At 37.4% G+C, this 140,958-nt stretch overlaps 14 protein-coding genes, 1 long non-coding RNA gene and 1 pseudogene across 19 annotated transcripts; 7 read left to right on the top strand and 9 right to left on the bottom strand.

The window, feature by feature from the left end:
* Positions 1–15,445: 15,445 nt before the first annotated feature.
* Positions 15,446–20,337, bottom strand: LOC106352959 (dynamin-like protein ARC5). 2 transcript variants are annotated; one of them, XM_013792611.2, is made up of 17 exons: positions 19,847–20,337; positions 19,615–19,779; positions 19,206–19,328; positions 18,910–19,131; positions 18,706–18,839; positions 18,542–18,634; positions 18,369–18,432; positions 17,998–18,046; positions 17,660–17,742; positions 17,401–17,558; positions 17,192–17,252; positions 16,876–16,938; positions 16,685–16,785; positions 16,537–16,594; positions 16,119–16,451; positions 15,872–16,036; positions 15,446–15,785 (listed from the first exon to the last, which is right to left on the bottom strand). In XM_013792611.2, the coding sequence occupies exons 1-17, from the start codon at positions 20,213–20,215 to the stop codon at positions 15,693–15,695; spliced, it is 2,334 nt and encodes a 777-aa protein (XP_013648065.1). In that variant the 5' UTR covers positions 20,216–20,337; the 3' UTR covers positions 15,446–15,692. The 2 variants fall into 2 exon arrangements, with proteins under 2 accessions (XP_013648065.1, XP_048600465.1); XM_048744508.1 differs by lacking the exon at positions 16,876–16,938 and having other exon boundaries at positions 19,847–20,327.
* A 776-nt stretch (positions 20,338–21,113) lies between these two features.
* LOC106352960 lies at positions 21,114–28,034 on the bottom strand. The gene is made up of 24 exons (XM_013792613.3): positions 27,833–28,034; positions 27,062–27,637; positions 26,851–26,975; positions 26,668–26,762; positions 26,346–26,570; positions 25,966–26,056; positions 25,734–25,785; positions 24,753–24,904; positions 24,580–24,650; positions 24,200–24,394; positions 24,085–24,123; positions 23,888–23,995; positions 23,707–23,796; positions 23,538–23,613; positions 23,121–23,217; positions 22,971–23,040; positions 22,718–22,894; positions 22,515–22,637; positions 22,320–22,403; positions 22,039–22,223; positions 21,809–21,947; positions 21,652–21,711; positions 21,492–21,566; positions 21,114–21,376 (listed from the first exon to the last, which is right to left on the bottom strand). Exons 2-24 carry the CDS (start codon positions 27,601–27,603, stop codon positions 21,269–21,271), a joined length of 2,979 nt encoding a protein of 992 aa, XP_013648067.1. The 5' UTR covers positions 27,604–27,637; positions 27,833–28,034; the 3' UTR covers positions 21,114–21,268.
* Positions 28,035–28,165: 131 nt separating this feature from the next.
* LOC106352961 (eukaryotic initiation factor 4A-III homolog) lies at positions 28,166–30,824 on the top strand. The gene is made up of 7 exons (XM_048744507.1): positions 28,166–28,557; positions 28,628–28,949; positions 29,152–29,259; positions 29,364–29,483; positions 29,921–30,088; positions 30,183–30,269; positions 30,388–30,824. Exons 1-7 carry the CDS (start codon positions 28,250–28,252, stop codon positions 30,499–30,501), a joined length of 1,227 nt encoding a protein of 408 aa, XP_048600464.1. The 5' UTR covers positions 28,166–28,249; the 3' UTR covers positions 30,502–30,824.
* Positions 30,825–31,233: 409 nt separating this feature from the next.
* On the top strand, positions 31,234–32,718 carry BNAC01G33080D (large ribosomal RNA subunit accumulation protein YCED homolog 2, chloroplastic). The gene is made up of 7 exons (XM_013792617.3): positions 31,234–31,469; positions 31,549–31,740; positions 31,861–31,950; positions 32,044–32,133; positions 32,216–32,296; positions 32,376–32,421; positions 32,511–32,718. The coding sequence occupies exons 1-7, from the start codon at positions 31,335–31,337 to the stop codon at positions 32,582–32,584; spliced, it is 708 nt and encodes a 235-aa protein (XP_013648071.1). The 5' UTR covers positions 31,234–31,334; the 3' UTR covers positions 32,585–32,718.
* A 574-nt stretch (positions 32,719–33,292) lies between these two features.
* On the bottom strand, positions 33,293–36,306 carry LOC106352962 (delta(24)-sterol reductase). Of its 2 annotated transcripts, XM_048744506.1 has the most exons (4): positions 36,102–36,306; positions 35,268–35,584; positions 34,321–35,234; positions 33,293–33,896 (listed from the first exon to the last, which is right to left on the bottom strand). In XM_048744506.1, exons 1-4 carry the CDS (start codon positions 36,230–36,232, stop codon positions 33,453–33,455), a joined length of 1,806 nt encoding a protein of 601 aa, XP_048600463.1. In that variant the 5' UTR covers positions 36,233–36,306; the 3' UTR covers positions 33,293–33,452. The 2 variants fall into 2 exon arrangements, with proteins under 2 accessions (XP_048600463.1, XP_013648070.3); XM_013792616.3 differs by having other exon boundaries at positions 34,321–35,584.
* Positions 36,307–41,025: 4,719 nt separating this feature from the next.
* Positions 41,026–44,812, bottom strand: LOC106352963 (annotated as a pseudogene).
* Positions 44,813–64,431: 19,619 nt separating this feature from the next.
* Positions 64,432–67,451, bottom strand: LOC106355561 (BTB/POZ domain-containing protein At3g19850). Its single transcript, XM_013792625.3, has 3 exons — positions 67,212–67,451; positions 65,952–67,136; positions 64,432–65,017 (listed from the first exon to the last, which is right to left on the bottom strand). The coding sequence occupies exons 1-3, from the start codon at positions 67,272–67,274 to the stop codon at positions 64,571–64,573; spliced, it is 1,695 nt and encodes a 564-aa protein (XP_013648079.2). The 5' UTR covers positions 67,275–67,451; the 3' UTR covers positions 64,432–64,570.
* An 11,263-nt stretch (positions 67,452–78,714) lies between these two features.
* On the top strand, positions 78,715–80,785 carry LOC125580257. Its single transcript, XM_048744505.1, has 7 exons — positions 78,715–78,800; positions 78,865–78,994; positions 79,069–79,188; positions 79,275–79,451; positions 79,558–79,779; positions 79,856–80,118; positions 80,395–80,785. Exons 1-7 carry the CDS (start codon positions 78,715–78,717, stop codon positions 80,783–80,785), a joined length of 1,389 nt encoding a protein of 462 aa, XP_048600462.1.
* A 7,569-nt stretch (positions 80,786–88,354) lies between these two features.
* On the bottom strand, positions 88,355–89,851 carry LOC106355559. The gene is made up of 2 exons (XM_013795479.2): positions 89,374–89,851; positions 88,355–89,316 (listed from the first exon to the last, which is right to left on the bottom strand). The coding sequence occupies exons 1-2, from the start codon at positions 89,849–89,851 to the stop codon at positions 88,355–88,357; spliced, it is 1,440 nt and encodes a 479-aa protein (XP_013650933.2).
* Positions 89,852–91,353: 1,502 nt separating this feature from the next.
* LOC106352968 (cytosolic Fe-S cluster assembly factor NBP35) lies at positions 91,354–93,221 on the top strand. Its single transcript, XM_013792624.3, has 3 exons — positions 91,354–91,510; positions 91,591–91,692; positions 92,146–93,221. Exons 1-3 carry the CDS (start codon positions 91,474–91,476, stop codon positions 93,072–93,074), a joined length of 1,068 nt encoding a protein of 355 aa, XP_013648078.1. The 5' UTR covers positions 91,354–91,473; the 3' UTR covers positions 93,075–93,221.
* A 7,972-nt stretch (positions 93,222–101,193) lies between these two features.
* LOC106352967 (transcription factor bHLH121) lies at positions 101,194–103,205 on the top strand. 2 transcript variants are annotated; one of them, XM_013792622.3, is made up of 5 exons: positions 101,194–101,381; positions 101,852–101,960; positions 102,044–102,171; positions 102,350–102,799; positions 102,883–103,205. In XM_013792622.3, the coding sequence occupies exons 2-5, from the start codon at positions 101,864–101,866 to the stop codon at positions 103,051–103,053; spliced, it is 846 nt and encodes a 281-aa protein (XP_013648076.1). In that variant the 5' UTR covers positions 101,194–101,381; positions 101,852–101,863; the 3' UTR covers positions 103,054–103,205. The 2 variants fall into 2 exon arrangements, with proteins under 2 accessions (XP_013648076.1, XP_048600461.1); XM_048744504.1 differs by having other exon boundaries at positions 101,236–101,381; positions 101,859–101,960.
* A 686-nt stretch (positions 103,206–103,891) lies between these two features.
* Positions 103,892–107,985, top strand: LOC106352965 (AP-5 complex subunit beta-1-like). Its single transcript, XM_013792618.3, has 3 exons — positions 103,892–105,405; positions 105,812–106,251; positions 106,323–107,985. The coding sequence occupies exons 1-3, from the start codon at positions 104,023–104,025 to the stop codon at positions 107,806–107,808; spliced, it is 3,309 nt and encodes a 1,102-aa protein (XP_013648072.2). The 5' UTR covers positions 103,892–104,022; the 3' UTR covers positions 107,809–107,985.
* LOC106352966 (putative F-box protein At3g20030) lies at positions 107,780–109,940 on the bottom strand. Of its 2 annotated transcripts, XM_013792621.3 has the most exons (2): positions 109,321–109,940; positions 107,780–109,203 (listed from the first exon to the last, which is right to left on the bottom strand). In XM_013792621.3, exons 1-2 carry the CDS (start codon positions 109,752–109,754, stop codon positions 108,480–108,482), a joined length of 1,158 nt encoding a protein of 385 aa, XP_013648075.2. In that variant the 5' UTR covers positions 109,755–109,940; the 3' UTR covers positions 107,780–108,479. The 2 variants fall into 2 exon arrangements, with proteins under 2 accessions (XP_013648075.2, XP_022556711.2); XM_022700990.2 differs by having other exon boundaries at positions 107,780–109,935.
* Positions 109,941–115,664: 5,724 nt separating this feature from the next.
* On the bottom strand, positions 115,665–116,768 carry LOC111205389. Its single transcript, XR_002657941.2, has 3 exons — positions 116,422–116,768; positions 116,172–116,322; positions 115,665–116,045 (listed from the first exon to the last, which is right to left on the bottom strand). It is a non-coding gene; the product is annotated as an uncharacterized LOC111205389 (long non-coding RNA).
* A 2,244-nt stretch (positions 116,769–119,012) lies between these two features.
* LOC106355562 lies at positions 119,013–120,604 on the bottom strand. The gene is made up of 3 exons (XM_022701815.2): positions 119,695–120,604; positions 119,358–119,641; positions 119,013–119,096 (listed from the first exon to the last, which is right to left on the bottom strand). The coding sequence occupies exons 1-3, from the start codon at positions 120,602–120,604 to the stop codon at positions 119,013–119,015; spliced, it is 1,278 nt and encodes a 425-aa protein (XP_022557536.2).
* Positions 120,605–134,914: 14,310 nt separating this feature from the next.
* Positions 134,915–136,376, top strand: LOC106355563. The gene is made up of 2 exons (XM_048743962.1): positions 134,915–135,418; positions 135,561–136,376. Exons 1-2 carry the CDS (start codon positions 134,915–134,917, stop codon positions 136,374–136,376), a joined length of 1,320 nt encoding a protein of 439 aa, XP_048599919.1.
* The last annotated feature ends 4,582 nt before the right edge of the window (positions 136,377–140,958 follow it).

The raw sequence follows: 140,958 nt of genomic DNA, 5'->3' as shown, positions 1-140,958 counted from the left end.
GAAATTTGTTATTTCATGGTTTATGCTCATCTATACAAAGAATCCTCAATGGTATGCATTACAATTGTATAAGAAATGAAATACGGCAAAAAAAATTGATGTTTTGAAACCCCAAACACTAGTTCCTCGGTATTTCCTCGGAATATTCCGAGGAAATTCCGAGGAACAATATAAATTAATAGAAATACATGCACAGAATATTCTTTTTCCTCGAATTAATGAAAATATTCCGAGGAAATTCCGACGGATATTTAAGTGGCCGTCGGAATTTCCTCGGAATATTTTCATTTAACTGGGCAAACAAGCCGCCAAATATTTCGCGAAAATTGAAATTGAAAATACTGAGGGAATTCCGACGGAAAATATCCGTCAGACCCAAGGTTTTATAAACTCGAACCGCATCTTCTTCCCCATTTCTCTCTTCTTCCTCTCCGGCGATCTCTCTCTCCTTCCGGCGTTCTCCACCTTCTCTCGCGACGATCTCTCCGGCGAATCCTTTCCATTCCTTTACAAATCATGTAAGGACCTTATCCCACTCTCTTAGGTCCTATTTGTTAGGTTTTTAAGTAGATTTGATGATTTTAAAAGTTTTTTGATAGATTTTTGTTAGGGTGATTGGGTAGGATTGTGATTTGTTGTGTAATAGGTTTAGAATTGTGATTTGGTTGTGTTGAATTGATTTAGAACTTTTTTTATAAATTGTTTATTATTTTTGTATTTAGAAAACGTTTATATAAATTCGATTTTACAAAACGTTTTTGTATATAAATTCGATTTTTGGATTTATAAAAGATGATTTCATATTTATAAAAATATTTATATTTATTAAAACTAATTTTGTATTTATAAAACATTTTTTTTATTTATAAACACTATTTTATTATTTTTTGTATTTATAAAAACTATTTTGTATTTATAAAAAGATGATTTCATATTTATTAAAACTAATTTTGTATTTATAAAACATTTTTTTATTTATAAAAACTATTTTATTATTTTTTGTATTTTAAATATGTTTTCTATTTCAATTTTAATTTTATATTTTTGAATTTCAATTTAAAAAAATAAATTTATAATATTTTTTTTGAATTTTGGAAATATTCCGAGGAAGTGTATCCCTCGGAATATTCCGACGACATATTCCTCGGAATATTCCGAGGAATTTCCGACGAAAAAAGTCCTCGGAATATTCCGAGGAAATGAATTTCCTCGGAATTCCGTCGGAAATTTCCGAGGGATTTCCGAGGAAAGATGAATTTCCGAGGAGTTATTTCCGAGGACTTTTTTCGTCGGTATGTCGTCGGAATAGCGTTATTCCGACGACATACCGACGATTTTTTCCCTCAGTATGCCGCTGTTTTCTTGTAGTGAATTTCTAATCCACGTATGTTGGCTAGTGAGCTTATTCCGGTTACTAAACTTGAACGAAATGGAAATCATTGATGAGATCAAGCCAGAGAATTTCATAGGCAGAGTTGGTCATGGCAATGTATACATAGTGTTGAGATTACTGAAATTTGGTAGCTAATAGATTGTATAAAGTAAAGAAGGGTTGCTTTTTGTAAATCGAGTTCCTGTCCAAGAACATCAAAATCTTCTAAGTTAGTTTTAATCTTATACATAGGGTCTAAATAGTGACATAGAGAATAAATAGGAATAGTCGATTCCTACTCATTCCTTAAAAATTACAACATTGATGGGGAATTTTCGCTCCGTTTGATTTCTTGTCTGTTGGCATCGAAAACGGTTACGACAAAGTTAATGTCCAAATCTCCGCAAAAATCAGCATGAGCATTTTCTACGAAAGTGATTCTTCGTAAAAAATATCTTTACAAAGAGCCTTGCGGTAAAATCTTGTTCTAGTCTCGATCGAACCAAATACCGATTGTCCCAAGGCAACAGACACGTATCCAAACCGGCCACGGACAAGCTCGAGTATGGCAATCGGACCACGCACAAGCCAAGCTCGGTCGCTACGTAGCGATCGAGCACGCACACGGCTCGGTCGCTATGTAGCGATCGAGCTCGAGCCAAAGCTCGGTCGCTACGTAGCGACCGAGCTCAAGCCAAGCTCGGCCGCTACGTAGCGACCGAGCACGTACGCAGCTCGGTCGTTACGTAGCGACCGAACTCTCCCAGAACGTCGATACGACACGAATCCATGCATTCTCGTCTACTCTTTAATGCTATCTCCTGTGAGCCATGGCTAAACCATTCTATGTTTCTCATCACTCGAAGTCATCAGTCCAACTTTACGATAAAAACCGCAGGAAGTTTGTTTTTTCGAAGAAACCGTGATAAACGTTTCGAGTCAAAGACGGCCTAAAGAGACCTAAAACGTAGCTCGAAGCCCACTTACGATTTCTTAACTGAAGACCCATAAGCCTTATGACGGTTTATGCTTGGTTCATAAGGCAAGATAAATGTCAAGTTTCCGCGGATAAATTTAAAGTTTCCGAAGATAATCACGAAGAACGGGAAAATTGGAGTATCTCCATTTTTGAGCTATGACGGCTTAAGGACAGAAGGGGAAAGGCGCAAACCGACCTATGAGCAAGTATATAAGGAGTCCTAGGCGAGAGGCAAATGGGGATTGGAGACACAGCAAAAAACTTGGCACTTAGAGCAATTTAGGCAATTTTCCGTTTTTGTTATTCGAGCTGCGACTCAATTTGGTTTAGCAGCTTTAGGGTTTTAGAACTAGGAATCTCGCCGACAGCTCTCGCAGCCCAGGCTCTTACCTTGTTGTAACGCTCAAACGCGAATTCGGAATAAGATCAACTTTGCTCTCTTTTCGATTTCTCATACTTTATCGTTTTTATTTCGTGTTCTGATTGCTTGGCATGTGGTATTAGCAGATATCCGGGACCTCTGGGAAACTATGGTTCTTCTACTTTCCTTATTTAAACGAAAATCGACAGTGTGAATTTCGGTTCCCACATTGTCATTCCTTGAATTTTAAGGAACTATAGAAGAAAAACATTCCTTATCAAAATTGATGTGGAACAAAAGGTATAAATATTCATTTCGATTCCTTTTATTTTGTTCCTATTCATTCATCTCTTACTCATTCATATTCATATTTTAATGGTCACCGGTTAGAGCCATAATCATACAAGACTTCAATGTTCTGATATACAATATTCATTTTCGCGAGAGGATGAATCTGTATATACAAAGTTGATATAAATTATCACATTTCTCAAAATATATATGTATATACTTATTTATTAAGAGTCGTCATCTATTTTTTTTTTTGACAATAAAACATTCACAGACTCAATTGACTCTGTAAACCAAATCGATAACTAAGAGTCATCATCTATCTATATTATTAAAACTACTACACATTTGAGATTTGTTTGAAAATATGAAAAGCAGTATAAAAAGAATATAATGTTTGTTTGGGAACATGGATATCAATATATTAAAAAAAGTAATGGACTTAAGTTATTAAGAAAAATTGGAAGTCTATTACAATATGAAAAACTATATGTATGGGCCAGATTTAATATATGAAAATGGTCTAATTTAATTACCTAAAAATATCTTTTGTCTAAAATAATCATAAAACAAAATTTAAAATTATATACATATTTCAAATCAAAAAAATAATTAATCAAAAATTGATTCAAAATATACATATATTCAAAAAATTGATTTTACTAAAATATTTTCCAATAACCGTTATAAAAAATGTTTTCAGTATATATAAGAAAAATACAATACAAAACCAAAATTTCAAACACCAACTTAAATTATGGTTTTGCTCGATACCACCAATAATTTTTGATTATCGCATGGGAAGAGGTTCATCTTCAAAGCATTTTTCCTATATTTCACATTAATTAAGTTTTAAAATATAATATATATGTAATTATTTATATGATGGTACATATAAAATACTATTAATTATATGATTATATATATGATGATACGTATAAAAGCAGAAAATACTTGAAATTCCAAAATAACATGAAACAAAACCAAAACAAATAATGAGAAACTATCTATCTGGACTAGTTTTAAAATATACGAAAATAGCCCAATGTAATTACCTAGCAAAGAATGGGCTTAAATTATTAAGAAAAATTGGAAGTCTGTTATATTATGAGAAACTATCTGGGCCAAAATTAAATATATGAAAATAACGAGCGGGTTTTACTGGAACGATGGCGATTCTCGAAGATGGTGACTCTGATGGCGAAAACCCTAACGGTGGTGGCGGCGCGATCGATACGCAGAGAGGGGATCAGGCTAAGGATAGGGATCGCGAGTCTTCTCAGTCTGTTATGTTTGGTGGCATGCAGGATGAGACTCTGATTCTTGATGGAGGTGAGGCTAATGGCGAGGATGAGACGAGGGTAAATGGAGGTCGTTCCGATGCAGGGGATCAGATGATGATTTCGAATGGGCAATTAGGGGTTTCTGGTGATCTTCCAATCTCCGAAAATGTTGGCGTTAATGGGGGCAGGGTCTCCTTGGTTGAAGAAGAGTCAGGCTGGTCCTTCCAAACCCGTCATAGAAATTGTTGGAGGAGTGGCTTCGATCCAGATTTCAGAGAATATTTTTGATGAATCAGAACTACTCTGGAATTCTTTTGTGGTGGGTTACTTCATTGGAGACTCCCCTCACATGGGGTCGGTGCACGCGACAGTCAATCGAATTTGGTCCTCTCCCAAAGCAGGTTCTAAGATAGACGTTCAGTTCACTGAGAAGAATACTGTGCTGTTTCGGATTGACAACAATCAGATGAGAACCCGGGTTCTGCAGAGGAAATACTGGCACATTGCAGATGTTCCATTGGTAGTGAATGTCTGGTCTCCAGAATCGGCGCTTAACCCTCCTGATCTTACCTCAATACCACTTTGGGTTGATTTGCGGGGAGTACCAAATGACATTTACTCACACAAAGGTCTGAAGTGTGTGACCAAAGCAGTAGGGAAGTTTGTTAAGCTGCATCCTAACACGGAGGGCTGTATCAGACTCGACGTAGCGCGTGTATTGGCTGAAGTGAATCTCCATGAATCACTTGTGGAGAAGATCACGTTCAAAGACAAGGAGGGAATCGAACGAGAGATAGCGGTGAGTTTTCCTTGGCTTCCTCCAAGGTGCACTGTGTGTAGAAGGTGGGGACACAAGGGACAAGATTGCTCCGGCAAAGATATCATTTTGTTGAAGAAGGCAGTGGGTGGTGAGAATACTAAGTCTGTAGGAGTTCCGTCTGATATAGTGAAGGAGAGTGGGAATGAGGACCTTGAAGCCATTACTCCTATTCCCACTAGGGCTGAAGATGCAGAGCACACAACCAGGCAGGAGAGCTCAGGGGATCATAGGCTACAAGCAAGAGAAGAGTCGCATGGTATCCAGTTGATTGAACCGACTACGGAATCATTTCATGCTAGTGATTCGGGTAAATGGGAAAGTGGGCACGAAGGGAAGAAGTGGGCAGATTTGAGGGGTACACTGTCGATGAAGAGAGCACAGACGACGCATACGGAGGACGAGGAGAGGATTGCAATATCACCTTCTCGGTTTAGCCCGCTACAGGATATTGAGGAGGAGGGTGAGGAAGAGATGGAAACGATGACAAAGGAGGTGGAGGAAGGAGAGATTTGTGAAGGCACGCAAAATCAGCGACCACCAGTACCAAATGGAAAGAGGTCTGGTTTGGCTGGGAAGCAGGTACGAGGTAAAGTTGTGAGAACTAAGGATCTGTTGTACATGGGGAAGCAAGGCTCTACAAAAAAAAGCTTCCGGTAGGAAGATATGAAGTCATTTTTTGCTTGGAACATGTGTGGTTTCAACATGACACGCAAGCACAGAGCTCTTAGATCTTGGTTGCAAGAAGAAAAGCCGTCTTTTGGTTGTCTGTTAGAAACGAGAGTACAGGAGGGGAATTTTGCTCGATGTCTTAATGCGGCTTTACCAAATTGGAACTCGCTTGCGAACTATGAGTATCATCCTCTGGGCAGAATCTGGTTTTGCTGGACTAATGATGTGGTTGCTACAAAATTACATATGAGCGCACAAGTAATTACATGCGCCATCCAGATACCTAACACAGGAGAACAGTTTATCTGCTCACCGGTGTATGCTTTCAACACAACTGGAGAGAGATTGGCCTTATGGGAGGAATTAAGAGGCACACCAGCAGAATATGGCCATTTGAATTTACCTTGGGTTATAATGGGTGACTTCAACGCCACTCTAGCTTCAAGTGAGCACTCGAGGCGATGGACTACAGAAGTGATCAGGTGGGGATGAGACACTTTAAGGAGGCTATGACAGACTGTATGATGATGGATTTGCCTTATACCGGAGCTCTGTTTACTTGGTGGAATAAAAGAGTTGAAGATCCAATTGGGAAGAAGTTAGATAGAGTCCTTGTCACAGTGAATGGCTGACTCAGTATCCCCAATCTTCAGCACACTTTGAAGCCGGGGGTGTATCTGATCACCCAAGGAGTTTGATTCGAACATCTGGTATCACGAATGAAGCTCGCAAGCCGTTCAGGTTCTTCAATTACCTCGCTGACCATCAGGACTTCCTGCCAACAGTTAAGGAAGTCTGGGATACAACGGAGCCACTACACCATTCCAGGACAGTTTTGTCTCTGTTTCACAAGAAACTTAAGCTTCTCAAACAGCCCCTACGAGAACTGAACAAGACTCACTATGGTGACTTACCAGCAAGAACTAAACATGCCTATGAGGAGCTTTGTGAGTGTCAGAATATGGTTCTACTTGACCCTAGTCCAGACAATGTTGCAAGGGCAGCAACTGCAGAGATGAAATGGAGTAGATTAGCGCGCATAGAGGAGAGGTTTTATCGGTAAAAATCATGTGTCCGATGGTTGCAAGCAGGAGACCAAAACACAAAGTTTTTCCATTCCATGGTACAAACGAGAGCAGCTCGAAACATGATCCGAAGATTGGTTAATGGGCAAGGAGAAGTTCTTACTTCCGACCACGACATTAAAAAAGAGGCGGTCTCTCATTTCCAGACCTTCCCGCAAAGCCAAGACTCAACTTTAGAGGACATCTCAATAGCATCCCTTCAAAGTCTGCTGACTTATCGGTGCACACGTGAAGCTGCAGCTGTGCTCGCAGGTCCGGTGACGACTCAGAAAATTTATCAGGCTCTTCATGCTCTCCCTAACGACAAGGTGTCTGGTCCGATGGCTTCACAAAAGAGTTTTTCGTCGCAGCTTGGCCTATTTTAGGAAGGGAGTTCATCGTATAGCAGTGCAGTCTTTCTTCATGTTTGGTTTCATGCCTACTGGAGTTAATGCTAACATTCTATCTCTTATACCTAAGACTACAACTGCTCAGACAATGAAGGATTACAGGCCTATTGCGTGCTGCAACCTGCTCTACAAGGTTATATCTAAAGTGCTTGCTAACAGACTCAAGATAATCTTCCCTGATGCTATAGAGGCCAATCAATGTGCCTTTGTTACTGATTGGTTACTGCTAGAGAATGTGTTGCTAGCCTCCGAACTAGTTACTGGCTATCACCATCCAGGGAGTACTGCAAAATGTGCTATCAAGTTTGACATCTCCAAGGCCTCTGATACAGTGAAGTGGTCATTTATCACTTCAGTTCTTCTTGCAATGGGACTGCCTACTCAGTTTGTTAATTGGATTCGGCTTTGTATCTCTATTGTGTCTTTCTCGGTGTGTGTCAACGGCAGTCTGGAAGGGTTTTTCACTAGTGCGAGAGGAATCAGGCAAGGCTGCTCTCTTTCCCCATATCTATATGTCATACTCAATAATGTACTCTCCAAGTTACTAAATAAAGCAGCTGAAGCTGGTGAGTTTGGCTATCACCCGCAGTGTGAGGAAGTCAAGCTAACACACTTGAGCTTCGATGATGACATCCTGGTGTTCACGAAGGGTAACACATATTCACTTTTGGGTGTCTTGGAGGTCATGAAACGATTCGCACGAATGTCTGGATTACATATAAATGCTGCAAAGTCATCTATCTTCGCCTCAGGAAATAATGTTGGTGCTCTCCTTAATGTAGCAGAATCCTTGAACATAGGGGTTGGAACCTTGCCAATTCGCTATCTTGGTATGCCTTTGACTACAAAAACGCTCTCCAGTCACGACTATGAGCCATTAATAGACAAAATCAGAGGGAGGATGCTTAGCTGGTCCAACAAGGCTCTGTCATTTGCAGGAAGGCTTCAACTAATCAAGTCAGTCATTGTGAGCATGGTTAATTTTTGGAGTCAAGCGTTCATCCTTCCAGCGAAATGTCTAGACAAAATCGATAGTATGTGCAGCGCCTTCCTCTGGTCAGGATCTCCTACTCAGACACACAAAACGAAAGTCAGCTGGGATGATTTATGTGTGCCGAAATCTGAAGGCGGGCTTGGCGTTAAAAAGTTCCGGGAATCAAATAGAGTCTTCGCTTTGAAACTCATTTGGCGCTTGTTCACACAACCTTCTTCTATGTGGGTGAGTTGGGTAACACATTACTTACTTAAATACAACTCTTTTTGCGATGTAAGAGATGATACCAAGGGATCCTGAATCTGGAGAAAATTGCTTAAGCTAAGGGATGTGGCTTATGAGTTTTTCAGAGTTGATATCAAGGATGGTAAAAGCAGTCACTTCTGGTTTGATAATTGGTTGGGGCAAGGGAGGTTGATTGATGTCACTGGCCCAACAGGAACCACTTATCTGGGTATTAGGAGGCACACCAAGGTCAGTGAAGCGGTGACACCAGAGGGATTGAGCATCGGAGGGCGAAGAAGTAGCCGGTTAATGGAACTACAAGCTAGTATCTTGGAGAGGGAAACGCCGAGGCCTGAAAAGGGTAGGGACACTGTCTTGTGGAAGCATGAGAATGATGATTATCAAGACCATTTTTCCACTAAAAGCACGTGGGAACAAATAAGATCTAAGCGGGATGTAGTAGAGTGGAGTCGAGTTGTATGGTTCACGCAAGGAGTCCCACGATTTGCGCTTATTACTTGGCTGGCTATGAAGAATAGATTGTCTACAGGTGATCGTATGAGGTAATGGGGAGTGGTACAAGGCTGTGAACTCTGTGGAGAAAGGGATGAAACGCGAGACCATCTCTTCTTTGCTTGTACTTATACCTATACGGTGTGGGAAAGCTTGGCTCGAAGACTCGTTGGCAGAAGTATAAACCCCGACTGGCAATGGACAGTACAACGCATACAGAGAATGCGGCCGCGTCCGTTGGAAATGGACACTATCTTGGCCAAACTTCTGCTGCAAGCCACAATCTATCATGTCTCGAGGGAGAGGAATGCGCGACGACATCAGCAGAATAGAATTCCTACTGATCACTTGCGCCGGCTCATAGACAAGGCGGTGCGAAACAGAATCACTTCACTCAAATACAAGCATGATCATAAGTATGGAGGTTTACTTCAGAGATGGTTCCTAATCACTTCTTAGAGGGAGGATATTCATTTAATCTTTGCAAGTTTGAATAGAGTAGCTCACATTAGGGATGGCAATCAAGGACCTGCACCGCGGGCCTGGCCTGTAAAGGCTTGCTGCGGGGCGGGACTGGGCCTCCATTTGGTAAGCCCGCAAAATTGCGGGCCTCGTGGGACGGGTTCAAAGCGAGGCGGGTCGAAAGCGGGACGGGTCAAAAGCGGGATGGGCTTAACCTGCGGGATTTTGAAGACCCGTAATCCTAAGTCCCCATATCTGCTTTCGCCTAAAACATTGAGAGAGAGAGAGAGAGAGAGAGAGAGAGAGAGAGAGAGAGAGAGAGAGAGAGAGAGAGAGAGAGAGAGAGAGAGCCTTCGATCTGCACCGGTGGAGCTTCTTCAAGTTATCATAAGAAGTTTGAAAACTCACTTTTCACCGAAGAAGAAGATCTAGTTCCCGCCATGGGTTCTTCATAGTTTTGCCAATATGTATTTGTTCACATTATCATACATTTTGGAGTTTTAGGTTTCAATATATCTTTAACTGACTTCTATTATTCTTATTTGCAGAAGATGAAGTTGATGGTGAAGAAAAGAAATTTTCATCTTTTTATCGCTTGTTGGTGATAAAGATGAAAAACAAAAAGTGTGATTGGTGTTTTCTTTTTATTTATTTTTGGATTAACATCTTTCATTTGGTGTTAGTTTTATTTAATTTTGGATTCAGAAAACTTAAGCATTTGTTGTGAACTCATGAGTTATTATATTTGGATTCAGCAACTAAAGTATTGTTTATTTTTAAAATGTTTGGAGTCTAACAAAAGTAAATAAACTAGTGTTTTGATCCAACTAAAATCTTCAACTAACAAGTGTATTGCCTTATCCAGTTCAATCCTCGACTAAACTCACTTACTGATGCGTCATAAAACTAATAAGGCGTCCTGAATCATGTCTTGAAGCGTTCAGGAGCCATATGTACGTTTGTAATTCTATGTCCCGCGGACCGATCCGCAAAGGCCTACATGTTTTGCGGTACGGGTTTGGTCAGCCATTTTTAGGACCGCAGCCCGCGCGGGCCTGACCCGCCGTGACCCGCTCAAAGACGAGCCCGCTGCGGTACGGGACGGGACGGGACGGATCAACCTGTTTGACATTCCTAGCTCACATGTGTAAATAACTTATTTTGATAGATCAATAAATTTAAAATTTCATCAAGAAAATATATATATGAAAATAGCCCAATATAATTACCTAAAATTATTTTTTGTCTTGAATATGAAATAACTATTCATTTTTATTACGATTCTATAGCATTCTAGATTTGCTCAGAGATAGATATCAACATTTGAAATTTGTTTTGTTTTTGTCAAATAACGTAAATCATTCTCAGTAATTAAGAAAATTACTACATTAAATATAGTTTAGTAATTAAGATTTTGTCTAAGAATATCATTTTATAATTAGCCTTTTTCCTTTTTCTTCTCTGATATTTTTTTGTCACAGATATTATATAAACAATTAATTAGTTCTTTCAACAGAGAAGGTCAAGGTTGACAGAAAAAAAAAAAAAGGTTAAGTGTTTGAGCCGGTGTGAGATCACCTTAAATCATTAACCACAAATACAGAGTTATATTTATAGTTTAGTAATTTGCTTAGTTTGAACTTCAGTTTTTACTTTGGTTGGTTATCACATAAGTTGAAAGATACTACAGACCAAACATGAGGGAGGAGCTCCAGCAGCAACAACAATGACATAATGATCAACTGAAGAAATGGTTTCCATAGTCGGTGAAGCGATGGGCTTACCATCTTCAATTGCTTTTGGTGTCTGTTGCTCCACATTTGTTACTGTCTACACCCCAACAAAAAAACACAACTTATTCAATATTTTGAGCTCCATATTTTTGCACATTTTTCTTACTAAGGAATAATTAGTTTTGAAGTTCAGGTATTCTCCTTTGCAAGCATGTGCTGTGTTTTTGTACTTTATAGGTTGTGTTTTAAATTTGTAGTACATAAAAGACTATCATGTTTGCTATTGTGATTTACCCCTTTTGCATTATTCTGTTTCTTTTTTTGGTTGTTGTCAAAGATTGAATGAACAAAAGACGAGAGACGAGAGGACGATTAACTTGGTTTACACTACAGCGACATTGATCCCGAAGTTTATACTTTCTCATATCATATATATGTGAGTTCCTTTTTTTTTTGGTCACAAACTAACTTCATTCATTAACTAATTTGGTGGGGGAATTAACTCATCCACAACCACATCTTGTTCCAACAAAGACAAAGTGTTTTTTGCTGCTGCATCTGCATTTATGTTTCTCAACCGAGAAATCCAAACAAAGACAACATAATCAAACGAGAGCGACATGGTCAAAATGTCTTGCACTATCCCATAAAGCTCCAATGGTGGTTCCTTCCTGTTAATGGAATTGATGAGCTGAGCAGAGTCAGATTCAAATCGCATTTCCTTCACTTTCTGGCTATTACACCTAGCAACCGGATCTCGTAACGCAAGACCCTCTGCAATTTGTGGTGAAGAGATGAATCTCACTCCTCTGTTTCCCACGATACTCTGTTCCAGTGTTGTTACTATCCAGCTCAGGCCTGCGTTATTGGATAGCTCTGACCAAACAGCGTCCGATTGTGTCACCGTATCCACTTCCTTGGTAGGCATCTGAGGTTTAAGTAGAGGGCGTTTCTTCTCTACCTTCACTTGCGCCATCTTCCATTCTCTTGCTGCCACAATGGCCTGAGATACTGTATCAGCCGGACTCCCAGCGAAATTTTCAAATACGTATTTGTTGCGCGCCTTCCACAGAGACCAAAGCAACCAAGGGACAAGCGGGGTAGAGATGATTGCTGTTGGAGGTAGGCAATTGACCGCATGCATTTCCATATGTGAGTTCCGTATTAACACGTTTTCATGTTTCGGTCATTCACATTATATTCAAACTCATTAGCTTCTTCTCAATTGTGCAACTTGCTCTACCAAAATTTTACCTCTTCAAGGGACAACATTAATTTAGATTCATGCGCTTGAAGAACCTTTTCCAAGCATCTGCTTAAATACAGAACATCCAACAGAGTGTCCACTGCTATTTGATAGGCATATAGGGATGGTGTTGTTGAACTTGATGTAGGGGTGGGCACAGAGCGGATATCCAGAATTTTAAGGATATACGTGATCTGCTCTGTTCCCTACGAATAATTGATTTTTTGATTCGATCCATAATTTTTCGGATATCCGTAAAAATCTGATTTTTTACCGGATATCCGATCCGATCCGTAAAAATAATAAAAAAATAAAAAAAATAAAAAATAAAAAAAATCTTATATAAAATAATAATTTTTCATCATAATTTGTTTTTTAAAATTACATAGTTTTAAAATTTTCAATAACTAAATAATAAATTTAGTGAATAAATACAGTATAAAACTTATATAGAGATATAAAAGTATATATATTATATAATTTTATAAACATGTATACATATATGTATATAACGGATCGAATCGGATATCCATTTTTAAAAATATTAGTATTTGTGATTTGCTTCGTCTTTGACGGATATTGAATTTTAGTATTTGCTTTGATTCATTAAGTTACGGATATCCGGATTTTTCGGATCGAATCAAAACGAATAACAGATCGAATCAAAATTTTCGGATATTTTCTTCACCCCTAACTTGATGTGGCCAATATAATGTTTTACTTTTCAAACTCACATCCGCTAACACGATGAGAATGGACTAGAAAAAAATTGACATATAAGAAATTCCAGTTATAACAAACAGTGCCGGTCTACTATATTAGGATGCCCTAAGCTAATTTTTTTAAAAGAAAATTCATACAGTATTAGATATTTTTGATGTTTTGGTTTTAACGAATAGAGATACATAAAAATGCAAGAAAACAAATAAACAAAGAAAAAAACTAAACCAAAGTGACTACCATATTCATTCAGACCGGATAGATTTGAAACTAGAAACCAATTTATATAAATTCTGCAACATGTATTTTTATATTTTATCTAAAACCATACATATTTTTAATATAAATCACATTAAAATTGTTTAAACTAATTTATTTTCATTAATGATTGATAAATATGATTTTATTCTTCTTTCTCTGATTTCTCTGAAACAGAGTCAAGTGAAAAATATAAGACAAGTGCATCAGCCACATACTTACTGATCCCGACATGTTTAAAAAAAAACTAATGATCCCAACATGTTCATAATCAACAAGCAACAAAGAAAACACGCCTTGCATAGGTTGAAGAGGATAGATTCTTAAGCCAAGGTGTCGTCTCCTATGGTAATGCTTAGGCATAGTTGTTGCTTTTTTATTTACTTCATCTAGTGTTAACTATTTTCAATGGACTATAAAGACAATCGTATTTTGGAATTCATTATCATCTTTGGCCACACGTCGGTGAACTATTCTGTTTGCGTTCTATTTTTGCATGTCAGCATTACGAACTAAAATCGTTAATCATAGTAGCTACTAAGATGTCATCCATAATATGTGTGACCTCGGTTACATTTACGACTGTCTCAAGTTTTGTCCGACCAAAGGTTGAAACCATAGAGGAAAATGTTTAAATTCAACATAGAAATAATTAAAATCATATAAATTTCATACATGCAACTTTTACATAGCTAAAAAACACTTTCTCCTTTTTGCACAAAAAGCACTTTCTCAATTTTTTTTTTTTAAATAGCTTAAGATGATCTAAAATTACATCTAAATGGTACGAAGTATTAAATAGAGATAAAATGCTAAAAAAAAGTTATAAAACATTAAAAGATGTTCAGTACGGAAATGTATCCTTTTGAAATTTCCCAATTAAATTATATAATATATAAATAATTATACATAATCTATAGTGGAGCAAAATTTGAAATATGTAAGGAAGTTGGAGACATTCATGCACATCATTTAAACAAATTAAATCACCACCAACACACAGACCATTGTAGTCTAAACACTTTTCGTTTTTTATGGCTTTTTGCCTTGCTTTATTTCAGTTTTCTGTTAGAAGAAATAAACTACATTCACATAAAATGAAAATGAAAATGTGTTTTTACTAAACAAAAACTACAATAGGAAACCACGCGTTAGTGGTCCAGTGGTGGTTAAACAATCTCGCTCCCTTCCCCCTCCTTCGGGAGGTCTGGGGTTCGAGGGCCAACTCTGGCGGATGTTGCTCTTGAGGGACCTTTGGGCCTAATACGGACACTTCCAACTGCGCGTGGCCACTGGGCTTATTACATGAGGATACCCAGCTCCCGTGTATGCCTTCGGCGGGCTCCGGCGGGCCCTTAGTGGCTCAGATTTACCCGGACGGTCTTTAGGTGCTAGTCGGATCCCCTCGGGGCATTCGGATACCATGGTCATCAAAAAAAAAAAAAAAACTACAATAGAAGAAGTTAAATGGTGCAATATCTTAAAACATATTTAACTACAATTACAAATCAAAACACACGTTAGAAACATGAACAAATGTCTTTCATGGATTTTGAATTATAAAAACATACAATTAGAGAATCATGTAAACCTCATCCAACCTATATAATATGTTATACGCCACAATCTTTTAACATCGACATAACCATCAAAATCAAATATAATAAATCTTAACGTATATAATCTCTCAACGCTCAAACATTCTTAAAAACCATATATATTTTAGACACTTCTCTTACAAATGCTAACATAAAACAAATACAATAAAAATATATAATAATATATTTATATATATCACACTTAAAGTATATCCCGCCCGTAAGAAGGACTAGTCCTAGTATGATATATAATAGTGACATGAAAAACAAATAACAACATATTTTGGAAAAATACACCCGTCCGGGCGCGCGGATCAAAGTCTAATTTTGTATTATGCATATAATGAAAATATCATGTATCTCTACATCTGGTTTTGTGTCATCCTTCACAATTTTTAAGACAATCTCTGGAGTGCACCATGCATCTATCTTTCTTAAGAACATATATGTTGCTTTTCTGTAACTGTATTTTTTTATCAACTTCTGGTTTTGGATTTTGATTACATAGTATTACACGACTACTAATTGATATTTGCTTCAAATTGTAAAGACAACTTTTGATTTTTCTTTGGGACATCCAAAGTTCGAAGGCATAAGATGTTCCCTCATGAAAACACACTCTTGGACTGTTTCTTAACCTACAATTAAGAAAATAAACATATTGAACAGTGAGATTTATGATGACTTTGAGTCACTACGGCAACGAAGGCGGGTTTAGATTCTGAGCAAACTCGTGAGAGTTCAGCTTCTCATTCATCACTCTGAATTTCTCTTTGATCCTTTTTATCTGTCCAACATGAAAAAAAAAAATCAAAATTAACATAAAGTCAAGCATGATGAACATAAAGATAGAGAGTTCAAGTTTGGCTTTACCCTTCTCAGTTCAATCTCCGTGCTCCGTTTCTTTTGATCAAGTGATTGCCTGAGGTTTGTAATGTCGAAAATACTGTCGAGGTCGTCTTCAAATGCATTCTCCAACTCTTCCCTGAGAAGAGCAGGTAACTTATCCACAATAGGCATCAGAAGAAAACAGTTGAACTGCATAATGAAACAGTTCATAAGGAACGCCAATCTCTAAAGTAAAAGTAAGAATTTGAGTAAAACCGAAGATGGAGCAAACCTTTAACTCAGCAGAGGCAAGAAAGTATTCTCGTATGCCTTGGAATATCTGTTGGACCAATGCGTAGACAATTCTCTCAGAGGAAGGAGCTAGCTTGCGGTTCCAGAGCGTGCTGTCTAGAAGATCAGCCAACCGCGTTTCTGTTGTCTGAAGACTGGAACCTGAATCGATGTTCGAGGCGAGTTGGCTTAGCTTTACATCTGATCTTGACTTTGTATCTGTTGTGCCGCCTGGTGCATCTTGGGGAAGACTAAAACCCAAGGGATTACCTGATGTAGCAACTTGCTCTGTTCCCCCAAACGAGTCCAGGAATTGACGTAGACCAGCTCGGTTCTACATAACATTGAGAATAGAAGACTACTGAATTAGTAAGTGGATGCCAAATTTGAAACATAGCTATAAAAGCAGTAGCAAGGACCTTGTTGTGAAGAGACCACGTAACATAGCGAGTTGTACTTGCTAAATCCTCCATACATCTGCACAATCAATCAATATAAGAACCAGAGGGAGATTGATCACTGAAACTCACTAGAACACAAGTAGAAGGCATTCGAAAATTGAATTACTTGTCACGACATGATTTTTCTGTGGATTCCACAAAACTGTTGAAAGCTGAAGCAACACGCTTGAGAAACACCTCATGTCCACTTAAGTATTCACCTTCTTTCTATTCAAACATAGCAAAACATACCTTCAGAAATTTGCTGGGAAGGAAAAATTACTAGGATACCATCAAACCAAAGAGAACAGTGCCCACCTGAAGAAGATATACAGAAATTGGAAGCAATCTCTTAAGAATGTGTAGCAGCCTGGCTCCTAACTAAACCAACACAAAAACAACAAAGATGAGAACTGAAAAAACACTTTCCTTTTCGGAATGATGAACATGTGAATAACAAAATTCAGACAAAGATATTCTCCAAACATAACATGTTTACTCAATAACTCTTAAGCACAAATATAGTTATAGCAAATCTGATGTTATATTTCAATATTTTCTGCCATGTATAACTAAACTAATTAGTAAGATTTATTTCTATCATCCACGAAAGAAGAAGAAAATAGTAGATCACCTGATGAAGGAAAGGTTCAAACGTGTCACGAGCCTTTGCAACTGCTATAACACAAGCTGTCCTACAAAAGCAAGTAAACAAAAGAGAATAAGAGGCTCCATAGCAAACATTACAAACATTGCAGGGAAGATTAGATACTGAAATGGATATGAGATGCAAAGACAGTAAATTTGAAAATATTTGTTGCTTTTCAGCAGATGATATGAAACCTGGAATAGTTTGTTCCATCATGAATATCCTCCACTCCACATGCGTTTACAATTTCCTCCCGAGTTATTGGGGGACATTTAATAGCACCAACTAGAAAACGGAACTCAGCCATGGCACGATGATACTGTGCACCTCCATAAAGACGCATCCCTGCATTCTGCAATTGAAAAAAAAATTGGTTATCTTCCCTCATAATTCTTGAAGGCCCAATATATGATCTCTTTTCTTCGTTCTCCGTTATAGATCATAAATGCTTACTGGTATTAGCTTATGTGGGAACTGGAGACCATCAGTACCAACAAAAGATCCACCTTGCGTTCTTTCATCTTGCAATGTTTCACCTGAAAAAACATCCGGAGGAAATATAAATTATCAAAGAACCCAACATAAAGAGAACATCTTCATACAATGTGCTTCCCAAAGCATTATACCCAAATTATTGATTGATTAGCATACATCATATTATGTGCAATCATCGCAGTCTGATGACCAAATATGCATTTAACGAAACTATCTTGCAAAATTCAAATCAACCAGAAACAAGAAAGATTATTGCTAAAGACAGTTGAGTGGTAGAGAACAGACAGTAACATTACCAAATTTATCAGGAGGGGCCACAACTGTTCCTTTCAGTAACAGAGATAACTGGCAAAAAAAATAAAAACAAAACAGGTGAGAAAACCCAACTTGGATCAATACTAACAAAGGAACTTCTACGTTAATCAGAGAATATGTCCTATATATCCAACAATGCAATTCTGAACTACAACTCAGTCCTAGATATGATTCACTGTCGCTAATATATTTTTAAGTGTCAATAGTCGATAAACAAGAAATGGAGTAGATTACCAAATGAACTTTGTTGTAACTACACAAATCATATTATTTCATGAGTCCATGAACAGATGAAATAGTACTTGACGGCATAAGAAGAAATCTTAAAGATCCAAATACGCTCTACAAAAACCTTGGTTAAGAAGAGATCATGGAAAGTCCTGCCTCTTTCTTTGAGCTTTGCTTCATCTAAAGAGCTGTAAAAGGAAAACAAATCTACCATCAATGAGTTATATTTCTTAACAGAAGAGGAAAACTAAGCTTACTAAAATAAATAAGAAATTTTCAGACGAAAAAAGTTCCCACCTAAGTTCCTTGCTAACGGTATCCAGCTTTCTGACTGTACTGCGGTACTCCTTTCCTAAGAGGGGAATGATCAATGGAACACTCTCTTTGTACCTGCAAAGAGAATGGCATCAAGACTATAACGAGAAAAATTAAACTGTAGAGGAAACAGAAGCTGGTTATACCTCTTCCAGAGTAGTTCTTCGAGAAACAACCTCAGTTTACTGACACCAATCCTATTCTTTTCCTGCTTTGTCAGCACACGGCCCAACTTCTTCTCTAAAGATGCAATGTCTTCAATTTCTCTAAGTGACACAGCCTGCAATAAAAACACAGTCATATTTTAGAATCCATGAAAAGATTAAGGAATCAGACAGCAGAGCAAACACCTGTTTGAATTCGTCATTGGACTTATATACTGAATCATGTCCATAGCCGACTCTTCCAGAAGGCACAGACGTGAAGAAAGGGGAATCGCCAAGTAAGGAGCTGTCGAGTGCGCTTGCAGGAGGTGAGAGGAAGACTTCCACGTCAGATGAACATGAAAACTGAGGGATTTTGGTGTCAAGCTTTGTGGAAACAACAATTGTCCTAGAAAGCTCAGGATCAACCTAACAATAAACAAAAACTCTATTAAGACAAAAACAAGGCTAGACGCAATGGGGGCTAGGGTGAAGTCTCATACTTGCATCACTATCCTTCGAGTAGTTGCAATGCTCCAGTCACTGCTGTCCTCGAGGCAGAGAATGATAAACTCCTTGTGCTGCATCTTTGCTCGGACTAGAGCTTCTACAGCTCGCGCTTGAACCTAGTAAAAAAGAACAAGAAAACAACTCTCAAATCAAGCAAAGTCAAAACATTAAAGCAGCCAAATAAAAAAAATGAAAAAGTCATTGGAAGCAACACGAACAAGACACCACCGCATTGTAAACAATGAATTAATTATTAAGTATTTTGTTGATAACATCATCAACACCATTCAAATAACCACAAAAGTTCATTTTCATTTTTATTAAGATGTGTGACCATGTGATGAAGTAAAATTCGTGTAACTGATAATCATTTCTATTTATTAAAAAAAAAAAAAAAAGAACCTGAAGAGCTCGGTTTTTGAGTCCTGGAGCAGGAGCAATAAGTCCAGGTGTATCAATGATGGTAAGGTTGGGGCAATACTTATACTGAACTTTCACAATAATCTCCTTAGCAGAGAACGGTGACGGCTCTTGCTCCAGCCTCATATTCTCAGCTTCAATATACGCCTAAAAATCCTATAAACATTAGCATCGGTTCAACTAAAAGCAATTAAACAAAATGAGTATAGTCAACCTGAATTTGCGAGAGAGATTTGGGGAGAGCGACGGAAGGATCGTCGTCGGATCCGAGATGGCAGAGAGGGAACTGGCACTGAGGATCGTACTTCATGTGGAGAGTGATAGGGCGGCGAGTCTTGGTTCCGCCGCCGACGTGGTTAAACTGAAACCCCATGAGAGCTTCAACCAGCGCGCTCTTCCCGTCGGTCTGCTGTCCCACCACGAGCACCGCCGGCGCTTCGAACGGAGTCTCCAGCTCCTGCGCTAGAGCGTGTAGCTCGTTGTACGCCTCGTAAAGACTGTACCGCTCCTCAATCGCCGCATCCTCCTCCGCCGCCATTTCCTCAACGGTCACCGATTTAGGCGCTGACGAATCCGACGACATCGTCTTGTTCGAAGATTGAGAGCAGAGGAAGAGTACGAGTGCGTGAGAGTGTTTTCTACTTTTCCTCGCCGTTCCTTTCCGCCATTGATTGAAATTAGTAGATACGGTTATTTCAATTTTTGAAATTCTTTTTTTTTTCTCTCAAAAAGAAATACATACGTACTTCCCCACGCGCATCTATACCGCGTTTGAAACGTTGGAATAGTTTTCGGCTAAACAAGAAAAATGTGCGCGTGAGGAGAATCACATAATTTAATTCAATTTCAAGAAAAGGATATATTTGGGTCAAATCTACAAAATAGCACATTTCTAAGTTTATATCACAAAAATAGCACTCCAAAACTAAAATGACCAAAATAGCACATTTCTAAGTTTATCTTTTGAAAATTTTAATTTTTTATTTTTCAAAATTTTGAAATCTTATCCCCGAAAACCTCATTTCTCAACTCTAAACCCTAAACCTTAAATTCTAAACCCTAAACCCTAAACCCTAAAAACCCTAAACTCTAAACCCTAAACCCTAAACCCTAAACCCTAAACTCTAAACTCTAAATCCTAAACCCCACCCTTTAACTCTAAATCCTAAATTTGTGACTTTTGATAAAACATTAAGTGCTATTTTTATGACTTTTGACCTTGAGTGATAGTTTGGGAACAACAACTTGATTTAGTGCTATTTTTGTCTTTTTCTCGTATATTTGTCGCTGTGTTCCCATTTTCTTTTTGGCTGACCAATAGAATCTTTAAGATGGTAGTTAAAAAAAAAAGAATCTTTAAGATTGAATTTGTTTATTATATTTGTAAATATTATCAAAAAATGTTTGTTTATTACCTTTTGTGTGACTAAAATCAACGGTGTAATACAAAATTGTGATTGCTGGACGAGGTACAAGATAGGGACTAGGAATTGGTTTATTGGTTACTTTATGAAATGAAACGGTCCCGAAATGAAAAGTATTGAAATTTAAATGGTGACTTTTATTGTTTATGAAATGCAAAAGAGATATTGTTGAAGAGAAATTGAATATATGATCGAATCTAACAAAACTGCCTTTAGAAGCCGAAAGGAGACTTGGTCCGGCTACCACCTTCACCGTACTGCTCGTTCCACTTTCTAAGTTCGTTCATCGTCGTTGCATCATAGGACACAGACGGACTTACCTGCAAGTGCATTAAAATTTGATGCATTATCAACATTTGACAAACAACAGCAACAACAAAAGAAGCATAAACATAGATGATGTTTTCTTTAGACATTGATGGTCCAATCAACTACCTTGGCTTTAGATTGAATGAAGTCGTCCAAACTAAGAGGCCGTAGATCAGGAGCTGCTCCATTTGCTACCGAACCCTGAGGAAAGCGACATTGCAAACAGCATGGAGTGATTACAAAGTTGTTTTCTGCGTTCAAAGGAACATATGTCTGTCTTTCCTACCTTGTTTTCTTCCTGTAACAATTCTTGAACAGGTCTGTATGCAGCAGCGATGCATAGATTCTGCAATTTTTTAAACCACAAAACAATATCAATTAAAGTGCTATAGATCCTACCAATACTTAAACTTGTGAAGTAAAACCCCCTGAATGACACAAACCTTTAGATCGCTTCCTGAGTATCCTTCAGTCTCTTTAGCAAGTTTCTCAAACTCAAAACCGGTTTCAAGATTTTCTGGAGTCAGAAATATCTTCAAAATCTTTAACCGGTTATCAGCATCAGGTAAATCCACATATATCCTATAAACAGAAAGCAGAACAGCAAAAGTTTCAGTGAGACCAATGTACTGTAAGGAGGGAACTGGAAAAACTTGGATTATGGTATTTTTACCTTCTTGGTAGACGGCGAATGACAGCGTCATCAAGATCAAAAGGTCGGTTGGTGGCACCGAGTATGAGTATCCTTTGGCTATCTTTTGACCTCAGCCCATCCCAAGCTGCCATGAACTCGTTTCTCATCCTCCGAGTTGCTTCATGCTCGTGAGAACCACCACGAGCGCCTAACAAACTGTCAACCTACTCATAAGACGCAACAAAAACCACTTCATTCCCCTTAGAAAGCAATGACTGAAACAGAAAAGTGATATCAATAAAGATGAACAATCTCTAAACCTCATCGACAAAAATAATCACAGGCGAAAGTTTGCTTGCAAAGGAGAAGAGAGCTTTCGTGAGCTTCTCTGCATCTCCAAACCACTGTACCAAACAATGGACACAGTCAGAACCAATCACATGTAAAGCTGGGAAGAGATTAATAGTGTAAAAGTGACATACATACAACATAGTTTTAAGGTTACATCAATGTACCTTTGATGTAAGCGATGAGCCAGTTATGCTAATGAAGTTAGCTCCAGCTTCTGTAGCAAGGGCCTTGGCAAGTAGCGTTTTACCAGTACCAGGAGGACCAAAAAGCAATATGCCTTTACACGGCTGGAGAAGAAAAAAAAACTCAGACAATCAGAAAGATCCATCTCTCGAGGAAAAGAAAACAATGGGAGAAAATAGAATACCCGCAAGAGATTGCCACGGGTGAAGAGCTCTGGCCGTCTCATGGGAAGAATAACCAACTCGTTCAGTGTCTTCTTCACATGCTCGAGGGCACCAACGTCGTCAAACTTGACACCGATTTCTTCAGGAGCAACTACAGCTGAGACAAAGTTGCTTTCAAACTCGTCCTTTGCTATGTTCTGCAAGAAAAAGATCTCTGTTAATTATATAGGAGTAATCAACTTTCAAAACGCAACACGAGGAAGAAACTAAAACCTTCAAGCTATGTGAAGGCTTTCGAGATATATCTTCTTGTGCTTTCAACCTTTTAACTGATATCTCAATGCTACAAAAGAGGAAGACAAAAACCAAATTTAAAGATATATGATAGACTTGTAAGGTAAAGCCACAACTATATGCCATTACCTTTCACGAGGCAGAATCAGGCGGTCTTCTTTAATCAACGGTTTCGAACAAGAAGATAAATAGTGGTTTCTGGCCCAGCCAACAACTTTCTCTGCCCCTGTATAATCAAATATAAACAAGTTTCTGAGCTCTATCAACGTCAATAACAAGGAACTGCATCCTATTTCCACTTAATATATATATGAGCTATAAACTATTTCAGAAAAGAAGGACAATCAGAGCAAGGGAATGTGATAGATCTAAACATATACGTGCAAGTTAAAGCCTTATCATATATGTCTCCTAAAAACCTGATTCTTGCCATTATAGTAACAAATGTCATACAAAACATAGAGCAAGGGTCTTTACAACATTGCTAAAGACATAACAAGCAAACATATACATAACAAAACATGTGTTTGTTTTGTAGGGAGTTACTTTGTTTTGTCAGTATGACGTCATCGGTGTTCACTTGGTACAAGTCTGTGCATAATAACTCGTTTTCCTCTAGGGCCTGGGAAAAAAAGGTTCTCAAAGTCGATGATTACGAAAATAATCACAAATTGACTCCACTGCTATATAAGAGAATCAATCTAGATATGCGTACCTTAAGTATCTCATTTAAATTGCTCCGTGATACAACAATTCTTCTATCTTCTACAAGTTGTTTGTTGAATACTGCAAGGACATCTTCCTCCTGCACAAAGAAACAAGAAAAACACATCAATACAATTTTCGTCGGTTATCTAAACTTATATAAGAAAGTTAATAAAAGACATAAGGCATACCTTAGGAGGAAGTAGGTTCATAACATTAGTGAATAATTTGTATATCTCATTATCATCTGAACTTTTCCTTCCGCTGAGTCCTTCAGTAAGATGCTTCAAAGGAAGGGGCTGCAAGACAAAAATGAATCAATAACTTGATATGAGACCAAACTAAGATTCTATAATCAAAAGTTACTTTTATGTTTTAGCCAACATACCAGTTTGGCAATGCGGCCAAAGTTTGGGAGTATCATCGTCTGTTCGTTCACAAACAAAATACAATTAATTTACTGATCAATAACAAAAGTAAAGCCAACGCAGAGAAAGGCTTACGAATTTCTCTCTCCCTTTGGAGGCTGTCTCAATCTTGTTCCGACCACAGATCATTACAACAGGACCTGACACTTTATCGAACATTTCCTCAACTTTGTCTACAAACTCATTTCGTTTTGCCTTAGGTACAGCTCTAGACAACCACCGGGACGAGTCTGGAAAATAGACAATAAGTGGTTGTGTTGATTGCAAAACCTACAAACACAGGAAACAAAAACGGATACATGAGTGCACAGGCCGAACCATCCATATATGTTAAGTTTCAAGAAAATCTAAACTTAAAGAACACTTGCTTCTGCTGGATACATATTCAGATCTGATCTATCGGATAAGAAACATGTACAAGCAACAAGAAAACATCACGTAGCTTTCAAACATACCTCATTTAAAGCCTTCAGGGCAATGTAGCCATCTTCTGCCTGCATATCCAAATCATGCTTCAGGTCTTTAACTGCGCAGATAATAAGGAGGTTAGCTACATTTACGTATGATGTATATTGTCTGCATAGAGGATAATTTTCCAAATATATATGGCTATAACAAGTAGATATACCATCTATCCAGTGTATATTTGGCTTCTGGGACTGCTTTTTTGGTTTCTTCTCGCTTCCCTCTGATGATTTATCACCTTCATTGTCAAATACCACCGCAACGCGGTTCCCATTCACCTCAAAGATCTCTCCACGCTGTCCGGTAGTTAATGGCCTGTAAGTATATAAACGGTTGAAGACAAATATAGGGCATAGCAACACACAGATCCACTCACCAAGTTAAGCACACAAATAAAGCAATAAATTATATAGGAAACGACTGTGGCAGCAATGGTACACATCCAACCCTAAACCAAAACTACTCAAATTAAACGTGCTAGAAGCATTACCAAGGGTATATCCAACCAATCACAATTAAGGTCTCGCAGACGATAAGAGAAGTACTACTGACATAATTAGGCAGAGCTAGCAGCACTACCAACATTCTTTACGGCCACACGGAGCCTATAGTGCATATGAAGCCAACCAAGTAATAAAATTCGAACGACTCATTTACTGCAGTTAGTTATGTACTAGCTTTCAAGATTTTTGCTCTATACGTTAACTATTAAACAAGGATGGAGCGGTACAGACAACCACTGCTCAGCCCTATTTAAGCTGTCTAATAAAAAATGGAAATGATGAAAAGCAAAGCATCAAACTGCAGCAATTGCAAAGCGAATAACCAACTGGCCTTCCCTTAGTAGCAAACAGACATTAACACAGTACAGACTCATTCTACAATTACAATCAATGGTATGCTCAAATAAAAACAAACAGCGCACAAGGTCAACATGCCTTTTCTTAAAACTGAAAAACTCAACATAGCACAAAAGTTAAACATATCTTGTTGCTGGCATAATAGACTGACATTCTACGAGTGACCCATGTAAAAGATTCTAAAACCTTTCAATGAACTCATTACTAAAATATGTGTTGGAACAATTTAAATCTAAGTAGCATGGCTAGAGGATAAATTGCGGAGAAGTAAATCCGTAAACTACCTGTGCTTTGCATCACCCTTCTTAGAAGGTCCAACATATTTGACTCGATCTCCTGCAAATGATGCAACCACAAATAGAAATAAAGAAAAGTAAAAAACAACACAGATAATAAATAAAAGTCTGACAAGTGAATGATGAGAAAGTGAAAAATCTGACTAGACAGGAAAGTATTACTAAGTCAACTCTACCTAGCACTTATAATGATGAATATGCCTACTAGATGGATGGTTACCTTTCCTTGCCGGTCGCCCAGCTTTATCAGAATGCTCAACAGCTGCCGCTTCGCAAGCTCCACCAGCTTCATGTAGTTCTTCCGCTACTAACTGCCACGATTTAGAGCAGATACGCAAATATTCAGAAAATTTCTGAAATTCAATAAATTAGAAGTTCAAGAGGGGACAATGCAAAGAGTCATCATGTAGAACTAAAGAACCAGCATTCAAACGGTAATAACTCCAATAACATGTTCATAAAAATAAACTAAAACCATGAATCAAAAAGTTTATATGACAGGGTCCAAGAGATCACGTTGTCCACAGGGCACAGCAATATAATTATATACATATAGGAAAAGAGCAATCAGTACATACTAAATTTATGAAAAATCATTACCTCTCCGAGCTCCTCAAGTTTTGGCACAATTTTCTTGATATCTTCCTCAGTTACCTCGAGACGAGCTTCCTCATTGTCACTACCGTCTGTTTTCACTTCAGAATCCTCCTCACTATTCGCTCCAGAATCTTCCTCAGCTTCAGACTCTGTTGTGCCCTCATCTGCTTCCGCTTCTGCGTTCTCACCATCAGATTCAGAGTCTTCATTGTACTCATCAGAAAAATCCTGATTCAGAACCGATAAAGATTATATACACACAAAATAAAATAACAGAACGCAAAACGTGGCTTGTTATAGGCAAATTACTCATAAAAAATCTCACATAAGGGGCAAGAACGCTGCTGTCAAGAACCAACAAGGGAACTTGTACATCTCGAGCAAGTGCTCGTACCAGCCTCTCCTGGTAAAGGTCAGTGCCTGAATAAACATAAGGTTTCTTATTGGTCATCTTATGTTTCCTTCCTCGATAATTACACTTTGATAACATAAGACTAAAATCACAAACCTGGAAGGCCCTGGAGCAATATTCTTCCACTTGAAGAATCTAAACGGGCACCATACATTGAAGTGGCATTCCTTTGTCTTATATGTGAGCTAACACATTCCACCAAAATATTTTTCGTGTGGTCGCTGTGAAATGAGCATGAGCAGAAGAATGCATAAGCAGAAACACAATAACAAAGAAAAAAAACAGAGAGTATCGTGTAGATTATTACTAGATATAGTAAGGAAAGGTCTCCCACGAAAGCTGTATCTTTTCCCAAGGCTGGACTCTCCTCAAAAACTCGTTTTTGAATCTTTCTCGTTTAGTAAGGAGAGGTGACTCCTTCTTTTTGCATTCACTAGCAAGCTTCTCGTTACTGAGCCATTCTATTTGGTCCTGCTCTCCGAGTTGAGCATGCGAATCTAAATGCCCCACACCGCAACTAGTTTTCTCCTTCCCGGTTTTTCCATCACCAATGTCACTCCCTTTGTTCAAAGAGACATGTTTATCATCACCTTCGGAACTAAATCTACGCAGCTGGATGTTCTTCGAGAGTCTTAAACTACTTCTCGAGGCAATACTAGTACCACCACCGTGGGGAGAAAAAGAACGCAAGAGAGACCCTCTTCTCAGATTTGCATTACTGGTCAAATGATTAGTGAGTCCATAAGATCTGGACACAGTGTAGTCACGAATGGCTGGTCTAACTAAGTATTTGGCTTGCTGCAATACCAAACCCCATCTTTGGTTCCTTTTTATTGCTCTAGTATACATCACAACGCACCCTTCCTCTCAAAATCTAATATTACTACAAAAGAAAACACAACTCACAAATTCAAAATCACTTACACAGTCTTGCACCATCCAAACTTTATGCATTGCACAATTAAAACAACTCAAAGCAATGAAGGATGTGAATTAACAGCTATTCTCATTTAACCAAAGGCAACGAAGGATGTGAATTAACAGCTATTCTCGACCATATATGTTACAAAGCACGAACCTCAAAGAAGAACAGAACACGTTTAATTCATTCCCCAGAGCTATACCAAAACATTCCAATCAGGCTTTGAGCAAAGAGGAGAGGATAGAATTAGGAGCGAGATAGGGTCCGTGAAGAAGGAGAGATAAAAAATCCCGACAGAGAAACCGATCTAACTAGGTTCTTCTGAAGCTGTGTTCGCGAGTTCGGCTTCGGGATAAAGCGTTGTCGTTTTGAGGCTTACTTTCCTCATTTCAGCTTGAGCATTTTATTATGGGCCAGGCCCAATAATAGAGTCGGTATTTATATACTGTTAAATAAAAGCCCAAATAAGTCCACATCGAGCCGCGCTTATCTCAGACAGCTCATCCTCAAGAGAGAGAGAGAGAGCTTTCACGATCGAAAACCCTAGGAGAGAGAAAAATTAGTTAGACAGCAATGGCGGAAGCGAATCCTGGCCGTGGAGGAGGAAGGAGAGGCGGCGGACCAATGGACGACGACAAATTAGTCTTCGAAACAACCGAAGGGATCGAGCCCATCACCAATTTTAACGACATGGGGATCAAGGAAGACGTACTCCGCGGCGTCTACGAGTACGGATTCGAGAAGCCATCCGCGATTCAGCAGAGAGCGGTCATGCCGATCCTCCAGGGCCGCGATGTAATCGCTCAGGCTCAGTCCGGTACCGGAAAAACCTCCATGATTGCTCTCTCCGTCTGCCAAATCGTCGACACTTCGTCTAGAGAGTATGGTTTGAAGAAACCCTAATTTCAATTTTTCACCTTTAATGATTGTTGATGTTTGTTTCGGTTGCAGAGTTCAGGCGTTGATATTGTCTCCGACGAGAGAGCTGGCTTCGCAGACGGAGAAGACTATTCAAGCTATTGGGTTGCACGCTAATATTCAGGCGCATGCGTGTATTGGTGGGAAGAGCGTTGGAGAGGATATCAGGAAGCTGGAGAATGGTGTCCATGTTGTGTCTGGGACGCCTGGGCGTGTATGTGATATGATTAAGAGGAGGAGTCTGCGTACCAGAGCTATTAAGCTTTTGATTCTTGATGAATCTGATGAGATGCTGAGCAGGGGGTTTAAGGACCAGATATATGATGTTTACAGATATCTTCCGCCTGATCTTCAGGTGAAATTTCACTGCCTCGAACATTTTTTGTTGCCTAACTCCTAGTTTATTGACTGTTATTGGATTTGCTTAATTTGTTAGAGAACATTTTTAAGTAGCTTGGTTGATACATGTGAGAATTTGGTAGCTATTAACTGTAGAATAACAAGCTAAATTTTCATTATGTGACATCTCTCTTAACTTTTTTTTCTTATGTGAATAGGTTTGTTTGGTTTCTGCAACTCTTCCTCACGAGATTTTGGAGATGACATCAAAGTTTATGACGGAGCCAGTGAAGATACTTGTGAAGCGTGATGAGTTGACTCTTGAAGTATGTTTTTTTCTTCTGCGTCTGTATGCTTGTTGATTTTTAATGTTACGCTAGGGTCACACTCGTAGGCTTTCATTGGCTAACTTTCCTGTTTACCTTTTCAGGGCATTAAACAATTTTTCGTTGCTGTTGAGAAGGAGGAATGGAAATTTGATACGCTCTGTGATCTTTATGACACGCTTACTATCACTCAAGCTGTTATCTTCTGCAACACTAAACGAAAGGTAATCCTGGTGCCCATCTTAACTTTAGTATATGTATTTTATTTGTATTGTTTTAGGGATCTTTTTTTTTTTTTTTTGTCAGCATTTGTTTTAGGGATCAGGTGTCTCATTTTGTTAGCTTTAGGTTTCTAGCACTGCTATCTTAACTTGATTTCGAAGCTTGTAACGTCCTTGAAATTTGTACTCTTTTGTGACTATATGTAGTTGTTTACTCTTAAAAGGAGTTAGAAAAAGACGACTCCACTTCTCTACTTTTCTTACAATATGTACTCACCTGCAGATTTTTAGTCAATTGCATTGGCTTCTAAATTTATTCTGTGATATTATACAATCCTGTTACTTTCTAATTTTGCTTTCAATGTTTTTGGTAACTTGGGTTTTGAGACACATTTTTTTTTTCAATGTCTCGCTCAAGTCTAGCTCTGCGTTTGTTATAGGTGGATTGGCTAAGTGAGAAAATGAGGACTAACAACTTCACAGTCTCATCAATGCACGGTGACATGCCTCAGAAGGAAAGAGACGAAATCATGAATCAGTTCCGGTCAGGCGACAGTCGTGTTTTGATCACGACAGATGTATGGGCACGTGGGATTGATGTGCAGCAAGTAAGTCATTATAACTTATTCGCTATATAATGCAGGAAAAAATGTTTAGATTATGGTAGAGGTTTGAATTGACATGAGGAATTTTCTCTATCAGGTTTCTCTCGTCATCAATTATGATCTCCCCAACAACCGTGAGCTCTACATCCATCGTATTGGACGATCTGGTCGTTTCGGGCGCAAGGTAACTGATTTATTATAAACTCTGCATTATTTCTAGTTGATTATTCTGTCAAGGTGTGAACTCAACACAGAATACTGCATAATACCGCTGTCAACTACCCTTATGATCATCATTGTAGGGTGTTGCGATCAACTTTGTTAAAAGCGATGACATCAAGATCCTCAGGGACATTGAGCAGTACTACAGTACCCAGATTGACGAGATGCCAATGAATGTAGCTGATCTTATCTAAAAGACCTTGCCTGAGAATTTTTTTTTTGTGATGGTCCTTTTTTGAGATTTCAGTGGGAAGCGTCTGAATAATAAAGTATTATATTGTTCAGAGCTTGTGTAAGATTATTGCTCTACCTTTTTGATGTTTCTTTGTGTTCGTTTGAACACTTAAACTCATCTGTGGTAGATCTTCAATGTCTTGTGAAGCGATTTCGGTTAAGAGTTGGGTCTTCTTTTCTTCGTAATTGGTTTTGACTGTGGCTCAAATCTCTCAACTACCATCGTTACTTGTAAGACTATGTTCAAGAGTTGAAATGGTTCAGTGTTTTTGTTTAAATCAAATATTATATGTTTTTGCAAAAACATGCAGTTTACACAATCAGCTTTGATAAGCTGAATATGAGCCATCGTTGCAATTAATAAAGGCGATCATATACACACACCAAAGAGATTATTTGTCACACTAGTCCGACTAGAATGAAATCGTAAAGCATAGGCTTATTTGTTACTGAAATTTCGATTCTCTGTAATAAGCAAAAGGAAAGTTTAGTAATCAAAAAGTGACCACCACAAATAAATCAAAACGCTAAGAAAAGCGTCCAAAATACTCTAATCAGATTGCTTTATATGAACTTTGTATTCCAACGTTTTTTTTTTTTTTTTTTTTTTTTTTGAACGATCCAACGTTTTTTTTAATATGTAAATTTGTTTATGAGAAAGTTACACGTCAAGCGCCCAAAAAAGATGTGGTGGTGAGAGTGTTATATATATAGTGGATAAGGTTTGGTGACATGTTGCATGGTTTCAGACCACCAGAGAGCTTCCGTCTGGAGAATCATCATATCATAATCCATGGCCGAATCATCCTCTCTACGTTGTTTGGTCACACCAAATCTCCTGAATACTAAGAAGAAAGTATCTCAACGCCCTCATCTACTTCCGGTTTATTCTCTCTCAAGGAAACAAGAACCTTCTTCTTCTTCTTCGGTACAGTATATATATATTCTTTTCGTTTTGATGCTCATTTTAGTTATTCATACCCAATGCCTTCAACTAACACATGCAGGCAGCAATCAATGGAGGAGGGAACTCAAGAACAGTGAAGCGTCTGATAACTTTATCTCCTTCTGAAGGAAAATGGAACGGTAGCTGGAACACTCACTACAATGTTTCCCTCCGTGATCTTCACCTCCAAGATCTTGTTGAAGATGATGGCCCTACTAATCCCCGTGTAGCCGTTGATCTCTCCGTCCAAAGGGTATCTTTATGAATGTGTTACATTGACAAGTGTTTAAGCATTAGAGCTTGCATGACTCTCTCTTGTCTCTTACCCAAACCAAAATCATTTTAGGTTTTGATAGTGTTGTTTCTTGTATAGCACGCAAGCATGGGACTCTCAGTAGATGGAAGAATCATAACGTCTTTCTCAAGAAAGTGCAGCATTTGCTCCTCTGCTTATCCTCGACTGGTATATATATATATAACGGTTTGATTCTTAAAAAAAAAGTGAAGCCATCTGAGCAAGAAAACATCTGTTTTTTGATGAAATGTCTGTGACCAGATTGATACAACCTTCACTGTTTGGATCTTGCCATCAAGTAGGGAGAATCTAGCTTCAACACTTCCCGATATTGGTGGTGATGACCCTTCTGTAAGCTCACTTGAAACATCATAAGCTCTTTTACTGCATTTCAACACAGAATGAAATGAGTAAAGTCTTTGTTTCGGTGTAGGTTATATATGTGAGACCTGGATATGAAGCTAATCTTGATTCCCTTGTACAAGACACTATCAGGCTCACAACTTATGCTAAAGTAAGAGGATTCAGCTACAACTATAGTGAACTTTCATAATGTACATAAGCTCAACTGACAAAAATAAAACTGACTATAGGATATATGCTCGGATTCCTGCGAAAAATCGGAACCTACACTGCATTGTAAGTAACATTTGTGTTTGTTTTGTTTCTTAATTCTTCATAAGGGATTTTGATTAAGGAGGTTTGGTTTTGTATATTTCTTTTTGCAGATGTTGGAGAGACAAATACAGCTTCTGTTCATAAAAGATGGTCAAGACTACTTGAGCTTAAGAGGAAGAATTAGAAACCTTTAGATCTCTGAATCTTGTTTACCAGTTTGTTTTTCAAAGTCTCATAAAGATTTTGAAACTGTTCATATTCAAACATATACCAAAGTCCAAAGTATAATAAATGAAGCAAAAAATGTCATTGTGTTTATTGATAGATGGTATTACGCTTCTGCTTTGTGCAAATGAGTAACTAAAGATTAAAACTGTGACCTCCAAGATTCATAAAAGATACAGACAAGAAGTGCTGAGTTTAGTTTCTCAGACCCTATATATGTTGCAGTTGCTTCCTCAGGTTTCCAAGAGGCCCATATCCTTAATCCTTCTCATCACTGCCACATCATGATCTCACTTGCTGGCTCACACCTTCTTCAAACACATAAGAGAAAACCGGTAACTAAGAAAGTGGATGCACAAGATTAAGTAAAGAAGCTCTGATGAGTTCATAAGAAAGCACCCGTTGCAGCCAAATGTGACAACAGTCCTGAAAATCCCATCAAGTCTCAGTGTCTTCTTGTTTATGATATCATCCTAAACTTGAACCGTGTGCCGTCTGGATAATCCTTGGCATCATCTGTCACTCTTAGTCCCACTGCAGAAGCTCTCGGTTTAGAGACCTCAATGTGACATCTTTCCCGGTTCACTCTAACCATAACCAAATTAAGTGACAAATTCATATGAAACGTGGCTCATCTCTAACAAAGTTGTCATAAGCAAAATCCAAATCTCAAAATCTAACATTTATTCAAACCATAAGTCCAAACAACCAACAACGAAAGTCATCATCAAGACACTAAACTGAAAACAGACAAATTGCAAAAGAAACGACACACTACAACAACCCATAACAAAATCTCCACCTCTCTCAAACTTCATTTTCATTACTTAATCTGCTTCAGCATAAGCTGTTTCAAGATGAGCTTGCTCTGCTTCTCTAACTTCTTTCTCAGTCTTCCTTCCTTTCTTAGACTTGTAGTAAACACTCATGAACGTTCCGACAGCTCTGTACTTCTTGCGGCAATGCTCGTACAAGTCACCATCAAACATCCTCCAGAAACTCTTCTCATCGAGCTCAGAGACTGCATACTGAGGCTGGAACCCATGGTTCCCAATCAGCCACTTCTCCATCTTACGCACAGCTTCTGAACCATCAAACTCTTCACCTCTTAGGACAGGACCCGGCGCGTAGTAGACTCCAACGTCAGTGTACATCTGAGCATCATCCGTGTCTCCTTGTCTCTTCTCATACTCAAACCCTGGTTCAGGGTAAATCTGTTGTTTGATTGGTGCCTTGTAGAGTTTGTGTGGGCAAAGCCAAATGGGATACACCTGAAAAGGATACAACCGTGGCGAATATATATTTATGTTTTTATAAATCTGATTTCTAAACATATAATCTAAAATATAAAAGATAAACATAGTTATGGATTTTTTTTGTTTAAAATCGAATAAACCGAAAACCGATAGTATATAAACCGGACCAAACCAAATTAGATGTCGTTCTAACCCGGCAATTAATTTTAATAAACCGAAAAAACCGAACCGTACCCAAATTGTTTATCTATAGCTTTTACTTATCTCCATTTTTGGTATAAAACCGAATAAACCAAAAACCAATAGGATATAAATCGAACCAAACCAAATTAGATACGGTTCTAGTTTGGCAGTTAATTTTTATAAACCGAAATACCAAAAGAAACGAAATAAAAACAACCGAAACGGAGAAACTTTAAGATATAGCTTTTAAGGTTACCTCCATTTCGTTGTGGACCCATTCAAGAGCATCACCGACCTTGTAAAGAGGAACAAGCATGTCCTGAATAACATGCATATCATGGTAATAGTTCCTAATAGCTTCACCTTGAGTAGCCTTGAGAAGAGACACCTTTGGAGGCATCAACCAACCAAGGAGAAACCTAAACCAAAACTGATCACCAAAAGGAAGGATAAGCTTCCCTTCCCAGTACAAACACCTCGTGTGCCTGTGATAGTACTCACGCGTTGGGATGTACTCAACAAACTGCCCCTTCTTCAACGCGGTCTGCGCGTGTTGGTAGAACCACGGCTTGAACCACCATCCCACATTGTTGATCTTGTTCCCTTTCTTCTTGGCTTCTGCCTTAGACGCGTATGTCCCAACCATCATCACACCTTCTGTCGGATTATAAACCATGCCTTCGACAAAGTCAGGGATCTTTGACTCGTCTCCATCTTTGGGCGCGAAAGAGTCCATGTAGCCTTGTGCTAAGGCCTGAAGATCTCCCTTGACCGGTATGTAAGTGAGCCTCATGTACTCCTTAACCGGTATAAGCCTGATCTCAGCAGCAACAAGGAGTCCAAGAGTTCCTTGCGACCAAGGGATCGCGTAGAAAAGATCTGAATACTCATTATCTCTAGTGGCACGTACAAGCTCCCCACCAGCTAGGACAATCTCGTAAGCCTCAACAGTGTCTGCAAAGAGACCGTAGAGGTGAGAGCTTCCTTCAATACCGTATCCGTTAATGAGTCCACCAACGGTGAGATCGTCCAGCTCAGCGACGACAGCCAGAGAGAGGTTCATGGGGACGGTGGCGCGAGAGATCTGTCCCATGTTGACAAGAGGCTCGACTCTAGCGATCATCTTCTCCTTGTTGATCTCTAGGATGTTGCGGAACTCCCCCAGGTCGACCTCGAAGTGGCGAGCTCTCTTGTAGTCGACGTTCCTCATCCCCACGGCGATCCAGGGCTTGCGTGCGGTGCAGACGAGCCCGTCCTTGGCTGCGTTCCTCTGCTTGAGGCGTTTGATGACTTTCAGGACGTTCTCGTCGTGTTCCTTGCGGCGCTGCTCGTAGGATTTGGACTCTGAGTACATGTCGCCGAGGTAGATGAGGAAGTAGAGTGTGGCTGAGATTGGGAGGACGACGAATATGACGATGATCCATCTGAACTTGACGAAGTAATCGACCCATGTCTTCTTCCTCTTTGGCCTCACAAGCGGTGCCTTAAGATCCGCCATTACTTTGAGATTCCTCTCCTTACTGCATCAAACACACAAGAAACAAAAAAAACAAGTCCTTGTAAACATTATAGTGACTGTAATCTACTCAACAGACAAAGAGACATGCAGTTTATGTTCTGTAATTATTTTTTTCTAAATACCTGGAGGTTCGGGTCGAAACCCTTTAATCCCCAGACCCGAAACCACAACATGTAAATTAGTTTTGTCCTAGCGTTAACTTCAACTAGGACCTCTGGTATAATGGCCAGGGTCATTACCAGGTAAGACCTCTAATTATGTTCTATAAATTAGTTTCAGTTTTGGTTTTAAGTCTTTAGATCTGAACATCTAGACTTCCTACAAAGCCAATCAATGTCTATTTTCTACCACCAAAAGATATAAAAATGGTGAGCAGGTTCTGCAACTTTGTTTGAAGTTTGAAGACAGAGGAATCAAAACCGACATGGTTCACTTGTGGTATGTAGCAACTATCAACAAAGTTAGAGAGATCTAAGAAACTAAAAGATAAACCAGTGACTGAGAGGGGAAGAGATTACCTTAAGAATCCGAAGGAGATACAGAAGTGAAAGTGTATGAATGGTGAGAAGGGATTGTCTTTATAAAATAAAAAAAATGTGAGGAGCATGATTCTCTTGTATTTATTGAACAAAACAAGGTGATTTCCCATTATTTTATTAAAATGTTTAATATTTTCCCGAAAATAGATAGAATGCAATTAATTAGTATCTAAATTATGCCAATGTGCCAATATCTAAAGTTAAGCAAAAGTCTTTGACTTTTGTATTTTTTCTGGTAATTATGTTTTGATGGGATGATGTAATTGGTTTTTGATTTATTAGCACAAAATCTATCATAAATATAACAACACCAAAAATAAATGAAAAGATATTTTGATAAAATATACTCAGATATAGTTCTATTTTAGTTTAATTAGTTCAGTTTATTTTGTGTAATGTTAATTTTAAATATGCAAGTCTAAATCTTACAAAAATTATAATTCTAATTGATAAAAAAAAACTTAACCAAAATGGCTAATTTTTTTTTAAAAAAATTATACTATAAATCAGAACTATTAACCAATCCAAAACCATATTATATTTTTGATAATTTCGTTGACTCTTTTTCTAAATTTCAGTTTAACATACTGATTAAGCTATGTTTCATTTTAGTTTTTTTTTAATTGTGTTGGATATTTAGTGGATATGAATTTAAATTAACGTTTCAAAATAATAAACATCTTATAGTAAAAACGACAATCAACCAAAAAGGCAAAAACTGAATATACTTTATTTACAAGGACAATTTCATTATAGGCCATGAGTATTTATTTCTTTATTTTTATATACAAATAGGAAAATATTCAACAATTCTTTTGTAAAGGTAAACATAACATATTTTTTAGTCTTATCCTCAAATTAAAGAAGAAAAAAAGAGAAGGAACTCCAGGTCTTGCAAAATCTCATAAAAGATTTTTAAAAGTGCCACTGCCAACCATAAACACTCACGTTTAAAAACCCAAGCCATATTGATAATGCAAAACAACTATAGGGAAATGTTGGACTTTGACGTCCGTTAAATTTGATTCACTCTTTGACAAGTTATGTTTCCTCGTATTTTGAATGCAAATATACTAATAAACAATTTTAGAAAATGAAATTTGGTTCGTTGGTCGGTCATAATCATGGAAACACCAAACCATTTTTGTTCTTTTTCCAATAATTGAAATTTCTTATCTCCAAATATTGGTATATTGCATAACGTACAAGGAAATGGGGATACCGATGTTTACATAATAGACACTTTTTGTTATGACAGCCCGAAATTTTGTATTTATACAATATACTAGGTGTTTTCCTGGATATGGTGCGGTAATAATTTTTTTAAATCTAATATATATTTAAAATTAAATTTTATTAAATATTATATATTTTACTATTTTCTTACTAATATTTAATATAGATTTGATATATATTAAATCAATTTGCATAAAACTAATAAAAATGATATAAAATTGTATAATTATCAAAAATTTACCCTAAACAATATTTATAAAATTTGTAGATATATAAAAAACTAATGATTTTACGATTAGATATTTAAATTTTTAAGAAATTGTAGAAAATTTTGAAATCTTTAGTAATACAAATTGTAAAATTAAAAAAAATAATAACAGTTCGAAATTTAAAATGTTATATATAAATATATTTATTTTATAGATGATGTAAGCCCTATTACCATATTTAAAAAAAGTTTACCAAAAAGAAATATCAATATTAAATGTAATATATGAATTATTATTGTATTCTAGTAAGTTTGCCAAAAATATAAATCAACATTAAATGAAATTATTCATGTCAAATTTTTTTGGAAGCCATGTCATATTTGTTTTGTGAAATTAATTGTAAAAAAGATATGTGGCAAAATCATTTCGCAAATATAGTTTAGGGATATCCAATACATGACATTACTATTTGATCCAGTGCAACAATACGTGCCCCCATGATCAACAAAAAAATGTCATTGTCAATTTAATTCTGTACTAGATTAATATTCGGTCTTTCGCGGAATAAACATTATATATATATATATATATTATTTTATTTATTATATGTTATTACATATTATGAAATAATAAATATATATTGAATAATTAAAAGTCAGTAACTATTACATATATAATTAAATTGGTACGAACATATAAATCTATTTTATTAATCCAAACAATTTTTTTAAAAATTTTGATAGGATATGTAATTAAATTTATATGATATTAACATACATAGTATATTTTTAATATTAATGTCTATTAAATTCTACTCATATATTTTTTTTATCATGTGCATCTTTAATAGCAAAAACTTTAAATTACTGATAACAAAATTTTCTTTGTGGGATTAATAATTTTAATAATTTATAATTTAAAAACAATTATCAATGTTAGTTCAAAACTTTTATCAAAAAAAATTATTCAAAGTAAATTTTAAAATTAAAATATTTATTTATTCAATATGGTTTATAGTTTAATTTAGAATGATATATATACATATATATTTTAAATCTTAATGATTAATTAAATTAGACTTTTATTTATATGATTTTGTAATCATTTGTATTTTGTCATAACAAAAAATTTAAACAATGGATCGCAAAATTTGAATGTGAGACTTTTAACAGTTTTAGTAATTTATAGTAGTTTTTTAAAATTCAAAATATAACATATACAGAAAAATCTAAATTTTTATAATATGGTTATTGTGATTTTCTTAAATTATTTTAATAGTTTAAAATTAAACAAATTTGATAGAAGATACATTATTTTTTTATTAGAACTTTATTATTCAAAATCATTAATTGTCATATATACTTTAGCCACATTAGGAAATTCCGTAATCTTTATTTAAAGAAATAATAAATGACATTAATAATGAATTTATAGTTAGTTTAATAAAAAATTTATTATATAATTAGATGGACCAACATATTTCTCTAATTATTTTAATAATCATTATAGTGATGACACGTGACTATAAAAAGAAGTCGTAATGTTTCACGAATAATATATAGGGGATATTAAATTTACGTGGTAGTTCCATTAACTAGACAAAGGTCAGAATAACCAGTAGCCCAAGTAACGGGAGCGCATAGTGAATAAACACTGTCTTCAAAGGATCATTCCTCCTTTCAATCTCGTAGTTTCAATATATGAAAAGAAAGTATTATAATTTACTAAAGATCTTACGTTTTTATATTACAGAAATATTGTAGTAAAGTGAGTGTGATTAAAAATAATAAAATGAGAAGGAAGAAGACAAAAGAGAACGGAGAAACCGAAGAGAGGTCGGTGAAAACAAACAAGCACTGTCCACCACATGTCATGACGTGTGATCTCAACGCCTTCACGTGATGTTAATGTTACTTCCTCATTTCTTTTTGGTAATATAATCTTCTTTTGTATTTACCCAAAATAATATTCCCTCTTGTTAAGAAAATTACTTTTTACCTATATCATTAAAATTATAAAATAAAAATTATTCGACCAATTACAAAATAGAACTATTAAATTTGATTGGCTACACAGTTTTTGATAAACTTAAAATACCTAAAGATAAAAATATCTTATATATTGAAACATAAAAATGATTCTAAACATCTTACCTTTCAGAATAGACGGAGATAGAGGACTAATAATAATTCTCCTCTGTAATTTTTCTCACTTATTTAATCACTTTCTTTATCATTGATTACTGTTTAATTTACTGACACTAAGCTTTTATTTAATGCACCCACGATTACTGTTTAGTTTACTGACACTAAGTTATTTTACGTATTTCTTTGATTGCATTTATCCTTCTAAGCGTAGATCTAATCGTGCTATTAAGTAATACACTTAAACACGATTATGATTTTATACTGTAAGTTTTGTGTTTTGGTTTGTTTAAACATTATATAACCATGATTCTAGCAGTAACAATATCAATCATTCCAGCAACAGATCTTTTTTAGTTTTTGTGGCTTTTCATAAGAGACGGTCTTATGTTACTACTTATCCAGTGTTAATGACCATGACCTACTCAGTGTGGGAAATTTTTTTGCGCCTATGGCTTGGTTTGGCTTTACACCTGATAAATCAACATAGTCCAGTCTGATTATCCAGCATGTATGGCAGTAATAAAATTGTTATTTACAAGTTTGTGTTTGCATTTTCAATTTTAGAATATCACAAATTGTTAACCGCAAACGCCAGGAAAAATAAGAGAAGCAATCATAGATATTAGCTATATATATATATAGTGTACCACGTTCTTTCCGTTCGTTTGCGGGTTGTAAAATGCTATTTGAAACACAATAAAAGCAAGCAATTTTCAAGCTTCGGTATCTTGAAATAGTAAGAAGTTGAGAGAGGTGATAAGAAGATTGGGAAGAAATGAGTCCTTACAGAGGTTAGCTATTTGAGAGCCATGAAGAACTTAAAAAAAGCCAATAAACAATTCAAAAAAGGAAGAAGAAAGGAGATAGAAAACAAAATGTACCTTGTTTAGACTTTTGCTCCTCCAGAAAAGCACATCCATGGCAGAGTATATTACAGGTGTTGTATCTGAAAAATGGACAAAACTAAACTGAGCATCATTCAGGGGCAGATCTAGAAACGTTTTTAAATGGGGGCAAAACATTAAAAGCAGCAAAAAAAATTTTTTGATGGGGACACATTTTCAGTTTTCTTCAGTAAACTAACATTGTTTAGTTAAATTAATTTATCCTACTTTATGGAAAAAAAAAATCAGTAGGGGACACGTGACCCCATACCGTTGTGAGTACGTCTGCCCCTGGCATCATTATCCCTACTTCCAATATGAAACTCCTACCAACAAGTTCCCAGTAGAACGCTTTTCTCAAAGCCTACAAGCTGGTAACTGATAATAGCAAGCGTCATTGTGCTACGTGTTATAGTAAACAGAATCGTCGCCTTGCAGAAAAGATAAATTTTATTTGAATGGAAAATAATTTTACTATAAAAACCACCGGTATACACGTTGATTCATAGTTGTAGGAGATTGGGTGAACTATATCCTATTAAAACTTTCCGCCGCCAATAAGTGCCCTCTTCTAGTGCATACAACGGCATTAGAATGTAAACACAAAACTGAGACCTCGTTATAAGCCATCTCTAAGGACGAGAAGATAAAATTAACCAACCTGCCATTAAGAGGCGTTGGTCAGTCAATCAACAATGGAACACTAATACATGCAAACAGCAGAGCTGGAAATATTTGGACCGGACTATGAGATATTAAATAGAATAGAGACTCCACCAGCATTGAGTAAATCGCACAATCTTTTACAAAACACCACATTCTTTTCTAGGTTCCTCAGTCACAGAAACGTTGGTTCTTCATTTTCAACTTCCATTAATAGTTTTATCTAACTGACAATGACAACTCTTTTTTTGAGTATCATTATTAATAGGAAAGACCAAAAAGGAAACTATGCCAGCAAAAATCCAAGGAAAAACGGTAGCGTGGTTCCAGAAATGATTGCAAGACTGCTTCTCAACTATATTATCTACTCAAATGAATTCAACTGATATTTGACAGCAATAGACAGAACGTACTAAATTTCCATTTCTAGGTTGAGATAATTACTTCGGCAAAAGAAGTCGCTAGTGATCCACACAACACCATGTCACGGGTTGAAGATACTTGAGCTGGCCATATTGATAGAAACGAGCACCAATAGAGAAGTAATTACACCGAACCACAACAATGCTAACCCTGAAATTAGGAAGTTTAATAGTTTTAGACCAAGCAACAATAGAAGCAAAATAGTTATACGACAGTCTCGATATACCTCCATCATCAGCAGAACGTCTATCAGAATTCACATTTTTCACTTCCAAACCTGAAATGCGCCCATTGCCAGAATCTTCCGGTTGAGATTTTGAATTCTCTCCAGTCTTTGAAGGTACCGGTGACATGCTGGATTCATCTTCATAACGTTTGCTCCCAGCCTCTGATGAAACTATACCTTGAAAGTCCTCGCTGAAAATTAATGCAGACAGCACATTCATAAACAACTCTTTGACTAAGATTATCAGAAGGAATCTTGTCATTCTGCACGAATGAGCTAGGTTCTTCGGAATCAAGACATTTCATCATCGGATGCATATGCAATAGTGGCTTTTGCATTGCGTTTCTCATCTTCTTCATCCTCCACATATGCTTTGTATGTAAGCCGCAATAGTAACTCTCCAGCAGATCCCTTTCCAAACAAACTCCAACCGTCTCGTAAAACAACTACTCAGTCTTTAGGAACCGTATCTGGCAGTGATCCAAGGTCAACCTGGATGTACTATTAAGTAATAAGGTTACCGGACAGAATATATCATATTCAGGATTCAGCACCGTTTCCTGGTGTTTAATGCAGAGAAGACTAATAGGTGAACAACCAATCAGTCGCCTGATAACAATTTATTAGAGCAGAGGCTGACTACTAAAGCTACAGCATCAATAAATATATGTGCTGTCAGATTTTTGTGTAGGGATATGTGAATTAGTTGCATAAAAGCTGGAAATTGGAATTATGTCAAGAATAGCTAAGTGAATCAAGTTGCCCTTTGTATACTGACAAGAAGATCAACAAACGATAATATGTATAACCTGAGCTATGAGACGCAAACTTTTGAAAAGAGGTGTGACATGCTCGCATAATTCCACGTATTACTTATACACAAGGCATTGTCACTGCAGCAACTGATTATTTTTCTTACTCATTCAGTTACAGAGTCTTTACATCATAAACTAAAAGCTAGCTGCAATCTTGTCAGCATTAGTGCTAGTTCTCAGAGTAATAAGATGAAACTGGGTTCTTCTATTATGTAATTTATGTTGATATTAAGCACTAAGCAGAGTTATAGAGAAGGAGACACTTAAAACATGAAAAAGCTTGAGAATGAAGTAGGCGATCATCATCTTGACAAGTCATTTGCTATAACATATCAAGCTTGTCTTATGCAGATTACAAACAAGAAAAAACGAAAAAAAGAAAGAAAGATGATTTACCTGTCCGGTACCAATAGCCATATCAGCGAATCCCAGACAGTCGTTGACTTCAATTTGTAATACTTGCTCTCTAGGATTTGAAACAAGGAATTGGAAATCCTGATAATATATAATACAGAAACATTCTATTAAATTTTGGCAATTTGACAAGAACTAATTCACCACAGAGATAGGCCATTGAGATATTTTAAGCAGTTCACCTGATTCCAGATTGGCTGACCAGGAGCCCCAATACTGTTTTGACTGTTCTTCTTACTCCGGATAACTTGATCACCCATTCGTAAAATAACATATGGATCCGTTCTACCTGTTATCAATTATCCAACAAAATGTGCTGAATGAAGGAAAAAGTAAAGTGATGAAGACTTCAGTACATGTGATGAATGCATACAGATAGCTGGTTTTTATTTCTCAACGAATTCAAATGGACTTGTGGGTATATATAGACCCTAAAACAACACAGAGTGTCAGAAAATAATGAATTAAAGAAGGAAGATGTGGAAGGAGTATAATTTACCAGAGAACATGTATGGAAGTTTCTGGGCATTTACAAGAGTAACAGACAGCTCTCCAACAAAATCTCCAGATTTTAGGTCCTCTGAAATAGGTCCAACAGCTTTTCCTTTTCCTTTCTGGAAATCCAGGACAATTTTTCTTTGGGCGGACAAATAATCGAGGCAAATCTTCTGTCAGTAGTTTGGTCAAGAACCTAGAAGAGATGAAGCCGAGAAAAGAGGCAAGCAACTGATATATATCAAAACATCGAAGAGGGTAAACAACCAACAGAGAGAAAAAGCTAAAACGAATACCAGCATATGCTCGAAATTATACAGAATTGCAACTTAAAGTTTATGTCCCCAAAATTCACAGAAGAAAAGGAAAACAAAAAAACATATGCTTAATTCTACAACTGTATACCTCATCTGAACAGGGAACCACTTTTTATGTACGAAGCACTTAAGCAAATGCAGTATTGAACTCTTTGTTGAAAATAAAAAACAGCTAAGTTTAGCAAACAAGATGCATGGAGACAGCCATAATAAGACTTGCATTGATAGAACAGGAATTCCTGATATTATCATCCCGAAGCATTCATGCAAAATGAAGAAAACGATATGAGCAATTACTCTTGCACTTCCTTTTCAATTAAATGGGATGTGTCTTCCACATTATTAAGCAATAGTTAGTAGCATAACCACTGCATATTTTACAACTCAAAAAATTCACGAAACAAAAGATAGTGTATCCACTCTTTAATAAGATATATATGAAAAGATGTGGCATAATTAAATGGGATACGAGAAAGCAACAGAAGATCATGACTAACACATACCCATTAGATTAAACAATCGGAATGGTGCCAGCTCAAATTTGATCTTTGGAAGTGATATAAAAGCCCATGACGCTGCTCCAACCCAAGGAGCTGTAGGTTTCGGGTCTTCTCTGAAGCTAGTGAAGCTGCTTCGTTCAGATTTTTGTTCGCCTTCGAATTCATTAGAAAGCCGATCAGCTACGAGACCTGTTGCAACCTTCTTCGAGCTCGCATTAGTCACATGAACTCTAGTCTTCCACCTCGAGAATCCATCGGAGAAGACAATCAGGCCGTGCGCATTGGAGCAACAAGGACAGAAGAGGCGACGCGAGACGTTAGCGTGAGATACGAAATCGAAAGTAGAAGATTGTGGAATCATTTAATCAAATCGTATTTTCACCGGAAGCTCCACGCAGGAGAATCTAATCGTATTAATATCATTTATGTGAGCTTTAATATATATACAAGATTTTGCAGTTTTATAGGAAAAACTTGTTTTAACAGAAAAATTCGCTTTTGAGGCAAAAAAAAGCATTTTGCAATATTGACAGGAAAACTTATTTTGTGGTTTTAGCACTAAACCTCGTTTTGGCGGGAAAATTTATTTACGGTTCTGACGGGAAAACTTGTTTTGTGGTTTTAGTGAGAAAACTTTTTCTTACAGTTTTTGGTCGGTAAATTTGTTTTTGTGGTCTTGGCGGAAAGACTCGTTTTGCAGTTTGCATAAAAACTCATCTTTCCGGTTTTGACGTGAAAACTTTTTTTTACGGTTTTGGCTGGAAATCTAGTTTTTGCATTTTTTGGCGGGAAAATTAATTTTACGGTTTTTGGCGGGAAATTTATTTTGTGGTTTTGGCGGGAAACCTCTTTTTCCAATTTTGACGGAAAAACTCGTTTTCGATTGTGGCGGAAACAATCGTTTTTACGGTTTTGGCGGGAAATTTTATTTTTACGGTTTTGGCGGAAAAACTCGTTTTTACGGTTTTGGCGGAAAAACTTATTTTCGGTTTCGGTAGAAAAACTCATTTTTTGGTTTCAGAGAAAAAAATCATTTTTACGGTTTTGGCGGAAAATGATTTTTTTTTTTATTTTGGTGGGAAAATTCGTTTTTGTTTCCGGGGAAAGAACATTTTTGCAAATTTTATATAATTTAATTAAAATTGTGAAAATATAATAATATAATTGAAAACACATGGGTACACCATTAGCCTTTTGTATTTACCGAACATAAATACGGGTTTTAAAATTTTTTTACCCATGGTTAACCCAATTAATTTTAGACAGGTAAAAACCCAACCCATTATTAGTGGGTTTGGGTAAACCTATGGGTGTCAAAATGGGTAAACCAACCCAAACCAAATCATATCCAAATAGTTTTAAGCTTATATGGGTTTGGGTCAGTCAATAACTCATTTAAGTTAGTGAGTTAATGGTTTTAATGGTTAACCCATGAACAATAATTTTATACCTTAAATGGTTGCTAAGTAAAAAATATTATTTTGGGGCTGAAAACAAAAAGAATACTTAGACTTTTGATAAATACAATTATATGGTTTTGGTGATAGAAACAATTTTATGTTTTTAGCAGGGAATATAATTTTGTGATTTTAGTGAGAAAACTATATTTAACATTTTGGCGGAAAAACAAGATTTTCTTTTTTAGCGGAAATACAATTCTACAGTTTCGGCGAGAAAACATAATATTACGGTTTTGGCCGGAAAATACAATATTGCGGTTTCGGCGGAAAACACGATTTTGCGGTTTCGGCGGGAAAACTCAATTTTACGGTTTTGACGGGAAAACTCAATTTTATGGTTTTAGCAGTAATTTCAGTTTTACGGTTTTCACGAGAAAATACGATTTAGTGGTTTAGGCGGGAAAATTTTTTTTTTCAGTTGTGACGGAAAACAAAATTTTTGCCGGGATAACTCAATTTTACGGTCTTTGGCGGGAAAACTCAATTTTACTGTTTTGACAGGAAAATCGATTTTTCAGGTTTGTCAAGAAAACTCAAGTTTACGCTTTGGCGGGAAACCTCAATTTTTCCGTTTTGGCAGGAAAATAGATTTTCCAGTTTTGGAGGTCCAGTTCTGGAGGAAAAACTCAATTTTACGGTTTTGGTGTAAAAACTCGACTTTGTGGGTTTGGCAGAAAAACTCAATTTTGTGGTTTTGGCCGGAAAACTCAATTTTGCGGTTTTGGCGGGAAAACTTATTTTTTCGGTTTTGGCGGGAAACTTGATTTATGGTTTTGGCGGGAAACTCAATTTTACGGTTTTGGCGAAAAAACTCGATTTTACGGTTTTGGCTAGAAAATCGATTTCACGGTTTTGACCGAAAAATACAATATTGTGGTTTTGGCCTAAAACTCGATTTTTCTATTTTGGCAGGAAAACTCGATTTCACGGTTTTGGTCGAAAAATACAATATCGCCCTTTTGGCGAGAAAAAAAAGATTTGGCGGGAAAACTCAGTTTTACGGTTTTTGCGGGAAAACTTGATTTTACGGTTTTGGCGGAAAAATACAACTTTGCGGTTTTGGCTGAAAACTCAATTTTACGGTTTTGGCGGGAAAAATCGATTTTACGGTTTTGGCAGAAAAATTCGATTTTACGATTTGGGCGAAAAAATCAAATTTACTGTTTTGGCGGAAAAACTCGATTTTACGATTTGGGCGGGAAACATGACTTTGCGGTTTTGGCGAAAAATACGATTTTATGATTTTGACGAGAAAACAAGACTTTGCGGTTTTGGCAGGAAAACATAATTTTGTCGTTTATGTGGTAAAATGAGATTTAGCGTTTTGATGAAAAATATCCAATTTAGACATTCGATGGAAATTTTGATTTTATGATTTTGGCAAAATTTATGATTAAATTTGTCTTATTAAAAAGTCAACATAAAATATATTTTTTTTGGCAACACATATAATAGTTTTATATATGAAAAATTGGGTGTTAACAAATTTTTATATATATATGTGAATAATTGGGCTAGATTTAGTTTATTAAAATTTAGTTTTATATATGAAAAAATAAATAAAATTTGCTGTAGTAAAATTGGTTTAGAAACTTGGTTTGGTTATTTTTTGTTTTATATATTTGATTTGAATTTTTGTTTGTTATAAATTTTTATTGGTTTGGTTATAGATAAGTCATTATCCATTACAATTCAAACCATTTTAACTCAATCCACTAAATCCATTAATCCATTTAATCCATTAATCTATTTGTATCCACTTATTCTATCTACTAAGATCCATAGTTTGGATTGGTTTGGATTGATCCATTAACTGTACCCATTTTGACACATCTAGGTAAACCCATGGGTAATTACCCATGTTAACATATGTAGTTCCAGCGTTTAAAATTGCAAGGAGTGTTACTCTAGAGCATCGGTTTCAATGTTATGTAGCACATGGAGATCCAGCGTGGCTACGGAATTTGTTTTGCTGTGATGGCAGCTGGGTATGAAGTATGAACTATAGATGTACCTTGTTCCTTTTCTTTTTCAAACTCAAAGTTAAAAAAAAAACCCCATAAATTAATTGATAGACATTTGTTTTAAATATATCTTTAGATATCTCCAATTCCATAGCTATTTTTAACGGTAAATTCTATAATAGAGGAAAATTCATTCTAACCACTTCTATTTTTTCTTCTAAAATAGAAATTACTATTTTCACTTCTATATTTTAGAAAGAAAAAATAGCATATATCTACAATAAAAAAAACATATTTTTTGTGAAATACACCTTTTATATAAATAAAATTATACCATTATGTACATAATAGTTTTTAAAAATATTTCGTTTAAATAATATAATAATTTTATGAAATGTTCAAATAATTGTGTTAATTAATAAATTTCACAAATAAAAGGTATTATTTGTAAAACTAAAAATAATATATCAAAAATATTATCTTTTAAAAGAGAAAATAAAGGAATATACTGCAGACAAACATATCTCTATTATAGAGTTTCCGCGCTCAAGCAACGGGTCATATCGATATTTCTACTCAGGGTCCTTCTCCCGGGACTCAGACCCAAATATTCTCTTCATCATCTGATCCTACAAATTTATAGAGATCGGCCATACCTTGGCTAGCGACAATGCTCCACCTTAAGGAATACGCTCCTCGCTTGTATTTGCTCGGTCGGTCAACCGCCGATGATAGCAGTAGCTCGTACGATACCCGAGTAATGTAAGATGCCATCCCGAGAAAAATACGAAATCACTCTTGAGTTCCGATCCAAATCTTCTATTTTTTAACCTGGTTCCATAAATTCACTGAGACCGGTTGCACCTCTCACAAGTGAACTAGGGAAATTTACTGTAGGAGATAGATTGTCTCCTTTCACAAGGCCCATAAAATAGAAGACTTGGTCTGCCCAAGATGTCAGCTTAGGTATGCGGCTCCCGACCAAGCGACGGCTGCGGCTCTGCTTCACTCGGCTTCATCAAGAAGTTGCATCAGTTTGGCCCGGAAGAAGATTGCTCGGCTCGACTATTGGGCCGGAGAAGACCAAGTCCATTCAGACGAATCGATTTAGGGCAGGGTGAGAGAAGGAGTTCGCCTATATAAAGAGAAGAGAGAGGAACGGGATCCGAACATCTATACATCCTTGGCGGCTAAAAACTAGGGTTTTACTCTTTTGTATTCTCGCCGACTTGTACTTTCCCGGCCAAAGCTCTCTGAGCACCAACTTATTTCCTTCGTCTATTTTCTTATTTGTGATCAAACCATTTACCGATCTAATAAAACACCTTTGAACTAATCCTCCGACGAGCAATAAACTCCTCTTTTTCTCGAAATACTAAAGTCCCTTCTTGTTGGTCGAAGGTAACTCGACATTTCCAAACATTTAAGTTACCCTGATAATGAGCCAACCAATCATTCCAAGAAATACTTTGTATTATTTTTATGTAACACGAACAAGTCACCAAACATGCCCATGCCTCAGCCACGATGGTCACATCAAGGGGCGGATCTATCTTATCCAGCAAAAGGGCAGCTGCCCCCAGTAAAATGTATAAGTAAATTTAAGTGCTTAAGGGTTTACAAAGAATATGTAGCTTATTTGGTTCAAATCCTATTTATGCCCCCACTGTGGTAAGGTTCGATTCTTTATGCCCCCTCTACCTTAGTAGTTTTACTTTCTGAATTTTTTTTTTGTTTGTCCAAGTTTTACCGTTCATTATTTTTCTCACGTTTGTTTTTAGGGTTTATTCCTCATTTATTTTCATTCAACAACTATTTCATTTTACGTCAAGGAGATCCTTTATCTCCATATCTTTTCATTATGTGTACCGAGGCCTTAATTGCGAACATCAAGAAGGCTGAGAGAGAGACACATTTAACGGGAATGAAGATAGCCATAGCATGTCCATCGATATCTCATCTGCTCTTTGCAGATGATAGTCTTTTCTTTTGCAAGGCACAAAAGGAGGAATGTCAAACAATTATCAGGATTTTAAAGGAATATGAGAGGTCTCGGGTCAACTTATTAACTTCCAAAAATCGTCCATTCAATTTGGACATAAGATTGAGGAAGCCAACCGACAGGAGATGAGAGACATTTTGGGTATACATATTGTAGGGGCATGAGATCTTATCTGGGACTGCCAGAAAATCTTGGAGATTCCAAGATAAGTTTTTAGTTTCACGCGGGATCGGTTAAATAATAGGATCAATGGATGGACTTTTACTTTTTTCTCAAAAGGAGGCAAGGAAGTGGTCATAAAATCAGTAGTAACGGCCTTACCAAATCATGTCATGTCTTGCTATCGATTACCAAAGGCAATCATGAAGAAATCGACGACCACGGTAGCATATTTTTGGTGGAGCCCAGGGGAAAGTAAAAAAGGTATGCATTGGAAATCATGGGACAAAGTATGCGAAAGTAAGGATGAAGGAGGTTTGGGCTTTAAAGATATCACGGATTTTAATACGGCGATGCTCGGCAAACAGTTATGGCGATTAATAGAAAAGCCAAACACATTATTTTCACGAGTCTTCAAAGGACGGTACTACAAGAATGTCTCACCCCTGGAGCCGATCCGATCATACTCTCCGTCTTATGGTTGGCGGAGTATTGTTTAGCTAGATCTCTGGTAAGCAAAGGACTAATCAAAAGGGTGGGATCAGGATCATCTATATCTGTATGGAATGACCCATGGCTCCCAACCACTCGCCTGAGACCAACAACTAAAAATCAACATGATACCTATCCAGACCTTACAGTGGACTCTCTCATAGATTCTGCTTCGCGAACTTGGAACTCGCAGGCTATTCGGGCTTTGGTAGATCCCCAGGATGTGAAAATAATATAAAGTATACCATTGAGTAGGACTCAAGTGGTAGATCGAGATGGATGGCATTTCACAAAGAATGGGAGATACAAGGTTAAATCAGGTTATCAGGTGGAACGGGTCTACCCAGATAAAGAAAAACCACCGAAAGTGTTTGGACCCACAGTTGATACTTTGAAGGCGTTTTGCTGGTCAGTACGATGTCCACCAAAGAAAAAACACTTCTTATGGCAACTGGTATCAGGGTGTATAGCGGTGAAAAAGAATTTGCGAGCAAGAGGAATACAAGGAGAAATATGTTGTGCCGGATGCGAAGCTCAAGAAGAATCAATTAACCATGTCTTCTTCTAATGCCCCCTAGCGATTCAGGTTTGGAGGTTATCAAAAATACCGTCCAATCCTGCAATCTTTCCAACCAATGAACTCTTTACAAATATGGACCATTTTTTTTAGAGTTACCCCGAAGTTGGAAGATCATCAATTTGCGTGGATACTATGGTATATCTGGAAAGCAAGAAATAATAAAGTTTTCAGTAATTTGGATATGGATCCAAGAGATACCCTTGGCCTAGCAGAAACAGAGTCAACTCTATGGGCTAAAGCACATGGACTGAAGATGCAGAGGACATTACCAAATACAGAGGCAGAGCCTCTACCGTCAATTCCCGGCTGGTGGTGTTTTTCAGATGGTTCTTGGAAAGAGAATGAGCTTTTGGCTGAACAAGGTTGGTATTGTACTATAGAAGTTTTTGATGGTTTGATGGGGGAAAGAAATGTCAGGGCTAGTCTGTCTCCCTTGCATGCGGAGATGGAAGCACTTCTTTGGGCAATGCAATGTATGAGGAACTTACGTCAATTTCAAGTCACATTTACAACGGATTGTTCTCAATTGGTGAAGATGGTTTCAGAACCAGAAGAATGGCCAACTTTTGCAGTTTACTTGGAAGATCTCAAGACCCCGAAAGAAAGTTTTCTAAACTCAGAAATCATTCATATATCGAGAACGCACAATACAAAGGCGGATAGCCTAGCACACAGTGCCAGGAAACAACTGTCTTTCGTGGTCCACATGGATGCGGAGCTCCCTTTTTGGTTTTCAGAGTCAATATGAATCTGAATATGTTGTTTACAAAAAAAAACTATTTCATTTTAAATATTTTAAGTTCCTACATTTCTTTCATTCCATTGTGTTAGTGGGTTTACTCTTTTGCTTCTTTTAGTTATAAAAATAATTTTAGTCAAATTATTTGACTATTTTTTTCTAAAAATTTTATTTGAATTTAAATATATATAACATATTTTATATTAAAACTAAAAAATTAGTTATTAATTAATTATTTTTTTTCCTCCACTCCAAATATTTTCTAGATCCGCCACATGTCACATCTCGAGGTGGCCTGCGACTTGCACATCTTAATCCTAGCTACACAGACTATTTTTACGCTCTTATCACGTACAGATACATATTACTTAACAACTTCATGACGCGTAAAACAACACATCGCCTCAGAGTCCAAGGTGGGGGTTCCCTATACCCTGATAATTAATCTATCATGATTTTTGCGTGAAAGTATAATTTAGCATTTTTCGTGAAAATACAAGATTTAAGCATTTAATCGTTTTGTGAGAAAAACGTTATTGCAAATTTGACGAAAAAAACATGATTTTACTGTTAAAATATTAAATAATAATAAGAATTAATATAAAACTCATTATGTTTTGTATTGAAAGGTATTTAAGTATTTGGATTTTTATATATAAATTTTACATCCAAACACGTCAATTTTAGATATAAAAGAAATGAATTAAACTTTTTATTTATTAAATAAACAATAAATTTGTGGTGTGAATTTTTTTTTGGTCAAACTGGATCCTTTATATCGTAATTTTAAAATGTACATAACTTAAATTAGACGTGTTTCAATTTGTAATTCATCTATAAATGCACTTCTATGTCTTTCTAATTTTTAAAACACTATTATTTCATTATCGAAGATGAAAGTTGGTTTCAAACCTTGGTTTATTGGTTTCATTATGCTCACAATTATTTTGCTCGGTTTGTATTTAGATTTACAATTTTATTAATATATTATATAATTATTCTAAAATAGATTTTAATTCATGCCGTTTATTTAATATACCTATATTTATAAAACTTCCTGTCATTATTATTGTTGTCATCGAATATTATTTTAAAACTTGTAAAACTAAAGTATGTGACGACTATTTTTACATATTTGGAAAATACTAATGACTTTCTAATTACATAAATTACTAGTATTATTGCCCGTGGCTAGCACGGGTTGATTTATTGTATTTAAATTCTTTTATTTTTCTGCTAAAAAAATCATTTGACGAAACATCTAATTTTTAATCAGAATAATTACTATTTTTGTCAAATATTTTATGAACCTGAATAACAGTGGCACATAATATTAGAGGTGGATGCTTCCAAACAAAACGGATAAAAAGGATAAAACAATAATTCTTATCTCATTCTTAAAATACATGTGCAATAGTTTTCCAGAAAAAAAAATACCTATATATCAAAATATAAAATATAGCTAAAATACTATATGTGATCCAGTATTTTTAGTTTTCCATACATACAGTAACAAATACTTAATTTAATATAAATTCAGAAAATGATAAAGTACATGTAGTAGTTTATACAGTGTTTCCAATCTTTATTATCTTACAATTTTTTTTATGATTTTATTGATATGAAATGTTTAATTATCTTTTTTTTAAACATGTACTTAAAAATGAACCTATATTGGTTATTTTTATAGTTTTATTTGTTTTAAAGCTTAAAATTTTACAAATTTACCTTGCTATTCTATTAAAAACGTTTTTGAATTTATTAGGCTTTCTGGAAAATTATATTTTTTATTTAAAAATATTAATTCTTTCGTTTTTAGCTATTTTTAAAAACTACTTGAAAAAAATAATAGAAAATTTGAGAAATTTCAAAATTAATTACAGAAACTATTGGAAAATTTGAAACTATTTTAACACATGATATTGACTAAGACAGCCTAAATGGTCAAGAAATAATGTAGAACATTAAACAGTTAAGACCTTAATTTTTTTGATGCGTAAAAACTACGGTAAAAAAAAAAGCAAAATAAAATTATTTTCTTACCTGAAATTCTGACTGGTCACAAGTTTTGCATCTGATTTATCTAACCCACTCGTCTTCACCCTTCTTTTTTGTGAAAGGACTTGTCTTCAACCTTCGCCAAATTTATTCTAGAATAGACCTCATCTAATTTTCAATCAGCTTTGATTTCTCATGCATATCTGCAACAAACAAAAATAATTTATAAACTGAACAATATAAATATTTATGCTTTTTTCTTTCAAAAAAATATATCTATGCTTTTTTTTTGTTTATTCATAATTTGAAGAATTAGCTAAACTTATGAATTCCTCATACAACTGCAGGAATACTGCAAATTCTGGAAGCCATGGAACAAAATACTTAGGTTACAAGGATATCTCCATATTACCTTTCTCATATCAATCTCTTCCAACACGATGATTTCAAACTTTATGCTTTGAAAAAGGTTTAAAGACGCATGTATTTGATCAAAATATGCATGATTTAGAAAAACGTGTGGTTATTGATCAGTTGTTTCTTTAGGATGAGAAAACAGAAATCAGAACTTGTGTAGAAAACAGAAAGAAGAAATGAATTACCACTCAATTAAAATTGAAAATTTATGAGAGGTAATGGATCAGTTGTTTCTTTGAGCAACTGAAGATAGTAGAAGAACCATATTACTTTAATGAAGCTTGTATATAAATTTGTTGATGATCGAACTGATTTCAAAGTTATTTATTTATGTTATAAACCGTTTATGTGAAAGAGGTGAGGATAGTGGTTAGAACGAAAATCAGTATGCTTAGAAACTTGTTGATGACGTTTTTAAAATTATTTCTAGGCAGTTTACGTGAAAATGGTTCAAGTACTAATGATTTTTACTCTTTTTCAATTAATCTAATTCTTAACACACAAAGCATACTTGACGGAAAGTGAAACTGAATGGGGTCAAGTATTTAATATTGATTTTTTTGCTTTTTTTTGTTTTTTTAAGTTTTGTCAAATGTCATATTTTGATTCGCTAGAAGATTTGTATTTTAGCATATAAAGAATATAAGAAAAAATATATATATTAACTATCACGTGTTTGCTTGTGTGGCGTGCTTTGTTAGGTGCTTGTAGGAGTAATGGGAACATGGAGCTAGCAAGGATTGCAGTTGAGCTTAGACATCTCCCGTTGTTCACCCTATTTTAATTCTATAACAGAATTGTGGTATACTCTAATAGTACTCTATTTTAAAGTAGAAAACAGAGTGATGAACAAAAAATAATAATTTATTCTATATATAAAGTAACTCCATTTTTTATTCTATTATAGAGTGAAAAATAGAATGCCATTGGAGTATTTTTACTTTAAACTTTATTTTAGTGGAAAATAGAGTGAAGTTAGATATGCCCTTATAGAAGAGAAAATAGAAAAATTTCACTTTTCACTCCAAATAAGGGCATTGTAACATCTACACTAAGTACTTGATAGTGATCGAGAGTTTAATCTAGGGAAGATAAAATGATGTAGGCAATGATATCTCAAGATCGATGTATGGGCGTAGCTCTCTCTCTAGGGTTTTCAACGTGTCTCCTCTCGTATCCATCGATATCTTCTTATAATAGATTGACTCCGCGATCTCCGCAACTACTCCGCGATCACCGGCTCCGATCTCTTCCTGCTCGTCGCAGTTGGGCCTCTTCACTGATCGTGTGGCCCAAGCCATTTAGGCTCAATTACCTAATTGACCGAAATTGGGCCCAACATGCATGACTGGTTTCCCTACTACCACCCGCAAACGCAGCTTTTGCTGTTGATAGCGATTGTTGGCGTTTTGCAACAATCACTCAAATCGCTATAAACCGATTCAAACCGCTCTAAACCTCTTAAATTCAAAAGCTGGTTCCAGCTAGCGTTTGCGGCTGCGGGAGGATAATTTGTTTTTTTTTTTAAAAACAATATAAATATAAAAATAAAAAAATAAAAATAAAAATTTTAAATTGAAATAATAGAAATACTAAAACATATCTATTATATTTTAATTTATATTATAAATTTTTAAAACGAAAATATGTTTCTATAATTTAAAAATATTTAAAAATATAATTTTATAAATATAATTTTTTATATTTATTATAATATTATGATGTTTAATATTTTTATACTTATATAAAATGTAAATATTGTTAATTTATTATTTAACCGATGTTGTATTTGGTGGTTAACCAGTCATAAGTATCCCGCAAACGCACCAGTTTTTAACCGCAGTACCAGTAGTACGAATTTCTTAAAACCGCTTAAAACTGCAACCACCCGCATCCAAAAACTCCCGCAACCGCAACGGATGTGGCTACACCAGTCAGACCCTAAGAGTGAAAAAGTGAAATACCTCTATTTTTCCTCTATAATAATATAGTAACTCTACTCTATTATAGAGTAAACCATTGGAACAAAATATACTTTATAATATATAATATAATTATTCTATTTTAGTAAAATTTATAGAAAAAAATAGGTTTGAGTTAAAAAATGGTCTTAGAAATGGTCTTAGCAGAGTTTGAACCAGAGAACTCAGGGAATGTATTTCTTCTATCCAGTTTGTATGCCAGTGCTGGTCGTTGGGGAGCTGTTGTAACTTGGTAGGATAAGTTGAGTAGGCTTCTAAGCAGCAGCTGGGTAAATACTTGTTTGATTCTAAGATTCCTGGATTTGATCATCAAATATGACTTACGTTTTGATTTTTTTTTTAAATCATATTTCTAATTGTTGGAAAAGTGAACCGGACACATTTCGAATAGAAAACTGAATATATTCAATCTAGATATTTTAATTGGTTTGGATCAATTAAGTTTGTTATGATTGGTTCTTTATTTGGATAATGTCGTTTTTTTATTACTAGGTTGGATTGCAACGTCTAATCTAGCAACAAAAAACTATGATTATGTTGTTAACTATATAATATGTGTTGTTGATATATGTTCATAATAATCACATATTTTTATGTAGTTACTGATACATTAGAATTACAGATGTTATGATTGTAGCTACGAAATATTTTCCGACAGCATATAATTAATGATGACTTTTACTACAATTCGGTCTACATGGTGAAACGTTTATTTTTGTATCAACAGAAATCTAAGATTCTGTAAAGTAGATTTTTAGGAAGATGCACAAAAGTAGGCATGTTAGGATATGACCAGTTTCAGCCTATGTTTGTGGTTAAATCTCAATATTCATCAATGAATCTCATTTCCAAGAATATCAAATCTAAGGGGGCATGTGACGTATATAGCCAAGAAAATAATTTCTCCCGTGATATGATTTTGAATTGTTTTGTATGCAATGCTCAATGTATGATTTTGAAAGGCCAACTTGTTGATTTAATAGTTTGTTTCATTAGCCTTTTTATTTTGTTTTATACATAACCAGATAATCTAAAATCTATAATATTCGGAATGTGTACCTGCTATGTAAATTTCATTTCCCAGTGAGTCGGTATAGCGGAAAATGATAGTTTTCTAGATCCATTGGCAATTTCCTCGAATTTGAGAATAATTATGAAAACCTAACCTTACCGTATACTCCTTCTGTTTTCTAATATAAGTCGTTTTAGAATTATGCACATAGATTAAGAAATCATTAATTTTTTGTATTTTCTAAACAAAAACATCATTAATTGTTTACCTAACCACAAATCAATCAATAATAAAATATAATGTATATTATCATTGGTCATATAACATTAAGTGCTAATAAATTTTACATAGAAAACCGAAAACGTCATATAATTTGGAACATATAAATTTCTCTAAAACGACTTATAATAAAAAAAAAAGAGGGAGTATATATTATACTTTGAAAATAATTATGTATAAATAATAATACGAAAGTAACTATTCCAATTCTAGTACAAACTTTTGTTCCCAATAGTTTTTATTTAGGCCATGTTCGTTTACGAGTCGCGCGACCTGCGACCTGCGACTGATCGCAAGTCGCAGGTTGTTGTTCGTTTTGCTGTTGCGTAACATGCGACCTGCGATTGCTCGCATGTCGCAAGTCGCAGGTTGTTGTTCGTTTTGATGTCGCGCGACTGATCGCACGACCAGTCGCGGGTTCCCATTCAAGTCGCCCTAAAAAACAGCGACTAAAAATTAAGAAAATTTTGATCGCGCGACTGATCGCAAGTCGCAGATCGCAGGTCGCACGACACGTAAACGAACATAGTTTTAGTCGCAGGTCGCAGGTTTAGTCGCAGGTCGCGCGACACGTAAACAAACGTAATCTTAGTCGCAGGTCGCAGGTCGTGCGACACGTAAACGAACAGGGCCTTAATATTTTGCCACAAAACTATTAAGAACTATCATAGTCCAAATGACCCAAACACCACGGCATGTAAAGATACCCTATAGACTCAAAATGTTTATGCGAGGTTTGGTCAAAGCCCATCAGATATGTTCAATGTTAGGCCGGCTTGCACAAGTTACGCGCGGACAACATATGAGGCTAATCATTGAAGTCTATTTGATTAGGTGCTGACAATACAAAGAAGGAGAGATCACAACAGAGATCTCCAAGCTCAAGCTGAGCCTCTAGGAGGCGGGAGCTTCCATGGCGTCTCTTGGAGAGATAGAGTAAGCTAGTGATAGATATGTAATCCTAGGCTTGGGTCTTAGCCATGTACTTCTCTTGTAGTCTCTTTATACTCTCTAGGGTTTGTATACCCACGATAGAGAGAGTAATGATCTTGTAAACCACATCAGAGGTGTTTTCCGATACTTCATAGTGGATGTTGTGGATCTTGGATCCACCCCAGATGTAGCGCGCTGCAGCCGTGAACTGGGTGAAAACTTCTTGAGTCATGAACAAAGATTGAATCGTATGAGTAGTGAAATGGACATGGGTATTATGAGCTTATATTCCGTAATAAGTGGGTATCATAACCCCCACAAGTGGTATCAGAGCATAGGCTCATGATTCATGGAGTTCACGTCTCGAGGAGGAGAGACATATGAAGAAGCTTCCAAGCGAGATAGAAGAAACTCGCAAGGTTTAATGGAAGTTGGTGGTCACGTGGTTCTACACAAGTGGAATCTGATTAAGTTAAAAATCAGAGGATGAACCGAGTTACAAGATCAGGTCAAAGACATTTTCGGTTTACAAGAGAAGAAGGAAAACTATTGAACGTTCTTCACTATAGCTGCACAAGTTTATGGAGGAAGGATTCATGAGTCAGTTGAATCGGTTGAGATGATTTCTAGTTATGAAATCAGGGTTTCTCTAGAGTTCTCCAGGGGTGCAAGAATCTGCTACTGTGTGAGAAGGACTTCAGGTTACTCACAAGATAAGATGGTGGCAGGCTGCTAGCATAAGAAGGAAAGGTTTCGGAGCTGTCCTCGATCTGCAGTCACAAGGCGTGTGTGACTATATGCATTGGAGTCTTGGATTTATTCATGTTCTGCAAGTTATTGGAACTGAAAGCATAGTGGAGCACAAGGGGTTTTCGCACTGGTTTTTCTATGGGATTGTCTGAAGATTCAGTGAGGGTTTTCACGGTGTTCTTGGATTGAATCTACATGGTATATCAGTCGCAGGTGGTGTTCTAATCTATGTGGGTATTTCAGCTTTGTATCTCATGGAATTCTTGAAACTAGGGGACGCCTTAGAACCTTGAATGATATGAGTGTTTCATGGCTGTTCAGATGGTATTCTTAGTCAGCGTGAAGGGTGTTGCAGATGAGTTGAAGGGAATCGACTCATGTGGGTTCGTCTATGTGTGATTATGAGAGTCTACAATTGGGTAGAGGTCCAGAGAACAAGATACTACAAGGCTGCTATTTTCAGAGGGAATGCAGTGTGGTTTTCTAAGCAGATATGTGTTTGGTGTAACACATAGTTTTCTATTGGGATGGATCTGCGAGAACAAGGAGTTTACTTGTTCAAGGCAGAGTTCGGCTGAATAGGTAGCGGTGTCAAATCGAAATTGATTCAAGATGGAAACATGTATGTTTCGGGTTTTCTGCATGGGATTCAGTAGTAGTTTGTTTTGGCTTCTCAGGGCATATGAGGGAAATAACAAACAGGTCTACAGGGTATCACGGTTGCAGAGGTAATGATTTGTTTTGAGCAGAATTTGAGCAGAGATTCTTTGCGTCAAAAGTCTTCTTAGCAAGTTGAGCTAAGCGGCGGGATTTGGCAACAACAGCGGTTCAGAGTGATGTTCAAGGCAAGGTGTTCATTCAGATTGTTACAAAGGAAATTCTTAGGATGAGGATTCTGGTGTCTACGGGCTATTGAGGTTGGATAAGGATTGAGTCAAAGGGCTTCTGGTTTGAGGCAATGGTGATTCAGGTTCTGCAGGAGCTTCAAGTTAGCATCGACATCAGCTGAAAATTCTGGAGAAGAAGAATCAGTAGATTTGTAGTCACGATCACAGTAAGTGTGACAAACCAAAGATGACATTGAACATGTAGCGTCGGAGAAAGCAGATGGCATTCGTTTGTGGTAGACAACAACGGCGTCAGAGACAGAGGACGAAACGTTCACAGAGGATGATCTCAAAGCACGTGATGGTTTCAGGTTGGTGAAATCATGATGAGAGACTTGTAAGGGATGCAGCAGATGTTTGCAAGAAAGGGAAGACCCGCGTAAGCAACAGCAAAAATAGTTGCACATGTGGGCGTGTTCGTGATCAGTGTTGGAGATTGATTTGAGTCGTCTGGGATGGAGGATATCTCAAGGGAAGACAGACTCACATTAAGTCAAAGCTAGACTTGAGGAGATGGAATCAAAGGTCGTCAATCTCACATGGACTGAAGGTTTTCTCAGAGATCACAACGAATGCAGGTTATCTTAGCGAAAGATGACCAACAGATCTTGCAGCCTCACAGGTTGGTTGTCGTGTGACAACAATATGATGAAACAAAGGTGATTTGTTCTGGGTCAGTTCAAGTCAGGCTCGTGGGTGCATGAGAGGAATGGTTTCTGGCTGGTAGAAGAAAGTCAGAGGAGTCACCAAGTTAGTGTGACTGAAAAATGGTGTACCTCCACGAAGAGGAAACTAGAGCAAGGAAAAAGTGTGTAAAAGCCTACACAAGTATATGCTGGAGCAAATGGCTATTTGTGGTAACAACATGTAGCAGCTTTAGTGAGGTCGTGAGAGTGACACGGAAAGTTTCTGGCTGTAAGAAAAAAGCCAGAATAGTCACCAAGTCAGTGTGGCGGGAATAGGTTATACCTCCACGAAGAAGCAACTAGAGCAAGGACAAAAGTGTGTAAAAGCCTACACAAGGATATGTTGGAGCAAATGGCTATTTGTGGTAACAGCATGTAGTAGCTTTAGTGAGGTCATGTGAGTGACATGAAGTACCTAAAGGGAAAAGGCGATTCAAGGTTAGACTTAGCTTGAAGATTCTGGTCAAAGGTAGAGAAAAATGCGCAGGCGGAATCAGGTTGAACAGATTGTTACGACTGGTTGTAATCCTGAGGATAAAGGGTATGAGACAACAGTCATCAACACTTGTTCAAGAAGCAGAAAGTCGCTACCACAGTTTGTAGAAGCGTGTGTGAGTTATACCTTAGAGGAATCGTCAAAGATGTCTGAGTCGGAAATTCCAGATGAATAGACTCAGAGGATAAGTAAGGACGCCTGTCTGGTGTCACGACCACAGTGGTCAAGGTGGAGCTCTCAGACAAGAATCGAAGCTCAAAGGCAAAAGGAAAAAATTTGCAGACTTGACCAGGTTGGAACTTCAGGCTTGAACAGGTTATGGTTTAAGTATAGTTACAGCTGGAGAAACTCGTCATGAGACTCAAGTTTGACACAAGAGAAGCTGTAAGGGATTATCTCAGGAGCATCACAGGCATAGATGATGTGAGATAAGGTTAAGAGGCTGACAGGAACAACGAACAATTGCAGAAACTTAGTTACAGAGACATGGTACTTCTAAAGGGTTATTTGATTCAGGTGGAGCCACTGAGATTATATAAGGATTGATGCATCAAGGATATATATAATCTGATTCCAGGTAGAGTGAGTCACTGGTTTAGAAGATGTCTTGATTGGTTCAGCTGAAGGGGCAAAATTTTCGGTTAGCAACATGGTCAGCTCAAGGGAGTAAGAGCTGAAAAGAAAGGTTATTCCATGACAACAGGGTCGTGGATATGTTCAGTTTGTCAAGGCCAGGAGTGTCAAGGTCAGTTAACAAGTACAAGGTGCATCATAAGGAGATTTGTAAGAGGAGTCTTACATAAAGTAACATGTAGGCAAAACAAGTGAAATCGGCATTTGTATCATGAGTACACTGTAGTGAGGTTGATACAGAGGACCACGAAATCATAGCCGAGTATGATGCAAGATAACACGTGGTGAGGTACTTGGTTAAACTGAAGGAAAGTAAGTATCAAGAGATACTGGAATATTGAGCAGTGTGATGAAGAATGGTGAGATGAAGAAAAGTAAGAAATTGTTAAAAGACATTGTAGGGATTGCAGGAAAAATTCTCACAGTTTGTCCATCTCAGGAAGGGTAAGACTTGTTCTCCACAAGCAGACTCATCTTAAGCTCAAGTCATGGAACTGAATTAAGTTTTCATAAAGGTTTAAATGCAAGGAAAAGCCGATTGCATTTAAGGGAACATAACAAGTGTGGTTCTGGATATATGGTCGCATCACAAGGAATATTGAGGCAGTGTCCTCAGGAAGGTCCATTAGAAAATGGCCAGATACTCATCGATGGCAAGGTACTCATCAGGCTACTGGCGGGTTCAATGACTAACAGGCGTGTTCAAGTCGTTGATGGTGATGCACATATTTTGGTGTTTGGAGACATCTTAATACAATAAGGGTATCGAGATAATGAATTCACAGCTGAGAAAAGGAGGGATATCAGGGATTCTAGATAAAGATATCACAGGCATCTCGTGAGGAGAGCCAATGCATATCATGGATTCGATGGTATGAGGCTTAGTTCATTCAACTAGCAGTGAGATCTAAATCTGTTAGTGGAGGTTTTGTTATTGCAGAACAATTTGATCAGATGGTGAAGCAAAGATATTTCTGTCGATAGTCTTCCTAATCATGTGGTTTTAGGCGGCGAGTCCTGCTTAAGTGTGCAGCGGCACAAAGTGATGGCACAAAGTGATGCTCAAGTGTAATCTGTTCAAGAACATCAAGGATAAGTCAAAGACTGTTTTAGAGATATGGAGCATGAGTGACTTCAAGGTTTTGCGGTTGATTCAAGGAGAATTATGTGGTAGTAATTTATGTTAACAACATGAAGGGTGAACCAAGGTTGTGTCGAAAGTCTGTCCAGCAGTGATGATTGGATGGCGGGTCCTGTTCAAAGTAACAGCTGTACAAAAGATGTTCAAGGCTGGAGTGTTTTAAACAAGTAGAGAATCCGAGGTTGTTTCAGGTCTGAAGCATATGTGATTCGAAGGTTGTTGCACAGTATTCAAGGAATTTGATTCAAGGCTCAGTGCACATGAGTGGAATTGAAAGGCCAAGGAGGAAATCAACTTGCAGAAAGATGTTCATGTTTCTGTTCAAGCACTTGAACAGGTTCGTGATTTCAACAGAAAGGTTGTGTTGTCGATAAGTTCACGAGGAGTAAAAGATGAAGTAACACAACGTCAATGAGGAGTTGAACTTGACACTTGGAGTGTAGCAGTTGGGTTCGCAACTCAAGACAATAGATGGGTGTGATGGATATTCAGAATGGCAATGAGATTGTCACATACCTTTTATCAGGCGTGATGTCTATGTTCATTGATGGAGCTAAGTGGATTTAAGTGTTTTAATCTACTTGAGCGGTTGTGGTGTATAAGTTGAAGCTTGTGCATGTTTAAAGAAGATCATGAAGGAACTTCAAGCTTGGCTCAAGGTGGAGCTGAGAGAAGTGAGAAGAGATAAGAGAAGACAAGGAGATGCAGAAGATGAGCTAGTTTGCTCAAAGCATCAGGAAGGGTCGGCACAAAGGAAGGGTTATGGACTTGGACCAAACAGGTGGAGTTTTGTGAGGTTTGGTCAAAACCCATCAGACATGTTCAATGTTGGGCACGACTTGCACAAGTTACGCGCGGACAACATAGGGCCTAATCGTTGAAGCCCATTAGGTTAAGTGCTGACAATACAAAGAAGGAGAGATCACGACAGGGATCTCCAAGCTCAAGCTGAGCCTCTAGGGGGCGGGAGCTTCCATGGCGTCTCTCGGAGAGATATAGTAAGCTAGTGATAGATATGTAATCCTAGGCTTAGCTCTTAGTCATGTACTTCTCTTGTAATCTCTTTATACTCTCTAGGGTTTGTATACCCACGACAGAGAGAGTAATGATCTTGTAAACCACATCGGAGGTGTTTTTCGATACTTCATAGTGGATGTTGTGGATCCTGAATCCACCCAAAATGTAGCACGCTGCGGCCGTGAACTGGGTGAAAAATTCTTGAGTCATGAACAAGGATTGAATAGTATGAGTAGTGAAAGAGACAGAGGTATTATGAGCTTGTATTCCGTAACAAGTGGATATCATATCCCCACAGTTTTTTATAACATAGTTTATTCTTTTTATTTGCATCCAAAAGACACAGAATAACATGCATTCTCAAAACTACAATCTTTTTGCATGAAAATGCTTGTAATATACATGAGACGTACATGTGTGATGTGTGTGATGATTATATGATCATCTCAATCTACATATAGAGAAACAAAAAATATATGGTGAAGTAGTTCGTTAACATAGCCTTGGAAAATTGGAACTTGTATGGGTATGCCCATGTCTCACCAATCTTGACACTACTTCACTCTTCGTTTCCTTACAAACTTTTTCAGAATGATCCATCACTTTATTCCAATGCCTCCTCTCTAAATTCACCCTTATATCATCTTCAAACCCATCAACTAGTTTCTCTGGCATGTCAAATCCTTTTAGACGCAACAGTATTGGTTTCTCTTCGACATATTTGCGCGAATTCCTGGTTTTGTTTAGTTTAATCTTGTCTTCTCTCGAGTGTGGTAGAGCTTCGTTCGATAACTGTTGTGACTTGAGTGCTTGAACTGCAATATTTGGAGGGATCTTGGGATTCTTTGCAAGTTGTTTGCATGTCTCCAGTGTTAGTTTCTTGTAGTTTAGGCATCGACATAGTTTTGTTCTATCTTCGGATGATAGATTAGGATGAGACTGCAAAATAATAGTACCATATAGATTTAGTTAGTTAAATTATATTCATAATGTATTGACTAAGCACAGCGATTATATAGTGACAAAATTTAACAAGTACATAAAAGCAAGCTGACGGTAAACAGCTTTTTTCTTTTCCAAGAAATCACAGTTAGATTAATCATATCTAGTGTTCACGTGATACTAATCTTGTTTTTATTGTTTAGAAACTTGTTAATGTTAATTAGTCAAACAAAAGATAGACAAGAAGACAATACACTACACAGTTATTAGTCATCAATGTGCGGTAAGCTGGACAATACATTACACACAGATGACAAAATGGGCTAAAAAAGATTATAACATTTTAAGGTTTTGATCCAACATTTTTCAAAAAAATTCAAACGTAAACATGAAAAGAAATTGGAAGAAAATCGTGTTAATACACTTTTTAAGCAAATGTATGATATATAAAATATAACATTTTTATCTTAAAATATAGACGAAATATCTTAACTAGGTAATAAAAATTGAAAATGAAAAATAGGTAAAATATCTTAACTATGTAACAGAAATCCAAATGTAAATGATTGTAATTTGAAAATCTTCTATTATTCCATTTTAAGACATTATAAACAATTCCAAATAAGATCTATTGTATGAATGTGTATGTGTATGCAAAAGCTCAAAATTTTCGAATCTTTAGATATCACACAGCAAATAAAAGAAAAGACAGAAAGAAAAGTTAAGCTTTTACATCTCTTGAGAACTGTAAAAAGCCAAACTATATTGAAAGTTGTTTTGCTTCTTGTCATCTTCTATTTCACTCTACTGAATTTGTTTTTTATTTTGTCTCATTTTGTTAAAGATCTTTTTATTTCGAAATTCCCATGAACGTGCAATTATTTGAAAAGAAAAACAAATCATAAATCATAATTGAATAAAAACAACTGACCTCAAGATAGATATCAATGGCTCTGAACAATCCATCAAACCAATCCCTAGCTGAATCTGGCAAACTCTCTGCAACTTCTAGAAACTTTGACACTTTAAGATTCTGGTCCGGTGATATCTCTCTCAGATACTCGTCAATCAACTTCCCCATTCTTCTTATCCTCAAACTCTCATCTTCTTCTTCTGCGCTGCTGCAGTTTCTGACAAACACTTTAAGCAATCTTACCACCAAATCAACATCGTAAAACCCTTTGTCTCTCTTCCCTCCTGTCGGTATCAGAAGATCATCGAGCTTCGCTTGATCCAGCATTTCTCCTAAAACCCTCTCTAAACCGGTTCTTGATTCCTTGCTGATGCTAAAACCAGATAAAACTCTAAGAACCCAGAAGATCTTCCTGCAAGAAAACGCGGTTTTCGCAGCGAAAATCACTCCCTGAACGGCTGTATAAGCTAAACCTGAATACTCGAGCTTGTTGTTTGATTTGTTGTGGACCTTTGTCTTGAGGTAATGGAGGAGAAATCTTGTTAGGACTAAACTGTCGTTGTTCTCGTCGAAAGCTCCAAGGTTCTTTATCAGCTTCTCGATGATCTTTGGCCCGAGACTTGACATATCGTCGAACCACCACTCATTGCTTGTCTTGCAAGAAAACGATCTCGAAGTGGATCTTTTGTCTGAATCAGACCTATTCTTTGCCGTCTCCGGCGACATGGAAGAGGCTGAGGCGGAGGAAGACGTTGAGGACGAGGCAACGACTTGACTCATGTCCGAGTTCTGAGCGATCTTGGCTAAAACCCCGAAGACTAGCTTGTCCACAAGACCGTACGAGTCTGCGTGCAAGAACACTTGTTCGCAGCTCTTGAGGCATGAAACGATGTCGTTCCATGACCAGTAGAACATTCCTTCAAGAAACTTCTCTGTTCGGAGGGAGAGGTTAGAGGAACAGAGTATCTCTGTCATCTCAAGAAACTGAGATGAGCAGTACAAGATGGAGACGTTTGAGACATCGATAGAGATTCCTCCGCCATTGCTGTAACAGAATCTTGAAACCAAGTCGAACCCTTCTGGTCCGCCTGGAAAGTCTTGGAGTTGGATGATGATTCTACCGTTCTTGTGGTTCTTCTTCTTCTTCTTGTTACTCTGTTTTATCAGCTTTCTCAAGAACCCTGAGTACTCTGACATCAAATCCTAAGAAAAATAAAGTTTCATTCAGATCAAAGAACACAAAGAAAGTTAGATTTGGTTTATTAGTTAATTTGTTACCTGATTGACGAAGAAAGTGAATTCATGATCGAGATTGATTTGAAGATCGCAGAGAAGAGACATTGTGTGAACTTCTTTTGCATTTGGTGTTGAATGAAGCTTGTAACTAGTGACTCTTGTGAGCTTTTCGTGTTCTTCTTCTTTTGTTTCTCTTTTTGGATTGTTGAGATAGCAATAATAGTTATCACATGGAAACGGCTATTTATATATCTTTCATTTGTTTGACAAAAGGCTTCTTTATTACTGTATATTAATATAAGGGATATTTGTATACATTGTAGAGAAAAAGACAAAAATAGCACTAAATCAAGTTTTTGTTCCCAAACTAGCACTCAAGGTCAAAAGTCACAAAAATAGTACTTAATGTTTTATCAAAAGTCACAAACTTAGGGTTTAGAGTTAAAAGGGTGGGGTTTATGATTTAGAGTTTAGGATTTAGGGTTTAGAGTTTAGGGTTTAGGGTTTAGAGTTTAGGGTTTAGGGTTTAGAGTTTAGGGTTTAGAGTTTAGGGTTTAGAGTTTAGAGTTGAGAAATGAGGTTTTGGGGATAAGATTTCAAATTTTGAAAAATAAAAAAATTAAAATTTTCAAAGGATAAACTTAGAAAGGTGCTATTTTGGTCATTTTAGTTTTTAAGTGCTATTTTGTGATATAAACTTAGAAATGTGCTATTTTGGAGATTTGCCCTACATTATAGCTCTCATATAATTATGTAAACAAACATATAAAAGTACATTATAATTATCTAACAAACATAGAAGTGCATTATAATTAATTTTACAAACGAAAATTGGTCCCATGGATGAACTTTTAACCCTAGTTGAAGTAGAATATCAAACATGGACTAGTAGCATGGTAGGTTGTATTGACTCCCTAATGTGTCAGAATTGTTAGAGTATTACATCTGAGAGTTGAGTAAATTGTGGATTAGTATATAAATGTCTGATAGTCCTACATTTTTATATAGTTTAGAGGTGAGTTAAGCATATTAGTAATATAGTATTGAAGTTCCAAAATCTTAATTTCTCGGTTGTGTTTCATATGTAGATGTCTAGTTCCACAAATTTCACGTTCAAGTGTCCGATTCTGAAAATGATAGATGTGTATTTGAATCTCATATAAAAATTGAATAAATTGTGAATCAATACATGTAGGTGTGTGGTAATCATCAATTCTTAAATTACCTTTTTGGTGTTATTATATAACTAATAAAATCCAGTTTGTTGGAAAAAAAAACTATAACATATATATAAACTAGTGAAGTATAATAGTCAGTGCAGTTTCACTTTGTAAACTGGTTGATGAGTACAGCCAATAATGAACAACATGTAAGTTCTTTATCGTTTGCGTTACTAAGTTTCCGATTCTATCATTTTGCACAAGGGTTTATTACATCCTCGTGATAATATACTGTATAGGCTTCGGCCTATTACTCCTCAGTAAACCTTTTTAAAGGTACTTAAAAGTTACAAAATGCATGGACCGTATACTTATTTTGAAATCCATATGTTTTAGTGTGCATAGCACAAAACCAATATGACAAGGTTTTGTCAGAGAAAACAAAGGTTTTATAGAGTGTAGCTAATTAAATATAAAATCGGGAGATTTAAATATTATATGTAAGAACAAGTATATCAATTCAAAAGGTGTCTTCCTCAGAGAACAAATGCAGACATATTCTTAGACAAAACTTGTTTTGATTCCTAGTGTCATTGTTTTCGGTCCAACAGCACTTATTATCAAATAATTGTATATGAATTAAACAGTTAATCAGAGATTAGTCCAAAATAGTGATACCAGAAAAGTGAAAACCAGTGCTTGCGGTTGCGTACACTTGCGAAGACTAGGTGCGAGATTGATTTCTTTATCTTCATTGTTCAGGATGACAAAGAATATATAATAAAATGAAATTTAAAAATAATTAGGTACCCCCCAAAACTAGGTGGATTAATAGTAGAGACAATATCACTTCCAAAATACCTGTTTGAATTAAAACTAAGAATATATATTGTTATTAACCATTGGTATCTGAGTTGCCAGTAGTGAAAACTGATGTTGATATATATAATATATTGAATCAAATATGACACACACACATATATGTAGCTATATTCTGAAAATATCTCTAGTATTTATTGATAAATAATTCCTTTACTCGTGAACATTATTAATTAGTGAACCACACTAAAGTTTTGTATTATTTATTTTCTGTTATTTATTTGATTTTTGTATATATTTTTGCATCCCTTGTTACAACTGATCAAATATGCATATCAACCACATAAAATGCTGCTTCATGAACTCACTTCTGAGTTGTCCATAGCTTAAAGGACTATGCTACGCTACTCAAATAGTATTATACGAAAAGTATGCAGTTATATGCTGTTTTATATGAGTGTGTCTCCTTTGTTTTTACGTGAATTATAAATATTCCCTCTATCTTGGCCTTATATTAGTATAAAATTGTAATACCACTTTCCAAATTTAATTTTAATTTCCAGAGTTTGTTCCTCTTTTATTTATAAAAAAAAAAAAGCAGTTGCTTGCAAAGTTGGGTGTTTCATTTTCATTGCATGTGAATGGGTAGGGTTGATGAGCATGACTCTTACGTTTGCGAATAAAGTCGACTACATGCTTTTGCATCATTATCCAAATCTGCCATGTATTTGACAACGATATATGAATATATACATTAGAAAACACACACACCACTCTCTCAGTGCACATTGCCGCTCCTTGATTAGATACTTTTTTTTTTTGGGAAATCTGTTTTTTAGGAGCAAAAAAATGGTAACTATGTCCCTTTAGACTAATCTATACTACTTTATATCCTATTAGACTAATTTTTTTCCAAAATGACAGTAATGCCCTTAAAATTGTAATTTTATTAAAAGATATATATTGAGTTCGACAAGGGGGATCGATTGATCCCACTTTACAAGGTATAGTCACTACAAGAAAACAGCGATATTCTGACGGACATTCCGACGGAAAATGAAATCCTCGGAATATACCGAGGAATTTCCGAGGAAATTCCGAGGAAACAAAAAATTGGGTTGCCTCGGAATTTCCTCGGAATATACCGACGGAATTCCGAGGAAACTACAGTCCGTCGGAATATTCCGAGGAAATTCCGAGGAAAACTTTGTTCCTCGGAAAAAACCGATGAATTCCGAGGAAATATTATAGCCGTTGGAGAGCCGTTGGGGGATTTTACAAAATTCCGAGGAAATTCCGACGAACTAGTTTTGTCCGTCGGAATTCCGTCGGAATTTCCTCGGTATGTCGGCAGGATTTAAACTATAAATACAAGCACTCCTCTTCCTCTTCATTCACTTCATATCTTCATCCTCCCTCTTACTCTATTTACACACGAATTTGATTCATAAAAAATATGTCTTCTTCAAATTATTTTCGTTCTTGGATCGATCGACCTCATTTGGATCCGAACACGAGATTGCTTACGGAAGAATACCAACGAGGTATAACTGAATTCATGGGGTTAGTTCACCGACAACCGGAAGCAAAAACAGGTATGTTAAGATGTCCTTGCTCTAATTGTAAAAATAGAAAGGTTATTAAAGAGTGGGATGTTTGGACTCATCTATATTTGAGTGGGTTTACACGAAGTTACAAAATTTGGTATCATCATGGGGAAACTGATTATGAACATGGTAGTACTAGTGAACCTCAGCCAGCGGTTAGATTAGAAGAACCAATTAGAACGGATGTAGATTATGGTGTAGGTACTGAGCAGATGGTAAATGATCATTTTAGAGGGGAAGATTTACCCAATGCAGAAGCTAGGAGATTTTATGATATGTTGGATGCTGGAAAGCAACCATTGTACGAAGGTTGCAGAGATGGTCATTCAGCTTTATCATCTGCTACAAGATTGATGGGCATTAAAACAGATTATAATTTGGCTGAAGACTGTGTGGATGCGATTGCTGATTTTGTAAAAGGTATTCTACCCGAGGATAATGTAGCTCCTGGTTCATACTACGAGGTTCAGAAACTCGTAGCTGGTCTTGGTTTATCGTATCAGGTAATAGATGTATGCAGCGACAACTGCATGATTTATTGGAGGGTGGATGAACAGCGGGTTACATGCAAATTTTGTGGAAAGCCTCGTTATAAAGATACAATTGGAAGAGTTCCAGTGCCATATAAAAGGATGTGGTATTTACCTTTGACGGAAAGGTTGCAGAGGTTGTATCTGTCTGAACGCACAGCGCAACCAATGAGATGGCATGCGGAGCACTCAACAGATGGTGAGATCAGACATCCTTCAGATGCAAAAGCGTGGAAGCATTTCCAATCAAAGTATCCCGACTTTGCGTATGAGAGAAGAAATGTCTACCTTGGATTATGTACTGATGGTTTCAGTCCGTTTGGCAAGAGTGGAAGACAGTATTCTCTATGGCCCGTCATTCTTACACCATACAACCTCCCCCCAAACTTGTGCTTGCGACGAGAGTTTTTGTTTCTCTCGATTCTCGTTCCCGGACCAGAGCATCCTAAGAGATCACTTGATGTGTTTCTTCAGCCACTAATATATGAGTTGCAACAACTATGGGCTCAAGGTGCTGAAACATACGATGTTTCGTGTAAAGAAAACTTTCAAATGCGGGCAGTACTAATGTGGACAATAAGTGATTTTCCAGCATATGGTATGTTGTCTGGATGGACAACGCATGGAAGGCTATCATGTCCATATTGTCAAGATAACACTGATGCTTTCCAACTAAAGCACGGAAGGAAAACGTGTTGGTTTGACTGTCACAGGAGATTCCTACCACCTGATCATCCATATCGTAGGAGTAGGAATTTGTTTACGAAGAACAAGAGGGTGTTTGACAGTCCACCTCCGGAAATTTGTGGGAAAGATTTGAAGATACAACTAAGAGATTTTGGTGCAGAAAGGACGCCAGAAGTCGGTGGACATGAGCGTTTTCCGGTAGATGCTGTTGGAGAACTACATAACTGGCACAAAAAAAGTATTTTCTGGGATCTGCCATACTGGGAGGATCATCTGCTAAGGCATAATTTAGATGTCATGCATATTGAGAAGAACTTTTTTGACAATCTCATGAACACGATCCTTAATGTTCAAGGTAAAACAAAGGATAATTTGAAGTCAAGACTGGATTTAGTCGATATATGTGCTCGTTCAGAACTTCATGTTGATGAGAATGGTAGGGCTCCTTTTCCCATATACCGACTTGATGCAGCGGGAAAAGATGCGTTCTTTGATTGGATTTCAAACGATGTGGAATTTCCAGACGGTTACGCATCAAATTTGCGTAACTGTATCGACAGAAAGGAAGGAAAGTTTACTGGCTTGAAAAGCCACGATTGCCATGTAATGATGCAGCGCCTCCTTCCGTTCGCCTTCAAGGAAATATTACCACGAAATGTTCATGAAGCAATTGCAGGGATAAGTGGTTTCTTCCGCGATTTATGCACGAGATCAGTGACTCTTGAAGGTATTGAAAATTTGAAGACTAACATAGCCGTGATTCAGTGCAACCTTGAGAAGATATTTCCTCCCTCATTTTTTGATGTTATGGAGCATCTTGTTATTCACCTGGCAAGAGAATTGGAACTTGGTGGTCCTGTGCAGTATAGATGGATGTATCTGTATGAGCGGTATATGTTCCATTTGAAGAAGATGGTGAAAAATTTAAGTAGGGTGGAAGGTTCTATAGTCGCACAGATGATCAATGAAGAAACTTCAAACTTTGCCGAGTACTACTTTCCAGCAGAAGTTCAGACCAAAAACAGAAGACCTGCTCGGCATGATGATAGAGGCGAACGGGCAACATATCATGTTACGGTTCCAGACATTTTCACAGACGTTGGACGACTTAGCGGAAAACCAAAGGACCGTCGACTTACTGAGCAGGAGCGCAGTCATTTGCAAACATATTTGCTCACCAACTGCGAAGACGTTCTTCAATATGAGAGGTAAATAAATGAGCTTACAAATTTTTATTTTAACAAGTTGAAATTTAAATCTTAATTAATTACATTATTGTCATCATATACAGGATTTTCATGGCAGAAAAGCGGTTCGAGTATAGATACGCCACAGAGGACGAACTAGAAGAAATGAAGCAGAGAGAATTTACTGGATGGATGTTTACTTATGTGAGTGCTTTAAACAAATTAAAATATATTTTATCACATATTTATACTAATTCACATTTATTGATATAATATATATATATGTGCTATTAATAGGTGTCTGCTGGTTTGGCCAGAGGTGAAACATTTGACGATTGGATACGTGAGATGGTCGTTGGACCAAACTTTGTTGTGAAGTCATATCCGAGATTTTGTACTCGAGGATATGCATTCACAACTCAGAAGAGGAGACGTTCGAGTACGACTTATGATGCTGGCGTTTGTTCTGCATCAGGAGATGATGTATACTACGGACACATACATGAGATTTTGGAAATCAAGTATTTGGGCATGGTTGGATTGCGCTGTACTGTTTTCTATTGTGATTGGCACGACAACACCCCAGATCGAGGTGTGAGAACAGATGCATTTGGTGTTACATCAGTAAATTCGAGGCGAAAGCTGCAATATTATGATCCTTTCATTCTTGCTTCCCAGGCCGATCAGGTAATTAAATGTTAATTATTCAGAATGATTCATCATCATGTGTATTAATTTATAATTTTTCTAAATGTTACAGGTTTGTTATATCAAGTACCCCCGGGTAAGGAACAGAGATGATCCATGGGTTACTGTTACAAGACTCAACCCGAGAGGCCGAGTTCAGGGAAGTTCTGAGCTGGAAGACCCACTACAACCAAGCACATCCGGCAACTGTAGTGCAGCAGAAGATTTAGCTGGAGTTGGCCTTGTAGTCGATTTAACCGACTTTGGAGAGGAAGCCGTCGTTCACGTAGAGGATGAACCAGTAATTGGAGAGTTTCACCAAGATCCAGATTCAGATTCATCTGGTGATGATGACTCGGAAACAGACTACCATTGAACTTATTTTTTTTTTTTTTTAAGAAATACCGAGGAAATTCCGAGGAACACTTGATATAACCTCTTTCCTCGGATAATAGTTATTTGGTTTATCTAGCAAGGCAAAGCTGAATACGAATTAAAAGCTACACAAAACACAACCAAATAAAACAAAGAAACCATGTAAAAGAAATACGAACTCATAATTAAGAAACCTAAAAAAAAACTCAGTTCAAAATTAACAGAAAATAAGACCATAAAACGTTAGAATAGAAAAGAAAATAAAATAGCCGGTGATAGCTCCTACTCCTCGTCTCCTGCTCCAGATGTTCCTGCATCGTTGGGTCTCTTGGACCTCTTTCTTACCCTGTGTGTACCACTCGAACCCGAACCAGAGCTGGATGGAGAGTTGTCCCGATGAACTACATCATCCTTTTGGCAACGACACGGCCTGATACGTGAAATGGCAGCCCAGATCTTGTGTAGCATGTCGTTGTTTGTCTTTATGCTCTGATCTCTCCAATGTTGTTGCTGGCGCGAAGTGGCGTTCGGTGGAAGCTCTTGCAGCTTGTACTGGCTGGAGTCTGATGGGAGTAGCTGATGGGGTTGTGAATCATCTGGAATGGCTTGTGCAGCCTCATCTTGTCCTTCTTCATCAACCACGCCCTTGCCTTTGGTCTGATATTTTGGCGTGAAGAAGGATGGCTTGTCTACTAGTGCGGTAGCAGGGGGTAGAAACTCAACTGCAGCCTCTGAAAGTAGAGCAGTCAGGCCGATCTGAGGCAGGTGGCAGTAGAGTGTTTTCTTCGCTCGGTCCTGGAATACGTAGACGTAAGGACCATCCCGATCGATCCTCGAGTGGGGACCAGCTATGAACTCCTTACTTACTAGAGAAATGACATCCAGGTAGTTCCAAGCAATGTTGTTCGATCTGTCCAGTGCTACCTGGTGGTTCTCACAGTCTACACCCACATGTCTAAGGATCCGAGTAATCACTGCACCAAATCCACATGCATTGCTCTTGGATTTGGTTACTTTCCCCTTGTATCCTGCTAAGTTTGCGGCCAGCACCGCTCCCATGTTGAAGGCAGTAGCAGGTGGGAATGTAGAGTTTCCAAATGCCGGTAGCAAATGCCTCACACCTTGGTACAGGAGGCACAACTCCCATTGCGTGACTGATGCGGCTGTGGTTGTCCCGTATAGCAATGAGCCAATGAGGCGTGTCGCATATCTCAGTACTGGGCTCCGGATAAGTGACTCCTTTGCCTGAGAAGATCTATAAACCCCTGTGCCAATCGTTTCCCAGAAGTTCAACAGCTCTGAAGTCCAATAAAGACCATATGTCCTCTCCCCCGCACTCAATCCAAATAGTCCGCAGAGGTCTGTGAAAGATACCTCATAGTATACTTTCTGCACTACGAATGCCAGAAAACCTTCCTGATGGCTATCATCGGGACGGGTGACGTATGCGGATGCTATGAACTGGCGTACCAACTCCGGATAAGTGGGTTCCTTGAGGTTGCATAGTTGGCCTAGACCCATGTTCTGGAACAGTCCTTCAATGTCTGCTTTGATTCCCAATATTGTCATCGTCTCAGGACATGCTAGTTGTGTAGCCGGAACGGCTACCTTCTTCATGTTGTTGTAGTGGGTGGTATCAGACTTATCCCACTTCTTTGGCCTTTGCTTCTCCAGCTGTGACGAACCCGCTTCTTGTGTGTTTTTCTTTGCTGATGTTTTCGTGCGCTTCATTCTCTACAAAATAGAATCATTGCTCTCAACATGGTTATAATCAATTAAGAAGGCAAAGCTGAACATGAAAATGAAAAGCAAAATCGAGTTGTGATAAAAAAAACGAAATTGAAAAAAATTCTCTATCCCTAAATCATCTCAAATCATGTTCCAAACTCGTTGATCACAGACAATTGTGTTCTATTCCATGTTTAAACATCTGTTTCATGCATATTTGATCAAGGAATCAACACGGAAATAAGAAATTCACAAAACCCAAAAAATTGCTCAAGAACACGATTTCAGAATGTGGAGATTCGCGGAGTATACCTGTCTTAGGGTGAAGACGAGTGTAGGAATCAGGTAGAGCTCGAAAAATCAAGTGGAATAGAGCCCAAAATTGTTCAAATCGGATGATTATAGAGAGAGAAAGGGGGGGGCGAATTATAGGGGAAATCGGAGGGGATGAGAGTTCTAAGGTTTAGATCCAAAAAAGGTCGGGTTTTGCCTTATAATTCTGTTTTCCGAACACGCATCGATCGATGCGTTTTGTTTCTATAACGCATCGATCGATCACATTCTTACGGCCCGGGCCATCTTGGTAATCGATCGATGCGTTTTTGTTCTATAACGCATCGATCGATGCGTTTTTAAAAAAACATACAAGATTTTCCGAGGAAATTCCGAGGAACAATTCAGATTGTCGATCGATCGATGGGATACTCTCATCGATCGATCACAATCTTACGGCCCGGTCCATCCTAGTAATCGATCGATGCGTTTTTGTTCTATAACGCATCGATCGATGCATTTTTAAAAAAACATACAAGATTTTCCGAGGAAATTCCGAGGAACAATTCAGATTGTCGATAGATCGATGGGTTACTCTCATCGATCGATCACAATCTTACGGCCCCGTAAATCCTAGTAATCGATCGATGCGTTTTTGTTCTATAACGCATCGATCGATGCATTTTTAAAAAAACATACAAGATTTTCCGATGAAATTCCGAGGAACAATTCAGATTGTCGATAGATCGATGGGTTAATCTCATCGATCGATCACAATCTTACGGCCCGGTCCATCCTAGTAATCGATCGATGCGTTTTTGTTCTATAACGCATCGATCGATGCATTTTTAAAAAAACATACAAGATTTTCCGAGGAAATTCCGAGGAACAATTCAGATTGTCGATAGATCGATGGGATACTCTCATCGATCGATCACAATCTTACGGCCCGGGCCATCTTAGTAATCGATCGATTTGTTTTTGTTCAAAAACGCATCGATCGATGCGTTTTTTTTAAAAAAAATTACGTTTTGAAACCCCAAACACTAGTTCGTCGGAATTTCCTCGGAATATTCCGAGGAAATTTCGAGGAAGAAGAGGGTTTCGTCGGAGTTCCCTCGGAATAATCCGAGGAAATTCCGAGGAAATAGGGTTTTTAAACCGAAAACAACGTTTTGCCGTTTGAATAACACCTATATAACCCTTATTAAGTGTCTTACGTTCATTATGAAGTCAAAAATTTGTTCCTTACCGTATAATTAACACTTTTCCGATTGTATGAACGAAATCTCGCAACATAAGAGAAACACTTATACCTTTTAACGAACGGTAAAGGGAATACTTTCAATTAGTTTTGAAATTTGTTATTTCATGGTTTATGCTCATGTATACAAAGAATCCTCAATGGTATGCATTACAATTGTATAAGAAATGAAATACGGCAAAAAAAATTGATGTTTTGAAACCCCAAACACTAGTTCCTCGGTATTTCCTCGGAATATTCCGAGGAAATTCCGACGGATATTTTACTATCTGTCGGAATTTCCTCGGAATATTTTCATTTTACCGGGCAAATATTTCGCGAAAATTGAAATTAGAATTCCGACGGAATTCCGACGGATAATGTCCGTCGGACCCTAGGTTTTATAACCACGAGCCCCTTCTTCTTCCCCATTTCTCTCTTCTTCCTCTGCGCGACTCCTCTCTTTCTCTCCGGCGATTTCCCCCTGAAATCCGACGATATCTCCGGCGATCTCCCTCTTCTCTTACACAAATCATGTAAGGACCCTATCCCACTCTCTTAGGTTCTATTTGTTAGGTTTTTGTGTAGTTTTGATAGATTTTTGTTAGGGTGATTGGTTAGGATTGTGATTTGGTTGTATAATAGGTTTAGAATTGTGATTTGGTTGAATAATTTGTTTTGTTGAATTGATTTAGAATTTTTTTATAATTTTTTTATTTTTTGTATTTATAAAATCGATTTTTGTATATAAAATCGATTTTTGTATTTTACAAAACGATTTTTCTATATAAATTCGATTTTTTGGATTTTACAAAAAAAAATTTCTATATAAATTCGATTTTTTGGATTTTACAAAACATTTTAATTATTAAACAATTTTTATTTATTAAAACTATTTTTTGTTTATTAGAACTATTTTTATATATTTATTAAAAAAATTTAATATATATAAATCTTTTTCTGTGATTAAATTATTTGGGATTTTTTTTTAATAAAAAAAATTAATTTATATATTTCTGTATTTATTAAATATATTTTTTTAATTTACAGGTCTCATGATGATCAGACCCGGCCTCGACAGCGTCGTGGTCGTGGTGGTACGGGGAGCCAGTCTCGGGATTCCAGCCATTTTCAGGATTCCCCTTCGCCCCACAGCTCCAACCATACATCTCCCTCTGCTGCACCCGCTCATGCTCCTCTCGCTCCCGCTGCTGCATCCGCTCCTGTTCCTCCGGGTCCTCCGGGAGTGATGAGGGTTGCGGAGTTGGTTCAACAGCCCGGTCGTGACCATCTTCCGTATCTCACTCCGTATCCACATGGACGGGGTCAAACATGGTAATTAAACATTTTTTTTTCTTTAAATTTGGATTCATTATTAACCGTTTGTTCTTTTAATAAGGTTCAACCGATCCGGGAACGGGATCAGCGCATGGATCAACCGTATGATGTACTCGGCCCTCGACAGTGGACATCCGACTTTCACTCACTTCCCAACCGACAAGCAGGTTCTGTGGTTTCGTCAGTTTGCGGTAAGTATTCTAATTTTTTACTTATATTTTTAATCTTTAATATAAATTTTCTACTAATTGTGTTTTTTTTTCAGCAAGAGTTCAACTGGAATTCCGATGAGACGCTCTTTATCTATCACCACTTCGTCCATAAAGTAATGGACAACTATGGGAAGCAGATCCACGAGTGGAAGAAGAAGTGGGAAATCAATAAGGTTCGATTTAATTTATTAAACAATTTTTTAATTTATTAAACTATTTTTTAATTTATTAAACTTTTTCTTTTTTTTTTAATTAAAAGGTCCCAAAGTCGATGAACGATACGGTCTGGAAGGAGTTGTGTGCGCATTGGGATAAGGAGGAGACGAAAGAAACTTCTTCCACCAACTCCACCAACCGCAGGAGCGACCGTAAAGGGAAGGGCATCTACAAGCATAACTTGGGTGCTCAATCTATTGCCACTCTCGGAGATCGCATGGTAAGTTCAACCGCTTTTTCTTCATCTATTTGAGTTTCAGAATTTAAATTTATTGTGCATTTCTTCTAATTTCTAATGTTTCTTTAATTTTATGTTTTTTTTCAAGGCGGAAGAAAATGATGGCGAGCCGGTCGATGATCTCGCCCTAATGAGGAGGGCGTATACCAACAAGAAGACCGGCCAGATTGATGACGGTCTTGTGAGGGACGTGGTCGACCTGGTCCAAACTCAGGTGGTAGACGAAGTGTCTCAGCTTCAAACCGAGGATGACGCTTCGACGGCTTCGACCAACTTGTCCCGGTTTCGAATCAACGAAATCGTTGAATCCGTAAGTTCTTTTTTTTTTAAGTTCAATTCATTTATTTCTTGGTTTAAATTTCTAAATTTGGCTTTTTTCTATTCAGTCGGTTCCAAAGAAGAAGGGACGTTTGTTCGGTTTGGGTCGTCGCACCCGGTCGGTTCCTCCTTCTTCTGCACCACCGCCCTTTGTTGATCCAGAAGTACTTACGGCTCAGTTGAAGGACAAAGATGATCGAATATCTTTGTTGGAGACCCAGATGGCGGCTCAACAGGCGGGCTATGAGGCACAGAGGAGGCTGAACCAGCAAATGATGGAGATGATGCAGAGGATGTACCCGAACGAGGTGTTCCCGGACGTGCCAGACCCGTAGTTTTTTTTTTCCCAATCTCGGAATGTTTTATTTTTATTTGTGAAACTTTGAATATTAATTAGTATGATTTCAATTTTACTTTTAATTTCATATTTTCGAATTTAAATTTCAGAAATTTTATTTTTTCAAAAAAATTAATATTTTTTACATTTCGAGGAAATTAATTATATTTTTCACTACATCGATCGATGCGTTTTTGAACAAAAACGCATCGATCGATCCGTTTTTTTTAAAAAATATAGCGAGGGACATTTCCCTCGGAATTTTCCGAGGGACATCTCCCTCGGAAAATTCCGAGGAACGGATCCCTCGGAATATACCGAGGGAACAATTCCTCGGAATAAACCGAGGAAAAAGTCCGTCGGTATACTCCTATCGATCGATGTATATATGTCCAAACACGCATCGATCGATGAACTTCCGAGGAATTATCCCGACGAAGTTCTACCTCGGTATATTCCGAGGACTTTTCCGACAAACAAGGGATCCTCGGAATTTCCTCGGAAATTTATTTCCTCGGAATTCCGTCGGAAAATTCCGAGGGATTTCAGAGGAAAAAAGAAATTCCGAGGAATTATTTCCGACGACGTGTTTCGTCGGAATTGCGTCGGAATAACGATATTCCGACGAAATTCCGACGATTTTTTCCCTCAGAATCCTTGATGTTTTCTTGTAGTGAGTGGATCGATCGATCCCGATCATTATTCAGAACAAAAAACGCGAAATATATACTGATCGACCTGGTCTATTTCACTCGATCGACTAAGGTCGATTTACACGGATCGACCGATCTGTAAGGATAGATCGATCGATCCCGTGCCCAGGAAAAAATCCCAAATCGATTTTTTTGGTTTTGTATGATTATATCCGGATTGATTCCCACTTGATTTGAACCGACCAAGCATGATTTCAACTCTTTAAACTCGATTTCTCTGGGATGAAACCCATAATTTCCCATTCACGAACAAAGGGGGAGAAAATCAAATTCTCACCCAAGTTCATTAACCCTAACTCACTCAATTTCATTCTGATTTGGACGATTATTTGACCTAACCCATACGATTTCGTGAGCTTTTTACGAATCTATCACTCTTTAGTTCTTTCTGCAAAGGTATGAAACTCTATCTCCACTTCTTTTTAGAGTTTGAAAATAGAAAGGTAAAAGGTAAAAGGTAAATTTTTTGAGTTAGTTAGGATGTTTAGGCTTCAATCATGTGTTAAGATGATGATTAGAGAAGATTTTGTACACAATCATGGCTTAAATCATATTTTTGGGATAGATTTAGGAATTTTAGGTATTGTTTTTTAAAACAAAAAACAAAACACCAAAAAATTGAAATTAATACGGTGAGAATGCTAATTCTTTGACATTGGTTATTGATAAAGTATTAAGAGACATTATTTAACTGAGCTGTGATATTTGTTATTAATAGATATATGTTGTATTGTATTCAATTTTAAGGTATGGAGTTGGAGTTGCCTAATCGTTTATACGGCGATGGATTGGAACCTCAGGTTAAGAAGATTAATAACAGCTGCCGACTAAAACTTCTCGAGTTGCTGAAAGAAAAAATGGAGCTAGAATTCGATGAAGTTATGAAAGATCCCATTTTTTCACAGATTATGGTTATCCAGAAGAATGATCTAAAGTTTTCGGCGAGGTTGGTACACTCTTTCTTGTGTAAGGAGTTGATGACAAGCAAGAGACATGAGAAGTGGTTCACTTTCGCTAGGAGACCTCTGCGTTTTGGATTGCAAGAGTATCATGCTGTCACTGGTCTGAAAGTGAAGCGAGAGAATAACAGTGGGTTAGTGACATGGAAAGATGATGATGGTTTTTGGAGCAAGCAGATAAAGACAAATAGAAAAATAAATTTGCAGATCATAAAAAAGAAGCATTTGGAAGAGAGCAATACCTGGACTTGGGTTGATAGGGTGAGACTGATATATCTTTGCGTTATTATGGGTGTGGTGATGGGGAAGGATGAGAAGGTGAATATCCCGCATCAGTACATGAAGTTGGCGATGGATTTGGAGAAGCTTCGGAATTACCCATGGGGTCTGTATTCGTTTGATTTCCTTCTGAAGCAAATTGATAAAACAAAGCATAAATTGGAGCAGAAAGAGGGGTATCTGATGGAAAGATTCTTGTTTGGTTTCCAAATTTGGATAATGGAAGCTGTTCCTGCTTTAGGAGAGATTTGTAGCACAAAAGTCAGTAAAAATTTTACAGGTCCACTGTGTGGTAATTGGAGAGGATGTGCAAAATGTTCTTATGAAGATATCATTGGCGTTGAGAACTTATTCCCAGAAAATGTATGCATATATTTTTCTAATTAAAATATTTATTGTCTTGTTCACTTTACTAATGATTTGATTGTTTGTATGGGATTTTGCATTCATTCATGGAATCCAACATAGATGGAGTGGTCCTTTTGGCAACTGATTTTGTACAGAAGGATGAGAAGAAAGATGAAAGAGTAGATCACATTTTGGATATGATCAATAGCAAACATGATTGGAACAATCATGTTTGGGGAGTAAAAGAAGCTACGAACTCTGAATTTGAGGAATCTGGCGAAGAGAAAGGAGAGGATCAAACAGCTGATACTGAGAGAGGTGAAAATAGTCATGTTGCATGGAATGTTGATGGCACAGCTGATGTTTTGGGAAGAAACAAGAGAAAGCATGCAGACCGAGGAGCAGAGTCAAGGAAGAAGAATGTTTTGTGCCACCTAGCTGCTTCATCAAAAGGGAATATTGACACAGATATGAAAAACTTCTTGGAGGATCTCGTACAAGCTTCTTTTACTACTTTTGGGGAGAAATTCTGTCAGCAGTTCTCGGACAGGTTGGGAAAGATTGAGACTGAGGTTACACAACTCATGACAGCTTCGGAGAGAACTGAGCAATTTGAGACAGTTGTAACCGACAGATTGGAGAAAATTGAGGCTGAGGTTACACAGCTCAGGACAACTTTAGTGGTGACTGAATTGGTGGGAAAGAGTGATCAAGCAAGCGGTCCTAGCATGACCAAAATCAACAGTGGTCCTAGCACCAGCAAAAAAAGGCACTGCTCCATCAAAGAAAAAGGTAACTAATAAGAGAAAGAGTTAAAAGTTGTTGAAAGCTTGGAACTAGGCGATGGAATGTAGGTCTATGAAGCTAGGTTGTTGGAACTTGGAATGAGGCGGTAATATGTATTTGAAACTTGTCGTTTATGTAATGACTATATTTAATGTAATATGTATTTGGAAGTTTGTATGTTTATTATTGATTTCTAACTTGTCGTTTATGTCTATTCTCTATTTTGAACTTGAAATTTGTATGTGTAATTTGTAATTGTACGTGTTTGTCAACAGGCTGTAAAAAACCAAGAGTTAAAGACTGCTGATTCGTGTGTCAATTTACCTCGTGCAAAAGTTACTCAATCATCAGCTAGTGATCTTCGTATGGGTACACAAGAGTTTCTGGAAAGTTGCATGAAGAACCTTCCATTAGACACATTTGTGAAAGGTTTGAATCCTTCTCAAGCTAAAGTCGAAGATTCATTGGATTGGTTGGAACTTCCAAAATCATTGAAGAAGCCAACAGATTCATTGGAACTTCTAAAATCATTGAAGAAGCCAGCGGTCCGATTAGATGACCGAGATATAGAGCTAGACGGCGAAGATTTCCCTGATCGCTGCTTGGTGTTTGTGCATCCTGCAGATTTTAAGAAGATGCAGGACTGGCAAAATACACGAACGTATGTCATTCCTTTGTATATATCATTCCGTTGATTTTCTTAATAATTGACATCTCTACCATTGTATTTTATTTACAGAGCTATACAGATTGGTCCTTCTATGTTAGACGGTGATCTAGCCGGACGTATTATGTCTGCCAGCAGTTGGCTTAAAAACTATGTAAGCATTCAACCGGTTATCTCTATAAAATTTTACCTATTATATAAATGTATACATTGCAGATTTGTCTTTGTTTTTGTAGGAAATTGATGCTATAATGTATGTTTTTCGGGAAAGAACAATATTGAAACGATGGAACGTAGACCGTGTTGCTTTCATGACATGCGTCTTCAGCGACCTCATTGCTAAGGATTACCAGAATTTCTGTAAGGGTATTAAGAAATACACCATGGATCCATTATTACTTCAATACGGTAAAGGTGAACTGCCTTCCCATGGAAGAACACAGATGTTGTGGAATGTCGATGTGGATCGGATGTACGTTCCTGTCTGGGTCAATTGCAACCATTGGATTGCTTTATGCATCATTTTTGTGACTAGGAATATCCAGGTGTTTGATTGCGGGGGTAAAAAAAAATCAAGGAAGTGGAAGCTTTCGCGCAGCTTATTCCTCGGATTGTCAAGGCTGTGCAGTCACTGACAATACAGAAGCATCTCCACATAACTCCGTACAATGTTTCCTATGTACCTATGAGTGGTCTTAACCGACTTCAATGTCATTGTGGTGTGTACACTATAAAACACATCGAATGCCACGTGCTTGGGTTGGACATATCTATGGTGAGTGATGAGAACATCTGGGGAGCTCGGATAAAGATTATGTGGGATCTATGGAAAGCAGCTAATGATCTAGAACTGATTGAGAGAATGTCAAAGTATGAGCCTATTAAGTGTAGTAAGCCTGCCGAGTATGTTGAGATTGATGATTTATGATTTATTGTTGGTTATGCTTTTTTAAACTTATTTTGTAATGATTTTAGGAGTTTATGTTATAATGGTATTTTTTCTATATACAGTACTTGAGTTTACAAAATGAAAGACAACATTATCAATTGAGAAACCATAAAGTTCACTAAACTCAAAAAACAATTACAAATCCGGTTAGCCTAAATAGATCGATCGATCGAAACAAGCTGGTCGATCCGGAAAGATCGATCTATATAGATCGATCGTTCTGTGTAGGACCAGATCGATCCAGACAGTCGATCCTGAGCATTATGCAGAACAAACAAAAAACGCGCAGCATATTTTGATCGACCTGTTCCAGTACGCTCGTTCGGCAAAGCTCGATCGCGTACAGATCGATCGATCTGTATTTCGGATCGATCGATCCCGCACCCAGATAAGTCTCTCAAATCGATTTTATGGTTTTCATTGGTTAAATCCGGTTTAATACCCACTTAATTTGAACCGGACTAACACGATTTTATGAATAAAATCGTGAGACTTAGATCAAACCCTCACTTTTATCTCCTTCCCTAATTTTTTTTTTAGAGAATGGGATCAAACCCAACTTCATAAATCCTATCTCTCTCGATTTAACTTCGATTTGGACGATTCTTGAGCCTAACCCATACGATTTTGTGAGCTAATTCCGAATCTACCACCCTTTCAGTCGATCTGTAAAGGTATGAAACTCTATCTCCACTTTTATAGTTCGAAATTGAAATAGAAAAAAGTGAAATTTTAGTGTTTTTAAGTCGTTTTGGCTTAAATCGTGTGTTAGGGTGATGATTAGTGAGGATTTTCCATATAGCTCTTGCCTTAATTCGTAGTTTTAAGTTTGATTTAAGAAATTAGGGTTACTTCTTAAAAAAAAAATTTCAAAAATTTGGAATTAATAGAGTGAGATTGCTGATGCTGTAATGTTAGTTGTTGAGTTGCTTAGGTGTTGAATCATTGTCCATGCCAATTTACTCAGTTTTATCTTTGAGAACTCATTTGTTAAGGGTTGTGTGTAGAAAATGGTGAAAAAGGAGCGCCGAAAAAAACCAAGGAAGCAGCACCGGCGGCAACACAGACACGTGACACAACAGCTGCTTCTACCTCAGCGCAGCCCGAAAGTGGTGAGCCTCGGGAAGCAGCCCCTTGGCCTCGTGACCCATTGACTCCATTCTCTAAACTCCCTACAATTCATAACCGACTTATCTCAAGTAAGAAGGAGCTGAGAGAACTTGCATCCTACACAAACCGCGATTACTATGCTGGTTGGAGTGATTACCACTGCATTCTCTACAATGGTTTGCAGCGGATGAGATTGAAACCAACAAAGTTCATCTGCGATTACACTACAAAGGAGTTGGGAATTCTGCGGGATGTCAAAAAGATGTGGAAAAACATGGGACTTGGAACTCTTGGCTACAATCCACAACCCTTATATCCAGACTTGGTTATACAATTTCTCTCTTCTGTTGAATTGCACTACAAGTCCGAGGTAAACAAAGTTCCTAGCGAAGGTAAACTTACATTCCTATGTAGAGGACTGCTTTATGAGATGTCTATACACGAGCTGTGTATACTATTCGGATTTGAGACCCGACATGAGGCATGCTCTTTGCCCAAGTTTCCTTGTGCTTACTTGTTGTGGAGAAAGATTGCAGACAGTTCTTATGTATCTCGGGAAGCTAAACTTGCAATGCTCAGAAACCCGGTCTTGCGAGTGGTAGAAAAATATATGGGTCATCTTCTACTTGGAAAGTCAGAAGCAGGATCACTTACCGAGGATGAAGCGCAACTTATTCACTACAGGCTGCCATTAGCTCTCAGGCCGACGTATGACGTTGCAGATGAACCTCCAGCAAAGCTTTCGGTAAACATGGGAGCATTGTTTGCTCAGATGTTGTTTGAAAGGAAGTTTAGGGGTCTTCGTCCTCTTGACAGGAAGCCTTTGGAGGAGTCTATTGGCAGTCTACTTACTCGGATCTTCATGCACCATGGTATTGATCTTTCGGATACTCCTTGTGTGGATATGATTGACAGATTTGATGCCCAGTTCTTCCTAAAAACCAAGATCCTTCACTCTGGTAAAATTTACCGTTTTACCATGCCTGATGGGAAAATCCTTCATTGCAAGCTTCCACAACCCGCTATCACATCTCTGACGTCTGTGGAGAACATGGAGTTCATGCCTCCTGCTGAAGTTCTTTACACGCCTCTTCCACCAGCTTCAAAACGTCGTTGTGGTTCTTCTTCTTCTGGTCCTGCGCAGACACAATGTGAGGATGACACCATCCCAAATATCTCAGTCGATCATACTCCAAACCCTTCCATGGAGTATTTGTTACCACCATATACTGGTCAGTTTGATTCTGGAGCACCACCATTAGATGGTACACAGCAGCAGCAGTTCGCATGGACTGCCGATACATTAGTCAAGCTCTCGACGATGATGCAGACTGTGTGGGGTGCACTCGCAAAGATTAGATGTCCACCTACTCCTTCCTGCTGCCGCGCTCCACAGACTATAGAGGCAGCTGGTATGACTAGAGACGACGCAGAAAATGAACCATCTGATGAAGCAACCGATGCAGAGCGAGGTTCACGCCTCCATAGGAGCAGACAAGCACCAGGACAGAGTAGGAGCTGTAGTCCTGACGACCACCAATGATCAGTATCAGTTATATCTTTCCATTGTATTCCACCAGTTTTTTAAAATTTTCTGCGCATTTCGAATTCGGATCTGGGTTGTTTGCATGTTTTATATATCCAGTTTAGATTATAACTTTTATTAATTATATAACCTATAGTAAGTTACCATTCTATTAAGTATAGTCATGAAGGAGAAGATAAATGGAGGTTTTTATCCTATTCTCTCTATTTTGCTGAGTTAAATTCGGTTCAAATAAGATTTATCAGAGTACGGGATCGATCGTTTCAGACGGCCGATCGATCGATCCAAATTATCGATCGATCGATCTAAATAGTCGATCGATCGGTCGGTATGAGATCAAGCTTTGCCGATCGAGAGAACTGTACCAGGTCGATCAAAAGATTGTCCGTGTTTTTGTCTGTTTTGCATATTGATCAGGATCGACCGTTCAATATACAGATCGATCGATCCAAACATAGCGGACATCACAGTTTGTTTAAGAATAAGTTATGAAAATTAAACAAAGTTCTCCCAAACTGAATCAAAGTTACTAAAATTCAAGCAAATATAATCTGAAAAACTGAAACAAAATTGTCACAAACAGAAACAAAGTTACTAGAAATCAAGCAAATGAAGTCTGGAAAACTTTCACTAAATTGTGAAGAACACAACAAACAAATCCACTATATTGGCATCTTGCAAGTTTCTCTATTATGACCACCAAGACCACATCTACTGCACTTACGAAGCTGACCCCCCTGTGATCCTTGTGATGATTGGATTTTGTCTTCAACAGTTTCATATCTGCGTTTTCTATTTCTTCCAAGAGATCTTCTTGTCTCAGGCGGTAGCACTTCAGAATTTTCCACTACTTGTGGAACAGACCAACCATCTTCAGGAACTGAAATGGGATTTATGCTTTCTTGATAAGCTTCTCTCCAAGCTCCCGTGGTATACAAAAAAATCAGTCAATGTATATGGTTCTCTACCAACAAAGAAACCAGCTTTTATTGCGTGTCTACAAGGGATTTTCAAGAGGTCGTACTTCCCACAAGAACAAGTCTGTTTGTCCAAATCAACAAAGCAGTCAATTGTATCGCCTTTAACATGCAGCTGGCTATCGGTTACAGGGTAAACTCTGAAAGTTTCCCCCTTTCCAATTCTCCTATCAATCTTTTCCTCCACATTTATGGTCAAACGGTGGGTGTGCTTTGAAATCGATTGCTTACGCTTAAAAAACCAGCGTGTCAGCATTTCTCTAATACTGTACAACAAAGGAATTACGGGAAACTCTCTCGGCGAACGCAACGAAGAATTTATCGACTCTGCATGATTGTTTGTCCTAATGTCATACATGTATCCATGAAATTGACATCTAGCCCACTTTTTGACATCTGCTTCCATAAGATAATTTCCAATTGCTGGACTGATATTGCAAACATGAGCAAACGTCTTCTTGAAATCAACCACTCTATAAGCCTTTGAAATCAACCCAGCTAATCCCTTCCCCTTGAAATACGATATCACATTATTCAACAAATGATGAATACAAATACCATGTCTCGCTAGCGGATACACTTTCTCCAGTGCCTTCGCTATTGACACTTGTCTATCTGAAATAAAAGCCAAACCATTGTCATCAGCAACAACAACTTTTAATTGTCTCATAAACCATTCCCAAGACTGTTCATTCTCAGAGTCTACTATCCCAAATGCAATAGGATATAAATTTGAATTTCCATCTATAGCAGTTGCAACCAGTAGCACCCCTTTGAATTTACTCTTCAAGAATGTTCCATCGACAACAATGACACGCCTCATGACTGTGTTAAAGCCTCTGATCGATTGACCAAACGCTATAAAAAGATATCAAAATCTACCATCGACGTCAGTCTTGTAAGAGGAATGTGTACCCGGATTGGCCTCTCGCAGCATGTGCAAGTATTTTGGTATTTTCCCATAACTTTCCTCTGGAATACCTCTAACAGCGTTGACTGCATATTCACGGGAATCCCATGCTAAAGAATCAGAGATCTCACATCCATAATCATTACGCATAATCTGAACAATATCTTTCGCTTTAGGCCTTTCCTTGATACCTTCATATTTATGCATTAGCAGACTGCCTATCGTTTTCGCTGAAGCTGTCTTTCCGGCACTGGTTTTGTTTGAAGGTGCGCAGGAATGTACACCGACATACTTCTTAATAATAAAATATGTGGAGCCCTTCAAACACTCAGCTCGAGCACCCCAAAAGCACACCTTATCAGCGCTTCTAATACACCAAACTGATTTATTGGAGTTGGTAACTGTGTAGTGAAAGTTATGCTTCATTGCACATAACTCAAACCTCGCTTTCAAAACTGTTTTGTTGAGGAAAAGATCTCCCATCTTAACCAATTCCACCACCTGACTCTTTGCCAATTTTTCTCTGTTTTCTTTTTCAGAAATTGATCTTGTCAGCATCATAATCATCTCCTTCAACCTCGTCTTGCTTCATCTTTCCTTTCTTCTTCTCGTTATGCTTGTCAGTATCATAATCATCTCCATCAACTTCACTTTGCTGCATCTTCCCTTTCCTCTTCTCGTTATGCTTAGCCCCCTTAACAATATTTGAAGCGGTCCCAATGTCACAAGGATTTCGCTCGTTCTCTTCACTAGTACTTGCATCAGTTGGCATCTTATTAAGATCAATATCGATCTTATTTGGATTTCCTTGCTTTGCTTTATAGCTGACACACAATTGAGTTGACTGATGCTTCTTACAAAACCCTAGAAAATTTTGAACTTGCCTTGAGTTTCCAATGATCACTGGTGGACATTTTGATGAATTGATCAATCCAATAGGAAGGTAACTCAACTCCAAATCAGCATCTGTTTCTTCAAAACCAAAATCCTCTATAACGTTTTTCTGTAACTCTTCCAGAGAAGACTTCAATTCCAAAGCAAGTAACCTTCCCCCTTTCTTTTTATCAACATTAAAACTCCAACCTGAAGATACAACCAATTCCCAAACACCACATGAAGCATAGACATGAATCATGGTAGAAATAATGTGAAAATTTTGTGAACAATCAATGGAATATAGAAGACGGCGAAGAAGGTTGCCAAGGTTTTTTTGTCGCTTTTTTTTGTTTTTTTTTCGTTTTTTTTTTAAAAAATCGATTTTTTTTAAAAATATAAAAGTGAATATTCTCAAATATTTTGTTTCCATATTTTTTGGAACTGATTTCTTATCCGTAGAATACAACTAATATGTAGAAATCAGTTTCTACAGTTTTTTAGAATTATAGTAATGTTTAGAATTTGATTTCTACATGTTTTAGATTTATAGTAAATCTGTAGAAGTCGGTTTCTACATGTTTTAGAATTAGATTAATGTGTAGATTTTGATTTCTAAGAATTTTAAAATGGTAGGTTAAGCGCGGAATGTGTATTCTACATATTTGTAGAATACTCCTATTTACGTAGATCACGTATTCTAAACATTGTAGATTCAATGAAAAAAAGTAGATTTCGTTTTCTACTTCGTAGAATGTCATTTCTACTTTTTTTAGAACATAATCTGAAATTTATAATTTTAACTTTTTTATAACTGGAAAATATACCATTAAGTTTATATAGGTATTTTAACAAATGTTACTATTTTTCCAATTTTTTTTTGTTTCTAAAACTATTTATTAAAATTATTTTCATAAATATTAAAGGATATTATAGGAAAATATGACACAAAATATAGATTAGTGTAAAGGTACATAGTTACTATTTTTTTGCTCTAAAAAACAGTTTTCCCTTTTTTTTTTTTTTTTGATAAGTGTGTTACAACAAAAATGTTGGTCAAATATGATCCTTAAACGTAAGGCCCGTGAGAAATAATAGTCGAGCCCATATAACTATAATGGGCTTTGGTTAAGAACATTTCACAAGAGAAACTGGTTTCTCAATAAGCGAGTTTTAACGTATAAACAAAATCTCCGGCGACTAATCAGAGAGGAGTCACACAAGTCGTCGACATGGAGAACGGAGAGATTCCAGAGAACGCCAATGAACGTAAGCAACTTCAATCCACTCTTTTCTTCAGCTCATCTGTAGGTTTTAAGCTGATTGCAGCTTGTGTTGCTGGTGAATAGATTGCCCAGGTCCTCAATCGGAAACTGCTGGAAAGTCTGATTCTTGCGCAGGTTGCCCTAATCAGGAAGTATGTGCTACTGCTCCTAAGGGACCTGATCCTGGTTCGGTTTACTCTCTCTCTCTCTCTCTCTCGATCATGCAACCATCGATTACGTTTGAATTAGCTTTGTTATTGTTGAATTATCTGTGTTTGAAGATTCTTACAGCTTCTCCTTAGCCCATTTATGATAAAATGTGACTTTTTGTATCTCTGTGTTCGTAAGAGCTCGTATCTCCTATTTGAATAATTCATTTTTGGGTTGCTTCTGAATCTGTTTGTTACTTGGAGGTGTGTGTATATTTTGTATTAGAGGTTCTGGATCTCTAGAACTACATGCAAGTTACTGTCTTAGCTAACTGACAACGTACGTTTTCAAAGATCTGTGTTCTTGATTAGAACTGTGGGTTCCTTTTGTTGGCCATAATGTTCTTTTGAGAGATTAGACAACTGGATCTGTTTGATGATATTTAGGCCCAACACTAATATTTGTGCTGACATTTTCTGTTTCCTTCAGATTTGGTGGCCATAGCGGAGAGAATGAGCACTGTTAAGCACAAGATTCTGGTTTTGTCTGGGAAAGGTGGGGTTGGCAAGAGCACATTCTCAGCTCAGCTCTCCTTTGCCCTCGCTGGAATGGACCATCAAGTAGGCCTTATGGACATTGATATATGCGGTCCCAGCATGCCGAAAATGTTAGGCCTTGAAGGCCATGAGATTCATCAGAGCAACCTCGGGTGGTCCCCGGTTTACGTGGAGGACAACCTTGGCGTCATGTCAATAGGCTTCATGCTCCCCAACTCCGACGAAGCTGTGGTCTGGAGAGGTCCCCGCAAGAACGCTCTCATCAAACAGTTCTTGAAAGACGTCTACTGGGGAGAGATCGATTACCTCGTGGTCGATGCCCCACCGGGAACTTCGGACGAGCACATCTCCATCGTCCAGTACCTCCAAGCCACTGGGATCGACGGTGCGATCATCGTCACGACGCCTCAGGAAGTCTCATTGATCGATGTGAGAAAAGAGGTTAGCTTCTGCAAGAAAGTTGGCGTCCCGGTGCTAGGAGTAGTGGAGAACATGAGCGGTTTGTGTCAACCGTTAGCGGATGTCACGTTCATGAAGGTGCAGTCAGAGCTTGGATTATCCGTTGACGTGACGCATGAAGTAATCTCTTGTTTAAGAAAGAATGCACCAGAGCTTGTCAACGTCTTGGCTTACAGCGAAGTGTTTGACCGCAGTGGAGGCGGCGCAGAGAGAATGTGTAGGGAGATGGGAGTGCCGTTTCTTGGGAGTGTTCCTTTGGATCCACAGCTTTGCAAAGCAGCCGAGCAGGGGAAGTCGTGCTTTGAGGGTGACAACAAGTGTTCTGTTAGCGCACCTGCGCTTAAGAGCATTATAGAGAAAGTCGTTGCTTTGATCAAAGATGAAGATGGAGCACACCAGTAGTTAAATCATTCGGATCAATGACAATACTCTTTGTGTAAGAAGTTATAGGGGCATTGGCTTCACATGTTATAAGATTGTTATTATGAGACTAGACCATTTAAAGCTTGTCTAGACATTAATCCGAAAATCAAACTAATATTTGGAAAATCAGTTTCACCTAAATTCTAGTAATCTATGATTGAGATGAAAAAAAAAAATCCAAAATGAAATCAACTATAAAAGGTCTCTTTTGATAAATGAATAAATTCAAGGCAAAAAAAAGGGAAAAACAATTCATATGTTATGAACAATGTGGATTGCTAGGAATCAAATGGCCAATCCGTGGCCCATAGAGAGAGAAAGAGTCGGCGGCCCAAAGGGGAGAGAGAGTCGGCCGCCCCTTGTCTAGATAATGTTTCCATTTATCTTTCATGTTTATCTTTAGGAGGTTTTCCTTTTCACTCTAGGATTATGATTTGGATACTTTCCTTTTCTTTTCTCTATCCCTTTGTATCCCCTATATAAGGGAACACTTTGATTCAGAAATAATACACATAGAACACACGATTTCATCTCTTGTTCACAACACGTTATCAGCACAATAGCCTCTGAACCCTGAGACCAAAACCGAAACCCAAAAGTCTAAGCCGGCGATCCAAAACTCAAACCCTAACCCTAACCTTGCTCTTAAGTTCATCAAGAACTCAGGAGATCAATCTCAGCTTCTCAGATCACGTTCCAGACCGAGAAGAACCGCCATCCAGCTCGCGATCGAACCCGAACCCCGCGACTGTCCCGAGACGATCCGATACCCGATCAGCTCGCAGCCGAGACGCCTCCAGCCGCGATAGACTCCATCCGCGACCCGATAGGAGGCAGCAAGCGTCCGATCATCTCAGCTCGAAGTCTCAACCATTCTCTGGTGGTCCGGTCCTAAATCCCCTACGAAACTAAGGTATAAACACAATCTGAGAACCTAGAACAATAAGAACCCTAATTCCATCATTATGGAAACAATGTCTTGATGAAACCTTAAAAGAAACCATGAGATTAAAATCGACAAGTCTTAGAACTAAAAACATGAATCGATTCCAATTAGAACCTGGTTGAATGTTGATTGATTAAATCTGAAATTGACAAACCCTAATCAAGGAATCGAAAACCCTAAACCCTAAGCATGTAGCCGATTTTAAGATTGATCTTGATTGCTTGATTTCTGATTCGAGGTTTAGGATTGTTTAGATTGCTTGAATCGATCTGTCTGAACATGAATATACTTAAGGCCTTGAAACCTTAAACATAAGTTGATAGAATAAAAGGATTGAAAACCCTAGGAATGCTTAAATCGTCTTACATAAAACCGAATATGGTATTGCATTCACAACTGATTAGAACAGGATCGGCCAGCATATAGAAAACACTTGATCTCGAATCTGATTGCATTAAAACTCATATGGCCGTGTGGCATTAATCTCCCTGGTACATGTAGAATTGAATTTTAGGATTGATCGTACCATGGTAAATTTAGAATTGCATAACCGAACCCATTGATTGATCATATAGCCGTGTGGCTTGTTTGATAGCACCATGGTCGACTAGCAATTGTTTGATATCATAAATGCATAAGACGTGTTGTGGCCGAGCTTGCATATATCCTGCGGCCACGTGATCCCATTGAGAATCTAATGTCTTGTATGATAATGTGGATCAGATGTCGAAAATAGCAAACAGAGACTATGCAGCCCTTAATCTCTCCGGAGACAATTACTTGCAGTGGGCGCTAGACACAAGGATTAGTCTAAAGTCCAAAGGACTCGGTGATACCATCACTGTGGGTAATGATGAGAATGAAAAGAATAGATATAGGGCCATATGTTATATGCGCCATCATCTCATCGAAGGTCTTAAGGATCAGTACATGACAATTGAGAGTCCACTCGATCTTTGGAATGCTTTAAAGCACAGATATGATCACCAAAAGATGGTATTGCTTCCAAAGGCAAGGCACGATTGGATGCATCTCAGATTCATGGACTTTAAGTCCGTGGACGAGTATAATTCAGCCTTGTTCAAAATCGTTTCTATACTAAGGCTGTGTGGTGAAGAAGTGTCCGATGTGATGATGCTTGAAAAGACCTATACGACTTTCAATCAGTCGAATTCTGTGTTGCAACAGCAATATAGAACAAAAGGTTTTGCCACATATACTGATCTGATCTCATGTCTTCTCCTGGCCGAGGCAAATAATGAGCTCCTTATGAAAAATAGTGGAGCAAGGCCGGTCGGGACAGCACCATTACCCGAAGCCCATGATGTTGAAAGGAAAGATCCCAAAGAAACCTACTACGCCCATGACAACAGGAAACCATACGGTCAAGGCCGTGGTGGGTACAGGGGGCGTAGGCGTGACAATCACAACGGTCGAGAAAACTACTCAGCCGGCCGAAGAGGAAACCACAATAACCGTGGTCGTGGTTCCAATTACGGTCGGGGCCGAGAGAGTTATGGCCGTGGACGAGGTGGCATATCCAAACCATCTTACACGTCCAAGTCTTTATGTCACAGATGCGGAATGGACAATCATTGGGCCAAGAACTGCAGAACTCCAAAACACTTGTGCGAACTCTATCAAGAGAGTATCAAGAACAAGAACCCGGAGGCAAACATGATCCAAGAGAACGGTCAAGATGATAAGGGATATGATGCTGACAATGAATCCGACAGGGACAGCAAAGATGACCAAATGGATTTTGAGACATCCGACTGTCTAAAGGACTAGTTTTTCGAATCACATTGTCTTATTGCTTTATGTTTTTGATTTGGTGTTTTTATTTTATGAAATGACATTTATAATAATGAAAGTTTTAAAGATCCTACAAAGTCTCTAAAGTCTAGTAAATTTTATTTATAGAAATGAATGATGAGATGAGTATACTTGTGGTGGATAGTGGCACAAGTCATACGATCCTTAGAGACAAAAGGTACTTCATGAATCTCACATTACAAAGTGCAAAGGTACAAACCATTGCGGGTGAGGCCAGCTTGATTGAAGGTCACGGCCAGGCCTATGTGATGATGCCCAAGGGCACTCACCTAGAGATCAAAACCGCCTTGTATTCCCCAAGCTCTAGAAGAAGCTTATTGAGTTTCAAGGACATAAGGTTGAACGGTTTCCACCTTGAAACATGGGAAGAAGGAAATAAAGAATTCCTTAACATAACTTTGATCACCAAAGGCAATAAAAGGATCCTAGAGACCATGCCTGCAATGTCTACTGGTCTTTACTATGCACGGATCAGTATGGTCGAGGCAAATGCCTCAGAGCTATTCACTTTATGGCATAACCGGCTTGGCCATCCCGGAACAGGAATGATGCGAAAACTGATGTTGAATTCATCAGGGCACACGTTTAAAGGAGTGATCCCACGAAATCTCACATGTGCAGCATGTGCACAAGGGAAACTCATAACTAGGCCATCACCAGCTAAGGTTAATAAAGAAACCTTGAACTTTCTGGAAAGGATCCAAGGGGACATATGCGGACCAATACACCCACCTTGTGGGACGTTTAGATACTTCATGGTTCTCATTGATGCATCGACCAGATGGTCGCATGTATGTCTGTTGTCCACTCGGAACCTAGCCTTTGCACGGCTGCTTGCTCAGATGATAAGGCTGAGAGCACATTTTCCAGACTTTCCACTTAAGACTATACGTCTAGACAATGCTGGTGAGTTCACGTCCCAGGCGTTTAATGAATACTGTATGTCCATGGGGGTAAAAGTAGAACACTCCGTGGCACATGTCCATACACAGAACGGCTTGGCCGAATCCTTCATTAAACGTATCCAGCTGATAGCCCGTCCATTGTTAATGAAGTCTAAACTTCCGGTATCAGCATGGGGACATGCGGTTTTACATGCAACGGAACTGATTCGCATCAGGCCATCTAGTGAGCATAGATATTCGCCATCTCAATTACTTACGGGTCATGAGCCAGACGTGTCCCACATCAAAACGTTTGGATGTGCCGTCTACGTTCCAATTTCTCCACCACAGAGAACTAAGATGGGACCGCAGAGGAGGATGGGAATATACGTAGGATATGAATCCCCAAGCATTATAAAGTATCTTGAGCCAACAACCGGTGATTTGTTTAAAGGCCAGATACGAAGACTCACAGTTTGATGAGTCCACATATCCGTCCTTAGGGGGAGATAACAGCCGGTTAATAACAAAAGAATTAGAATGGTTTAGACCATCAACATCTTGGCAAGATCCTCGGACTAAAGATTGTGATTTAGAAGTCCAAAAGATAATACATCTTCAAGAGCTAGCTAATAGACTGCCAGATACATTTGCCGACCCAAATAGAGTGACAATATCACATATCCCGGCTTGTAATGCACCTGTAAGATTAGACGTCCAAGATGGACAGTGTCAAGTGGCTACAGAGTCTAAGCAACGTCTAAAACGTGGCAGACCAATTGGTTCCAAAGACAAACAGCCTCGGAAATCCAAGAAAGGTGCTGGATCCGAGAGCATCAAGGAAACCGTCCAGGACATAGATGGACCGGTCGAGCCGACCATGACAGTCGAGCCAAATGTACCGGCCACACCCGATGATCCGGTCGTTCCTCCAAGTGAGGTCCGGGACGCTGGACTTCACGGGACACCAGAGCCGGACAACCAAGAGATCTCTATAGACCATGTAATGTCTGGAAAACAATGGAACAGAAAAGATATCAACGTTGATGATTTATTTGCATACAAAGTAGCACTTGAGATCATGGATAAAGATGAGGATCTAGAACCCACGTCCATACAAGAATGCATGCTAAGATCAGATTGGATCAAATGGAAACAAGCTATAAACGTGGAGTTAGAATCATTGAGAAAGAGAGGCGTTTTTGGCCCTATAATCTTGACACCCAGAGATGTCAAACCAGTGGGATACAAATGGGTCTTTGTAAGGAAGAGAAACGAGAAAGGAGAAGTAGTGAGATACAAAGCACGGCTTGTAGCACAAGGATTCTCGCAAAGACCTGGAATAGACTATGAGGAAACTTATTCCCCTGTGGTGGATGCGACTACATTGAGATATCTAATCAGTCTGGCCGTGAAAGAAAACATTGATTTGCGCCTAATGGATGTAGTGACCGCATATCTGTACGGACCACTGGACAATGAGATACATATGAGAGTTCCAGAGGGCATTGAGCTCAAAGATAAGAAAGGTTCTCGAGAACAACATTGCATTAAGCTAAACAAAGCTTTATACGGTTTAAAGCAGTCAGGTCGGATGTGGTATAACCGGCTATCCGAGTACCTAACCAAAGAAGGTTATAAGAACGATCCAATTAGTCCATGTATATTCATAAAGAAATTCGACAGCAAGGGCTTTGTTATAATGTCTGTCTATGTGGACGACCTGAACATAATAGGAACCTCTGGAGAGATTTCCCAAACCGTCGAGTGTCTAAAGAAAGAATTCGAAATGAAAGACTTAGGGAAAACTAAGTTCTGTTTGGGATTACAGTTTGAGTATAAAGCAAATGGCATCCTTGTGCATCAGGAAACTTATACAGAGAAAATACTCAAGCAATTCAATATGGACCAGGCACACTCTTTGCCGTGTCCTATGGTCGTAAGGTCCTTAGACCTTGAGAAGGATCCATTCGGACCAAAGAAACCGGACGAGGAAACACTCGGATCGGAAGTGCCCTACTTAAGTGCCATTGGGGCCTTAATGTACTTAGCTAGTCATACTAGACCGGACATAAGCTTTGCCGTAAGCTTACTATCCAGATTTGGTTCATGTCCGACTTTAAGGCATTGGAACGGAGTGAAACATCTGTTCAGATATCTGCAAGGAACAAAAGATCTTGGTTTGTTCTATACCAACCGACCAGGAGAGAACATGGTCGGATATGCAGATGCTGGGTACTTATCTGACCCACACCAGGCTAGATCTCAAACAGGATATGTGTTTACACATAGTGGAGCCGCAATATGCTGGCGTTCAACAAAGCAATCCTTAGTTGCTACATCATCCAATCACGCCGAGATCATAGCCATGTATGAGGCAAGCCGTGAGCTTGTTTGGTTGAGGAACATGACCGGCCATGTCTTAAAAGAGAGTGGTCTGTCCGCGAGACAAGAGAAGGAGGAGCCAATGATCATCTACGAGGACAATGCGGCGTGCATTGCTCAGCTCAAGGAAGGATACATCAAAGGAGACAGGACCAAGCACATCCTGCCCAAGTTCTTTTTCACCCACGACTTGCAGAAGGCAAAGGAGGTTCAAGTAGTCCAAGTCCGATCCAGCGACAACTCAGCCGATCTTTTCACCAAGTCTCTGGCAACTTCAATGTTCAGAAAGCTGGTTCATCAGATAGGGATGCGCCGCCTGAAGGATCTGCAGTGATGCCTTCATCAGGGGGAGTGTCATGCGTTGTACTCTTTTTCCTGTCTACGGTTTCCATTTTTTCCCACCTTGGGTTTTTGGTTTTCCTAGAGAGGTTTTAACGAGGCAACATCGTGCATGATACGAGCCCATATGGTTCTAGCATCCAAGGGGGAGTGTTATGAACAATGTGGATTGCTAGGAACCAAATGGCCAATCCGTGGCCCATAGAGAGAGAAAGAGTCGGCGGCCCAAAGGGGAGAGAGAGTCGGCCGCCCCTTGTCTAGATAATGTTTCCATTTATCTTTCATGTTTATCTTTAGGAGGTTTTCCTTTTCACTCTAGGATTATGATTTGGATACTTTCCTTTTCTCTATCCCTTTGTATCCCCTATATAAGGGAACACTTTGATTCAGAAATAATACACATAGAACACACAAATTTCATCTCTTGTCATCATACTTATAGTCATCTATAGGCAGTGCCGGCCTTGAAAATATATAGACCGGAAGCAAGTAAAAAAAATAAGGCCCATTCATAAGTTGTTTGTAAATGATACATATATTAAAATGTATATGTATGAAGAAAATAGCACTACTGTCAATCGAACTCGTCATCTTGCGTTCCAAAATAACTATGTTTGCCACTAGACTAGGTAAGAATCCTTGTAAATCATTGGCCGGAATATATCTTTAAAAAGTGGAGGCCGGAAGCTTGAGCTTCCTCCGCTTCCGGTCAGGGCCGCTACTGTCTATAGGAAATAATATGGATCTTTGCTGGCGAAATTGAAATTATTAAATGTCATTGCAAAAAAAAAAAAAAAAAAGATGTCAAGTAGTAGAGATGTCAAATGGGCGGGTTGGGCGGGTTTGGGTGTGTCCGAATGGGTTTCATTTTTTTGCTGGACATTTTTGGTCGAAGCCCAAATAGAACCATGTCCAAATGAGACCATAACCAAATAAGACCATGATTTGTTGGGCTATCCATGGACGGCCCATACGCCCATTTAATGTAAACAACATAATTTCAGTTTTAAAAATTTAAAGATTATTAAGTTTTCAATTTTAAAGATGTCACATACTTAAACTTTAAGTTTTAAACTTCATGTTTCAAAGTTATAAAAAATTCAAGATAAGTTTAAAAAATTCGTAATTTCGTCTGACTTGCGGAAACAGAAACAGTCGCCAGACTCGCCACCAACTTCGTTATGAACACAAATCACCGATCTATTTAACACATAAACCATAACACAATATTAGTAGATGATACGAATCAGTAGCTAATAGTGAAAACCCATAACACAAATCACGAAAAATCAAATCTTAAGAGATGATGAAATCAGAAGTTGGTGAAGAATCGAAAAAAAATTGAAGAAGAACGAAGACGAGGAAGAAGAATCGAACACGAAGAGGAAGAATCGAAGACGAGGACTCGAAGAGGAAAAATCGAAGACGATGATTCGAAGAGGAAAAATCAAACACGAAGAAAAAACACAAGAGTTAGACGGGAAGAAAAAAAAAGGTGATTTGTGTTTTCTCCCAATTTTTTAAACCCTAGACATTTAAGTTTATTGGGCCGCCCATTGTCCAAGTGGTTAAGCCCAATATTGTCCATGAATATAATTGGGTTCACCCATCTGGACAAATTTTAATTATGGTTTAATATGGGTCTTTCCATTTTGGACCATATCGATTTGGACACGGGACACCCATTTATAGCCCGCCCATTTGACATCTCTATCAAGTAGTATGAAATAAAGAAAAATGTGGAATAATTGGAAAAAGGGGGATAATGGCATAATGCTCTTGTGAGCAGAGAGCGGGGGGCTAGCACGAACGAACAACAAGAATCTTTCTTCGTCGAACCTTGTCTTTGTCTTCATCTCAATCGGATCTGTCCGTTGCCGTCGATTCTCCCCGCCGGTGAGTCTGTTCTATCTCTGCCCCCAATAGATCGTCTTCAATTGACATCGTCCTCCTTAGGGTTTCGATCACCTCTAGCTAAGCTAGGTGCATCTTCAATCAAAGTAATTAATTCGAATCTAAGATGGGTTTTGCTCGTTTGAACTTAGCTTAAGTGTAACAAGTTCTAGGGAGAAATCTAAGATGGACTAGTTACAGATTCCTTTCTTCAAACAAAGTTTTTGATTTTTTTTTATAGATGCTAGTTAGTTATATACCAAATCCGGTTTTGAAAGATTGTGGCTTTCACAAGACTAAGAATCTCCTAGCAACCGGTTCGTATGAACAATCTGTAAATGTAGGATACTTAGTTTACAAGTCAGAGAATCAGTTTGAAGTCTTGTGCTTACCCCTAAGACTCACTTGTTGTGAGCCACCAATCAGATAGCGTTGTCTGCAAATTTATGTTGTGAGTTTATCATGTCTTGTAGTTTTCAGAGGTCATGGACGTTTCAGCTAGAAAGTCTCAGAAAGCAGGCCGTGAGAAGTTGAGGAGGGAGAAACTGAATGAGCATTTTGTTGAACTTGGAAATGTGCTCGGTAAACGATTTCCATGTGGAATTTAACATCTCTTACATGATTTTCATTAACATCCTCCTCACATACCCTTTTTCTGTTTGCAGATCCAGACAGACCCAAGAATGACAAAGCTACTATTCTCACTGATACTCTTCAGTTGCTGAAAGAGCTCACTTCAGAAGTCAACAAACTCAAATCTGAGTACACCGCTTTGACAGATGAGTCTCGCGAGGTTCATTTCCTTATCCATTACTCACCTGTATATATATAGATACGTAATTGTGTTCTGTCTTTTATGATAAAAATGCAAACTCTTAAGGCTACCTAACTTCTTCTAGGACTTGTTTTTTTTTTAATCAATGGCAAAAATCTACTGGTGCTTGCTTGTATAACAATGGTTCTTTCTGTAGCTGACACAGGAGAAAAACGACCTGAGAGAAGAAAAGACATCGCTCAAGTCAGATATTGAGAATCTCAATCTCCAATACCAGCAGAGATTAAGGTCGATGTCTCCATGGGGAGCTGCAATGGATCACACTGTCATGATGGCTCCACCACCATCATTTCCATATCCAATGCCTATGGCTATGCCTCCCGGGTCAATCCCAATGCATCATCCACCAATGCCATCTTACACTTACTTTGGCAACCAGAATCCTAGCATGATGCCAGCGCCTTACATGCCCTATATGCCTCCTAATACCGTCGTTGAGCAACAATCCGTGCACATACCACAGAACACTCGTTCCAGGGAACCTAGAGCAAAAGTTTCAAGAGAGAGCAGGTCCGATAAAGCAGAGGACTCTAATGACGTTGCAACACAGCTCGAGTTAAAGACTCCTGGATCTACTTCTGACAAGGTGAGACAAAGATTGAAAAATTAACTTGTGATCAGTCAGAAGCTAGACATCTGTTATTTATTAGAAAAATTGTGTGTTTGTAGGATACATCACAAAGGCCAGAGAAGAGCAAGAGATGTAAGAGAAACAGCAACAACAACAACTCTGTCGAAGAAAGCTCTCATTCTAGCAAGTGTTCATCTTCTCCGAGCGTCCGAGACAACACTTCTTCCAGTAGCGTAGCTGGTGGCCTAAAACCTGATGATGCAAAATGAATATCGAAACGTTTCGATGAGTATATGATGCGAGCACAAAAACGGGCTCGCTGTCCGAAACATCGTTTGATGCTTAGTTCCACAAACACTGCTGATTTGTAATCTCGTCTGATGTTTATAATTATATAAGTTTAATAAGGTTTATATTCGAATTAGGTCAGATTACGTTAATATCACTAAAATAGTATCATTAAAAACATCATTCATTAGGAAGTGTTATTCAATCAGTGATTTAAAATCAAAAATTTTAAGATAGTTTTAGTTGGTTTATTCAAAAATCTCAGCAATATTTTTTGGATTTGATCAGTTTTTATTCATTAGTTTCTACCTCAAATTGTTTGTAATCAATTCAAAAAGACAAACCATTTTAAAATTTTATAAAGTTGAGTAATACTAGACTTAAAATAAATTTATGAAAAGAATAATGGAAATAAATCATTCATCTCTCCAGATTTTAAATAAAATTTATGAATATCATACCTGATAACAATAGATTTTTTTTCTTTTTTTTTTTTTAACACTAAAGACCCTTTCCACAAGCTCTGCCCTTGATTGGAAAAAATTCCCTCCGATTTGGATTGTATTGGGGTCAATAACGATAGATTTTAAAATAGAAATTAGAACCACCATTCACATAACGGTAGATTATGTTATTGAATAGATAATAACACTATAAAAAGTTAAATTATCTTGACAGATAATGAATTTTATATAAAAAAATATATTTTAAAATAAAATAAATAACTTAAATAGTATATATTGTCAAGAAAATGATTTACATTTAAATTGAAATAAAATAAAGAAAAAAATGAATAAATAAAGTAAATAATGAGTCAGCATCTGTGAATTGTTCTGTTTCACGGAGTGGTACTTGTTGCCGGCGACAAGACTCAAGAGGCTGTCTTATCGTCTCAAATGTCTTCCTTTTAAACTTCTCCACAGATTCAAAATCCTATCTTCGATCGGAGCATGACGACTCCGGCAAGACCTCTCTCCGTCCACGACTGGGACGTCCTCATCGAAGATTTCCAAGACTCCGGCGCTCCTCGCGACTGGTTCACCTCCGTCTTCTCCATCGACTCTCTACCCGACCTCGCTCTCTCCTCCCTCCTCAAAAAGGAGTTCCCTTTGCCATCGAAGCTCTCAATCCTCGTCTTCCTCGACGAATTCTCCGAGACTCTCTTCGACAGACGCGGCGACGACACCTTCGATCGCCTCGTCGACGCTCTCCGCGCGATCGTGCAGTCTCCCACGGACGGATCGAACGGGTTAAAGGAGCAGGCTTTGATCTCCTTCACGTCGGTGCTCGTGGCGGTTGGTTCTTTCTCCGTGCGCCACGTGGAAGCCGTCGTTGACTTGCTGCTCGCGCTTGTGAATCGCCCTAACCACGGGTTTGATAGACAGGCACGTGCCGTCGCGTGCGAGTGCTTACGTCAGCTCGAGAGAGCGTTTCCGGGGTTGTTGTCTGATGTCGCTGGGCATCTTTGGTCGCTGTGCCAAGCGGAGAGAACACACGCCGTGCAAGCTTACCTTCTCTTGTTCACCACCGTTGTTTACAATGTCGTTAATCAGAAGCTGAAGGTTTCGCTTCTTAGTACTTCTGTGCCTTTGGTTCCTTTCAATGCTCCTCCGCATCTGGGTCAGAGTCAGGGGTTGGGGCCAGATCAGAAGGAGCTGAGACGGACGCTGGCGTTTATGTTGGAGTCTCCGTATCTGTTCACGTCTTGTGCTATGATGGAGTTTATGGGGATGGTGGTCCCCCTTGCGTCTGCATTGGAGTTACAAGCTTCTATGCTGAAAGTTCAGTTCCTGGGGATGATTTATTCGTTTGATCCGATGCTGTGTCATGTTGTCTTGCTTATGTATACTCAGTTCCCTGATGCGTTCGAGGGACAAGAGAAAGATATCATGAGACGTCTCATGCTTCTCTCCAAGGAGACTCAGATCTATCTTGCTTTCCGCTTGCTTGCGCTTCACTGGTTGATGGGTTTGTTTAATAAGGTGATGTTGAGTGGGGAGGTTGGGAAGAGGAAGTCTGTCCTCGAGATGGGTCGAAAGTTTCATCCTGCGGTATTTGATCCGCTCGCTTTAAAGGCGTTGAAGCTTGATCTGCTGGTACAGTGCTATCTCGGTTTGAGTGGAGGTGGTGATAACGGAAAATCTGCAGGGGAGTTGTTGCAGGAATGTTTGGTCTCTGTTTCGGATTTCAAATGGTTGCCTCCTTGGAGCTCAGAAACTGGTGTAGCGTTCCGTACTTTGCACAAGTTTCTGATAAGTGCTTCTACGCATTCTGACTCTGACCCTTCCACCACTAGAAGCCTTATGGAGTCTAGCCTCTTCCAAAACTTGCAGGTCTGTTGCTATCTTGCTTGATGATGGTTCACTTTGATTATTTTTCTGAGAAAGGAACATAACTTGTTTAGCTTTTTTTAAGATGTATACTTCATCCGTTTCATTTTGAAATGTCGTCTTAGATTTGTGCATAAAGATTAAGAAAACATTTGATTTTGTATATTTTCTAAATAAAAACATCAATACCTATATACCTAACCATATTTCAACCAATAAGAACATAAACATGAGAATATCGTTAACAAATTTTACATTGAAATTTTAAAACAACAGTTATTTTGTAACGAAAATTTTATTCTACAACAACGACCATAGGAAAATAACATTAATAATTAATAATGTATCTGCTGAGCTTCATGAACATTTACTCTTCCTTTGTTTTGATTATCTTCTATACTTGATTCAGGGGTTGCTGGTGGACATGACTTCACAGTTTCAAATCTTGGTCCCTGTTGTTGTGTCTTTTATTGACCGGTTGATAAACTGTCGAAAGCATCAGTGGTTAGGAGAGCGGTTTCTCCAGACAATAGATGAGAAGCTGCTTCCCAAACTCGAGAAAAGCTGTTTATTAACAGCTTACTTCCCGCTTCTCCATCGGATTGCGGAGAACGATACAATACCTCCTTCTAGATTGATAGTGCTGCTCACCAAGTTTGTCCTTACACTTGTTGATAAGCGCGGGTATGATGTGGGGCTGAAACTGTGGGATCAAGGGACTGAAGTTCTTGGGATTTGTCGAACGCTCTTGAGTCACCATAAGAGCTCTAGATTGTTTCTTGGACTCTCTCGCCTTCTTTCTCTCATGTGTCTCTATTTCCCTGATCTAGATGTTAGAGACAACGCTAGGTAATGACCATATGTCACACTAAACGAATCATTATTGCATTAGCTGAACCTCTTAAGTTTATGAATTACAGGATATATCTGAGGATGCTGGTATGTATACCAGGAAGGAGGTTAAAGAACATATTGAAGCCTGCAGATACTGTCTCTCCATCAACTCATTCATCTGCGTTTTTCACTGTTCAGAGTCCTCGTTTCCGTCATGATCCCAACAAATCTTGGAATCTTTCATCATATATTCATCTTGAACGTGTCAATTCCCTACTAGTGAAACAGTCATGGTCTCTGTCTCTACCATCTCTAGGCGTTGGAAACGAAGGGTATAGCATTATAGAAAGCAAAGTTCAGGTTGATGAAGTTGAGCCGGAGAGCAGTCAAGAGCTCCTCCGGCCTTTGCCGGATTCTCGAAGGATAGAATCAGGAAAGCCCACGTTAAGGGTGATGGATGCAAAGATAGCTGAGATTCTCGAAAGGTTGAGGAGATACTTCTCGGTGGTTCCTGATCTCAGACACATGCCTGGAATCAAGGTGAGGATAAACTGTACTTTGAGATTGGATGCTGAACCGTATAGCAGCATATGGGGTAGTCAAACTCAGAGTCCTGAGTTGGATAAAGTGGACTCATCACCTCCTGCGTTATTCGCCACCGTGGTTAAATTCTCATCTTCAGCACCTTATGGCTCTATTCCATCTTGCCGCATACCTTTCCTTCTAGGTGAGACTCAATGGGACAAGAATGTACAAGGCTCATTGGACATAGTCTTGTTAGGAGACGCGCCGAAAGAGGAGGAGAAAGATGGCTTGGGAGGAGGAGCATCTGTAACGGTTGAACTTGAACCTAGAGAACCAACACCTGGTTTGGTTGAGGTTTCAATGGAAGCAAATGCAGAGAGTGGTCAGATGATTCAGGGGAAACTCGAGAGTGTCCCTGTGGGGATCGAAGACATGTTCCTCAAAGCTCTTGCCCCACTCGATGAACCTGAAGATACAATACCAAACTACTACTCAGATCTATTCAGTGCTTTGTGGGAAGTGTGCGGTTCATCATCAAGCACGGCACACGAAACATTTGCACTAAAAGGAGGCAAAACCGCCGCAGCAATCAGCGGGACTCGGTCGGTGAAGCTTCTTGAAGTCCCTGCAGAAACTGTTATACAAACCAGCGAGCTTCACTTAGCCCCCTTTGTGGTGGCTATCACCGGAGAACAGCTTGTGAACATTGTAAGAGAAGGAGGAATCATCGAGAACGTTGTGTGGCAGGACGAGGAAGAAGGAGGAGGTCAGGGTACTGCTTCTTCTTCCTCGATGGGGGCAACAGGATCTAACCGAGACCCTCTACGTCTTACATACATAGGATATGGAGACGATCAAGAGGTTCCGATGAGTAGGAGTAGAGGGAAGTTGGGAAAGATAAAGATGCTGATGTTTTTGCCGCCGAGATATCATCTGCTGTTTGAAATGGAAGTTGGTGAAGGGTCGACATTGGTGCATATAAGAACAGATTATTGGCCTTGCTTAGCTTATGTTGATGATTACTTAGAAGCTTTGTTCTTGCTTTAGGAGAGTTTTTTTTCTTTCTTAACTCTCTTTTCAATTCTTTTTGTGCTCATCTACATAAAATGTTGTCTAAATGAACCCAAACACACAGACAAAACCATAAGTGTGTTGGTTTGTATTGATAAATTTATTTTTATCGGAAGAAAATAAGTAAAGTGGTGAATTAACTTTTCTTGTACATAGGTTTTTTTCCTCTGAAATGATTCTAAAGTTAGATGTATCTTCAACTTCAATTTGTACCATCTTGTGAGTCTATTCCTTTTGCCTCTTGCAATTTTGTTGATACTACAAAAGAAATGTTTATAATAGAACAAATTAATTTTATTTTCTTCTTTTCTAGAAAGAATGTCTAATAATTCTAGTGATAACATGATTCATTAGAAGAACTTTCTAAAACCATGATGCTCCTTGCATTTGGTTTTCTCATTGGGAGAATGCACTATGCTACAGAGAATGCTACTATATGCTTTCTATGGTTTCATTTATCTGCTGAAACTGAAGATAAAGAGCAAAATAAAACAATCAAATTTCTGATCAGCTAAAACCAAAAACGAGAAATAACACAATACAATCAGTCTTGTCCAAAAGACATTGCAAAAAAAAAAAAAACGAATGAAAAGAGATGATAGAAAGAAAAGAGTGATGACCTCTCTTCTTTTGCTTCTCTTTGCTTATTAATTGTTGTCTCCTGCAAATTGGTGGCTGATTTGCACTAAACTTGGAACATAAGAAGAAGAGCACACAAGTGGACAGTATTCTCCAAAGTTGAGTGGGCTTGGGTCACTCACACCTTCTCCAAGACCCACCTTTTGAAAATATCCATTCTCTCCAATGATGTAAGCTGTGTCGTTGCAGGTAATTTCAGATGATCCATTCTCTCCAATGAGGTCTTCATGATCTGAGTCGTAGTAGGTCATTTGATCAGAACTGTCTAAATGAAAAACTACAGCGATTTTCTTCTCCTCTTCAATAAAGAAACTCGCACCATCATGCTGAAACTGTAAATCAAAACCTGTGAATGGTTCCAAGTCAATTCTTAAAAAGGGGATCCACGACAATGCATTAGGCTCCTCAATCTTAGTTGTCACCCAAATCTCCACCTCGGCCATATCACAACACTGATATAGAGCTGCGAGTTTCTCGTCTCTAAGAGAAGACAAAGTCCCAGTATCTCCAGTATAGAGGTTAAACGGTAGAGGCAGAGGTGGTCCGAAACTCTCTATTGTGAAATCAAAACAGATTAAAAATTTATGAGGCTCTGGTGTGTATTCTTCTTCTGTTACTACTCTTAATTTTTCTGTGGCGAAAAAATAAGCATTTCCTTTAAGAGACACGCCGCGTTGAAAAAACGTAGTGTCATAGTCCGGAGTGATATTAAGAACCCTCCATGAATCAGAGCTGAAATCATAAATTTCGTATGTAAAAACATTGTTTCCTATGTTATCATCCAAGAACCTCAAGATTTTATGTTTACGGTTCTTCTTCTTGTCATATCCGAGAGCATAGCTGTCTAACCTGTCGTAGTTATTTCTTGGTCGTTGGATCCACCTGATTTGTCCCAAATAGGGATTCCAGACCACGAGGCTAGTTCTGTCCACCTCCTCCTTGTCCTTGGTGACGCATAACAATAAGCCATCGCAATGGAAGACTTTAGTTACATCGACTTGATTAAGTAGTGAATCCCCGATGATCTCCTTTATAGATGGATCCACAAATTCTTCTTCGTCGAGTATTCCATGAAGATAGAATTTGATCAAACAAAGCTTATAATTCTTCACCATGAACCCTAGAAACTGATGCCTCTTTTCTTCTAGGTAAAGCCAAATCCGATTTTTGCATAAACGGTTCAATAGTTTGCAAGTGGATCTCACCGCTCCTATACTAGTTATGGGAACCCTATAGACTATCTTCTCTACTAAATCCAACGAAAGATCTGAGATAGTCGTCATTGTTAGTGTTTCTTCAGAGAGAAATTAGATTTTGTAAGAAAAAAAAAGTTTAGATTTTCTAAATTACCGACACTATATATATATATATATGTTAAGGTCATGAGCCTCAATAAAAAGAAAAGAACTATTTTCCTTTTCCGATGGGTTTCAGGTTTAGATTTGATATAATACCTTCCTTAAGTTGTCTTTTTAATATAATTTTTTTTCATAATCCCAAAACTAACCTTTGATTAATCAAATTAAACACATTAAACACAATTTTAAAGTTTTTTAAAATTCAAAAAGTTAATAGAAAGAAAAAAACAGTTTTAAAAACATTAAAATTTCAAGTTTAGTTTATTTATTTATTAAAAGTTTAATAAAGCTAAAAAGTTTACAAGCGTTTTAAACTCTTTATAAAAATAAAAATTTGTAAAACATTTTTTATAAAATTCATTTAACGTTTTTATAAAATTTTTTTTATAAAGTTTTATTTTTATTTTTATAATATTTTTCTTAAACTTTTATTAAAAACGTTTTACAAAGTCTTATTTTTATTAAAAACGTTTATAAAGTTTTTCTAGCAAACATTTTAAAAATGTTAAAATTAAAAAGTTTAATTTTTTAAGTTAATTAATTAATGGTTTTAATGATTTATTTATGAATAATAATACTATAGTTTAAATGAGTATTATGTAAAAAAACATAATTTTGGGGACTGAAAATAAAAAGATTTTTAGACTTTGGAAAACACAGTTTTATAGTTTGGATGGAAAATACAAAATTTCTATCTGGTGGGAAAAAACAATGTTGCGGTTTTGGCGGGAAAACTAAGTTTAAGGTTTCGGGTGGAAAAACACGATTTTGCGATTTTGACAAAAATATGATTTTGCGGTTTTGGCGGGAAAACTTGATTTTACGTTTTGACGGAAAACACGATTTTGTGCTCTTGGCGGGAAAACTTGATTTTGTGTTTTGACGGGAAACTCTGATTTTACGGTTTTGGTAGGAAAACTCAATTTTCGGTTTTGGCGGGAAACCTCAATTTTGGAGAAAATTCGATTTTGTGTTTTTGGCGGGAAAACTCAATTTTGTTTTTTTTTTTGCGGAAAAACTCGATTTTGCGTGTTTGACCGGAAAATTCGATTTTTCAGTTTTGACGAGGAAATCTCGATTTTGCGATTTTGGTGGGAAAACTTGATTTTGTTGTTTTGACGGGAAAACATGATTTTGTGTTTTTGCCGAGAAAACTCGAATTTACGATTTTGTGGAGAAAACAAAATTTTGACAATTTAAAAATATCAAGATTTTCAGAAACAAATATTTATTTAAAAATAAAAAGCAAACAATATAAATACTATAAACAAATATAGGGGATATTATTTTAAAAAATTAACATTACATACATGCCAATTATTTGGAAAGAACGTTGACGAGATTAAAAAAAATTGTGTGTTTAAGTATGTTAAAGCATAAAAATATGTATCGTATATATTAAAATATAATATATTGTATATTATCAATACCAAAAATTTGAGACTAATAAAAATTGGAAGAAAATTAATATTAAATTTAATATAGAATTTTTAAAGTAGTTGTATATACTATAAATAATCATCTAAATTAATTTATAATAGGTTTTACATGTTTTTTTAAAAAACAATTAAAACAATAGCTGGTTTCAGTTATTTTCCCTTCCTACTTGTGTGAAACACATATTGTTAAAAAGCAGACTATTTAAGAATATTAATCTGATTCTTTTCAATTAAAAGAAATTAAAAATTTTATTTACTCATCAAATTTTTGAAATTGTAATCAACACTATCATCTTATATATAGTATAGATAATGCCATTAACAATACAATAAACCATATATAATACATAAAATTAAAACTATCTCATACAAAAATGGTTGAAAAAGATATTTGAGAAAAAATATTTATAACAAAGATTAAAAAAATAAATAGTCTGAAGAATTACGTCTAATAAATGAGTTTAATATCAAATAAATTTATATGTAATACCAACAATAAAATTATAGTATGAATGACAACATACAAAACAACAAGAAGAATTGTCAATGTGCATTTAACACATTTACAAAGTTTATTTAAGAAGAATCACATGGAAGATAATCCACTTATGTAAGACACATATTGTTAAATATAAGTTTATTTATGAACTTCAAACTACTTTAAAATCCCAAAAAAATTAACAAATTTATTTAATCATCAAAATTTTAACAAATAACTAGATTCTGAAGGGCGGGTACTTTTTGTTTTACCTTTTTAAAAAATTTAATTTTCATATATTTTTTTAATTATATTTATTTTTTGTAATGATATTTATGTTTTTCTTTGTAATCATATTTATGTAAAATATTTTTTAAATGATTACTAAAGGATTTTGATAATTGTATTAAATTTGTGACGTTACATAGCTATACACTTGTACCATAGTTCTTTCACACATCAACACATCATTTTTATACTTTATTTCTAAACAGTTATAACTTTTTTTAAATAACAAAATATAGTTACAATTTTGTTTAGTATAATTAAATAGATAAAATTATATGTTTTCATTAAATTTTCATGATTTTATTTCATATATAATGATGGTAATGTCATAAAAGTTTTGTGTGTGTTTTTTCTTGGTCGACCCTTGCATTAAATCCAAGTTGTCAAGTTTTGTTTTTAAAACCCAAATTTTTTACAACAAATCAAACCCATAAATCCATCTCTAATTTGCAGAACAAAAAGATAAGGATGAGTTAAAAATAGCGCGTGATTTACATGTGGAATGTAACAAAGAGAAGGCAATGAACATATGCTCCAAACCACCGTCGCATCACCACCGGTGAGGATTTTACTATAATCCAAGAGGTTTTTGAGAGTTTTATCCATCAAAATGGCTAATCTTTTCAACAAACTAATGTAGAAAGCCTTTAAGAGATCAATCCAGCCATCATCTCATAGATTCACATGTCTCCTTCCATCAGGCCCGGCTCAAAAATTGCTTGGGCCTTGTGCAATATATAAAACATAAACAAAATGTGGTGTATTAATTATGTTTGTGAAATTTTGGGCCCTATAAAATTTGAACCCTAAAATGCAAAGGAAAAAATAATTAATAGGATGGGACCTGGTGCAAATGCACTTTCCGCACACCCTTAAAGCCGGCACTGCCTTCCATAGATTCATCTTCTTCACCATCGAACGCTTCACCCCACTACCTATCTAAAAGGCCCATGGCCATCCACGAAGGCACCAAGACTTTATTACTACTAGATGAAGAAAGAAGATCTGAGCACCACCACTGAATTGATGTTGAATTAGAGACACCTTTATCACCACCACTGAATTGATAAACTCTGCAAAAGGTTCTTTTTTGGGACAACTGGAAATCTGAACAGCGTTGGAAATTATTAACGTAAGTAATGCTGGGCCCACATAATGGGTAGTTATTCCAAAAACTAAAATTATTTAGATGCTTTTATATTTAAAAGGTGGTTATGTGATATATTTAGATAATCAGTTGGATCAGTTATATTTTAAATAGGATATGATCTTTTATCAACTGGACGTGTTCATAATTTAATAGTAATTAGATTCTGACCCGTCCTTGAAAGGACGGATTTATTTTTTGTTTTACATTTTTTTTTAGAAATTTAATTTTTATATTTGTGTTTTAATCATATTTGTGTTTTTTTTGTAATCATAGTATAAAATATTTTTCTTAAATGATTAATAAGAGATTTTAATCAATACTATTAAATTAGTTGGACTAAACCTATATCAATAGGTCATGTTACTGTTTTAATAAAATAGATTTATATTTAATATATTCTATTAAAACATGAACATGACCTATTGATAGAGGGTAGTCCAACTATTTTAATACAATTAAAAAAAATTATTATTAATCACTTAGAAGAAATATTATACAAAAAACACAAACATGACCTAAAACACAAATATAAAAATTAAATTTCTAAAAAATACAAAACAAAAAATATACCCGCCTTTTTAAAGGCGGTTCAGAATCTAGTATGATTATAAAACCCTAAATATAAAAATTAAAATTTTCAAAAAATTTTAAACAAAAGATATACTCGCCATTTGAATGGACGGATCATAATCTAGTTAGATGATAAATAACAATATGGTTACTATTAATATAAGAGTTACAATGATGTAAATACATGCAAAAATCAAATAAACCTCATAACAACTTCTATTTTAATAATTTCGACCGATGATAAAAATAAAAATCTATTTAGACCTGTTAAAACCTATTAAAAATATATTTTTTAAAATAATTAATTTTTAAAAGATATATATGAAGATAATTTTTCCAACAAGCCCAGATATATTCTCAGCACCAAGCGTCTACATAAATATGGATTACCTATTATGGAGGAAAAACACTATTATTGAGCCAGAACAGGACATGGATCCTTATCCCTGACTAATCTGGTATATTTGGAAGGCTAGGAATGACAAACTTTTCAGGGGGATAGACAGAGATCCTTTGGAGCTAGTCCGACATGCAAAAAATGAATGTCAAGCATGGTTTGATGCGAACAATGTGGTTCAACCAGTGGTACAAGACACCAATACTGAGGAATCCCAAGTCATAAGCTTGGGTAATATTTACTTGTTAGATGGATCTTGGACAACTTCTGCTCACTTTAGTGGATGTGGGTGGGTCTATGGACAGTGGTGGGAACATTCAACTTATTGGGACAAGGAACTTCACTCGACAAATCAGCATTGCATTCGGAAGTAGAAATACTGTGGTGGGCAATGGAGAACATGCTTCAACATTCAACATGCCAGAGCTTTAGGACAGATTATAAGGAGCTGATTGCAATGATAAAGGAATCTCATGCCTGGCCAACCTTTGCGACGGAATTGGAAATGATTGAGACGCTACAGATTTGCTTTCCGGATTTCAACATTAATTATGTTCCACGAGCGCGCAATCAGATTTCAGAATTTTTAGCTAAGACTGCTAGATCCTTCGATATGGAGTTACTTTTATTGGTTGTTCTATTCTGATCTGGTTACCTAGACCACCTCAAGTTTGAGTAATATAATGACATTTTGACGTAAAAAGAAAAAAAAATTACGTTGTTGTATGTCGGTAACAACACTGGTACAATTCTTTACATATTAAATTGTCTCAAATCTATATTATAATAGTTGAGTTTTTGCTCACTCCTCAGCGCACCACGTCAGCGTTTCGTGGGTCTCACTTTTAAAAAGTGTGAAAAAGTGTCAAGTTTATGGCTCGAACCCGGGTTATTGAGATATAATCACCAACATTTATACCACTACGCTATATCATAATTTGTACATTGATGGTGTAACCTAATATATATTTATTAAAGTAATACATTAACATGTGGAGAAACTGAATTAAAATTTGCGGACAAATCCGTTCTGTCCAGAGCTCTGACCTCACCAAAGAAACAACTTGAGTCGTTTACACTAATTTTATGAATGCTACACTAATTTTAGATCCTAACAGACAAACATCTCCACCTACTCACTCCTCTTGTCTTATGAAATTAGCTTACATGCTCAATGTCAAAAGGCCAATGCTATTGTCTTCTTATGAAAAATACATATATTCGTTTAAAACTCATTAAAGCCCAAATACTAATTGTCACTCCTTTTATAGTTATTTCTACAAGTCTTCGTATATTTGTTTTAAAGATCCAGTAAAAGCAACAAGTTTAAAAATAAAAAAACATATAATCAACATAATAAGAACAAAAAAAATTATTACTTAATACACACAATTTACACAACTAAACTGGAGAAAAAATATCCAGAAACAAAAGGTATTCTCAACAACCTTAATATAATTTATGTAATCTCAACAGTACAAGTAACAAATTAAAAAGACAAACAAACAATAAGTTTCAATGATACAACAAACAACACCATGAACTATATCAATCACATTGCTAACACAATTTAGTTCTTCGTGAGTGCAGAACAGTGCATACACAGTTCATCAGCACAACTCTAACCCTATAACAATAAAAAAACTTGAAAAACAATGATCAACCCAAAACGCAAAACTCACAACTACAATAACCCTAACAAATATTGAGATGAAACAAGAATTTTGTCCACAAAATGCCCCTAGTCGTTATAATATGTGACTATTATAATGTGACAATGACAAGAATGTTACAATTCCTTGCTAATTAAATTGTCTCAGTTCGTTGTAATTTGTGAAACCGCTCTTCTTACTTCTCCTCCTCTTCTTCTTCTTCCTCCTCTCCCTTCTTAAATCTACACAGGTATACCAATAATTGTTAAACTACACAGATTTAAGAAAAACGGTTCTGTGAAAATAATTGCAAAACTACACAGCTGAAAGAGCCATAATTAAGATGAACAGATTCATTGGATTCTCACAATCTGAACAGTCATGCGGGAGCGACAATAGACGCTGTGACGGTACACCGGAACACCGTCATGTCTCCACCTCTCATGCTGGTTCATCCTTCTCATGTTCTTCCTCTTTTTTCTCTCCTTCCTCCTCCGGTTCTCCTTCACTCCTTCGATTCTTTAACATGCACCAAAATCAAAACAACACAAAAGAGAGATAATGAGAAAGTAATTAATTTGTAGATCTTAAAAAGGAGATGGAGGATTCGTTTCTTACAACGACCATTGACAGAGTCTGTAGCGAAGCTGGAGAGATATGGGAGCAGAGATCGCTAAGATCTTAAGAATGAAGAGATTAGGAGATGAAATCAAATGAGAGAATCTGTCGAGAGATATGCAGATCTGTTTGGTAAAAAAAAAGACATGCAGATCTCAAAAATTAATAACTTTGGTCCGTTGATTTAGTCTCATCCGACGGTCAAAAACTTGATCCTTGTGTATATGAATTAGCCAATAGGAAATTTTCTTTTTTTGACAGGGAAAATTTTTTTTGGTTGTACAGCAGCAATAGAACTTGTGATTACATCTCTTCTATACAACGATAGAATTTTTTTTTTTTTTAAACATACGATAGATTTTTTGTTTCTGATCTTTCTTTAATTTTTTAATGTTTATTATAAGTTTGATTAAAATTCTAAGTTTAATTCATTTAAATTACACATTTGTATTATTCTAAAAATGAAAAAAAAACAATCTAGAGATAAAATTTATGATATAAGGTTTGGAGTTTGAAGAAAAAGGTCTGGACTCTAAATTTAAATACGAAGTTGAAGTTTTTTAAATAAGATTCGAAAAAATATAATTTGTATAAATATTGGATATTAGTTTAGATGTATTATAGTAATTTTAAAACTTTATGTAAAGGTTAAAGTTTATTTTTTTTTACTTACGAGTTGGGTGTTTGAGGTTTACTTTCAAAGTATGAGATAATGTTTCGAAAATACTAAATTTTGAAATTAAATTTTAGATGTGAGATTTTTTTTTGTCAAAAGATGTGAGGTTAAAATATGAAAATATTAGAGTTTTGAGATTTCTGTTAAGAGTTTAGGATTTAAAAATCCATTCGGGGTTTAAAATTTTTTTTGTTTGCCTTCTTTTATATGAAATTTCCACGAACATTTAGTTGCTCTATCGTCATAAATGGAGACATGTGATTTAGTCATAAATCAGTCACTAGGACAACAATAAATATAGTCACAATTATGTCACATATTTTTTCTCGTTTATTTCCGTCATGTTTTTGTCACTAAATGTGACAAAAGTTGGCTACGATAAAACCAGTTACAATATTGTGACCAATTACCTACTTTTTCTTGTCATATAATATTAGTCACAAATTAGTGTCTATTAAAGTCACAAATATGTGACCAAAAACTTTAGTCTCAAATTTTCGTAACAATATTCCCTTTTTTTTTGTAGTGAATGAATTATGTTTTTGGCTACGTAATTTTCCACCGATTGAAACTAACATAAAAAAAAGTTGTAGTAAAAAAAAAACTAGATCAAACGTTTAACCATATACAAAATTCAGTATTTTACATTTTTAATTTTATAATTGGTAAAAAGTTAATGTTGATTAACTAAGGGTTTATAGTGATTTAAACCTCAAACTATTTATCATTCGGAAGAAAAACCTCCAACTATTAATTGATGTTTTTAAACCTCCAACTATTAAACCGTTAATGCCCGTAACCTTCCGTTAACAGAGTCATCTTTTATGAACAGAGACCTGTTTAATCAAAACAAGGCGTTTCATTAAATCCCAAAAAACGACAATAGTTGCTTAAAATCTCTAACAAATAGAGAGAAACATGATTCATCCCCAAATCTGACAAAAAAGTAGGTTTTTCTTCCTTCTCAAGAGCCAAGGTGAGGTAAGTTGGAAATTTGGGTTCTTGTTGTTTTTAAACCTAATTGTTTATATCCCATTCATTACTCTTCATTTATTTATCAAAAATATGGAATTTTGAAAGTTGAATAACCTAAGTAAATTCGAAACTTGGCTTCAGTGGAAATAAGTAAAATTTAGCGTGTGAAGAGATGGATAATCAGATTGAAAGAGGTGGAATTCCTAGAAAGTGTGAACGTGGAGTTCCCACAATCATATTGGAGTCAAAGACAACTCAAAATCCAGGAAGAAGATTTTATAGATGTGGAGAAATATATGGTCCAAACCATGTGTTTAAGTGGCTTGATGAAGCACACCATGAAGAACTTGGAATATTGGGTAGTCAACTAGCAAAGATGGCAAAAGATCTGGGTGAGATAAAAACAAAAATTGGTGAGCTGAAGAAAGATATTGGTGAAATTATTGAAGTGCTTGAGAGTTTTAGATGTAAGTTGCAGAACCGTTGTTGTTTCGTTTATGTATTAAACGTCGTTGATGTTTCGTTTATTATTAAACATCGTTGATGTTTCGTTTATTTATTAAACATTGTTGTTTGTTTGGGTGTGTAAGTTGAATTATGTTAGACTTTATCTACTTCAATATGAGCATGTTATTTACTCATTGATATTAGCATGTTATGTTGCTTGATTTTCAAAATGAAACTGGACAAAATAGCATTATAAAAGAACCATCATCCTAAGCAAAACAATAAAAGGCGACTCAAAAGAACAAAAGCCGAGTAAACATCATCATCAAAAGAACACAAGCCATGTATTCATCATAATAAAAACACCAAAAGGCAAATGTAACATCAAAAAGCCAAACAACATTTGACTTCAGTCTGTGGTCGGGTCTGTAGCCAGGTCTGTGGTCAGGTCTGTAGTTGGGTTTGTGGTCGGCTGTCTTTTTGGAGGTCTTCCTCAAGGCAGTTTGGTTGGCTTACGGACCAGATCGAGTTTGCATTTACGCTTGTTATGTCCGGTTTGTTGACAATTGCTACATGTCTGTAAAAACATAAAATAAGAGTCATACACTCTTTTGAAACCACGACATAGAGTCGAGTCTTACCATAACATCATTTGCATGAGTAGAAGGAAACTCTTGAGGCGGTTTAGGTGGTTTTAGGACCCCTTCTTTTTGGCAACTTCTTTTTGGCATGTGCGTATGTAATGTCCCTTTTCTCCACAGTTACTACAAGTCTGCATTAAAAAGCTTTGATCAGAGTTTGATAATTGATAACATATGTATGTTAAGAGGTTGATTACCGTTAATGTCTTCTGAGAATTTTGAGAAGCTTCTTCACTTGGATCTCTGATTCTGTCATTGTTTTTTGGTCTTCCTGGAATGATTCTGTCCGGAAGAGACATAGCAAAAACATCACTGTGTGTTTCCCAAAGCTCCATCCCATTCACAGGAAATAGAAGGGATGAATAGCAAAGTTTCCACTTCTCCACTGAATACCAATCTGAAATCACTGTCTCTGGAAGCTTAGTCTCCTTATACTCAGTCCACATTGCAGACATGATATGAAAACAAGGTATCCCACTAACTTCATACTCCATGTAAGTACAAGAGGTATTATCTCGGACATGAACCACAAACTTGTTCTTCCCATGATCGACCTCATATATCTTCCACTTGACAATGGAGCACACCACTTTAAGCTCCTCTTACGTTTCTTCATAATCGCCAATGCCTTTGGTGTGACCAAGCTTGTGACACTTTCCATCTCCTTTATCTTAAGCAAGTTGCTAGCCATAATATGGCGTCTAATTGCCTCTAGGAATGCAACAATAGGCATTTTCCGAACATCCTTCGACACTGCATTGTATGACTCACTGATATTGTTCTCCACTGCAGCCGACTTGGTGGTGTCACCGAAGAATTCCCTAGACCAGTGAGAATCAGTGGTCCTCTTCACTTCCTTATATGCTTCCAGCTTTATGTTCTTCATCTTCTCTAGCTGTCTCCAAAAAACTGTTTCATTGTACGCTCTAGCACACTTCCAAAACGTCTTATGCAATGGCCCCATATGTGTGTACTTCTTTTGAGCAAAGATGTGCCTAGCACCACACATTATGTGCTCTGCATAAGGAAGGATATTTTTAATGGCATAAATTAAATCTTTCTGCTGATCTGAAGAGAGAGCAAGCCCATTACCACCCTCCAGTTTCAAATCTTCTTGCAGTAACTCCATAAACCACTCCCAATTAACCTTATTTTCGACAGGTACAACAGCCCATGCTATGATATACATCGACTCATTAGGATCTCTTCCCACAGCAGTTAACAATTGCCCTTTCATTCTTCCTTTCAGAAAGGTCCCATCTAGGTGTATTATCTGCCTACAAGCATTCTTCCAACCCATTTTCTGAGACTGAAAGCAAGTGTAAAACTTCTCACAAACTCGATCTTTTGTTCCTAAAATCACAGTAGTCTTCCTCAACTCCTCCACAAAATCATACATTCTAGTGAACTGCTCGGCATACTCATTCTCAATGATATGTTTCATAATTTGTTTGCACTCTGACACTTGGTTTTTGTAACCCGTAGACCTTTTATACCCAACCTTTGCATGATTTGATCAACTGATAACTTAAGATTACCTTGTTATCTTCAACCCTCAACAAGCTTCAACTCTCTAGAATTATGAACATAAATCTCACTGTTTTTCACTGGGAAAATCGAACCCTTCTCCTCCGATTACGAAACCCACCCGAAATCTCTTCTTCAAATTATGAAACCCACCCGAAATCTCTTCAATTCAACTACCCACCCGAAATCTCAGAATCAGAAGCTCTTCATCGCAATTAGGGTTACTGATTTGGGATTTTTTGAGTTATTTTTTGTCGTGAAAAAGGTTTCAAGTCGTGCAAAAAGACTTTATGCTGTTTTGGAAACCTTTGTGTCGTTTTTAGGAAACTCATGTTGTTTTTGAGATTTAATGAAACGCTTAGTTTTGATTAAACAAGTCTCCGTTCATAAAAGATGACTCTGTTAACGGAAGGTTACGACCATTAACGGTTTAATAGTTGGAGGTTTAAAAACATAAATTAATAGTTAGAGGTTTTTCTTCCGAATGATAAATAGTTTGAGGTTTAAATCACTATAAACCTATTAACTAATAAATAAAAATCTGCATTATTATTACTATGATAATATAATTAATGATGTGATGTATTGTTAAGCTAATATAATTAATAAAATTGTTAAACTGAGTGAAATATTTCTTTTTTGATACAATTAATGTAATTATATTAATGACATTACTAAAATGACACAAGATTTCTTTTTTATATATTGCTATCTATGCTTCCAAACAAATATCATTTATACTGATATACATGTTTCCAAACAGTACCAAAAAGTTTTTCAGTTTTAATAATATAGATATAGATTAGAATCAGTTCATTGTTTTTACAATTTTGTAGTACATAACAAAACTATTTGTTAATGTAAAGAGCATACTTACAGTTACACAATCTCATGTATAAACATAAATTCAGCTAATAATAGTGTTATGGAATATTCATCCTAGATATTCTCAACTTCATTACTTCTTCATTGATATATCTAAAAACCATTTGATAAAATCAGATGAAAAAAAAATATTTGATCAAATCTCGACGATCTTTCTGATAAATCAAAACTTTGTTATATAAAATCTGAACAATATAGTATCAAATAACAAAAATATGTTTAAAAATATTCTAATATCTTGCAGTTTGCACATTTATTTCAGGACATTTTAGTATATACAATATACTGCCATACAAATATTAATAAAAAAAATTTACATTATTGATTTTTTATTCTACATAAACTATACGACACAGTATGAAAATATAATAGCATAACCTATTTTAAATCTCAATATGATCAACATCAAATATTAATATATTCTATTTCAATAATATTTAGATGATTATTTTCAGAAAAAATATAACTCAAATTTATCACGGTTGGTAGGCTAGCCTAATAAATTTTGAATAAATAAATTAAAAGATACACAATAAAAAAACTCCTTAGGTTTATAAACTAATAGGATATATAACAATCAATAGCCAAGTTAAACTACTAAATATTTTTATATATGAACATTATACATTTAAAATGAACACCATATACAATCTATTTATGCTATTAAAACACATACCAATACTATACATGTGAAAAAAATATATTATTTCCAAATAAATATATCTCCAAAATATAAACCACACATTTGATAATCGTATAATATATGTTTAAATTTTTCACAAAGATTTTTTAAAAAAATAATCGTACACCGTGCGGGTCCGTATCTAGTTTATATTAAATACCATCAATAAATTATAATATGAAGGACAACTTACAAAACATTTAGGAAGAACGGTCAATATTCATTTATAAAAATGATAAAATACTATATGTAATCAACAAACCAAAAACATTGAAATTTTATAAACTAATAAAAGTATTAAGAAGTCAAGATTACAATGAATATGGTATTTAAATTATGTCCAAAATGTATTGGTAATTAGACGAAAAATTGTTTAAAATATGTAATAATTTTCAAAAAGTCTTATAAATCTTTTTGAAGATTAAAAGGGTTAAACCCGGGTCTATTAAAAACATAAACTTAATCTTCGGGTGGAGATACAGTCCACAGATAGACCCTCTTCTGGACATTCAAATAAACCGAAAGCAATATCTCAAATCCGTGTGGCCAGCGGAGTTCGAACCAGAGTTCGTTGTATTGGGTTTACTTCCCTCAAGCGCCACTAGACTACCACCATTGGTTTAAATCTTACAAATCTTTGTGTAAAACTGCAACACAACAAAAATTATTATTTTTGTCTAGATTAACTTTTATTCTTTTCTTACAAATATTAAAATTATATATATTACAAAAAGTTATACAATTCACTACTATAAAATATAACTAATTAGACCAAGTAGAAGATAAATCTCATGCACTAAATTGATTATATTATTATCTCAATACTAAACTATTATATTAAATTAGTTAAAATTCATTATATTTTTTGATTTTTTATTATCTCAGAAAAGTAGTTAACATTAGTAAAAACTCAGTAAAATATTAATTGTAATTTAATTTTATATCTAAATATTATACCTTCACATTGTAAATAATTTTTCTAGTATGTTTGTGCACACAATAAAAATATAACAGTTATATATTAATATTTGTAAGACTTCGTTCAATACAAATAAAATTTAAATATTATGCAGATTGATAATATTTTTTGCATTAAATATTTTTTTATAAAATATATACATCTATTAAAATGAACACTAGATGCTAAGAAGTATTAATTTAAAAAGTATACTTTTATATACAAACATATGTGAAAAAACTTTAAATGATATTTTAAATATGATTAAAAAGATTAAAATTTATATAAATTAATATATTTTAAAGAATTTTAAAAATAAATGGTATCAGAATGTATATAACACGTAAGATAGACGTTTTTAATGATAAGAATAACTTTCATGTAAAAATGAAGAGTTAATAATAATAATAGTAAGAAGGTGAAGCGGTAATGACTATATGACATTGTCGTGTGGAGACACAGCTAAGAAAAAGAAAAAGAAACATGAAGCATGTGTTTTTAACAAAAGAATAAAAAAAATGAAGCATGTGAAAAGGCTTCAGAGCATCTCCATTAGGGGATTATTGCTCAGGTTCACACAATTCCCAAAAAAAAAATTATTGTAATAATTTACTTTTTGTGAACCCAGGTCGCGTGAGGTCTCTGTAGTGATACGGATTCATCACTATTTCGTGGGTCCACATGTCATAGGTCTACGATTGGTTCGACTATTTTTTTTTTGTTAAATCAAACAGAAAAAAAAATCAAAATAATGAAATAGGGAATCGCGCACCCCCCGCCCCTCCCCCGGTTCGCCGATTTCCGATGCTCACAGCTTCCAAAACCTATGACTTCACACTTTTAACAATTAGTTCACAGTTCAGTTTAGTTCAGTTCGTGTGAATCATCTAACGATTATATAAAATATAGTTTTTTCCTTTTCTGCTGATAGCGACAAAAAAAAAAGGAGTTTACACAGCTTATTGCTTTTACTGGCACAACCAATCCGAACATTGAAGATTTTGTCAGTAAAAGACTTCTTTTCTATTCACGCGGTTTCGGGTTTCAAGTACAACTCGGCACGTAACGTTTTGTCTTTTCTGACTTTTATATCTTCATATCAAATCATCTGATAATTGATTTGTGTCCTATGTGCGTTTTATTTTGGGATAATTTGCTTAAAACCAAAGAAAACTTATGATATTAGTTACGTACCAAGAACAGTAAAACTTGTAATTTTGTTGGCATAATGGGTGATATATAATGACGAAATTAGCTTCAAAAGTTTCGGATAGAACTTGTGTCCTATAGGGAAGTAAAATTAATAGGTTAGCTGGGAATATTTTATTAGTTTTGCCGATATTTGGCAAAGATTTAGTATAGATTTGGTTATATTAAACAAAAATACTTGTTTTCTCTCTCATTATCGTTGTTTTTTTCTTCATCTTCTTCTTCTGTTTTTTTTTACATTTGCATGATGAATCTAAACAAAAATAAAAAAAAATCGTGAATTCTAAACAATTTCATGAGTTCTTAAGTTTCTCTGCTTATTTCTTTAGGAGTTCAAGAGTTGCGAACAACCAAAGAAGATCATGAATTTCCTTGCTTCTTTTTTCCATTTTCTTCCTCTACATAAACACTTGAGCGCATCCAACCATTCATCATCATTATCACAGTCCCGAACAAGATTATGAGTTCTCTCTACCAGAGTTCATTCTCTATCGTACAAAAAAAATTTCGGGTCATTTTTCCAACAATCAAGAGGTACCGTCTCAGAATTAGCTGGCTGTCTGGTCATGTATATGGTTGTTATTCGTTTAGCCAGCTAATCAAAATATGGATCTGGTCTACTTCACCATCCTCTGATAAAAACTCAGTGACACTATCTGAACTAACACAAACAAAGATCATAGTTAGTTGTTTTATATTCTTTTCAGTGACACATAATGAACTGATCTTGCAAAACAGGTTTGGAGATGAGCTTGAGAAGTTCTAAATAATTTGTATTGAAACTGCTAAATTCTTCGAGTACTATATATTGATGATAGTTACAATAAGTTAAAAACTTATAATATGATGTATCAAAGAGCTATGCTATGATAATATGATAATTAGACGAGTACAATATATAATGGATGTATATATTAAATCTTAGCTTGTGTATAGAGGAGTTTAGCCGGTTATAAATGATTCAAATATATTATTCTTGAAATGATGGTTATTTACATTTTAACTTAGCCATACACATTAAAATATTGATTTGCTTATCAGTGACGCAATGTGACTAACACAAAGATCATAGTTAGTTTTCTTATATTGAGTTCAAACAAGTTTGCTTGATCTTTATTTGCTTAATCTTGTAAAACAGGTTTAGAGATGAGCTTGAGGAGGTCAACCTAGCTAATTCGTATTGAAAATGTTAAACTCATATATTGATGATAGTTACAGTAAGTTAAAAATTTCTAATATGATATATCAAAGAGTTATGCTATGATAATATGATAATAACATGGCTACAATATAGCATAGATGTATATATTAAATCTTAGCTTGTGTATAGAGGAGTTTAGCTGATATAGATGATTCAAATATATTATTCTTGAAAATGATGGTTATTTGCATTTTAGCTTAGCCATACATATTTAATTGAAATGAAAGGTTTTAGCCTATCTTTTTTATTAGTTGAAGTAATGGATGGTTACAATATATCATGGACATATAAATTAAATCTTAGATTGCGTAGACCATATTTAGCCGGTTACAAAGGATTCAAATATATCATTCCTAAAAGCGGTGGCAATTTGACTTAGCCATACATATAAAGTGATAGACAATATTTTATTTGCCAACACGGATAACAACTTGAGAATACAAACTCAGGGACATTTAACAATCTACATATGAACAATATACATAACAAGAGTCTAATAGTAAAATAGAGAATGGTAGATGACACATAGAATTACTATTAAGAGTAAAAAAAATTATGTGTTTTTTTAAACATAATATTAGTTTCAACAAAAGGAAATACAAAATACTTAAAAATGTTGTTAACCGGATAAAATAGGCAAACCCGAGCTAAACATAACTTTAGCCCGCAAGAAGAAAGGTTAGACATCTAAATGACTCAGTATCACCAAAACTTGTTTTAAGTTAGGCTATGGACAAATAATTTTATATTTGCATTGCTAACACATTATTTACGTTATATGAAATATAATAGTAGCATATCATATAAAATTAGTTAAATGACTTATTATAAGATATGCTGCTTACATGTTAGTTAAATGAAGTTTAAAATTCAAATTAGAAATATCATTTGTAATTGTATTAGAAAAACATATGGCTAATTGCAAATGTTATACGACATGGTAGTGTATAGCCGACTAAAAACATTATGTGTCTTTTTAAAAGATAGTATTAGCTTTAACAAAACAAAACAAAACACAAAATACTTGAAAATGTTATTTACCGGATAAAACAAGCAAATGGCAGCTGAAAATAGTATTAGCTCGCAAAAACACAAGTTAGACGTCTAACAATGACTTAGTTTTAACTTATGCTGTATATGAGACTTGCTATTAATTTTGAATAAAATTTTGCATTATTAACATATTCAAGATTAATAGCAAGTTAATAAATAAGTTGTTATCTGTTATTACATAAGTTAACCATTCAACAACAAATCTCAAAAATCTAAATTCAATGATACATGTAGAAATATTATCAAATTGTTATAGTGTTGTTAGATATGTTAATAGGTTAAGGTACTGTGGGAACCGAAATACGCACTGTCGATTTTCGTTTAAATAAGGAAACTAGGAAAACCTTAGTTTCCCAGAGGACCCGAATATCTGCTAATTACCACACGTCAAGCAATCAGAACACGAGAATAATAACGATAAAGTATAATAGATCGAAAAGAGAGCAAAGAAGATCTTATTCCGAATCTGCGTATGAGCGTTTACAACAAGGTATAAGCCTGGGCTCGAGAGCTGTCGGCGAGATTCCTAGTTCTAGCAACCCTAAGAAGGCTAAACCTAATTGAGTCGCAGCTCGAAATAACAAAAACAGAAAATTGCCTAAATTGCTTTAAGTGCTAAGTTTGCTCTGAAAAGTCCTCCCCTCATGCTCCTCGCCTAGGACTCCTTATATACTAGCTCCAAGGTCGGTTTACGCTTTTACTCTTCTGCCCTTAAGCCGTCATAGCATAAAAACGGAGATATTCCATTTTTCCCGATCTTCCAATTATCTTCAAAACTTCTGTATTTATCCGCGGAAACTTGACATTTATCCTTCCTTGTGGACCAAGCGTAAACCGTGCTGCGGTTTACGAGCTTTTGGTTAAGAAATCGTAGGATGGGCCTCGAGTCGTGTTTTAGATCCCTTTGGGCCGTCTTCCGACTCGAGACGTTTACTACGAATTCTTTTCGAAAAAGAACGAACTTTCTGTGGTTTCTAATCCGCGAAGTTTGATTGATGGATTTGAATAGCGGAAAACATGGACTGAGCCTGCTACGGTGTTCGGGAGATAGCATTCGAAGGTTTGACGAGAATGCATGGATTGATGTCGTATCGATGATCGGAAGGGTTCGATCGCTACACAGCGACTGAACTTCGGCTCGAGCCCGGTTTCTACGTAGCGACCAAGCGGGACGATCGCTCGGTCGCTACGTAGCGGCCGAGCGGGACGAGCGCTCGGTCGCTACGTAGCGACCGAGCTGGGGCTCGAGCTCGGTCGCTACGTAGCGACCGAGCGGGACGATCGCTCGGTCACTATGTAGCAACCGAGCTTGGGCTAGCTCGATCGCTACGTAGCGACCGAGCTTTGGCTCGAGCTCGGTCGCTACGTAGCGACCGAGCGGGAAAAGCGCTCGGTAGCTACGTAGCGACCGAGCCTTGGCTTGAGCTTGGTCGCTACGTAGCGACCGAGCGGGACGATCGCTCGGTCGCTACGTAGCGACCGAGCCTTGGCTTGAGCTCGGTCGATACGTAGCGACCGAGTGGGACGATCGCTCGGTCGCTACGTAGCGACCGAGCGGGACGAGCGCTCGGTCGCTACGTAGCGACCGAGCCTTGGCTTGAGCTCGGTCGCTACGTAGCGACCGAGCGGGATGATCGCTCGGTCGCTACGTAGCGACCGAGCTTTGGCTTGAGCTCGGTCGCTACGTAGCGCCGCTCGGTCACTACGTAGCGACCGAACGGGACAATCGCTCGGTCGCTACGTAGCGACCGAGCTTGGCCGAGTTCGGTCGTTCGGTCGCTGCGTAACGACCTGTTTCGAGCTTTCGTCGGACATCTCGATTCTTACTTCCGTAAAGCTTTTTCGTAAGGATGAATCTATTTCGAAAAGTACTCTTCGGAGAAATTCTTATTTTCTTCCTCGGACGTTTTGAATGTTAAATTTGTCGTAACCGTTTTTGACCCCAACATGTACATTCTTATAACAACTTCTTCCATCCTCGTCATATTCCCTCACAACAACCACAACGTATTCTAAATATACACCATTGTTTTCCACAACCTCGGTTTTTGCTTTACAGTTGCTAGGTTTCAAAATTGCCGTTTCACACATCAATATTATATTCTCCATCTTAACGTCTTTCATCCTCGTCAGACAAAAAAATTGCGGATCTTCAATCGCCTCATATAATGCATCTAACTTGTACATATATAGAGGTGTATTGTTAGAGTTAAAAATAGCAGTTACTCAAAAAGTTATCCAAGTAATATTTTTGATAACGGATTTAGTGTATAAAATTCTGAAACTATTTACCTTAGCCTCGATTTCAATCTCTCTTGCATGACCAGAGATCATGCTTAGTTTCGCAGATGAATTCTTTGGTGTGTCGTCATCTTCATCGGCATCCTACGACTTGGTGAAAAAAATTCCAAGACGCTACCTGGATCAATTAGGTAACTTCATGCGGTTCAAGCCAGTCAGGTATGCGAATTCTCAAAGTGAAAATCTTACTAGTTTTCCGGCAAAAAATAACCACGCCTCATGTTTCTTCGCGACCTTTAGCTGCTTGGAAATGATGAATCAACCAAATCGTTCTGAGAAAGAAGGCTTTTCAGGTATCTCAATAAGTTTGCCAAAGGGGAGGATCTGATGGTATCTACTTGTTGTTCGTCTTGTTCTATTTGGTGTCTTAAGATAGAGAATCTAGGACTTGTTTGATGGAATGGAGATGTTTTTGAGAGGTAAGAGGTTGGGAGACTTTTTGGATTGGTTGGGATATGATGGAATAAAGAAAAAGCTGAAAATTTAGAATTTTAAAATAGTAAACAAGAGAAGGGTTGTAATTTTGGTCTGACAAATCCTGTTACAAATCCTATCGTATCTTTGGGATATATTTTGCCTATACACACCGAATATGAAGTATAGGGGTATCAGTGTCCTCCATAATTATCAACAGTGTCTGAAATGTGGGCTCTTAGCAGTGTGCTAAATAGCGGATAGATCGTTGGTAGGCATCCTAATTTCCCTTTTATTTTTCATTTTTAGTATAACAAATTACAAGTAGAAATGTAAAATAATGATGGTTCTTTTTAACTCAAAATAATGATGGTTTAATAAACCTGAAGAAATGTGTCCATGTATTTATATGTATGTGGTTATCGTATACCGCTAGTCTCTCGATTAATTAGCTTAACCAATTTGGTTAGCTAAAGTCACGTGTGTTATCACGTGGGTTAAGAGTTGTACAACGACGAGATATAAGTTGTTATCTCTTTACCCTAGCTCGAGCTAAGTAGAAGAGTGATTGAGATAAGATATCGAGAGAGTAGAGAGACTAGCGGTTACGATTGTTTCCAAGCTCAAGATCTGAGTTAAGTAGTGGATTGCTGATCTCTGATCGGTCCCAGGAGATATAGCGGCCTTCTCACATTGAGGATGTGCGGTGAACCTGGGTAACAAGTTCTTGTGTCATTTCTCTTCTAGTTAATCAACTCCAATGAACCAGAGTTGAGTAGATCTAGGCGTATCGAAGCTATAGTTCTCACAAATTGGTATCAGAGCCTGCGTTGAGATTCTAGGAAATCGCGATTGAAGATTCAAGGTGTTCTCGAAGCAGATCCATGTCAATACCGATGACTGGATCCAAGATCGAGATCGAGAGGTTCAATCTCAGAATCAGCCTGAGTCATCGTTGGCAAGAGATGATGCTCAAGATCTAGTGGAGCTTATCGAGTGTGAAGTGAACATCTCTCAAAGTCAAAATGACTTAGAAGAGTGGGTGTTAGACACTGGATGCTCGTTTCACATGTCTGCTAGGAAGGAGTTGTTTATTGATTTGCAAGAGACGGCGTCAGGGAAGGTTAGAATGGCTAACAACAGCCACACTGAAGTCAAGGGAATTGGTTCAATTCGGTTCAAGAATCAAGATGGTAATACGTTTCTATTGCACGAGGTGAGGTACATGCTAGGAATTGCGAGGAACCTCATATCCCTTGCACTCTTGAACGTAAAGGCTGTGAGTTCAGAGGATCTGGAGGAGTCTTGAAGATTGTTACGGATTGTGTCGTGATCATGAAGGGTGAGCGCAGAAGCAACGATACTCTTTACATCTTACAAGGTTCTGCACTTAGGGCGGAAGCTTGTTCTGCTAAGGATACTCCAGATGATGCAAAGTTGGCCACAACAAGACTGTGGCACAGCAGATTGGGACATGTAGGGCAGAAGGGTTTAGAAGTACTAGCCAAGGAGGGTTGAATTGACAAGTCAAGCATCACAAGTCTCGACTTCTGCGAGGATTGTGTAATTGGGAAAGCTCACAAGGTGAGCTTCGGGACAGCGAAGCATGTCACTAAGGAGAAGCTTGACTATGTGCATTCAGACTTATGGGGATCACCAAATGTACCCAAGAGTCTAGGCAATTGTCAATACTTTATCTCTTTCGCCGATGACTGGTCGAGAAAGGTTTGGATATATTCTCTCAAGACTAAAGAAGCGTTTGAGAAGTTTGTTGAGTGGAAGAAGATGGTAGAGATACAATCTGAAAGGAAGGTGAAAAAGTTGAGAACAGAAAATGGCCTTGAGTATTTCAACCTGAGATTCGACAAGTTCTGTAAAGAAGAAGGGGTCGTGAGACATAGGACGTGTACATACACTCCTCAGCAAAACGGGATAGCTGAGAGATTAAACATGAGTATTATGAACAAGGTTAGGAGTATGCTTAGTGAGAGTGGTCTGGAGGTGAAATTTTGGGCAGAAGCGGTGTCTACTTCAGTTTATGTGATCAACAGACTTCCTTCGTCAGCCATAGATTTTGAGATTCCGGAGCAGAGGTGGACTACTGCATTATCAGACTTGTCAGGTTTGAGAAGGTTTGGATGCGTAGTGTATGTTCACACAGATGAAGGGAAGCTCAACCCAAGATCAAGGCGATGAGTGTTTACCGGTTATCCAGAAGGCGTGAAAGGATTCAGGGTCAGTTTGTTGGATGAGGAACGCTGTGTAATCAGTAGAAATGTTGTATTTCGAGAAGACTTGATGTACAAAGACATCAACAAGACTGAATCCTCAGGTAAATCTATCCATGTTCCATATGATTTAACTAATAAAAGTTCTAGTCTTGATCTTGCAGGTGATCGAGAAGAACAGGTTATTACTCAAGAAGGAGCCTCAAGTTCAAGCGATAAAGATGAGACTACGGTTCAGAGAGAAGCTACAGAAACGTCTGAGGGTCAACAAGATCTGAGTAATTACCAGTTGGTTAGAGACAGAGGAAAGAGGCAAGTGAGACAGCCTTCGAAGTTTAAAGACTATCAGATCTATGAGGGAGATGAAGTTATAGCGGGGTTTGCATACTTGATATTGGAGGATGCTGGGAGACCTGAGCCGAGTAGTCATCAAGAAGCTTTAGAGGATCCCGACAGTGACTTATGGACCGGGGCAGAACAAGAAGAGATGACATCGTTGAAGAAGAATGGAACGTGGATTTTGGTTGACAGAGTCAAAGGCCAGAACCAATAGGTTGTAAGTGGGTTTACAAACGGAAGGCAGGCATTGCAGGTGTTGAGGACCCAAGGTTCAAGGCTCGCTTGGTGGCTAAGGGATATGCACAGATAGAAGGAGTAGACTTTCAAGAAATATTCTCACCAGTTGCCAAGCATGTGTCAATCAGGTTTATATTGTCTATGGTAGTGCATTTCGACATGGAGCTGCAGCAAATGGACGTAAAGACTGCGTTCCTGCATGGGTATCTTGATGAGGACATCTATATGGACCAGCCAGAAGGCTATGAGGATAAAGATCATCCGGAGAAGGTGTGTCTTCTGAAAAGATCTCTCTATGGTTTGAGACAATCACCTCGTTAGTGGAACACAAGATTTGACGAGTTTATTGTGAGTCACGGGTTTGTGAGGAGCGAGTATGATATCTGTGTATGCTACAAGGAGTACGAGGAAAAAAGTTATGTGTATTTTTTGTTATACGTAGACGACATTCTCCAGGCGTCTAAGAGTAAAGTTCAGGTCACAGAGCTGAAGAAGATTCTCAGCTCAGAGTTTGAGATGAAGGATCTCGGGGATGCTAAAAAGATACTAGGTATGGAGATCTCTCGTGACAGAGAGAGAGGCATCTTAACAGTGTCTCAGGAAGACTATGCTTGGAAGGTGTTGGGTAACTATAACATGGAGAAATCAAAGAGTGTATCAACACCACTTGGAGCTCATTTTCGTTTGAGTTCAGCTACAGAGAAGGAGTTAAAGGAGCATGAGGTTTACATGAAGGATGTTCCTTATCAGAGTGCCGTAGGTTCATTAATGTATGCTATGGTGGGCACAAGGCCTGACTTGGCTTATGCTATTGGAATGGTCTGTAGATTCATGAGTAGCCCTATAAAGATACATTGACAGGCGGTCAAATGGATTCTCAGGTACCTGAGAGGTTCTACGAAGGTTAAGCTAGTGTATACTAATTTAGGAAAGTTCGTGGTTAAGGGTTATTTCGATGCTGACTATGGAGCAGACCTGGATAAGCGGAGATCAGTTACTGGGATGGTGTGAGTTGGAGATCGAGTCTTCAAAAGTCGATTGCACTATCAACTACAGAAGCAGAGTGGATCACATTGGGAGAAGCATCAAGAGAAGCCATGTGGCTGAGAGGATTCATCAATGAGTTGGGTTTTGAACAAGACTTCGTGGAAGTCTTCTGCGATTCTCAAAATGCGATAGCTCTTCCAGGAATCAAGTTCATCACGAGAAGACGAAGCATGTAGACGTGAAGTACAACTTTGTTCGGGATCTTGTCAGCGAGAAGATCATTGACGTAGTGAAGATTGCTACACAGTACAATCCCGCAGATATGTTCACAAAAGTGCTACCAGTTGGGAAAATGCGAGAAGCTTTGAGGTTTCTCAGAATTACTGAGAACTGAGTTTGACTGGTGTTAAGTTATGAAGCCTGGTGGGTTTATCAGGGAGACAAGAAGTTGAGCGAGTTCGTTCAGGAGGAGTTGACAAGAAGAGTCAACAAGAGAAGAGATTTGGAGCTTTTAGTTTCAGGAGGAGTTGAGTTCAAGAATCAACGAGTGAAGCTTGATACATGCGTGGATACTTGGACAAGGAGGAGATTTGAGTCCATGTATTTATATGTATGTGGTTATCGTATACCGCTAGTCTCTCGATTAATTAGCTTAACCGGTTTGGTTAGCTAAAGTCACGTGTGTTTTCACGTGGGTTAAGAGTTGTAAAACGACGAGATATAAGTCGTTGTCTCTTTACCCTAGCTCAAGCTAAGTAGAAGAGTGATTGAGATAAGAGCGAGAGAGCAGAGAGACTGGAGGTTACGGTTGTGATCCAAGCTCAAGATCTGAACTAAGTAGTGGATTGATGATCTCTGATCGGCCCCAGGTGCGGTGAACCTTGGTAACAAGTTCTTGTGTCATTTCTCTTCTAGTTAATCAACTTCAACGAACCAGAGTCGAGTAGATCCAGGCGTATCGAAGCTATAGTTCTCACAAAACCTTTTAAATGTTGAGATGATTATTTTGCTAGGAGCTTTTTATATGGGTTCTTAAATAAATTCATGTTTTAGTTTTGTATAATTTTAATTAAAAGTTGGATGGGCATGCTGGAAATAAAGTGAACATTCACAAAATTAATCTTAATAGATTAGATCGTGTAAATTAATTGAAAATACCTGATTTTTAAAAGATATACGGCGACCAAAAATTAATTTTAAATTACAAATTGGATGAATGTTTTTTTGATGAAAATTTTAATTTATTGATAGGTTTCTTTTTAGCTAATGTATACAAAAATGGGTAAAATTAAAACTAATCTTGGGTTTTCATTAGTGGCATTTTAGTTTCTACTAACTTTTAGTAGTACCAAATTTGCTTGAATAATTATGTGTATAAACTAAATTTAACTGCCTAACTTAATGCCATATGGCAACTTATGTTAAACATGTATGAGTTTGAATGCTCTAAGGAGATGGTGATTTTTCTCTCCAAAGGCGATTTTGTTTCGTCCAATCAGAGTGGAGTAAACATTTAGAGGGCAAATATCCCTGCTGCGATATGGATCAACTAGGAAAATTTCCAAGATCTTTTCGGAAATCTTTGGAAATCTTTAGGAAATATCTTTTTTTCTTTCAAATCTTCAAGGAAAATATGGGTTTATCTAGGGTTCTCCTATACGCTGCGCTATATTCACATCTATTATCTTCGTTACCGAAAGCACCGACATTTGAGATTCTTCTTCTTGCTCCTGATGGGAGAGAATTTGGCTGAAGTTCTGCAAGGTATGTCGCTCGGAGAAGATAAATCAATTATCATTCCAGATGAAGATGCGTATTGCGCGATGGATAGAGGAGGAAGGAGTATTCTAGGGCGTTTACTAAACCCGGAATGTCAAAATATGGGAAGAATGCTCAAGACGATGCCCAAGATCTGGAAGGTGTATGAACGTGTTACAGGGATTGCTCTCACAAAGGAAAGGTTTCAGTTCATTTTTGACTTGGAAACAGATATTCAAACAGTGTTACGTCAAGGGTTCTGGACCTTTGATGATTGGGGTATGGCGATGGAGCGTTGGGTAGAGTTTCCTCCGCCAAACAACCTCCAAACTGTGGCTATTTGGGTGAGACTTCACAACCTCCCAACGAACTACTTCACCATGAAAACAACTGATATCATCGCTGATGGAATTGGGCATGTAGATGTGATTGAATTTGATCCTGAGAAACCCTTGCTGAATGATTATGTTAGAGTTCAGGTCACTTTAGACCTCAACCTTCCATTGCGGGACAAAAAAATCAGTCACATTACCTGGAGGCAGAGTGGAATATGTGGATGTGGAGTAAGAAAGAGTTAGGAATAAATGCTTCCACTGTTGTCGTCTATCTCATGAGAAACAGAAATGTCCTCTCTATCAAGGTTCTAGAACCAAAGGCAAAGGTATTGTTCCGCGTCAGAACATGAAGGAAGGTCAATCATCCGGTACCAGACAACATCACAATGATCTCGCAGAGAAGCTGATGCCTCTACTTGCTCCTTCGGTGCCCCCAGGGTTTGAACCTCATCCAACAATGGTGGCTCACGAGGTCTTTGAGCAGATGAAAATCTATATGAGTTGTTCCGATCCAGAGGAAAGGCGTATCAGGGAAGAAAAAATGAGGAAAACTCTAAATGAGTTATCAAATGATCCTATGGCGCAACGATCTTGTCTCCGCTTGGAAATGGCCCCGACCATCTCAACCGAGATCAACAGAGATAGAGGACGAGTTTTTGATTTCAGCAAAGTGCAAGAGAGACGTATTCCAGATGTTTCTGAATCTTCTTCACATGGTATGAACAAAGGCGGGGTTTTTTCTACGGTGATGGGAGAAGGCGCAAATACTAAGGAAACTGATCAGTCCCAACCTCAAAAGGATGACGGGAACGAGATAATGGGGAGGTTGGCTGATACTGGAGGCTTTGTGATTGGAAGTAACTCTCAACTCTCTGGAGAGCGCAGCAGTAAGAGTTGGAATTCAAAGCGAAGTAAGCCCTCATGGACCAGGCATAACCAAACTAATAGGAGGTTGTCACAGTCTGGTCAGTCTCAGAGGAATGGAGACAGAGAGGTTGGTACTGTAAAACATAAAGCGGCAGAGGATGGAGAGGTGTCGTCTAAATTGTCTAAACAATCCGGAGGTTTGATGGTTCACCAGAAACCATCCAATCCTCACTGATGATGCTCAGTTGGAACTGTCGGGGATTGAGGAACAACCTGACAGTTCGACGCCTATGTTGGGGTCAAAATCGGTCACGACAAAATCAATGTCTGAAAGTCCGTAAAAATCGGCATGAACGTTTTTACGAAAAATAAATTTTCGGTAAAGATTTATTCTTACGAAGAGCCTTGCGGAAGAAACACGAGACATCAGAGAAAAGCCCAAAAAAGGTCACACGGTCGCTACGCTCGAGCCAAGCTCGGTCGCCACGTAGCGACCGAGCACACGTCCCGCTCGGTCGCGCGGTCGCTACGTAGCGACCGAGCGTCTGTCCCGCTCAGTCGCTACGTAGCGCTCAAGCCAAGCTCGGTCGCAACGTAGCGACCGAGCGTCCATCCCGCTCAGTCGCTACGTAGCGACCGAGCGTCCGTCTCGTTCGGTCGCTACGTAGGTGCCGAGCTCGAGCCAAGCTCGGTCGCTACGTAGCGACCGAGCGTCCGTCCCGCTCGGTCGTTACGTAGCGAACTAGCGTGCGTTCCGTTCGGTCTCTGCGTAGAGACCAAGCTCTTCCGAAACGTCGATACGACACGAATCCATGCATTCTCGTCTACCCTTCGATGCTGTCTCCCGAAGACCGTAGCAAACCCATTTCATGTTTTTCGCCATTCGAAGTCATCAATCAAACTTTACGATAAAAACCGCGGAAAGTTCATTTTTATCGAAAGAAGTCGTAATAAACGCTTCAAGTCGAAAGACAGCCCAAATGGACCTAAGGCATGACTCGAAGCCCACCTTACGATTTCTTAACCAGCAGCCCGTAAACCGTGGGACGGTTTACGCTTGGTTCGCAAGGAAAGATAAATGTCAAGTTTCCGCAGATAAATACGAAATTTTGAATATAATTACGAAGATCGGGAAAAATGGAATATCTCCAATTTTAGGCTATGATGGCTTAAGGGCAGAAGGGAAAAAACGTGAACCGACCTAGGAGCGAGTATATAAGGAGTCCTAGGCGAGAGGCATGAGGGACAACTTTTTAGACTCAGAACTCTCGGCACTTAGAAACTCTGAGACATTATTCTCGACATGCTCTGTTTCCATGACTGGCACCCGATTACCAGACGAACGTGCACAAGCAGTTCGATCTCTTGGTTCATGCTTGCACTACGTTCGGCTTGATCCTCGAAAGGGGTACGTAGGCAGCCTTTTATAAGGTTCAGTCCGAAATCAATCAAAAATCTTTTCTGTATTTTCTTCGTCTTTTGTTATCAAGCTGCGAGTCAACTAGGTTTGAGCTTTTAGGCCGCTAGAACTAGGTAACTCTCTGACAGTTTTTTGCGGCCAAAGCTTTAATGATCTCTTGTAATGATCGCAACGCTCTCACGCGGACTCGAAATAAGATCTACTGTTTTCTCTAAACTCGTTTGTTATCTTTTCATGATTTCCCCATATATTTTGTCACTTGCCGTTGGCTCTCGCAGAGATCCGGGACCTCTGGGAAATTAGGGTTTTTCTAGTTTCCTAATTTAAACGTAAATCGACAGCGCGAATTTTGGTTCCCACAGTTTGGCGCTAGAAGGAGGGGAGGTACGGATTACTCTAACTCATAGCCGCAAAACGCTTGATCAAAAAAATGTCTGGAAATACGAAAGAGAAAATTGCAGTTCGCAACAACGCTGGTAAGAAAACTCCAACCGTCACTGCGCCTATGGCCAACGCCTATGCAAATGCCACAGTTCTTGAGAAAATCGAAAACCTTGCTGCGACTTTTCGCCACAGGAAGTGCAATGAAACGAGCTAGCGATTTCTCTTTTTAAACATAAAGGGAAACGATAAATCTTATCAAACCCCGTAAGTTTGGCTCATTGCCAAACAAAAGAAATCTCAATGCGTAAGGGTTTTACCAAAACACGTTTTCCGAAAACATTTCGGAAAGGTAAAACTTGTTCTCCCAAAAACCGCAGAAAACCCCTAGGTTAATCGCGGAAAAAATGAAGCGCAACAAATCGATTACACAGCTCGGTCGCTACGTAGCGACCAAGCTGTGGTGCTCGGTCGCGACGTAGCGACTGAGCTCCAGCCAAGCTCGGTCGCTACGTAGCGGCCAAGCACGCAGACAGCTCGGTCGCTACGTAGCGACCGAGCACGCACACGGCTCGGTCGCTACGTAGCGAACGAGCTCAAGCCAATTCTCCACTCGCTATGTAGCGACCTTTCAGGCCTAAAAAGGGTCCTCCTTTGCGTTCTATTTTGAATTCTCATCGTAACGCTTTTTGTTTCGTCTCAATCGGAGTTTCCGTTGAGATTTTACGACGAAAACAAGTAGGACTCTTCTTGGCTTGCTTCCACTTTCTACATAGTGACCTGTCAGACCTCCACTCGATACATAGCGACCTGTCAGGCCTCAGAAAAGTCCTCCTTTGCGTTATCTTTTGAATCCTCATCGAAACGCTTTTCGTTTCGTCTCAATCGGAGTTTCCGTTGAGATTTTACGTCGAAAACAAGTAGGACTCTTCTTGGATTGCTTCTACTCGCTACATAGCGACCTGTCAGACCTCCAGCTCGCTACATAGCGACCTGTCAGGCCTCAAAAAGCTCCTCCTTTGTGTTCTCTTTTGAATCCTGATCGAAACGCTTTTCGTTTCGTCTCAGTCGGAGTTTCCGTTGAGATTTTACGACGTAAACAAGTAAGACTCGTCTAAACTCCTTTGCTTGCTCCTACTCGCCCTTACCTCCATCTTTGTGTTTTCCTTCAAATCTCGATCGAAACGTCTCATGTATCGTCTCGATTGGAGTTACCATTGAAACTTTACGATAAAAAAAAACCCACAAATACTAGTTTTCTCGCGTGGATTCACATTAATCGTATAATACGGCAACGGTTAACTTAACACCTTAACCGCCTCAACTATATGATTACGTTGAACCTTTTTATTGACTTCGTATCAGTCAAGTTCGGAAGATAAATGTCAAGTTTCAAAGGATAAACACCAATATCGAAAAAGGCGAACATACACAAGAAGAGAAAGGGGAAATGAGCAAGCAAAACTGAAAAGAGACAAAACTGCATCTTCGAGAGAACTAAGATATTTGCGACTTGAAATTTTTGAAATCAGACTTGGAGTTTTCATAGGAAATTACTAAGAAATAAAAACGCCTTTGAGACTGTCATAGAACTTTAGGGAACGTAAAACCTATGTGGATAGTCTAGCGAACTATGTGTTAGGTGATTTTTCTTGTCTCGATATACTGTCCCATAACTGTTCGTCCAGATCTTGCAAACCGATCTAAACTCTCTGAAAATCGAGAAACGATCGCCACGCATATCAAGCTCGCTTCCTAAGGAGAGAAAAAACTAGAGAAATGAACGTCGTCTTAATTCTTTTCTGGCAATTCTCTCGGAACCGACATATTCCAAGTCTTCAACCTGGAAACAACCAAATCACAGTCCAAGCGTCGTCTTCAAACTGACTCGGACTGTCGATCATTCTATTCCTCAAGAAAAAGGGACGGAGTAGGTGCGTATACTATACTAGTATACTCCCATACTTCAAAAACATATTCAAACAATGTGATGTCTCGTCAAGATCAAGAAAACGCTTTCGACAAGAAAACGCTTTCGACAAAGCAAACTCTCGTAGAAATAAACGGAAAAATATTCATACAATGCGATGTCTCGTCAAGATCATCCTAAAAGCAAACGACAATCTGAGATTTGTCTAAACGCTAGGAACTGATCCAAACCATGTTGAAAAAATTCTCAAAGATTATACAGCATCTATCATCGCTATCATTCGTTTAGAAAACCTCTGCCAAACTTCAGAATGAAAGTCGATGATTTGCTGAAGTCATAAAGATCTTTTCCGATTTGATAAAACGAGTTTCGTATAAGAATCATTATACGAGAAATCTTCAGGCATCAAAGCATCACTCTCATTTTCCGTTGAACCAACCGACTCATGGAAAAACATCAAAAACATTTGCGACAAAGCAAAATCAAGAACAAAAGTAACAGAAAATACGACAAAGAGAACACGTCCTCCCCGCTCGTCGACTAAGTCTATCGCCGTTTAACTGATTCATTCAAGAAACCTTCAAAAACGTTTCGCAACTAGATCTCGGTGAAATAACCTTTGGTAAAACTCCATGAGTGACTCAGAGAAACTTTCACTGAAGAATAAAAACAAAAGCGAAAACGTTTTTCAAAAATCTGCGGAAACATCGTTATTTTGACATCTCCATATGTCGCGTCAATTTAATAAATTCGTAAAAACTAGTCGCCCGTTACTTACGCAAAAAATCCTTCGTATAATCAGATCATGTCATACGAAGTAACTTTCGAAAGTAAACGTAACATGTTTTACGAAAAAGTACTTTCCTTATAGCAAAAAACCAAGCTGTATGATCCGACATTGGACGACCAATATAAACTTTACTTCCTCGCACCACGATCTGAAAGGTCTCATTCTTTAGCCCCGCGACTCACTGGCATCCGCTCTCATTCCGCTTGGTCACGTCCGAGCAGGAAATCACCCCGCAACTGACTCCGCATGGGCTCTGTATCGAGCTTCTTAGGCTTTATCTCCCTCAGAAACAAAGG

This window comes from Brassica napus, chromosome C1, assembly GCF_020379485.1.
Source record: "Brassica napus cultivar Da-Ae chromosome C1, Da-Ae, whole genome shotgun sequence".
In the NCBI taxonomy this organism is placed as follows: Eukaryota; Viridiplantae; Streptophyta; class Magnoliopsida; order Brassicales; family Brassicaceae; genus Brassica; species Brassica napus.
The sequence above is the reverse complement of the archived record's forward strand: the minus strand, read 5'-3'. Positions and strand labels throughout refer to the sequence as shown.

Coding starts and splice junctions, on each gene's coding strand:
- LOC106352959 (XM_013792611.2), bottom strand. CDS start 20,215: ATGTCGTCGGATTCGTCAGCGCCTAAATCGGTGACCGTTGAGGAAATG. Junction 18,635..18,705: donor GAAGAACTACTCTGGAAGAG/GTATAACCAGCT, acceptor TTCTCTTTGCAG/GTACAAAGAGAGTGTTCCAT. Junction 17,743..17,997: donor GGCCCCTCCTGATAAATTTG/GTAATGTTACTG, acceptor ATGTTTTTTCAG/GTGAAACATTGCAAGATGAA.
- LOC106352960 (XM_013792613.3), bottom strand. CDS start 27,603: ATGTATACTAGAGCAATAAAAAGGAACCAAAGATGGGGTTTGGTATTG. Junction 22,404..22,514: donor GCTCATCGCTTACATCAAAG/GTACATTGATGT, acceptor TGTTTGGTACAG/TGGTTTGGAGATGCAGAGAA. Junction 21,567..21,651: donor TGTTACAGGAAGAAAACAAG/GTAGGAAAGACA, acceptor CGCTTTCCTCAG/GGTTCGGTAGCAAATGGAGC.
- LOC106352961 (XM_048744507.1), top strand. CDS start 28,250: ATGGCGGAAGCGAATCCTGGCCGTGGAGGAGGAAGGAGAGGCGGCGGA. Junction 28,558..28,627: donor GTCGACACTTCGTCTAGAGA/GTATGGTTTGAA, acceptor TTTCGGTTGCAG/AGTTCAGGCGTTGATATTGT. Junction 30,089..30,182: donor GTGGGATTGATGTGCAGCAA/GTAAGTCATTAT, acceptor TTTCTCTATCAG/GTTTCTCTCGTCATCAATTA.
- BNAC01G33080D (XM_013792617.3), top strand. CDS start 31,335: ATGGCCGAATCATCCTCTCTACGTTGTTTGGTCACACCAAATCTCCTG. Junction 31,741..31,860: donor TTGATCTCTCCGTCCAAAGG/GTATCTTTATGA, acceptor TTTCTTGTATAG/CACGCAAGCATGGGACTCTC. Junction 32,422..32,510: donor ATCGGAACCTACACTGCATT/GTAAGTAACATT, acceptor TTCTTTTTGCAG/ATGTTGGAGAGACAAATACA.
- LOC106352962 (XM_013792616.3), bottom strand. CDS start 36,232: ATGGGAAATCACCTTGTTTTGTTCAATAAATACAAGAGAATCATGCTC. Junction 35,585..36,101: donor ATCTCCTTCGGATTCTTAAG/GTAATCTCTTCC, acceptor TGTTTGATGCAG/TAAGGAGAGGAATCTCAAAG. Junction 33,897..34,320: donor GGGTCCACAACGAAATGGAG/GTAACCTTAAAA, acceptor TATCCTTTTCAG/GTGTATCCCATTTGGCTTTG.
- LOC106355561 (XM_013792625.3), bottom strand. CDS start 67,274: ATGTCTCTTCTCTGCGATCTTCAAATCAATCTCGATCATGAATTCACT. Junction 67,137..67,211: donor TCACTTTCTTCGTCAATCAG/GTAACAAATTAA, acceptor TATTTTTCTTAG/GATTTGATGTCAGAGTACTC. Junction 65,018..65,951: donor CCATTGATATCTATCTTGAG/GTCAGTTGTTTT, acceptor ATTATTTTGCAG/TCTCATCCTAATCTATCATC.
- LOC125580257 (XM_048744505.1), top strand. CDS start 78,715: ATGAGGGTTGCGGAGTTGGTTCAACAGCCCGGTCGTGACCATCTTCCG. Junction 79,452..79,557: donor CCACTCTCGGAGATCGCATG/GTAAGTTCAACC, acceptor TTTTTTTTCAAG/GCGGAAGAAAATGATGGCGA. Junction 80,119..80,394: donor TTCCCGGACGTGCCAGACCC/GTAGTTTTTTTT, acceptor GAATTTTCCGAG/GGACATCTCCCTCGGAAAAT.
- LOC106355559 (XM_013795479.2), bottom strand. CDS start 89,851: ATGGGAGATCTTTTCCTCAACAAAACAGTTTTGAAAGCGAGGTTTGAG. Junction 89,317..89,373: donor GCTGCGAGAGGCCAATCCGG/GTACACATTCCT, acceptor ATCTTTTTATAG/CGTTTGGTCAATCGATCAGA.
- LOC106352968 (XM_013792624.3), top strand. CDS start 91,474: ATGGAGAACGGAGAGATTCCAGAGAACGCCAATGAAC. Junction 91,511..91,590: donor TCCAGAGAACGCCAATGAAC/GTAAGCAACTTC, acceptor GCTGGTGAATAG/ATTGCCCAGGTCCTCAATCG. Junction 91,693..92,145: donor TCCTAAGGGACCTGATCCTG/GTTCGGTTTACT, acceptor TGTTTCCTTCAG/ATTTGGTGGCCATAGCGGAG.
- LOC106352967 (XM_013792622.3), top strand. CDS start 101,864: ATGGACGTTTCAGCTAGAAAGTCTCAGAAAGCAGGCCGTGAGAAGTTG. Junction 101,961..102,043: donor TGAACTTGGAAATGTGCTCG/GTAAACGATTTC, acceptor TTCTGTTTGCAG/ATCCAGACAGACCCAAGAAT. Junction 102,172..102,349: donor TGACAGATGAGTCTCGCGAG/GTTCATTTCCTT, acceptor TTCTTTCTGTAG/CTGACACAGGAGAAAAACGA.
- LOC106352965 (XM_013792618.3), top strand. CDS start 104,023: ATGACGACTCCGGCAAGACCTCTCTCCGTCCACGACTGGGACGTCCTC. Junction 105,406..105,811: donor GCCTCTTCCAAAACTTGCAG/GTCTGTTGCTAT, acceptor TACTTGATTCAG/GGGTTGCTGGTGGACATGAC. Junction 106,252..106,322: donor GATGTTAGAGACAACGCTAG/GTAATGACCATA, acceptor TATGAATTACAG/GATATATCTGAGGATGCTGG.
- LOC106352966 (XM_022700990.2), bottom strand. CDS start 109,754: ATGACGACTATCTCAGATCTTTCGTTGGATTTAGTAGAGAAGATAGTC.
- LOC106355562 (XM_022701815.2), bottom strand. CDS start 120,604: ATGAAACATATCATTGAGAATGAGTATGCCGAGCAGTTCACTAGAATG. Junction 119,642..119,694: donor GTCGATCATGGGAAGAACAA/GTTTGTGGTTCA, acceptor TGGAGTATGAAG/TTAGTGGGATACCTTGTTTT. Junction 119,097..119,357: donor ATTCTCAGAAGACATTAACG/GTAATCAACCTC, acceptor ATGTTTTTACAG/ACATGTAGCAATTGTCAACA.
- LOC106355563 (XM_048743962.1), top strand. CDS start 134,915: ATGGGAGAGAATTTGGCTGAAGTTCTGCAAGGTATGTCGCTCGGAGAA. Junction 135,419..135,560: donor ATGATTATGTTAGAGTTCAG/GTCACTTTAGAC, acceptor CATGAGAAACAG/AAATGTCCTCTCTATCAAGG.